Source organism: Hevea brasiliensis, chromosome 13, assembly GCF_030052815.1.
Source record: "Hevea brasiliensis isolate MT/VB/25A 57/8 chromosome 13, ASM3005281v1, whole genome shotgun sequence".
Classification (NCBI taxonomy): domain Eukaryota; kingdom Viridiplantae; phylum Streptophyta; class Magnoliopsida; order Malpighiales; family Euphorbiaceae; genus Hevea; species Hevea brasiliensis.
In genome coordinates, this window is record NC_079505.1 from 16,094,960 (window position 1) to 16,239,138 (window position 144,179).

The 144,179-nt window shown below is 30.7% G+C and overlaps 3 protein-coding genes, 2 non-coding genes and 2 pseudogenes across 5 annotated transcripts; 6 read left to right on the forward strand and 1 right to left on the reverse strand.

The window, feature by feature from the left end:
- The first annotated feature begins 40,467 nt into the window (after positions 1-40,467).
- LOC131172096 (G-type lectin S-receptor-like serine/threonine-protein kinase At1g11410) lies at positions 40,468-51,769 on the forward strand (annotated as a pseudogene).
- LOC131171848 (G-type lectin S-receptor-like serine/threonine-protein kinase At4g03230) lies at positions 43,283-44,556 on the forward strand. The gene is made up of 2 exons (XM_058131879.1): positions 43,283-43,692; positions 44,182-44,556. Exons 1-2 carry the CDS (start codon positions 43,549-43,551, stop codon positions 44,485-44,487), a joined length of 450 nt encoding a protein of 149 aa, XP_057987862.1. The 5' UTR covers positions 43,283-43,548; the 3' UTR covers positions 44,488-44,556.
- An 8,340-nt stretch (positions 51,770-60,109) lies between the features above and the next one.
- On the reverse strand, positions 60,110-61,196 carry LOC131172097 (uncharacterized). Its single transcript, XM_058133048.1, has 2 exons — positions 60,687-61,196; positions 60,110-60,169 (listed from the first exon to the last, which is right to left on the reverse strand). Exons 1-2 carry the CDS (start codon positions 61,194-61,196, stop codon positions 60,110-60,112), a joined length of 570 nt encoding a protein of 189 aa, XP_057989031.1.
- Positions 61,197-67,268: 6,072 nt separating this feature from the next.
- Positions 67,269-67,375, forward strand: LOC131172330 (small nucleolar RNA R71). The gene has a single exon (XR_009142812.1). It is a non-coding gene; the product is annotated as a small nucleolar RNA R71 (small nucleolar RNA).
- An 11,470-nt stretch (positions 67,376-78,845) lies between these two features.
- On the forward strand, positions 78,846-81,037 carry LOC110652828 (uncharacterized). The gene is made up of 2 exons (XM_058131882.1): positions 78,846-79,411; positions 80,554-81,037. The coding sequence occupies exons 1-2, from the start codon at positions 79,016-79,018 to the stop codon at positions 80,578-80,580; spliced, it is 423 nt and encodes a 140-aa protein (XP_057987865.1). The 5' UTR covers positions 78,846-79,015; the 3' UTR covers positions 80,581-81,037.
- LOC131172098 (G-type lectin S-receptor-like serine/threonine-protein kinase At1g11410) lies at positions 81,036-94,314 on the forward strand (annotated as a pseudogene).
- Positions 94,315-101,121: 6,807 nt separating this feature from the next.
- LOC131172384 (small nucleolar RNA R71) lies at positions 101,122-101,229 on the forward strand. Its single transcript, XR_009142863.1, has one exon. It is a non-coding gene; the product is annotated as a small nucleolar RNA R71 (small nucleolar RNA).
- Positions 101,230-144,179: the final 42,950 nt, after the last annotated feature.

Sequence of the window (144,179 nt, forward strand, 5' to 3'; positions counted from 1 at the left end):
GGAGACCAATTAGGAATGAGCAGGATAGGAGGAGGATCAGGGTTGGTACTTGGAATGTTGGATCACTTACAGGAAAATTAATGGAGCTTGTGGATACCTTGGAAAGGAGAAGGGTGAATATTGCTTGCATTCAGGAGACTAAATGGGTAGGAGAGAAAAGTAAGGAAGTGGGTAATTCAGGGTACAAACTATAGTTTACCGGAAAGGAGAGAAATAAGAACGGAGTGGACATAATCATAGACAGGACATTGAAAGATGCAGTAATAGCTGTGAAAAGAGTAGGAGATAGAATTATACTAGTAAAGCTAGTACTAAAAGGAGAAACAATAAATATAGTCAGTGCTTATGCCCCACAAATAGGACTAGACAGTGAGAGTAAATAAAGGTTTTGGGAAGATATGGATGATTTAATGCAAAGCATACCGAATGAAGAGAATGTTTTCATTGGTGGAGATTTGAATGGGCATGTAGGAAGTGATAGACAAGGTTATGAGAATGTTCATGAAGGTTTTGGTTTTGGCAGTCGAAATGAGGACGGAAAAAGCATCCTGGATTTTGCTATGGCATATGACCTAATACTAGCAAATACCTACTTTATAAAATGAGAGTCACATTTAGTGACTTTCAAAAGTGGGCAACATAGAAGCCAAATCGACTTCCTCTTAACTAGGAAGACAAATAGAGCTCTATGCAAGGATTGCAAGGTCATTCCAGGAGAGGCTTTAATAAGTCAATATCGATTGGTGGTCTTGGATGTCAAGTTTAGGAACAATTCAAGTAAGGTCAGAAGAAATAGTGTAGCTCGAACAAAGTGGTGGGAGTTCAAAGGAGTAAAGCAAGTGAAGTTTAAAAATGAGCTTCTCGAGTCCGAAGTATGGAAGCTGGATATGGAGGCCAATGATATGTGGATACAGATGGCATCAAAGATTAGAGAAGTAGCTAGAAAAGTACTTGGAGAGTCTAAAGGACATGGACCACCCTCAAAAGAGAGATGGTGGTGGAATAAGGAAGTACAAAAGGCAGTGAAGAGAAAAAGGGAATGGTATAAGAAATTACCTAAATGTGATAATAATGAGGCATATGAACAGTACAAGATAGCAAAAAAAGAGGCAAAAAAGGCAGTTAGTCAAGCAAGAGCATAGGCCTTTGAAAAGTTATATGAGAAACTTGAAACTAAAGAAGGGAAGAAAGATATTTATAGATTAGCAAGGAGGAGAGAAAGGAAATGTCAAGATCTCAATCAAGTTAGGTGCATTAAGGATAAAGAAGGAAAAGTGTTGGTGAAAGATGAGGACATTAAAGAAAGATGGAGAAATTATTTTAATGATCTCTTTAATAATAGTCAAAATGGTAATAGCGTGAATATAGATTATAGAACAATAGAAAAGAATGTGAATTATACTAGAAGGATTAGATCTTTAGAAGTAAAGGAAGCACTTAAGAGATTGAAAGTGGGTAAAGCCTATGGACCCGATGAAATACCAATTGAAGTGTGGAAGTATTTGGGAGATATGGGAGTGGCATGGTTAACTAAATTATTTAATAAGATTCTAAACTCAAAGAAAATGCCTGATGAATGGAGGAAGAGTATTTTAGTACCTATTTTTAAAAATAAGGGAGACATACAGAGTTGCTCAAACTATAGGGGAATTAAACTAATGAGCCATACTATGAAGTTGTGGGAGAGAGTTGTGGAGCATCGACTACGTCATGATACTTCTATCTCTCTCAATCAATTTGGTTTCATGCCCGGTCGTTCAACTATGGAAGCGATCTTTCTCATTAGAAGCTTGATGGAGAAATATAGAGATGTGAAGAAAGATCTACACATGGTTTTTATTGATTTGGCGAAGGCTTATGATAGTGTTCCAATAGAGGTCTTATGGAATGTGTTAGAACAAAAGAGGGTATCTATTAGGTACATACAAGTATTGAAAGATATGTATGAAGGAGCAACTACTATTGTGTGCACAGTGGGAGGGGACACAAGAGATTTTCCGATCTCAATTGGATTACACCAAGGATCAGCCATAAGCCCTTACCTTTTTACATTAGTTTTAGATGAATTGACGAAGCATATACAAGAGAGTATTCCTTGGTGCATGATGCTTGCGGATGATATTGTTCTGATAGATGAGACACAAGAAGGAGTCAATAGAAAGCTAGAACTTTGGAGAAGTACTCTAGAGTCAAAGGGTTTTAAGTTAAGTAGAACGAAGACAGAATACATGCATTGCAAGTTCAGTGAAGGCCAAACTGGTGATAGGGAAGAAGTTAGTTTGAATGGAGTGATATTGCCCCAAAGTAATCACTTTAAATATCTAGGCTCAGTCCTTCAAGTAGATGGAGGATGTGAGGATAATGTTAGTCATAGGATTAAAGCCGGATGGTTAAAGTGGAGACGTGCCACGGGAGTTTTATGTGATCGTAAGATTCCCAATAAATTGAAAGGAAAATTTTACTGTACAGCCATACGACCGGCTATGTTATATGGTAGTAAGTGCTGGGCACTGAAAGAGTCGTATGCATCTAAGATAAGAGTTGCAGAGATGAGAATGTTAAGGTGGATGAGTGGCCATACTAGACTAGATAAAGTCCGTAAGGAGAGTATTAGAGAAAGGTAGGAGTGGTGCCAATTGAAGATAAATTGAGAGAAGGGAGATTGAGGTGGTTTGGTCATGTGAAGCGTAGACATACGGAGGCTCCAGTTAGACAGGTAGAGCACATTAGGTTAAAGGATAGAAAGAAAAAAAGGGGTAGACCTAAATTAACTTGGAGGAGAGTAGTACAACATGACCTAGAAGCATTACACATTTCTAAGGATTTAACCCAAAATCGTTCAGAGTGGAGAAAGTGAATCCATATAGCCGACCCCAAATTTTTGGGATAAAGGCTTAGTTGAGTTGAGTTGAGTTGAGTTGATAAGTTAAGGGAGAGGTACATTTTTGGCAGCCATGGAACTTCAATAAGAGCAATTTATCCTTGCATGTAAATGGTATATTAAAGTGTTAATGTAAGTGTTTATGTTTGTAGGAATAAATTGGATAATGTATAGTAAATGTATGTGTGATAGTATACTTGATTTTGGAAGCTTGGAAACTAATTGAAGGAGATGTAAAATCGGCAACTTTGATTGTAGGCCAAAATGTGTTGTTTCATGGTTTGGTTTGTGGAATTATATTATTGAATTATGGTGCTTGTTATGGCAGTATATATATGTGTATAAAGGTTTGAATTTGGACATGTAAATGAGCTATGTCATGTGGTTAAATTGTTTGTAATTGGACTTGGAAAATTCTATACTATAATGTGCATATTGAGAATGGTTATAAGCTGCCGAAATGACCAAAAATGAGTTGCTAAATGTGTTTATGTTATGGTACAAACCAGAAATGACATGGAAGAGTGACTTGGTAAGCATAGGATGTGTAATTGTTAAAGGGTGAACAATGTACAATAGGGCAGTGTGTGTTTTGGGCTTAGAACCTTAAGTGTGTGACTCCAATTGGTATAAGACCAATTGGAGGTGAAACTAGGCACAAAATGTGCCAACTTTCATGAAGGAAGCTTACCAAAATTCTGCTTAGAAGGTGACTTGAAAAATGACCAAATCCGGATTAGTGCTTTAAAAACCTGAAAATTGACCATTTGGGCATTAGTTAGTGTTTTGGCCATAACTCACTCAAAATAGGTCCAATTGACCTAAAATTTTTACCATGAATAGTTAAGACATATATCTACAATTCTTGTGAAGACACCAAAACCCAGAAATGGCCAGAACCAAGCCAAATAGCTTGCACAAATTCAGGTCCAAAAACTGGCCGAACCAAAAGTGACCTAAAAATGACCTAAACCTACCATTTTGGTACATTCTGTCCAGCATTGGTAAATTGACCATAACTTGGTCTACACAACTTAGAATGACCTGAAATTTTGCTCCACGTGTAATAAGACATAGACCTACAAGTTTGTAGTTTTGACCGAAACCCAAAAATCGAGGAAACTTGGTCATCCGACTAGGTCAAATTAGTATACCAGAATCCGACAAATTGCAATAAAATGCAATATACATGGAAATGAATTTGGTAACATGTACCAATACTAAAAAGCTACAAATGTGACACATTGGTAACATTAAAACCTAATTCACCTAGACTGTATCGAGGGTCAACATCTTAGGTTGACTAAGGAAATAATAGAATTCAATAAATTAAGTATTAAGCCTTATTGTTAGAGACGGTTTAAATGAGTACTGAAACACTTCAAATTGTGTGTTTCAGTTAGCAAAGACTCAGGGAAAGGGAAGGAAACACTGAGTCAGAGCCAAGAGACAGTTATCAGAGTTTTGTGCATAATAGTTATTTCTTTTGAAATTTTCAATTGAAATAAATTATGACTATTAGTATATTATTATTTTAAATTATGAAAAATTGTTTGATTGATATTTGATGGATACTTATTGATTGAAAAGCATTGTAAATGGTTTGAAACCACAGCTATCATGTATATTGATTGAATACCTCGCTAGCTTGTCTAGTGGGATAAATTGAATTCCCTCTCTGGCTGAAGTGTTGAGGTGTGTGCCTGTTGAGGACGAATAGAATGAGTACTTATATTATTGCTAGCTAGCTATGTTATTCCTCATTAGCTATCGGCTTTTGGGATGAATTGAATTCCTCACCAGCCATCGGCTTTTGGGATGAATTGGACTTTGGAACATGATTAAGCTATGTGTATGATTTATTGATATTCATTATGATATTGTGAAATGGAGTTTAAATTCTTATTGACATTCACTGTCTTTTGAATTTAACTATGTTTTAAGTATCCACTATTTATTTAACTTATGATTTGTGATTTAAAGTTGTATTTGGTTAATGTTGTGCACCACTGAGACATTGGCTCAGCGATAGCTTTTCATTCTTTATCGCAGTAGACAGATCGACAGGCGATGAGACTAGACTGCTAGTACTACACTGAGAGATCATCGGGTATATTGAGTATACCATATTTTGCATTTTGTATTGTAATGTATGTTCACTGTATGTATATAGTGTTCTTGGTTTTGAGCAGTTGTAAATTAAAATTGTACATTAAAGTTGTAAACTAAATTTGTAAATTATTTTGGCTTGTAAATATTGTGATATATTTCTTTTATCTCAGCCTTTGAAAACACTGAAAAATTATTGTGGATTTGAGTTGACAATATTGTGATATATTTCTTTTATCTCAGCCTTTGAAAACACTGAAAAATTATTGTGGATTTGAGTTGACAATGTTGAGAAACATATTGTGTTGATTAAATGTTGGAGTTTGAGATTGAGAAATATATTTGAAGTGCTTTTTACATGTTTTTGAAGAACTTTTTTATTCAAAATACAGATGGTACTCTGCCAAAATTTTCACAGAAATTATTAATTCTTCAAATGTGTTAGCTGTTTCACTTCAGTTCAAAAAAAAAAAATTTTAACACCTGTAAATAGTGCTCACCACTGTAAAAAGAAGTAAGAAAAGTTTTAAAATCCCTTGTAGTGCATTTAATGGATTATCAGTAGACGAAGTTGGTAATTCATTAGGTATACTACGGGATCATGTTATGCCTTACAGAGGGGTAGGGTGTGACAGTACTGGTGGAGGTTGTGGCTGTGGTTGTGGTGGTGGAATTACCCCCATCATTTACCAGTAAAATTCAGTCATTTGTTGAAATAATGCAAACTGAGGTTGGGTAGGTGCCTCAGCTGCTAGTGGAGCAGATTCTCCTCTGTCTCCAGATTCAGCTCTTGGTGGAGCACGACTCGCCACCTCTTCATCAACTGCTCTTTGAGAAGCAAGATCCATATCCTAATCAAAATAAGAAAATAAACAGTTCTGCATCAGTGTCACCTCAACACTTACAAATGCAATGCAATGGTATGCACTCTATCTAGGCTCAGAAACACCTAAACCGATGCTCTAATACCACTAAATGTGACACCCCTTACCTGTCTACAGTGCAGCCAAGCAAGATACGCTACACAGTGTGCCGAAGCACCAAATCATATTTCAATTCAATTTACCCTTTTTTTTACTCATTTATTTACAAGTTTTGATTAATCTGAATTTTTCGCAAATTTTATAGAAAATCCGGCAGAGTGCCGGCTGTAAATTGGAAAAACAGTTCTTCTGAATTTATTAAAAACAGTTCCAATATAATCATAATTTCAATCTCAGTCAACCACCAACATATTTTCAACAATTTCTCAATTTACTTCAGTATCTCAAAATTCAATTCATTTCATATCACACTCAATTCAATGAGAAATGCTCACATTTAATACTGAACATAGTTCATAGATAATTACATCAAAAACATAATTACATGAGTTTATAATATACATTACAGAAGTTTACAAAATACAAAATACCGAAATACCAAAAGTGGCCTAATGTCCTACAAAATGCACTACAAATGTGAGGTGACTTTGGACTCAGTATGCAGCTCTGAAAGTTCACCCGGTCTGATGTCTGCTAGGCTCTCTAGCTATGTCTCCAGTACCTGCGCGTGGCAAAAGTGACACGCTAAGCAATTCTGCTTAGTGGTGACAATATAAAATAAAATAACTAAAATAAAGTAAATATGCAGAATGTATGTTTACATCTTTGGTAGGCTTAATTTCTGATATTTATTGCAGTATTACTTGATTAAAATTTGGTAAGATTTATTATTATTGCCCGAGTAACCCATCCTAGTCGACTGGAATGGATAAATGGGTAAACTGGCACTGGGTACAAAGTACCATGGACCATCACACCATCGGTCACATTGTGTCTCTCGGTGTGCAACAGAATAGCTAATAAGCTGTAATAGTCATCAAGGATCAAAATTCAAATATAATAACTCAATTAACATAGCCAAAGGCTATTTTATCACAGAATGGCACGTGAGGCCATAAAACACAGAATGGCATGAAGCTATATGCAGTACTGCTAACAGAATCCTATTGGCATGCCAACCTATCCAAACCAATCTTGCTAGGTGTACTAGGGCATGTTACACTTTTAAATTGTACAATTCTAGAAATTTAAGTTTAGGTGTTACTATTCATTTCATTAGTCAACTAAAATGTTGACTTTTGCATAGGCAATAGCTACATTGGTTCTAATACTCCCAACATACCACATTTTGCATTCTAAAATTTTTGGTATTGGTTGCCAATACTATTTCTAAGTTTCATGTTAATTGTTCAAAATTTTCAGATTTCAAGCTTTGTGTTTACTGTTCCATTAGTCATTTTTGCAGTAGAAATTTGGCAAGGTTGTCAACATGAAAGTTGTTCCTTATTGTGTCTAGTTACATTTCTTTTTTTGAATCACTCCATTTAGAGTTTTGTAACTCAAGTTATGGCCTAAACACCAGAACTGGCTGGATTGCCAACTTTCCAGATTTTTCTGGACTAACCAAATCTATAGTGCTTGGGGCAGTTACTGCAGATCACCTTTTGAGCATGTTATGGTCAAAATTTGGATTAGGTTTCTTCATGAATGTTGTCGATATATGTCTCAGCTATTTGCTGGTAAAATTTCAGGTCAATTGAACTTTTCTACACTAATTTATGACAAAATGACTAAACACTGTTCATTTGGTCATTTTACCCAGGCAGATTGCAAGTTACCCAGATTAGGGTAATTTTTAGATCAACTTAGTTTAGTTTTCTGGGCAGAGTTTCTTCACCAAAGTTGTGTCATTATGTGTCTAGTTTCATGTCCAATTAGCCTTGCACCAATTGAACCTACACAACTGCAGTTATTGCTACCCAAACCTGCTGGACTCATGCTCAACCCTGTAGGTCAGCCAAGGCAGCAACACTAACTACAATTCCCACTAATCAAACCACTTCATTTCTTGTTTACACATAACCAAATGCTCACTAATTGACCATTAAAACTTACTTTCACCCTTACATGATCAAAGTCTCCATTTCATACCCAAACCCTAACACTAACATCTCAAATCATGCACTTAACTTGCATTTTATCATTTCACTTAAGAGACTAATGTTAAGGTAGCCATACTACCATTTCTAGTTCCATGAAATCCTCAAAACCTCACCATATCCAAGGCAGCCGAAAATTGTGGGATGGCATACACATAATATTTATTCCATTTCCTTGTAAATTTTGCATTCAATTCACTCCCTTAACATGAATTAGAAAAGACAACTCAAGTTTAGTCACTAACCTCTAATGGAGTGAGTTCAACCTTGCAAGAGTTCCTCCTTTCTACTTCTTTTTGTTATCTTTAGCTTGCCCAAGATGTATGGATAATTTTTTGTGAAGACAATGATAGGTTTTATGGTGAAATGCTTAAGGAAATCAAGGTGAGATTAAACAAAAATGATGGAAGCTCTTGAAGAAGTTTCGGCCACCATGAAAGAAGAAGAAGGTGAAATGTTTTTTTTTTCTCTTTCTGCCTATTAAGTCTTTTTAAACAAATTAGTGCCATCTGTCAACATTTGATTGGGTGGGAGGATTATAATGACATCATTATGATGTCATAATTCCAATTTCTCTAATTTTCTATCCTTTTCTTGTCTATTTAATTTCAATTAAATTTTTAACAATATTTATTCACATTTTGTGTCATAATAATTATTTGCTTAACTGGACAAGTCGGCAAAAAATCACCTCTGAAGGCGAAATGACCAAAATGCCCTCCGTTTGGCTTAACAGACCAAATTGTCAGTACCGATAGAAAAAAAATTTTAAGCATTTTCTTGGCATTCTAATGCCATAAGAACCTCAATGACCCTTTTCTGGAGTCCCAAAATTATTTTATAAATTTTCCCCTGGGTCTAGGGCTCCTAGTTGCGAGGACCGCAACTTCCCACTAGGTTACCCATCGCTAAGGCACCGGCTCATTTAACTTAGTTGTATTTGATTTCTAAAATTTTTCCTAAATTTTTCTTATTAACATTTGAGTTAATTTTGTTTCTCACTTTAATTTAAATATTCTTCCAAACGTTCTAGCTGTCCGGACCGACACCGGTCACCGAAACAGTAGAATGTACGAAAGTTTGGGGTTCCTCAAATTCTTTTCTTTTCCCCAATTGCCTATTCGAGTTTTGACCCATAGATTTCTCACTCTTTTCTATTTCATACTGCCCTTGTTGGGGTTGAATCTGTACTTGGGCTTGAGCTTGGGCTGACAAACTATCATCCATTTGTTGGAAGAAGGTGGCCATTTGCTGTGCCACTTGTGCTGTAATTTGTACCGGTGGAATTGGTACAGTCGAGCCTTTGACACTCCAAGGTACTGAGGCCTCCTCTTGTGCCTCAATTGTATCTGATTATTCTACTGGTTTATTCCCCTCTTCCATTTTTATTCAGAAAATTTTCTTTTCTCAAGATAACCTACACAAGGAGATTTCTCTCCATTAATTCATATTTATGAGGCAATTGTACTATATGTATCAAATATTTGAGCAGTTGTATATACTAACAAAATATTTTAAATTCACAGTTTAAAATTTACTTTAAAACCGTTACTCTGATATCACTAAACATGTCACACCCTACCCCTCAGTAATATGTAATATGATCCCGTAGTACATCTAATGAATTACCGTACTTCACCTACCGGTAACCCATTAAATATACTATAAGAGATTTTAAAACACTTTTCTTACTTTTTGAAAGTGGTGAGCATTTTTGGTAGAAAATTACTTAAAGTGTAAAGACTAGTTAAAATTTTTGTCCATTTTTATTTTTACGCAAATTTTAAAAAATTTTCGGCAGAGTGCTGGCTATATTTAGGAAACAGTTCTTCAAACACCTATAAAAACACTTCCAATATTTTCAAAACAACCACAACTCCAATACACTCATTTTCATATCCTCATTCATCACAATTAATTCAATTCACTTATCAAGCCAAACTCATCATAAAAGAAATAGTCCATAATTTTTTCAATTTCCAAAAGAAAGTAAATAATACATTCATTAAGGTACTAAAATTATTGTTACAATTAAATTTGCATTTCCATTATACACCCAAAATAACATTTCAAAAGTTTTATACATCTGCTCAAATAATTTACACACATATATTTACATGTATAATCAAATCTAATATACAACGATATAACTAAATACCCGTACAAAAGCCTCAGTGCAGTCCCAACAATAAGCAGCTCACTCTGCTGCCTTTTTCCTTATTTTTATCTGCGACAGCAAAGAAAGCTATCGCTGAGTATAAAAATACTCAGTGGTGCACAATAAAATATAAAATGCAAAATATAAAATATTTGTTATTAATTCACAGTTTAAATATTTCACAATCACATTTCAATTTTCAAATCACATTTATAACAAATCATAATTTTCAAAGTTTAATATAACACAACTTTGATCAAACAATTTAATAAATATAGTGTTGCCAATAAATAATACAACTTAAGCCATAACACAAAATTTCCGAACATGCCGTGTGTACATCACGACAAGGTATACTCACCCCACTAATCGAAATTAATGAGGGAGGTGGCTAGCTAGCTAATGAGTACTCATCCAAACTCACCTCTGTCACACCTTACCCCTCCGTAAAGCATAACATGATCCCGTAGTATACCTAATGAATTACCAAACTACATCTACTGATAACCCATTAAATACACTACAAGGGATTTTAAACCTTTTCTTATTTCTTTTTACAGTGGTGAGCACTTTTGACAAGTATTAAATTTTTTTAACTGAAATAAAATCAAATAACACATCTGAAGTATTACTAGATTTTATAAAAATTTTGGCAAAGTGCCGTATGTATTTTGAATAAAATAGTTCTTCAAGAACCTGTAAAAAAAAACACTTCCAACATATTTATTCAATCCCAAACTCCAATAATATTTCAACACTAATAAATTTCTCAACATTTGTCAAACTCAATTCAACATAAATTCCCAGTGGTTCCAAAAGCTGAGATAAAAGAGATATATCACAATATTTTTCTACAGGCCAAAATAATTTACAACTTTAGTTTACAACTGCTCAAGACCAGTACAATATATACATACAGTTCACATACATTACAAAAAAAATTACAAAAATATGGTATAATCAATATACCCGATAGAATCCCAAAATGTAGCACAAGCAACCTACTCTGTTGCTCTGTCTATCTGTCTACCTATGACAACAATGAAAAAACTATTGCTGAGTAAAATTTACTCAATGGTGTACAATAACAATTTAAAATACGGTATATAAAACTTTTATTGACAATTTACAATTCAAATAATTCACAATCTCATGTCACAATTTTCAAAGCTCATATAACACAAATTTAATCAAACATTTTAATAACACAGTGTTGCCAATCAATAACACAACTTAGGTCATGACACAAATTTTTCCGAACATGCCGTGTTGTATACCACGACAAGGCATACTCACCCCACTAATCGAAATCAATAAGAGAGGTGGCTAGCTAGCTAATGAGTACTCATCCACACTCACCTCAGACTGGCAAGTCAAAGAGGGAGGAATATAGTGTACCAATAAGAGCACTTGCAGGCGTTAGGTATCGCCGTCCCTACAAGCTCCTGAGTTCACATGTGAGAGTTCCCAGGAATCGTAGGCATTACGTATCGCCGTCCTTACTTTACTCTGATAACACTAAACACATTTTATCTCAAAATTTCCATTTACAAAGTAGGCAACACAATAATTTTCAAATAAAATTCCCAAAGCCAAAGCAATAAAAAATTATTCATAACTCATTTCTCCAAATAAAGTTTCTAGTAAAAGCAGTGAATATAAAAAGTATTTTGCACAGACCTCTAATGAATAGCCTCTTAGCCTTAACTCAGTGGTTCCTTCCCTTTCTCTGAGTCCATGCTAATTGAAACACACAATTTAAAGTGTTTCAGTACTCAGTTAAATTGTTTCTAACGATAAGGTTCAATAATTAAATTTATTTAATACTATTGTTTTCATTAGTCAACCTATAATGTTGACCTTTAATGCACTCTAGGAGAATAAATTTTAATGTTACCAATATGTCACATTTTATAGCCCTTTAGTGTTGGTATATGTTACCAATTTCATTTTCAAGTGTATTGCATTTTATTGTAATTTATCGGATTTCGGTACACTGTTTTGACCTAGTCGGATGACCTAGTTCCCTCGGTTTTCGAGTTTTGGTCCAAATTACAAACTTGTAGGTCTATGTTTTTTAGGTCATTTGGAGTTTTCTGGACTAAGTTATGGTCATTTTACTATTACTCGACAGATTACACTAAAATGGCAAACTTAGGTCATTTTTAGGTCATTTCCATTTCGGCCAGTTTTTATACCTGAAGTTGTGCAAGTATTTTGACTTGCTTATGGTCATTTTTGGGTGTTGTGATCTATACAAAAGATGTAACCCTGTGTCTAAGCTTTCCAACCATATAAATTTCAGGTCAATTGGACCTATTTTGAGTGAGTTATGGCCAAAATACTGGCTGCTGTCCAAATGGTTAGTTTTCAGGTTTTCAAAGTCACTAATCCAGATTTGGTTAATTCTAAAGTCACTTTCTGGACAGAATTTAGGTAGGGTTTCTTCATAAAAGTTGGCACATTTGGTGCCTAGTTTCACCTCCAATTGGTCTCATACCAATTGAAGTCACGCACTTAAGGTTATAGGCTCATTTGCACACTGCCCTCTACAAGCCTCTCAAACACCAAATCAAACACACATTCACCAACTATATCTTCACTTCTCCAAACCATTCTGCATTTGATACTAACCATAACCATTCATTTCTTTACATTATAGGTCAACTTGGACAGAATATAATAACTTCACACTACACCAAATGCAATCATAATTCACAAAGTCCAAACCCAACAATATATACACGTAAACATTCCTAATTATTACACATACTTCCATCATCAAATTACATACCTTATCACTACTATTTCATATTCATATGCTACCATTTTTTTATACCAAAATCCAACAACTTCTCATGAACTTAAACATTACTAATCTTCACTATGAGGCTGCCAAAGTAATGCACATACATCAAGCTTTTCATTTTCAATTTATAACTTACAATTCAACTATATGCATGGAAATCAATTTCTATACATTTAAGCACTTAAATCAATACCCCAAACTACCATTTACATGAAAAAAAAACAAGTTAACGTGTTGAACTTCCATGGCTGCCAAAATGTAATATCATCCTAACTCACCAAACTTCAACATTTCTTCCATGAATCCACTCACCACAATACCCACACAAACTTTAATGAAGCAAAAATGGAAAACCAACACTTACCCATTTTGAAGTTTCTTAAAAACTCAACAAAACTTATCTTTCTTGCTTTCTAAGTGCTGCCCAAGGTGTGTAGACTAAGTTTAATGAAGAGAATTCATGAATTTAGCTTGAAATGGAGGTGATCTCAAGCTTGAAATGAAGAGAATCCATGGGCGGTTTCCATGGAGAGAAGTTGGGACACCATTTTCGACCATGAGAGAGCTTGGTGAGGATGATAAAGTGAGTGGAGAAATCTGTCCTCATTTTAAGTATTTAGGTGTCCACTTAGTGCTCCACTAAATATACATTAATTATATTATAATCTAAGGTTTCAATAATTGCAATCTTGACCTTAATTTCTCTTAAATTACATTTTATCTTTAATTCTATTTTTCATTAGATTTTCCAAATGTAATACCATTTATTTTTCATTGACATTTAGGTCAAAAGGCAACTCGGGGTGTCAATTGACCACAATACCCCTATTTGGGTTGTATTCTCGATTTTTCGGTAACACAGATTTTTGCTGGTTTCTCAATTTCTCATTTTTCTTTGTACTAATTAATTAATTTTTCTTTGACATTTCTAATGTCATTGATACTTCAATAGATGTTTATTTAAGTCTTAAAAATATTTCTCAGGGTTCCCCGCGGTCCAGGACTAGTCAGCGGTCAACTTCCCGGTGCGGTCATCCATCGCTACTGTTTTTGGCTCGTTTAACTTAGTTACATTTCATTGCTCTTATTTTTCCTTTGTTTTTCTTGTATTTTTCTCTAGTGTATTTCATTATTTTATGTCTCCTCACTAACATTTAAGTGTAGTTCCAGGCATTCTAGCTATCCGGACAGATACTGGTCACCGAAACAGCAGAACGCACTACCGAATATAGGGGTGTTACAACCTCAGACTGGGAAGCCATAAAGGGAGGATTATAGTCATACTCACCCCATAAATGGAGGAGGAACATAGTGATATTGCCATGCCAAGTGTGAATAAAAAATAATTTAAATCAAGTTATTCAAACATCTCATGCAAAACACAAATCAATTTCCAATTCAAATTTCCATTTATAAAATGGCAACAAAGCATTTCTCGAAACTCATAATTAGTACAACTAATTCACAATGCATAACTAAATAAGTTTTCAATTAGAAAACGATAAATTAAAGTTTATTGTGCACAAACCTCTTTTGTCGACTCAATTTACTCAAACTTTCATTTCTCCTTCAAAGATCCCTTTCTAACTTAAACACATAAATTTAAAGTACTTCAGTATCCATTTCTAATACTTAAATTCCAATAATTTCTTTACAAACTTATCCTTCCTATTACGGTTTATAAATTTCGGGTCTTTTATATTTTTGTGTATGGTGGCACTATTCATATCAAAACGTTGACTTTTCTATACTTAATAGGTTTATTAGTTCTAATTGCATCCATATACCACATTTTGGGTGACAATTTTGTTGGCATTGATTGCCAATTCAATTTCTAAGTCTCCTAAGAGAAATTACAATTTTTCAATTTTAGTCCCCCGTATTCTACTATTCCATTGGTCTAGTTGCTATGCGAATTTGGCTAAGTGTCCTTCATCAAAGTTGTTCCTTATTGTCTTAGCTTTAATTCCCTTTTTGAATCACTCCATTTGGAGTTTTTTAGCCCAAGTTATGCCTATTTTTCTAAGACTGGCCGGATTTGGTGTTACCCAAAATTCTGGTCATTTTCTGGATATTGGTAGTTTTTGGTATGTTGAATGCAGGTGGTTTGTCAGATAGGTTATGGTCAAAATTTAGATTTTTTTTTCTTCATGAAAGTTGTAGGGCTATGTCTCAGCTTTCTATTGGTATAAAATTCAGGTCATTTGGACCTTCTTAGACCAAGTTATGGTCATTTACGTAACTACTGTTTATTTGGTCATTTTTGTATAGATTAGTGTACCCAATTTCGGATTTGGTCTAATTATTCACTAAGTTATGGTCACTTTCTGGGCATAATTCCTAAATGAAAAGTGTGCCATTTTGTGTCTAGTTTCATTCCCAATTGGCCTCACACCAATGGGGTTGATAAATTTTTAGTTTTGGTCCCTGAAAAGGACCTAGGTCAAGCTGTTTATAGATTGACCCTTACCAATCTGAATTGGAACTTGGTTCCAACAATTCATACACACCACAAATGGTCACAATTGACCATTTCTCAACTCAAATAAGGTAAACTACATCAATTAACCAATTCTCAATTTTTTTCTCTAATTTTTCAAAATGCTCAAAACCCTAATTACATAGAGTTCAATTCTAATGCATTCAAAACATATACCCATACTTTACATACACAAGTCAACCTAAACAACCATTCAAACATCTCAAATTCATTCATTTGAAACCTTAACTAAGGCTTGCTAAAATTCTCTTTTGGTCTTCCAACAATTATTTTCTTTTGATTTTAAACAATTTCTAAGTTAATTTAGCTACATACACAATAAATAAACTAAGATTTTCAAATTCAATCACTTACCTCACTTGACTTTCAATTTTTCAATTTCACTCCTTGTCTCTTCTTTCTTTCTTCTTCAAATGTTTTCTCAAGTTGGTCTAACAAGTTTTCGTGGACTAGTTTGCGGTTAAAGTAGGGTTAGGTGATTGTTTTAAAGCTTGGATTCAAGCTTCATGGTGCAACAATGGTGGCTAGTGAGAGAGGTGGGGTGGCAATGAAGAAGAAGAAGACTAAAAATAGTTTTTCTTTTCTTTTTTAGGTATTTTTAAGTCTTTTAGTCTTAGTTGACTTGGTCAATATTTGTAGAAAAATTAAAATTAGTTTTGACATCATGATGATGTCATCCAAGTGATGTAAATAAACATTTTTTTTAATTTTCTTTTTCTTTTGCATTTATTTTTTCATTCGTTCTTTAATTTAATTCTTGATCCCGAATTTCCTTTTCTCCGATTTTATTTGACAGTTAGGTCAAGAGTCAGCTCTAGGGGTAAATTGACCAAATCGCCCCTCTCCGGTTCAATCAGGTTTACAAGTTATTCGATATTTCTTCTGGATCCTTGACCTAATTATTTGACATGCTTAACAACTCTTTCCTGTGATTTTCTCTTCTCCACTGTGTTCGCAATAGTCCTAAGGACTGTGGCGTCACATTTTATGATTCGAAATTTGAATTTAGACTGACCTCGCAGTCATTCCCGAGAAGGTCACCCATCACTGTGACTCCCGGCTCATTTAACTTCTTGTACTTTGTTTTTCTTCTTTATACTTAACTATTTGGCAATTACTAATTATTTTTATTCAGGGCTTTTCTAGGTGTCTTAAACATAGTTCTAGTCCTCTTAATTGTCTGGACCGACACCGGTCACTGGAACAGTAACATATGCCAGGCTATGTAAATAGGGGTGTTACACCACTAGCCCGTGCACCTAGTTTAAGCAGGGGATGTGCTCTGATACCAATTTGCCTAGGAACGAATGGGTGTGGTTTGAATGATGCAAGCAATGAAAACCAGAATGTGCAGATCAAATGAAATAAACAGTAAATATAAACTCAGGACATCAGCAAATGTCCACAAATATAAGATATTAAAGAAAAGAAAAGAGTTTGAACTTACTGAAATTTTTTTTTAATTTTATTGAATTTGTAGGAGTTACAATAGAGTGATTTTACAAAGAAAGGGAGAGTAGTGTCTACAAAGGTGTTCAACACATGAGCTTCCTAGAGCTAACAGAGGGTTTCTAGTAGAGTTATGTTCAACTCTTTCCAAGACTCTGTCTTCTTGATTCTGTCCTCCCCATAGAGAAGTGTTCTCCTTTTAAAGAACTCCATATGGTAGTTTTGGAATTTTCAAAATTACTATGTGGTCTGTGAGCTGCTAGCTGAGAGCATCTATCCACAATGCAAAGTTGATTTTGAAGAGGTTTTATAAAGATAATTTATCTGCATGCACTAAAAGTAGCCTGTCTTCTTGTGTTCACTATGCAGTCTGTGAGGTGCTGTCTGGGAGCCTCTTCTAGTAGTGTAGGGATGAGAGCATCTTTCAGAGTCAGTAACATCTTTCAGTGGTACAGAGTTGGGAGCATCTTTCAATGGTGCAGAGAAAGTATTTTGTAAGGTTTTTGGATGTCAGCAACCAATAATGCTGCCACGTGAGATAATTTTCTTTTGTACTTTTCTTTTACTTTTTATTTTAGGAAGAAGATCGCCCGATAGGAGGAAAGATCCCATAACAGTCATCTTCATTGTCATCGCCAAGGTCGATGATAGGTTCTGAATCTGAATATGCTACGGATGTATCAGACCTACTTTGCAGAAGCTGTTTCATGATAGCAAAGTATTCTTCCTCAATTTTTGCGCTGCAAGTTGGGCCAAAGCGTGTTATTTTTGGGCCAAGAAGCTGGAGTTTGAAGGCCCTGGAAGAAAGTTTTAGGCTTTGAGACAATCTTGAACAGCTGGTTTTTGAATTTTTTTATCTGGGACATTGAAGGAGTCCCACCATTGTATCTTGAATCTTCTGGCAAGAATATTGGTACCATCTTGTTGATGATATTCAAGGAACCAAACAAGGACCCAAGGTAGAAAGAATTTTATATAGAAAAGGAAAAGGGCTGAGAACCATTTTTCTTTTTCTGAGAGTTTGAAATGTTGTTTGAATAGGGTGTAACTTTCTTGCATTTCTGGGGTGAGAAGGTTTGGAAGGGCTCCAAAATAATTCCACCATTGGACATACCAAGAAGGAATTTTTGAAACATCAATGTTAATCTTAAAATAGATTAACCACGAATAGTTGTTTTTATGGTTTTAGATAAGAAAGGTATTAAACCAAGCCTGTTGGTAATCCCAATAGTTGAAGGATGAGCAGTGGTTTAGTTTGGTTTTAAAACTGGTGGGAAAGGTTCTGGGTTTGGAAAGGTTTTGTCCCCATTCTGCCGGGTGGAGGATTTTTTGGATCTAGCAGGTTGAGTAAGCTAGATCAACATGGTTTTTGTTTAGGAAGAAATTTTTGAACTTGGATGATTCGGTTACTTCAAGGATTGCCATATAGTAAGGTTGGGGTTTTGATAAGTCCCATGGCTTAAAAAATCAACCTTGAGGAAAAATTTTTGAAATTGCTACAGATGGATTTTTATCATAAAATTCATCCTCCATAGTCAAAATGTTTTGGAAATGTGGTTTTAGAAAATATTTAGAAATCTTTTTGAAGTTTTTGTTTGTGAGAAAACAATTTAGAAATTATTCGGCAAACTTTCTTGAGAAAGGGGTTTTTTGAGAAGAACTTTCTCCTTTCTCTAGGGTTTTGGAACCAGGTTTAGAAATCATACCTTATTGGGTTTGTAGAGTCTACACCTAGGAAATGTTTTGCAATGCCAGAATTAATTCTGGAGATTTAGATAGTGATTCTATCCATTCTTGGATTTATAGCTATTTTTCAGGTGATTGATTTGTAACGGTTTTTTCTTCTTTTGAGCTGTATCAATCCATGATTTGATAGGTTGGCTGAAAGAAGTTAGTTTTGGAAGGTTTGATTTTTCTGGGTTTTGGACTGCTTTTCCTTTGTTTTTTTAGACCATCAGGCTCTATTTTAGAGAAACTCTCTGGTTAGAAAGTCTAGAATGGAATTAGTATCTCCTTTAATAAATTCAATATCAAAATAAAAAATACTAAGGATTGCTTGTCATCTTGCAAAAATTTGTTTTGAAGCAATATTTTAAATATCCTTTTGTAAAACTTCTTTAGCTAATTTACAATCAATGCGAAGTAAAAACTCTTGATTGAGTAAATCACTTTGAAATTTTGTAATGCACATGACAATTGAAAGAATTTCTTTTTTTAATGGTGGAATAATTCTTCTGACAATTATTCCAATGTGTAGAATGAAATTGGACAATGCATTCCCTCCCATTTTGGATTTGTTTCAAAAGACCGCCATATCCTAACTCTGAGGCATCTGTTTCAACTACCTTAGAAGCTAAAAGATCCGCTAGGTGTAAGCAAGGAATGTTTTGAACTTGATTTTTAATTTGGCGAACAACTTGGGTGTATTGTTCTGTCCAAGGAGTAGAGTTTTTCTTTAACCTATCATGCAAGAGTTTTGCTAGACGGTTAATATTTAGACAAAAATCTAAGACATAATTAAGACTTCCTATGAATCTATGTAATTAGGTTTTGTCAAGATTTTATCAGGGAACTTATTGGCAAATTCTAAAGATCTCTCAATGGATGTTATAGTTCCTTGAGTAATGTAATATCCTAGGAACCTAACTCTGGTTTGGAAAAGAGAAATCTTTGACTTGGAAATAACCAATCCATTTGTTCTGACAACATAGAAGAATGTTTTGAGGTGTTTAAAATGTTGCTCTATGGAATTGGAAAAAATGAGGACATCATCTATGTAGACAACACAAAACTTAGAATATGGATTCAAAATTTCATTCATGATTCTTTGAAATTCTGATTGAGCATTTTTCAAACCAAACGGCATGACTGTCCATTCATACTACCTAAAAGGTACTGTGAATGCAGTTTTGGATCAATTAATATTTGCCAAAATCCTGATTTCATGTGAAAATTTGAAAATACAAATGTAGAATGTAATTTTTATAAAAGATCTTTCTTATTTGGAATATGGTACCTAATCCATTTAAGAGCTTTGTTTAAAGGTTTGTAATTGATCACTAATCGAGGTGTTCCACATTCTATTTCTGAATTTTTATTTACAAAGAAAGTTGCACAACTCTATGGTGATCTGGATTTTGTAATTAATCCTTTTGATTCGAAATCTTGAATTTCCATTCTACAGTGTTGTTCAAGATCAGTATTCATTTGGATTGGTCTAGCTTTTGTAGGGATTTGTTTTTCATCAAAACATTTTTCATATGGTAAATCAACCATATATTGTTTTCTGCTCCCAAAGGCATTTGGCAAATCAAAACCAATTTCCTTTTCAATTTGGGTTTTGAAATCTGAAATCTTATTTTTTATCAATTCATTTTGTAATCGATGTTCAATTTTTTGAAGAGAAACATCTTGTTTTAAAAACTGCAAATGTTTTTGTTTTCCTTTTATTAATACATTAACCTCATTCTCATAAATGGAGCAAGTTTTTATAAGATTGAGATTTTTTATTTTGGCTTTTCTATAAAAGAGAAAATAAGATTTTTCCCTTTTGTTTTGAAAGAAATATTGTCATAGTTAAACTTATAGGGAGTTATCAAATTGATGAAAGGGGTCCCTAAGATTACACTATGATGGATGCCCTATACAAGAACAAAAGAGGTTTTAATAAGGAAATCATTATTAGCTATAGAGGCTTCAGTCTTATAGCTAATAGACATTTTTGAATTGTTTGCTGTAGAAAGTTTTTCATTTGTTTTTCCATGAAATCATTTTGGAACAATTCCTTCTTTGATACAATTTAAATCTGCTCATGTATCAAAAAGGGTAATTGTGTTAATTTTGAAATCTCCACAGAAGATAATTGTGATTTGAATCAAATATTTCCTAGAAGTAATCTGTTTTAAGGTAAAGAGAAAATCTTCTGGAACATTTTCTAGATTTTCAACATTCTGAGTTTTCTCTTCTTCTTTAAATTCTTTTTAGGTTTGTTTTGAAAGGAGATTTTGGAGGATTTTTTAATATTCCAATTTTTTTTTCTTTTAAAGTTTTGAGTTCAATTTTTATTGTTTTGATTTCTTCTTGAAGGTTTTGGATGATCATAGTTATTTTGAAGTTTTCTTCCTTCCAAGTATGGATGTAAGGTTATAGGCATTTGTACTTGTGGAAGGTAGAAGTGAGGGAGTTTGGATTGGTTTTTCTTCAACAGTTTTTAGGAGTTTCCTTAGAAATTCTTTTTGGATTTAGGATCTTTGACATGTTTTAAGACTTCTAAGATAAATTCTTCGTCTTTCAAAATAATGTTAACTTATTTTATATCTGGTTCAGATTCTTAACTAAAGCTAGAACTGGAAGAGGAAGTTGCTAACTCATATATTTGTAAGGATTCATTGTCTTCAGTGAGTTCTGAAGAACTGGTTTCATTTTTCGTTGTCTCAACTAAAAGAGATGTTATTTTATCAATGACTTCGTCTTCTAGTTGGAGTTCTTGGAGTTTTCTGTTTATTTTGCAATATTTAGAGATGTGGCCTTTCTTACCACATCTGTAACAAGTGACGTTTTGTGAATCTGTTTTGGATCTAGGATTGCTTTTAGGTTTCTTAGAATTCTTTTTCATGTACTTTTACCAGACCTTTTGTAATAAGAGTCTTGCTGAAGTTTTGAAAATTTTTTGAATGGTTTTTTATAAGGTTTTCTGTTGCAAGCTCCTCCACAACCTGGAGTTGGGTTTTTTGTGCTTATTTTGAACTATTTGTAGAAAGATCCTAGTTCTTGGCAGGTTTTTCTCATTTCCCACTTCAAGTGTTTTTGTAGTTTTAGGTCTTGACAAATCTTTAAACCCTCTTTCAGTGTGAGGCTAACTAGTTCACCATAGGTTAAAAGGTTGTAAGGAATTGGGATTCCAAAGGCTTCTTTGATTTTATTTCTAACTTTTTCTCCTAAGAGTGTTGGAAGTCCTACTATGAATTTTTATTTTCAGAAAGCTTGGAAAGAGGTTCTTTTTTCTGCCAAGATAGCTTGTTGATTTCATGGTTTTCTTTGGGGTTTTGTTGGTCTGAGTCATGTTCTAAGATGTTGACACTTCTTTGAGATGCTTGTGGCGTGTTAGGTGCTGCAGGAGTGGAAGTGGATGCTTTTAATCTGTTAAGTTGGTTTCTAATAGTCTGTATGAACTCACTCTTATTATTTTGTATGTTTTGCTGGCTGGTTTTGGAGACTTGAAAAGGTTTGAAAATAGCATTTTTTAATTTTGTACAATGGGTTTTGGAGTCTCGGTAGAGGGAAATATTGCTTTCTGGGCATGTTCTATCCTAGAGAGCTAATTTCCTATGGTACTGAGATGTGCATTTGTAAAGTTATTCTGTTGAATAATATTTCTAATATTCACAGAATCACTCTCATTTATCTTTTTGTAAGGGTTTGCCTCTACAGTTTGATCAAAATGGGTTATTTTGATTTGTCTAAGAGGAGGATGGTCTGACTCTATCTTCCTACCATCAGAGATTTCCTATTCTAGTTTTTCATTCCTAATTGTGACAGGATTTAAGGTTTTTGAAAAGGGGTATGAAAAACAGTTTGCAAAAGCATATATTTCAAACCAATCAAAGAATAAAATATGAACTTGATGAGGTTCAACAAATTCATAAAATTATTTTTGGATATCATGTCTTCTTTGTAAAAAATTTTCGAAAAACCACAACCTTTTTTGTTCATTTTCTTTCGAATAAAAATAGGTTGCGAATAATTTTTTATTTACAACAAATTCTTTTTGCAAAACATTTAGTTCATTAGCCACAATTTTCGTGACTGCAAAGAAGGTCGGAGAAGTTAGTGGTGAATCCTATTGTTCTACAATTTTCACTGGTTGGTTTGTATAGACTGGATGGGGAATGTTCATAGTGTAGTTCACATTTTGTAAGAAAGTGCTAGGTAGATCTGACGTAGAAAACCTAGGCTGAATTTTGTAAAATAATTATTGTCCTGAAAAAGAATCTAGATTTTGGTTTGTCCTTTCTTCAAATGGTTTTGTAGAGGGTAGGATTATGATAGAGGATATTTGAGAAATTCTTCCTAAGTCTATGGTACTAGATGTAAAAGAGTCATTCGAGTACTTAGAACTAGTAAATTTTCTATCGAAACTAAGTTTGACTCTACTGTTTGTATATTGTGTAATTTGTCTTATACCAGTATTTGGTTTTGAAGACTCTGGAAGTTCAGGTTTTACTGCTCCTTCTAAGATCCACTCATCTGGTAAGGTTATATCCTTCCATAAGATGGGTTTAGGAATGATAGCATTGGATTTTGTAAGATCTGTTTGCAAAAGTAAAGTTTCTCCCTTTTTACTATGAAAATGGTGTTTTGTAGTAAAAGCAGAAACCATGGCTTTGTAATGGACCTTGAAAATTAAAGCAAGAGGAATTAATCCTTTAATCATTTTGTAATTGTGGGTTGATTTGTAAAACAAGAGATTTTAGAATATTTCTATCACTTAGAGAAACAGTAAAATTTGGATAGCAATCAAAAGAGATAGGTCCACTATACAAGCTTGATTCAATTGAACTAAGCAATGAATCTTGAAAGTTTGTAAACCTAAAGTCTCTAATAACCTCCAGAATGGAGGTGTTTAGACCTTCTTTTGTTAGAGGTTTAATTCTTACTTGGACTAAACCTCTACGATTGTATTTGTACTATTTTTCTCTATGTTTTTGTAAAGAGTTTTGGGAAAGAAGATGGATGATTTCAAAGGGTTTTGTTGGATATCTGTTTCTTCGATTTTAATGGTAAGATCTGTTTTGAAAAAATTGTATTTGGAGGTTTTGTAAATCTGATCTTTTTGAACTTTTAGGATTTCCCAATCATCAATTGATTTTTCAAAGTCCTCTATAGTGATTTTTTTCACTATTGATTACCCTTTTTGTTTCTGAGGAAGAGGTGGAAGAGTTTGAGAGAGAGGTAGTTCTACAGAAAATAGAATCCATGTTTTGAAAATTGTTATTATTTTTAGATGAAATTTTTCTTACAGTAGATAGGGAAACTATAGACTTTATTGCCTTACCTTGGGACTTACAATCCAACCCTAACCCAAAAGACTCGGAAAAATTCTATCTTTAAATAATGTAATTTTCAAATTATAAATCCTATTAACAATACAACTACACCCCCTGGCTCTAATAAATATATATATATATATATATATATATATATATATATATATATATATATATATATATATATATATATATAGAACATGCTATGCATGTTGTTTATATCTATTGCTCGTGATTTAATTTATTATTATATAATTTTTTATTAATTTTTATATATAATTATTAGATCAAAGATTTATTGTTTTAATCTAAATAGTAATAAAATCAAATAAATAAAACAGAAATAAATAGTAATTGAATTTAAATAATAAAAATAAAAAATATTAGAATAATAATTACCTTTTGATAACAATTATAATATCTCTTTTACTCTCATCTTTAGTTTCATATATTGATAACTATATCCAAAAATCTATATTAAATTAATATAATATAAGCTAATTTTATAATTTAAAAGGAAAAAAATTATAATTTTATCTTATTTAGCATAATCGTTTACATTATCAAAATCTTAATATTTCTTAAAAAAATTAGTATAATATATTTTTTTACCACAATAAATTGTGTGAGGTACTATTTAGACTTTTTATAATTAATTTCCTTAACTACACCAATAGTTATGGTGTAAATTTTCCCTCTTTCAAAAAAATCTTTAAAAGTATTAACCACATTATTAAATATAGCAATTTCAATTGTAAATCCGTTTAAAAAAATAAATTAGTCATATGGATTATAAGTGAAAAATTAAATATAAAATATAAAAAATAAAGTTTATAATAAAAGATAATATTCAAAAATTGCAGATTTTAGCCTAGCTAGAATCTTTAAAGGAGATCAACTCATGAAAAGACAAACAGAATAGTTGGAACATTGTAAGTATGCCTACATACCCAGCAGTAAGACAAAGAGAAACAGTGCTAACGACACAATTCTTTTTTACATCAAATAATTTGGAATGAGCATTATAATTGTTCTTTTCTATTTTGCATATGTAGTGGATACATGTCATCAAAATGTGTAGTGTTTGAAAAATTTTCAATAAAATCTGATGTCTTTAATTTTGGGATCATATTATTAGAGATCATTACAGGGAAAAAAAACAACACCTTTTGTCAAGGGGATTCTTATCCAAGCATGGTAGAAAAAGTAAAGAGATTTGGGTCAATTATTCTAATCATCACTGAGTTCTGTAATTATTTTTCTTATGGTCATAAAACACGGAATTTGTTGCAATTTAGTCATTGAAATTCAATTTTGTTGCAACAAAAATTAAAACTAATGATCAAATTATGACCACTTGAAACTTTGTTACCACAATAACCATAAAAATATTTTACCCTTGAAGATGCTTTTAGTACTTTATCTTCCAAACTGTTGCAATTGCTTATGGGTTCATCTCGTGTATGATGATGTTATAGATATGGCATTAATGAAGAGAAAAAAGAGCATGGCAGATAGTTGATTCATCACTAAAGGAGTCTTGTTCTCCTCATGAAGCATTGAGATGCATCCAAACTGGGCTCTTATGTGTGCAAGAAGATGCACTGAAAAGGCCAACCATGTTAGCTGTTGTTCTAATATTGAGTAGTGAAATTGATTTTCCTTCTCCTAAACAACACGCATTCATTTTTAGAAAGTCTAGTAGCTTATTAGCAACAAAGGAAGGATTTTATTATGTGGATGAGGAAGTAATTATAGAGGTTGTATGATATGCTTTTATTGATACTAGTATTTTTCTTATTTAGATCTGAATTATCCGATAGCTTCAAAATATAAATATATGTGGAATGTATATCTATATAAGTGTTATGAAAAAAGAATGCTAAACGTTGCCAAGTAGTAATTCTTTTGAGATGTTATGAGAATTTGCTTTTACTCCATGTGACATATTTCAAAATTTTTATGAGTTAAAGTTACTTAATTGGCTATGAACATTGGTAATGGTAATGTAAATTACCGGAAACTTTTAGATTTCATTCATTTTTTTTATTATAATTAATCATTTTCTCGGTATATTGTGTGAATTATTTTTTATTTTATTTTAATAATATAATTTAATATCTATTTATTATATTTTATATTTTTAAAATCATATTAAAATTTTCTTAATGTTAATTAAAATTTTCAATTAATTATGTTAATGCAAATTAAATTTTATTACAATTTTTGAAGTATAGTGTTATTAGCGCCTACTATATACGGGACATGAACGGGAACAGGCATTGCCATCGACAATTATGCTTTTATTAAATATTTTTGGGGAAAAAGTGTTTTTTGTTTTCTTTTAAATTTAATATCAATAATTATTAAAATAAAATTATTAAGTTAAATATTTCTAATACCCATAATTAAATTTATAATTTAAAAAAATTAAAATGAAATTTCAAACTAAATTAGGCTTTATTAAATAAAACTAATTTAGCTTTTAAAATAAAATTTCAAATATTTTATTTTTTTAAATTCCAAATATTTTATATTTTCAAATATTTTTTTTAATTATATAAGTATTAATTAATAGTGGGCATAATTGTCAAATTTTGGTTTTGAGTGATCTTTAACTTTCCCATACATGTGTTTATAATTAACAAAGGTAATTTAAAATGAAACTTCAAACTCAATTAGGTATTATCTAATAAAACAAATTTTGCTTTCAAAAAGAAATTTTAAATATTTTATATTTTTTAAATTCTAAATATTTGATATTTTTAAATAATTATTTTTAAATATGTAAATATTAATTAATGGTGGATACAACAGTCAAGTTTTGATTAATAGTTTTTTAGCCTTTTAACTTTTTTTTATCTATTTCGGTTTATATATAAGGGAATACAATTTTCATCTAAATTCTTCTAGTAACTTTACATTGTCTCAGTGCCAGTAACTAATATGAAAATCTAAATTCTATTAGACTTCGTTTGATTTAATTTTATGATAAAATTTATTTTGTTTGCTAAATGAAGTTTTTGGTTTGTTATATTTTATATCAAATATAGAATTCATTTCAAATAAAATAAATTTTATATTTAGAATAAATAAAATAAAATAAAATAATATGTAACAAGAAACACATTGAAATAATATACAAATTGAAACACATGTATGTTCATATTAAACAATTAATTTTTCACTTTTTTTACACAAAAGTGTCTAAACAATCTAAATAATCTTCATTGCCAATTCTTTGATTACTAATCTTCATTGCCAATTTTTGAGTTTACTATGTCTAAACAATCTTTCAACTTCTGAAGCATCAAAGTGTCTCTTTTTTCTTACAAGCATTTGAGAAAACTTAATTATTCTTTAAAATTTAATTAAAATTTTAAATAAGTTGATTAATAGATTATTTTTATTACTTTTAAAATTGTAGTAATTAATGTTTTAAAGTGCTATATGTCAATTTTTTAAGAAGACCAAATGGCTTATTTTTGTAAGCATTTTTGAAAGCTTAGCTTTCATATATGTTTATATATTAGATGAGTCCATTTTTAATTCATTTAAATAATGAATGAATTATTTTAATTTTATTGTAATTATAAAATGACTCTCGAAATTCAAGCATTTGATGTATATTAAAGTAATAGTATCTCTAAATCTTTTCAATTGCTTAGCGTGTACTTCATATTATTTAGAATTTGACAATTATTATTGTCTTCTATGAAAAATGTAATCATATATTGACTTTCTTGCAGCACTCAATTTTTTTTTTTATTTGAATTGTATATATTTTGGTACTTACTATAAAAGTCTCACACAATGCCAATATTTTGACTAATTCATATATAAAATAATTATATGTCATTATATATTTTGTGTCTAAATTTTATGATGGATTGAGTTTAAACAATAATTTTCTTCTATATTGATTGAACGGTTCAATTGAAATCAATTTCTACTGGTATGTATATGACAACAAAATTTTAAAGAAAATTAATTTTTAAATTAATCTTGTCCAAGTGGGATTTTTTTTTTTTAATGTTCAATCTTATTTCATTCTTTTATTAGGAGTAAAAGGGGTTTTATTTTAAGAAATTTACCATGTAGTCCCTAGGTTTTTCTATCAATAACACTTGGGTCTTTATAATTCGAACAATTAAAATGCTATCCCTCTCCATTTTTATATGTCATTTTAAAGTTTTTGCATATTGATAAGAATTCAATTAAATCACTTAAATTATAATAAAATACTCATTAATTTAATAAATTACTTTTTATCTCATCTAATTAAGAGGGATGTGATAAGATGGCTTTTAGTTTTAGGAAATTGTAGAAATAACTATTGTGCTTAGTATCGATAAGGGTAAAATTGAAAAAAAAATTAATTAACGCTCCTTAATTTTTAGACAAAATAACTTAAAAAAACAAGTAAAAGTAGATGGAAGGAGTATTTAGTATCTCAGTTTTTCTTTGGTCAAAATTAGAAGTCCCTCTGTCGAATCTAAACTTAATTTGTTTTTTATCTCACTGACTTCAATGGCAAAAGGAAAGAAAACTTTTAAATAACTAGATTACGCTTATACAATGTGATTTCCCTCTCTTCCAGTTATTTCTCTTATCTTTCCTTTATTTGTTCTTTCTCCCTCTCTCTCTTTGTTGTTTTATTTTCTCTCTCTCTCTCTCTCTCTCTCTCTCTCTCTCTCTCTCTCCCATTTCTCTCCTCTCACTAGTAGGGATGGTAATGGGTTAGGTTTTGCCAGTACCTGATCCTACTGAACCCTAAGAGGATAGGTTTGGGCAGTTAATAATCGAGTTTGGAACAGGCTCGGATTTTATATGTTGTATATTCATTACCCGAATCCATTTATATATATACACACACATACAGACACACACACACAATTAATTATAAAATATATGCTTTTTATAATAATATTTATAAATTTTATAATAAATAAAATAGAATTTAAATATTTTATGAAATTATTAAACTTTTAAAATATAAATTATTAATAAAAAAATATTTTTTATGCAAATTATTAATTAAAATATATAAATTTGAATGGTTTTGGGTATTTTTTTGGGTAATGATAATCAGATTTATGGGGGGTTCAAGTTTTAATAATATTAATCGGGTTCGAGTTCGGTTAGGGTAATTTTTACGAGTATTCTATCCGTTGCCATCTCTACTCATTAGTTCTCTCTCTACATTTTTCTCTCTTTCCCCTATTGCTATTTCTCCCTTCCCCTAGCTCAATCTCTAATCTCTCCCAGTTCTGTCCCACATCAAATTAAAAAATATAAAATTTTCAATAAAATTATTATAATTTCACTAATTTACATTTGATCCAAATGTATTAGCAAAAGTAGAGTTTCGCATATTGATTCCCCAAGTTCGTAATTTCAATTTCAATTAACAAATTAAAACTGAGGAGACAAAAGAAATTACATTCAACTGGAGATACATTCACAAATTCATGCTCACAAGTTAGTAATTTCAATTTCAATCAACAAATTGAAATTGAGGTTGATTGAAATTGAAATTGAGGAGACAAAATAAATTACATACAACAAGGAGTTGCATTCATCGATTCATGCCCACAAGTTACATAATTTCAATTTCAATCAAAAAATTTGGATCCACATACGTGGATTTCTTATGCAAATCCTGCAATTTTCGGTTTGCAACAATAATAGAGTAAAGGAATAGTGGCATAGAATGCAGCAGTAGTGGCATAAGGAACATCATTCGGTTGACTTAAGTCTCTAACCTTTTGTTTGGATTAAGAAAAAGGAGAGGAGAGAAAAGAAAAACAATTTCATTTCTTACACAATAAATTATGAGAGAAAAGAGATGAAAGGAGGAGAAATTCAATTTCTCCAATACTTGAATGTTTCTCTCCAAATTGGTGAGAAATGGGTATTTTCCTTCATTTTATTTAAAAAATAAATTATATTTCTCTTCTATCCTGATAATTTATCCAAATAACACCATATAAATTAGATTTTATTTCTTTTCTTTTCTCTTCTTTTCTCCTACACAATCAAGGATCCAAAAATTGGTAAGCTTCTCGCCGGCCATAGCCGAAGTCTACACCATTAAATTAAAAAAAAAAAATCCAAGCAAGCACTAATAAATCTTAGCACCGTAACAACAACTAACCAAGCCCTAATAGAGAGAAACAAAAAGGAAAAACGGAAGTAAGATTTGTCTCCTCCTTCAATTGTAGCTCATATATATAATGATACATTACCGTGCTTAGTGACCAATGGATCTTCCTCCTCACCAATGGCGATTGATAACCAAACGGAGGCTAATGTAGCTTCCTAGAAGCGGCAATGAGGAGTGAGGGTGAGCAGGTGAGAAGATAGAAAGGAGAGGACAAGAGGGGAAACAACCCAGCGCAACCACCAGGAGCTGAATTTGTCGAGTCATTAAGCAAAGTGTTAGGGAAGATGAAGGGAAAGGGAAAAGAGGGGAGAGAAAGGGAGAGAGAGTGAAAAATTAAGAAACTAACCCTAATTTAATAAGGGTAAATTTGTTATTTTATTTATTGTTAACAGTAAATTATTTTTAATTAGAAAGGACTTCTAATTTTGACAAAAATAAAATTGAAAGACTAAATAGTTTAATTTTAAAAATGTAAGGACTCAAATGTTATTAATGATAAAACATAGGGAATAAATAGTAAATTTCCCTTCCATTTTTGAAATTTGGATCCATAGTGTGAACTTGCATACGTCTCCACTGTGATCAGAGAATAAAACTGAAAATATTTTCTTCTTTTGCTTTGTTTACACGTACCCACCAAGTCATTGTATGTAATTTTATAATTTTCAAAAGTCATAGTCTTGTTGTGGAATTTTGTTATTCATTAATTGAAAATATACATTTCCAAAAAGTGCATTAATTGAGGACGAATTTTGTTTCTGCAGTCTTTTCTTTTAGTCCTCCATTTCACGCTTTCGTCCTGCAGAGATGCCATGACCATAAACAAACCTATTCAAGATGGTAAGCTTTTAATCATGTAGGAACTTTCTGGTTATGGTTGCTATAGAGAATGAAATTTCTATATAACTTAATGCTTAATTTGATCTATGTACTTATTGGGGATGCTCATTTTAGTCAATTTTTAACTTTTAATCCAAATTAATACAAAAGTTTCAATTTTAATTCAATTTAAATCAAAAATCATAAAAATGAAATTTAACTTCTTAATTTTGGGGCTAAATTAAGAAATATAGATATTTAGTCATACAATTAAGAAATTAAACTTCTAAATTTTTTATCTAAATCAAAAAATCAATAAATTTAGTGTAGAAATTTTAATTTTGGGTTAATTGGGGCTTAAATTAGAACTTTTGAGTTAATTTGACAAAAGGTTAAAATTTGACTAAATTAAATATCCTCAATAAATTTAGGGTTGAAATTAAACATTTAACCATTTTGATTTTGGTTAATTGATAAGTCTCCTGTGGAACTATGGATAGACCTTATGGTACCAGATTTCAAGATATCTATATCAGGAATTTCTAGAGCAATAAAAATCTTAAAGCAAAATTGTTTTCTTTGGAGATTAGAGGAGGATAAATTTTGACAACTGTCACTGAACTTATCTAGTTGTAACATTACAGTCCCTCATTTTAAAAAAGTAACATAAAACCCCATCAACTTTCAAATTTTGCATAATAAAAATCCCTCTAACCTCCAATTACTAGTTTTTCAGTTAGACGTTGACCTGAACAGTTCCAGCATGGAGTTTAGTCAGTATTTCTCTTTTCTCTCTCAAGCCATATGTAAATTGAGTCATTTTTCATGTGTAAAGAGAATAATTTTACACTTTGCATAAGAGAGGAGAGAGAAATGTTAACTAAGTGCCATGCGGGAGCTATTCACATCAGTTTCTAACTGAAAAATCAGTAATTGAAAGTCAGAGGAATTTTACTGTGCAAAATTTAAAAGTTTATGGGGTTTTATGTTACATTTTAAAGTTAAATGACTGTAGTGTTACAACTATATAAGTTCAGGGGCAGTTGTTGAAATTTATCCGACTAGAGGAAGAAAATGTGAAATGGAGGACTAGGATGGTAATGAATAGAGTATATACAAAAATTATGATATCCAAATCCAAATCAGGGTAGTATTCTTAAAATTTAAATCTAAGCTAGATTAATATTTTTAAATTTCAAATTTGTATAAAATTTAATTAAAATTTATTCTTAACTATTCAAACTCGTATAAAACTCAATTATTATTATTATTTGAAAAACACACGAAATCATTTAATTTTATATATTTTAATTAATATTCTACATAAGAAATATTTTTTATTAATAATTTATATTTAAATTAATAATTTCATAAATATTTAAATTCTATTTTATTTAAAATAAAAAATTTATAAATATTATTATAAAAAATATATATATTTTATATTTAATTAAATATTTATATAAACGGATTCGAATACCGTGGAGTTGTTGATATATAATTTCAAGGAAGAAGAAATTCCTCAACAAGACTTTGCATTTATTTTCTTTGTGATTGGTAAACAAAGCATGAGGGAAAATTACAATATTGGATAATTAGTAAAAAAAAAAAATCGAATATTTAATTTTGTTTGACTAAAACGAAGATGGATGGATACAAACTAAAATTCAAAAATAAAATCTATTTAATGCTGATGACATAACGTTGGCCAGGAAAAAGAAAAGCAAGCTAATTAAAAAAAATTCTTTCAAATTGTAGTTCTCATCATGTGCCACTATTCCACATAGAAAAATTTCAGCCATTGAAGATAATAGGAACAATATGGATTCTCACGAGTTGTTTTTGCAGTCTTTTCCTTTAGTCATCCATAAAATAGCAATGAATTGGGTTTGTACGGATATTCAACTCGATCGAAACTTAATATAACAAATGGGATAGTGTTTAATTAGATTCAGGTTTAAAGAATAATACCCGCAACGGAATTAAGTTAAACTCGAATTTTACGTATTAGATATTTATTACCTAAATTTATTTATATAAATATTTAATTAAATATAAAATATATGTAACGCTCTGAATTTTTAAATAATTATTTTATGTGAAAATTGATTAATTTAGTAGATCTAGAAAGGGCATTATGTAGTTGTTGTATTGTGAGCCTAAGGCCTTTTAGATTGAGAAGTGTTAGTTGAGTTATTTGTAGGTTGCATAAGTCCTAGATACAAGAGAAATTCTGCTAAATTTTTAGCGTAAATTAGGGTGTCTTTGCCTCTTTAAATTCTTATTTTGATATAGTATTGATAAAGTTATAATACAATTGTTTAGGCAATCAGAGTTAGTCATCTTCCTCCACCCAGCCGCCACAGTAGTCTCCAGTTGATCGGTGAGTAGATATTGATTTTATTTATAATTTCAATATTATTATACATATAAGACATGTTCATACATTCACTTATAATTATATATATATATATATATATATATATATATATATTATAGGCACGTTTTGTGTTGCATTATTAATTGATGAAATTAATGTAAGTATTGCCTTAAGATAATTTAGAGTTGTGTGCGTGTGTTGACATATGTGAGGTGTGGTACTAGATATAGGTAAGACGAACAGATCGGTTTAAACTTGTCTCATTTGGGGCCCGATCCTTTTTGTGATAAGTCGGAGTGAGTAAGGCTTTGAGTTAATATCGTTGACCCTCACATTTGGATTATTAAGAGAAAGTCCGACTAGAGTTGATCTCGCTAGTAGAGGTTGGAATTAAAAGAGCTGTGTGGGGATCATCTCTTATATATATATTTGATTGATGTAACACACAAGTGTGTGAGTGCTTTAAATTATTTTTTGTGCAAATATTATTTGAACTTGGTTGAATATGTTGGTGTATGCCACATTTCACCCTTAGGAATGCAGTAACCTAGATAGTTATTTTCAAAGTAAAAAAAAAAAAACTTTCTTTTTTTAAAAGATAAAATTATTTTTCTTAAAAATAATTTAATTTTCTCTTCAAGGCTCTGTTTGTTTCACGGAAAATATTTTCTTAGAAAACATTCTCGTATTTTCTAATATTTAGGGCATTTGGGAAAATTAGTGAATAAAAATATTTTCTTAATCAAAAGAAAAATTAAATTATTTTCAAAGAAAATGATTTCTATTTTTAAAAAAAAAGTAGTCAGTTTTTATTTTTTAAATTTTGATAATCTTATTAAAATATCAACGTACTTATACATATATGAAACATATTATTAATTTAAAATTGTAATCAAACAATAAAAAATATTTTTATGAAAAATAAAAAATATTTTTCATGATAAATATTTTTCATATACAAGTTATTTTCTATGAAATAAACTAAGTTTAACTAAAATTTTTTTTTATTAATCTGAATATCTTAAATACTATATATATATGTATAAAACGGAGCATTAAACCCATTTGAAAATTGACTTAATATAGGTGTCTTCAATGGATTAGAAGCCAATTCAGACAACAATGTTGATTGAACGGTTCAGTTGAAATCAATTTGGTGATACATATTTTCATGGAAGAAGAAATTCCTCAACAAGACTTTTGCATTTATTCTCTTTGCGATTGGTAAACAAAGCATAAAGGAAAATTACAATATTAGATAATTCGTAAAAAAAAAAAATATCTTCGAACATTTAATTTTGTTCGACTAAAACGAAGGTGGATGGATACAACCTAAAATTCAAAAATAAAACCTATTTTAATGCTGATGACATAACATTGGCCAGGAAAAAGAAAAGCAAGCCAATCCCATCTGAACAGAATTAATTAAAAAAAAAATTCTTTCAAATTGTAGTTATCATCATTTGCCACTAGAAATTGATTTCAACTGAACCGTTCAATCAACGTTGTTGACATAATTGGCCTCAATCTACTGAAGACACCTATATTAAGTCAGTTTCCAAGTGGGTTTCCTATTGAAATCAGGAAATTAATGCTCGGTTCCTTTTATGAAAAATATTATTTTAAGAAATATTTTTTAATATTTAGAGTATTTAAAAAATAAATTAATAAAAAATATTTTTTATTAAAACTTAAATAAATATCATTAATGATAAAAAATATATATATTTTCTACATGTAAATTATTTTTTACCAAATAAATGAAATCTAAATGTAATAAAATGAAAGTTAAGTGAATAAATTACTACTAATTTTATGATCATAAAAAAAATCAATATAAAATTCAGTTATGATTACAAAAATTTACCCAAATTTTTTAACTTATTTTTCCCATCATTCTTAGGTAGAATGCTCTTTAAAAAAAAGCTATTGTTCCCTATAACAATCCCTAATAACATGAACCCAATGAAGATATAAAATTTCATTGACAACCTTTCAAATATCAGATATTCTACCAATTAGCTTTATACAGAGACATTAGAATCATTGCTAAAGTTATTATACATAATTAAATTTGAAAAATAATATTGATATTAGATTCACATTTTATATATCAAATATCTATTACTCTAATTTATTATATAAATAATTAATTAAATATAAAATAAACATTTTTGTAATAATATGATGTGGATTGCGTTTTTTAATTATTTTTTTTCCTCCAGCAATGTTTGTATGATGCAAAAACTTGTTATGAAAATAGTAGGGTAAACTATAATTTAATAACTGAGGTTTAACAAAACTTATAATTTAATCTTTGTATTTTTAAAACTAAGTAATTTAGTCTCTAACATTTGATAAAACTTACAATTTAGTCTCCACTATTAGAATTTTAGTTAAGTTATTATTAATTCTTGCAAAAATGACCAAAATATTCTTAACTCTATTTACAATTTGAAAATAATTTAATTTTTAAAATTTTACTTTCATAATAATTTTTGTCCATATTCATATTTTTTTTCTTTTTTTATGTAAAAAAATATAATATAATATATAAAAATACTATAAATTGATATATATATATATATATATATATATATATATATATATTAAAATAATAATTACATAAATAGAATTTTACAAATTATAAGGGCTTATTTATAAATAGTTATAATATTTAAGGATATTTGTAAAATATGTGGATAATTTTGTAATTAATCAAAATTTTAAGGTCCTTAAAGTAATTAATTCATATTTTAATAATTTAAACTTAAAATTTTTTAATTTTATGGGACTCACATTTTAAAAATACAAGGACTAAATTATCAATAAAAAAAATTTAAAAGACTAAATTATTAAAAAAAATTTAGGAACTAAATTATTTTAAGATTAAAAATAAAAATAAGGGTATTTTTGTTATTTTTATTAAATTAACAGTAATTTAATGGGATTATAGCAATAAGAACTAAACTGTAGGTTTTGTCAAATTTCAGCACTAAATTACTTATTTTTAAAAATATAAAAATTAAGTTATAAATTTTTTCAAATCTTAGAAACTAAATCATAATTTACCCAAAATACTAATTTAATTGAGGTTTTCTAATATACTCTATTTTAACAAATTATTTTAATTTCATAACATATTGATAAATTTTTTTAATAATGAATCCAAATTTTTATGACCACAATAAAGAAATCCTTGTAAAATTCAGTGAGCATAAAAATATTTTACCCTTGAAGATACTTATATTAACTAATTATTTTCCCAATTGTAATAATTTGTTTATGGGTTCATCTAATGATGAGATGTTATAGATATGGCATTTATGGAGAGAAGAGAGAGCATGGGAGATAGTTGATTCATCACAAAAGCATTCTTGTTCTCCTGATGAAGTATTGAGATGCATCCAAATTGGGCTCTTATGCGTGCAAGAAGATATAATGGAAAGACCGACCATGTCAACTGTCGTTCTAATGTTAAATAGTGAAATTAGTCTTCCTTCTCCTAAGCAACCTGCATTCACTTTCAGAAAGTCCAGTATTATTAGTTCTAGCTCATTAGAACCAAAAGAAGGATTTTGTTATGGGGATGTGGAAACAATTACTAAAGTTGTATGTCATTGAATATCTCTCTCATCAATTACATAAATTTTTAGTATAGGGATTCAGGATATGCTTCTTTTGATATTGAAAATTTTTTTATTTAGACTTGATTCATTACGAATTTGGGCCCAAAATGTAAAAATATGTGAAATTTATATAATTTATCTATATAAATATTATAAAGTTGAGTCCTTAAAAAGGAATGTAAAAATTTGTCTGAGTTGCACTTTTTTTTAGATGGTGTGAGAGTTTGTTTTTATTACATGTGGCATTATTCTAAAATTTTTAAATGTTTTAAAGTTATTTAATAAGCTATGGCCTTTAGTAATGTGCATATAAACTATTGAAAGTTCTTAAAGTTATATCTCATTCAAATTTTTTTTATTATAATTAGTACATTTAAATAATAAAATGAATTAAATTATTATACTTGCAAAAGGAGTTTTGAAATTCAGGCATTATTTTAGGTGAAAATTACTGAAAATGCCAAGGGCTTGATAATGTCAAGGGTTATTGAAAATGCCAATGAAAATAGTGATTTTAGAGCCATTAACATTACGGGATAAGATGATTGCAATGAATATAAATAAAAGCAATGTTTTTCTATTTTAGTGAAATTAATTAATTAGTCTCTATTTTTTTAAAAACACAATTTATTTTGTTTCTGTATTTTGTGAACTAATTAATCGGTGTTTATATTTTAAAAAACATATTCTTATATGAGAAATAAGAATTTTGTTATAATGAAAAATAAATTTGAATTTACATTTTTTTTAATTGTTTAAGTACAATTTCATTTAAGTTCTTCGTGCCATTTTTGCGTTTTCTATATTGGAAATCAATTTTTTTATATTATCGCCTTGATTATTTGAAAATTTATATCAACTAATACTTTATCAAGTATTGTTTCCCAATAGAGAAAATACAAAAATGAAACACAGAGAATTATTTCCCAATAGAGAAAATACAAAAATGAAACACAGAGAATTAAATGAAAATACTAGAACAATTTTTAAAAAATATTAATTTAGATTTAGTTTTCATACAAGAACATTTTTATTTTTAATCTAGGAATATGTTTTTCAAAATATAAGAACTAATTAGTTTTACCAATGCAGAGTATATGTTGAAAGACGCCATTCATGATTTTTTGAAATTTAGATGGGGCATTTTTTAGTCTAAATGACATTACATTCCATTCAAACTGGCCAAAAAGAATGGTGAAACCAATTTTATAGCGATCTTTAGGGGCTATTTGAATTTGCCAAAATCCAGATTTCATGCCAAACTTTGAAAAAATGTTTGCAGCAAAAAGTTTTTGAAGAAGATCTTTCTTGTTTAGAATAGTATACCTACTCAACTTTAAAACTTGGTTAAGAGGTTTATAATTGATAACTAATCTATGAACACCTCTTTCAATCTCAAAAGATTTATTAACATAAAAAGCAGCATAACTCCAGGGGGACCTAGAAGGGGAGACTAAACCTTTGGAAAGCAAATCATCACTAAATAGTTTTTTGATTGGACTAAAATTTATTTAAGTAACGAAAAAATTGGCAAAAGAATTAAATAGTTTAACTAAATATCAACTAAATGATATATTTTTCAAAATATAAGAACCAAATAGTTAATTTCATTAAAATGCAAGAGCTGAATAATAATTTTCTCTAAATAGGCATTTTTTAATTGTTTTTTTTTTCTCTAGCAATGTTTGTATGGTGCAAAAACTTGTTATGAAAATACTAGGGTAAACTACAATTTAATAATTGAGGTTTGACAAAACTTATAATTTAGTATTTATATTTTTAAAATTAAATAATTTAATCTATGAGATTTGATAACATTTATAATTTAGTCCCGACTGTTAGATTTCAGTTAAGTTATCATTAATTCTAGTAAAAATGACCAAAATGTCTTTTAACTCTATTTTTTAATATGAAAACAATTTAATTTTTAAAATTTTGCTTTCATAACAATATTTGTCCATATTCATATTTTTTTTCTTTTTTTTATGTATAAAAATATAATATAATATATGAAAATATTATAAATTCATATATATATATATATATATATATATATATATATATATATATATATATATATATATATATATATTATTAAAATAATAATCACATAAATAGAATTTTACAAATTAAAAGGGCTTATTTATAAATAGTTATAATATTTAAGGATTGTAAAATATATGGATGATTATGTAATTAACTAAAATTTTAAGGATCTTAAAGTAATTAATTCATATTTTAATAATTTAAGTTTAAAATTTTTCAATTTAATGGGACTCGCATTTTAAAAATACAGGTGCTTAATTATCAATAAAATAAAATTTAAGAGACTAAGTTATTAAAAAAATAAAAATTTAGGAACTAAATTATTTAAAGATTAAAAATAAAAATAAAGGCATTTTTATTATTTTTGTCAAAATTAACAGTAACTTAATAGAATTGTAACAATAAGAACTAAGTTACATATTTTGTCAAATATCAGATATTAAATTACTTCTTTTTAAAAATGCAGAAATTAAATTATAAATTTTGTCAAATCTTAGAGACTAAATCATAATTTACTCAAAATACTAATTTAATTGGGGTTTTCTAATACACTCTATTTTAATAAATAATTTTACTTTCATATCATATTGATAATTTTTTTTTTAATAATGAATCCAAATTTTTTATATTTTAATTTTTTTTAACCCTTCAAATATTATGAAAAAAAATTATTATTTCCTTTTATATGTAACGTCATATAATATAAAAAAAATATTTATTCAATAGAAATGACAAGAGAATTATTATTCAAAGAAATGAATAGAAAATTTATAGCCTGAGTGATAAGTTTATCCGGTTAAAATTTTATTGGTTTAATATTATATTTTTATATAAATATACTTAATAATAATATTTAAAATTTTAATATTTTTTATATAAAACTTAGAAACATAATTGAAATATATTGTACATATAATCTAATAAATATTGTTTAAAAAAAATCTAATAAATATTAAAATATTAATTTTAAAAATTATATGTTAATTAATCAAACATATTTATTTATATTAATAAGCTTTATATTTAATTAATTTCATATTTAGTTAATGTATATTTAATTATTTTTTTTAATAATCCAATATGAAGAGAATTTATTTAATATACGTATGTTGATTTTGATGATTATAATAAGCCACAACGTGAAATCCACCATAATAGAAGAGCCTCAGCATAGACAATCTTTTCTACAGGGAAAATTTCTCATCCTTTTTTTCTAATTCATTGACTAGAATACAATCTTATATTATTTTTTCAAAAAATAAAATTAAAATATTTTATAAAGTTTTAATTTTCTAAAAAATAATTATTATTAAAAATATTTTTATATAAAATATTAATTAAAATATATAAAATTGAACAGATTTAACATTTGTTATTTAACAGGAGAAGTGTGATAACCTTATTTTTGTAAGGGTATATTAGTTTGGTAATATTGGCTTACTTAGTGGAATTGGAAATTCCACCCCTTTTAAATAGAATATTGACGTGTCTCCATCTTTTTTCACGTCCGTAGAGGAGAGGGAGCTCCTCCCACTGCGTTTGCTTGGAATGCAGTCCATATATTCGTTAAAATGTCACAAGGAATAGGGCTTCTGCTGTAGGATTTAATGGACCACGTCCATTCTCTTCCTCTGTTGTTTTTGGCTTGCAAGCTCATTAATCATCCTACTCCTGCACCTACGAATTTCAACCTTTCCTCCACGTTAGTGCATTTGGTTCAATGGACACTTTTCTTCAGTCTACAATGTTCAAAAGTAGGCTACTATTGTCAATTTTCGTTGGTGAAGAAGACAAGAAATATAGTTGTCAACAAAATCGCAGTTTACTTGTCAAAAGTTTTAGCTCCTTGTGGACTTTTCTTATTTAAAAATATGACCAAATCCCACATAAGTTTCACTTCAATGAAGATTACAGAACCAGTATGGTTTTTCGAAAGTTGTTCCTGCATTCTTCTCTTCTAGTCCTCCATTTCGCACTTTCTTCTTCCAGAGACACCATAACTATAAACCAAACCCTTCATGATGGTGACTTTCTGATCTCTAGAGAAAATAATTTTGCATTAGGATTCTTTAGCCCCGGAAGTTCCAGTTTTAGATATCTTGGAATCTGGTACCATAAAGTCCGAGAGCAAACTGTGGTGTGGGTAGCCAACAGGGATGATCCAATCAATGGTTCCTCGGGAGTTCTATCAATTGACCAATATGGAAATCTCGTTCTCCGTAGCTACCATAGCCAGAAGGTTCCTGTATGGTCTACAAATGTCTCAGTGGAGGTTGCAGATACTTGTGTTGTAGCTCAGCTTGTGGGAAAGCTTTGATCATCCTACGGATGCTATGCTGCCAGGAATGAAACTTGGATTGAACCGAAGGACAGGCATGAACCGGTTCCCATATGTTGGAGATCAGCAGATGACCCTGGAACTGGAAACTTTTCACTTCGGATCAACCCAAAAGGATCACCACAGGTCTTTATCTATTGGGGTATAAAATATATTTGGCGAGGCTTTCCTTGGCCCTTGAAAAGTTGTACAGATATATCCAATGTTAGTTTTGTCAACAATCAAAATGAGACATATATGACCTACTCTGTTTCTGATGCTTCTGTTATCCTAAGGGTAATGTTGGACTATTCAGGACTAGTTAAGAATCTAATTTGGCATGAAAAAGATGGCAAATGGAATGAATTCTGGTCGGTACCAAAATCTCCGTGTGATCCATATGGGCGTTGTGGTACCTATGGAATATGTGATCCTCACTTTTTTAGTCGAAGATTTGAATGTGATTGTTTACCGGGGTATGAACCCAAGTCCCCAAGGGAATGGAATATTCTAAAAGATGCATCAGGCGGGTGTGTCAGGAAGCGGCTAGGGTCTACCTCATCATGTGGCCATGGAGACGGATTTGTGAAAGTGGCAAATGTTAAAGTACCTGACACTTCAGCAGCAGTTTGGGTGAGCACGAATATGAGTCCAAGGGACTGTGAAAAGAATTGCATGAGGAATTGTTCATGCTCTGCATATGCAAGCATAGATATTGCTGAGAAGGAGACTGGCTGTTTGACATGGTATGGCAAATTAATGGACACTGTACATAATAGGGAAGAGGGATATGATATTTATGTTCGTGTTGATGCAATTGAATTAGGTAATGTATTTTTGCAATTGCCAAATTTTGAACAAAACCAATGTGTATAATCGGGTGAAAAAATTGGATAATCTGCCCTGCATGAATTGTCTGTGCTTATGTTCTATCGTTATGCCTTGCCTTTTAACTTCCATTTCTTTTCCACTTTAATGGAACAATAATAAATTCTTTTCCCTTCTCACATAGCTGAAATCGCCCAAAAATGGAATGGTTTTCTTAAAAGGAAGGATATGTTAGCGATTTTAGTAGTATCTGTCGTTTCAGCTTGGTTTGTCGTCATCTTATTTGCATATTTGTGGCTCAAGAAGAAGAAGAAAAGGGGTAAGAAACAAGATTTTGCATGATGTTTTGTGCCTTTATGTGTATATTCATACCTATGATTTGAGCATTAAACATTCTGGTTTCATCTTTTTGATGGCAGTGAGGAACAAATGGAACAAAAGATGGCTTGATACAATTGGCTGCGCATACTACAACGAAACTTTAGTGGAAAATCAAGTCGATGGTAGCATGAGTCATCCAGAGATTGCATTTTTCAATCTCAGCACCATACTTGCTGCAACTGACAGTTTCTCTCCAGCTAACAAACTAGGGCAAGGTGGTTTTGGCATGGTTTATAAGGTACACATTTGTAACTTCTGTGCAAATGTCTCAACTATGTACGTGTGCTTATCTTCATCTCCAGTTGTTGTTGTGAGATTCTAAATGTCAAAATATGAATGCAGGGTAAATTGTTTAATGGAAAGGAAGTTGCTGTGAAAAGACTTTCAAAAGATTCAGGGCAAGGAATAGATGAATTTAAAAATGAAGTTTGTTGATAGCAAAACTTCAACATCAGAATCTGGTGAAACTCATAGGGTGCTGCATTCAGGGAGAGGAACCGATGCTAGTTTACGAATACATGCCAAATAAAAGTTTGGTCTCCTTTCTTTTTGGTAAGTCCTGCGTATGTCCAACTTTATTTAGCATTATATTCCAGAAGTTGTCTGATTCCATCTGTTTCAACAATATCATTGATGGACATAAAATACATAAATTGGCACCGATTCAAATGGGAATCTTTTGTTAGATGAAACAAGAAGGTCAATCTTGGATTGGAGAAAATGCTTTGATATTATCGTTGAAATTGCTCGTGGAATCTTATATATTCACCAAGATTCTAGGTTGAGAATTATCCATAGAGATCTAAAAACTAGCAATATTCTATTAGATGGGGAAATGAATCCAAAAATTTTAGATTTTGGCCTAGCTAGAATCTTCAAAGGCGACCAAACTCATGAAAAGACAAACAAAATAGTTGGAACATTGTAAGTATACCTACACACTCAGCAGCTAGACACAAAGAAGCACTGCTAAGAATGCCTTTCTATTAAGTAATTTGAACGGAGCATCATAACTATTTTTTTTTGTTTTTCATATTCAGTGGGTACATGTCTCCAGAATATGTGGTATTTGGAAAGTTTTCAATGAAATCTGATGTCTTTAGTTTTGGGATCATATTATTAGAAATCATTACAGGGAAAAAGAACAATGGTTTTTGTCAAGAGGATTTTTACCCAAGCATGATAGGAAAAGTAAGTTAAAAAAATATGGGTAAATTATTGTAATCATCATTGAATTTTGCATTGATTTTCTTTGTGGTCATAAAACTTGAACTTATCACAATTTAGTCACTGAAATTCGATTTTGTTACAGTTAGTTTCCTGATTTCTATGGGAAACCCACCACAAATCTGACATGATATTCAATTTGGGGCTAGTTTTGTATGGCTTCTTCAATTTGATTTTTGATCTAGATCTCATTTTTAGTATTATAATATCTTAACTTGTATATCATGTTAGATTTTCAACGGAATTCATACCAAAATCAACCAAAAAAGAAAAAAAAAATTAAAACTAGTGATCAAATTATGACAAGTTGAATTTTTATGACCACAATAAAAATCAATGTAAAATTCTGTGGGAATAAAAATATTTTGCCCTTGAAGATGCTTTTAGTACCAAATTATCTTCTGAATTTTAATAATTTGTTTATGAGTTCATCTAATGTATGAGATGTTATAGATATGGCATTTATGGAGAGAAGACAGAACATGGGAGATAGTTGATTCGTCACTAAAGGATTCTTGTTCTCCTGAAGTATTGAGATGCATCCAAATTGGGCTCTTATGCGTGCAAGAAGATGCAATGGAAAGACCGACCATGTCAGCTGTTGTTCTAATGTTAAATAGTGAAATTTGTCTTCCTTCTCCTAAGCAACCTGCATTCACTCTCAGAAAGTCTAGTATTATTAGATCTAGCTCATTAGAACCAAAAGAAAGATTTTGTTCTGTGGATGAGGAAACAATTACTAAGGTTGTATGTCGCTGAATATATCTCCCATCAATTACATAAAATTTTAATATAGAGATCCATAATATGCTTCTTTTGTTATTGAAATTTTTTTTGTTTAGACTTAGTTCATTTTGAATTTAGATTTAAAACACAAATATATGAAAAATTTATATAATTTATTTGTATAAATATTATAAAGCTGAGTCGTGAAGAAAGGAATATTAAAATTTGTCAAATGGCACTTTTTCGAGATGGTGCAAGAGTTTGTTTTTATTACATGTGGTATATTCCAAATTTTTTACATGTTTTAGAGTTATTTACTGAGCTATGACCATTTGTAATGCTAATATAAATTATTAGAAGCTCTTGAGTTATATTTCATTTAAATATTTTTTTATTATTATTAGTGTATTTTTAATTCGTTTAAATAATGAATGAACTAATTTAATTTTATTGTAATTATAAAATAAAATTTGAAATTCAAGCATAAATTGGATATTTTTTTATTTTTCATTATACATATAAATTAAGTTTCATCCGTTGTTCTCTAAATATGATTCTTTTTTAAGAAAGATGAAATTCAAACTTACAATAAAAATCAAAAGATAAGAAATGTAATGCTATATTTTTTAGTATATTTCTCGTAAAAATATGTGTTTCAATTATTTTATGTATGATAAAAATATTGAATCTCTAAATGATTTCAATTGCTTGGCTTTTTACCCATTATTTTTTTTATGTACACTTCACTATTATTTAACATTTAACAATTATTATTTTCTTGTGTGAAACAAGTAGGTGGAATTAAGGCACTTGGAAAACTATAAAGATCGTTAAAGAGATTAAAAAAAAAAAATAGTGCTATATTTATTTATTATATTTCTCATAAATATATGCAAGAATTCCAGAAGTTAAATTTGCTTCCAGAACTCCAATTTTTATTCTATTTAAATTATTTATGTTTTAGGTATGATTTATATTTTTAATTTAACAAGTAAGGTGATTTGAAAGATTAATTTCATCCATCATCCATTATCCCTTAACTTTGAGGATTATTTTGTCATCGTCCCTTAACTTTAATTTATATAATAAAAATATTTAAATTTTAAATTAATATACTATATATTAATTTTATTCTTTGCTATAACTTTAAATGCTTATATATTTATATAAAAATGGCTACAAATTTGTAACAAATAAAACATATTGAATGAGATTATAATTTCATATCTGCAAATTTTTTTATTCAATTAAGTTAAATAATTTTGCAATTATGTTAAGGATATTTTGTTTATTATTATTATTATTATTATTATTATTATTATTATTATTATTAAATTTAAAATTATAAATTTATAAATATTTAAAACAATTAAAAAAATAAATCAATAGAAGTAAGATTCAATGTTTAAGGTTTTTTATTATAATAAATTAAATAATTTTTAATGAATTAATAATTATAAAATTAAAATTATAGAATTACAATATTAAGAATTATATATTAAAATAATATTAAAATTTTAATTTATATTAAATTATTATAATATCAGAAATTGAACTTAGTAAGAGATTAACGAAGGATTATCTGCTACTAAAAGTTATTAGCGACGACAATACTGTATTGATCATCATTGCTAAAAGTATTAGTGACATAAATTTTGTAGCTAAAAGTTATTAGCAACGAAGTTTCCTGAATTAGCAAAAGAGTTTTGTCACTAACATATATTATTGCTGACAAATCATTTGTCTGTTACAAAATCTACGTTTATAGTTTTTCTATAAATAATAAAAATAATGAAGAGTATTTTGCAAATTTGTAATGTCCCCCTTTCCTCTTTTATATATCATATATATTGGCCACAAATCATTTATTTATTGCTATAAATATGTTTCATAGCAAATTTTTGTTTCCTTCTTGAGTTAGAAAGTTAAAGAAGAACAATTATTGTCAGAAGAAGCATATCATACATCTCCATACTAAAAATTTATGCAATTGATGAGAGATATATTCATGGATTTCTTTTGCAAATCCTGCAATTTTCATTTTGCAACAAGTAAGTCTCTTGGTTGACTTTAATTGGTTGACTTAAGTCAATAGTGGCATAGAACACAGCAATAGGAACATCAATTGGTTGACTTAAGTCTCTAACCCTTTGCTTGGATTGAGAAAATGGAAAGAAAAGAGAAGAAAAATAATTTTATTTCTAACAATTCTTTTATCTGGACAATAAATTAGGAGAGAAAAGAGGATAAAAGAGGAGAAAGGAGTAGAAATTCAATTTCTCCGATCTCCGATACTTGTATGTTTCGAAATGGAGAGAAATAGGTATTATTCTTTATTTTATGGATGACTAGAGGAAAAGACTGCAAAAACAACTCGTGAGAATCCATATTGTTCCTATTATCTTCAATGGCTGAAATTTTTCTATGTGGAATTGGTGATACATATTTTCATGGAAGAAGAAATTCCTCAACAAGACTTTTGCATTTATTCTCTTTGCGATTGGTAAACAAAGCATAAAGGAAAATTACAATATTAGATAATTCGTAAAAAAAATATATATATATTTTCGAATATTTAATTTTGTTCGACTAAAATGAAGTTGGATGGATACAACCTAAAATTCAAAAATAAAACCTATTTGAATGCTGATGACATAACATTGGCCAGGAAAAAGAAAAGCAAGCTAATCCCATCTTTCAAATCGTAGTTGTCATCATTTGCCACTGGAAATTGATTTCAACTGAACCGTTCAATCAACGTTGTTGACATAATTGGCCTCCAATCTACTGAAGACACTTTTATTAAGTCAATTTCCAAGTGGGTTTCCTATTGAAATCAGGAAATTAATGCTCCGTTCCTTTTATGAAAAATATTATTTTAAGAAATATTTTTTAATATTTAGAGTATTTAAAAAATAAATTAATAAAAAATATTTTTTATTAAAACTTAAATAAATATCATTAATGATAAAAAAATATTTATATTTTCTACATGTAAATTATTTTTTACCAAATAAATGAAATCTAAATGTAATAAAATGAAAGTTAAGTGAATAAATTACTACTAATTTTATGATCATAAAAAAAATCAATATAAAATTCAGTTATGATTACAAAAATTTACCCAAATTTTTTAACTTATTTTTCCCATCATTCTTAGGTAGAATGCTCTTTAAAAAAAGCTATTGTTCCCTGTAACAATCCCTAATAACATGATCCCAATGAAGATATAAAATTTCATTGACAACCTTTCAAATATCACATATTCCACCAATTAGCTTTATACAGAGACATTAGAATCATTTCTAAAGTTATTATACATAATTAAATTTTAAAAATAATATTTCATATTAGATTCACATTTTATATATCAAATATCTATTACTCTAATTTATTATATAAATAATTAATTAAATATAAAATAAACATTTTTGTAATAATATGACGTGGGATAACTTTTTTCTATAAGTCTTAGCTCCTTGTGGACTTTTCTTGTTTAAAAATATGACCACATCCCACCTAAGTTTCACTTCAACGAAGATTACAGAAACAGTATGGATTTTCCAAAGTTGTTCCTGCATTCTTCTCTTCTAGTCCTCCATTTCGCATTTTCTTCTTCCAAAGACACCATAACTATAAACCAAACCATTCATGATGGTGAGTTTCTGATCTCTAGAGAAAATAATTTTGCATTAGGATTCTTTAGCCCCGGAAGTTCCAGGTTTAGATATCTTGGAATCTGGTACCGTAAAGTCCGAGAGCAAACTGTAGTGTGGGTAGCAAATAGGGATGATCCAATCAATGGTTCCTCGGGGGTTCTATCAATTGACCAATATGGAAATCTCGTTCTCCATAGCTACCACAACTTGAAGGTTCCTGTATGGTCTACAAATGTCTCAGTGGAGGCTACAGATACTTGTGTTGTAGCTCAGCTCTTGGATACAGGAAATTTGGTTTTGTTCGACGATAGAAGTAAAAGTACCGTGTGGGAAAGCTTTGATCATCCTACGGATACTATGCTGCCAGGAATGAAACTTGGGTTGGACCGAAGGACAGGCATGAACCGGTTCCTGATATCTTGGAGATCAGCAGCTGACCCCGGAACTGGAAACTTCTCACTTCAGATCAACCCAAAAGGATCACCACAGGTCTTTATCTATTGGGGTACAAAATATATTTGGCGAGGCTCTCCTTGGCCCTTGAAAAGTTATGCATATATAGCCAATGTTAGTTTTGTCAACAATCAAAATGAGACATATATGACCTACTCTGTTTCTGATGCTTCCGTTATCCTAAGGTTAATGTTGGACTATTCAGGACTTCTTAAGAAGATAATTTGGCAAGAAAAAGAAGGCAAATGGAATGAATTCCAGTCGACGCCAAAATCTCCATGTGATCCATATGGGCATTGTGGTACCTATGGAATATGTGATCCTGACTTTCTTAGTCGAAGATTTGAATGTGATTGTTTACCAGGGTATGAACCCAAGTCCCCAAGGGACTGGCATATTCTAAAAGATGCATCAGGCGGGTGTGTCAGGAAGCGGCTAGAGTCTACCTCATTATGTGGCCATGGGGAAGGATTTGTGAAAGTGGCAAATGTTAAAGTACCTGACACTTCAGCAGCAGTTTGGGTAAGCATGAATATGAGTCCAAGGGACTGTGAAAGGAATTGCAGGAGGAATTGTTCATGCTCTGCATATGCAAGCATAGATATTGCTGGGAAGGAGACTGGCTGTTTGACATGGTATGGCAAATTGATGGACACTGCACACGATAGGGAAGAGGGATATGATATTTATGTTCGTGTTGATGCAATTGAATTAGGTAATGTATTTTTGCCTTCTACAAATTTTGAACAAAACCAATGTGTATAATCAGGTGACAAATTGGATAATCAGCGTTGCATGAATCGTTTGTGCTTATGTTCTATCATTATACCTTGCCTTTTAACTTCCTTTTCTTTTCCTCTTTGATGGAACAATGATAAATTCTTTTCCCTACTCACACAGCTGAAATTGCCGAAAAATGGAATGGTTTTCTTAAAAGGAAGGATATGTTAGCGATTTTAGTAGTGTCTGTTGTTTCAGCTTGGTTTGTCATCATCTTGTTTACATATTTGTGGCTCAAGAAGAAGAAGAAGAAAAGGGGTAAGAAACAAGATTTTGTATGATGTTTTGTGCCTATCTATGTATATTCATACCTTTGATTTGAGTAAGCATTAAGCATTCTGGTTTCATCATTTTGATGGCAGTGAGGAACAAATGGAACAAAAGGTGGCTTGATACAATTGGCACAGTGGAAAATCAAGTCGAAGGTAGCATGAGTCATCCAGAGATTGCTTTTTTCAATCTGAGCACTATACTTGCTGCAACTAACAGTTTCTCTCCAGCTAACAAACTAGGGCAAGGTGGTTTTGGTGTGGTTTATAAGGTGCATATATATAACTTACGTGCAAATGTCTAAAACTATGTACATGTGCTTGTCTTCGTCTCTAGTTGTTGTGAGATTCTAAATGTGAAAACATGACTGTAGGGTAAATTGTCTAATGGAAAGGAAGTTGCTGTGAAAAGACTTTCAAAAGATTCGGGGCAAGGAATAGATGAATTTAAAAATGAAGTTTTACTGATTGCAAAACTTCAACATCAGAATTTGGTGAAACTCATAGGATGCTGTATTCAGGGAGAGGAACCGATGCTAGTTTATGAATACATGCCAAACAAAAGCTTGGACTCCTTTCTTTTCAGTAAGTCCTGTGTATATTCTACTTTATTTAGCATTGTATTCCACAAGTTGTCTAATTCCATTTGGTTCAACAATATGAGTGATGGACATTGAATGCATAAATTGGCACTGATTCAATTGGAAATCTTTTGTTAGATGAAACAAGAAGGTCAATCTTGGATTGGAGAAAACGCTTTGATATTATCGTTGGGATTGCTCGTGGAATCTTATATATTCACCAAGATTCTAGGTTGAAAATTATCCATAGAGATCTAAAAACCAGCAATATCCTATTGGATGAAGAAATGAATCCAAAAATTTCAGATTTTGGCCTAGCTAGAATCTTCAAAGGCGACCAAACTCATGAGAAGACAAACAGAATAGTTGGAACATTGTAAGTATACCTATACACTCAGTGACTAGACACACGTAACCACCGCTAAGAATACCTTTGTATCATACATTAATTTGAAAGGAGCATTATAACTATTTTTTTCTATCTGTTTTTCATATGCAAGTGGGTACATGTCTCGAATATGTGGTATTTGGAAAGTTTTCAACGAAATCTGATGTCTTTAGTTTTGGCATCATATTATTAGAGATTATTACAGGGAAAAGGAACAATAGCTTTTATCAAGAGGATTTTTACCCAAGCATGATAGGAAAAGTAAGTTAAAAAGATATGGGTAAATTATATTAATCATCATTGAATTTTACATTGATTTTCTTTGTGGTCATAAAACTAGAACTTGTTGCAATTTAGTAACTGAAATTCGATTTTGTTGCAATTAGTTTCCTGACTTCAGTGGGAAACCACCAGAAATCTGACATGGCATTCAATTTGGGGCTGGTTTTGTAAGGCTTCTTCAATTTGATTTTTGATCTAGACCTCATTTTTAGTATCTATCTTGACTTGTATATCATCTTAGATGTCCAATGAAATTCTTACCAAAATCACCACTGTCAAGTCAGCATGCACTAGTTGAAAAAAATAAATAAATAAAACTAGTGATCAAATTATGAAAAGTTGAATTTTTATGACCACAATAAAGAAATCCTTGTAAAATTCAGTGAGCATAAAAATATTTTACCCTTGAAGATACTTATAGTAACTAATTATTTTCCGAATTGTAATAATTTGTTTATGGGTTCATCTAATGATGAGATGTTATAGATATGGCATTTATGGAGAGAAGAGAGAGCATGGGAGATGGTTGATTCATCACTAAAGCATTCTTGTTCTCCTGATGAAGTATTGAGATGCATCCAAATTGGGCTCTTATGCGTGCAAGAAGATATAATGGAAAGACCGACCATGTCAGCTGTCGTTCTAATGTTAAATAGCGAAATTAGTCTTCCTTCTCCTAAGCAACCTGCATTCACTTTCAGAAAGTCTAGTATTATTAGTTCTAGCTCATTAGAACCAAAAGCAAGATTTTGTTCTGTGGATGAGGAGACAATTACTGAGGTTGTATGTCGTTGAATATCTCTCTCATCAATTACATAAATTTTTAGTATACAGATTCAAAATATGCTTCTTCTGATATTATTTTTTTTTTGTTTAGACTTTATTCGTCATGAAATTGAATCCAAAACACAAATATATGTAAAATTTATATAATTTTTCTGTATAAATATTATAAAGTTAGTCCTTAAAAAGGAATATAAAAAATTGTCCAGTTACAATTTTTTTTAGATGATGTGAGAGTTTGTTTTTATTACATGTGGCATTATACTACAAATTATTGAAAGCCCGTAAAGTTATATGTCATTCAAATGTTTATCTATTATAATTAGTACATTTTTAATTCATTTAAATAATAAATGAATTAAATTATTGTATTTACAAAAGGAATTTTGAAATTCGAGCTTTAATTTTATGTGAAAATTACTAAAAATGCCAAGGGCTACTGAAAATGAGCCACTAATGCGACGGGACAGGATGATTACGTGAATATAAATGAAAGGTAAAAACTTTTTATTTTAGTTAAATTAATTAATTAATTAATTTTTATATTTTAAAAAATATAATTGTTTTGTTTTTTTTTTTAAATTTTTATGAATTAATTAATTAGTGTTTATATTTTAATGAGAAATAGAAATTTTGTTATAATGAAGAATAAATTTGAATTTATATATTTTTTAAATTATTTAAGTATAATTCCATTCAAGTTCTTGGCACCATTTTTATGTTTTCTCTATTGAAAATCAATATTTTTAGATTATCGCCTTAATTATTTGAAAATCTATATCAACTAACACTTTATCGAGTATTGTTTTTCAATAGAGAAAATGTAAAAATATAGCGCAAAGAATTAAATGAAAATACTAGAATAATTTTTTAAAAATTGTAAATTTAGATTTAGCTTTCATACAAAACATTTTTATTTTTAATCTAGGAATATATTTTTTAAATATAGAAATTAATTAATTTTACCAAAACATAATACTAAATAGTTATTTGACTAGACCAAAATTTATTTGAGTAACAAAAAAGTTGATAAACGAACTAAATAGTTTGATAAAATATCAACTAAATAATGTATTTTTCAAAATATAATGATCAAATAGTTAATTTCATTAAAATGCAAGAGTTAAATAGTAATTTTCTTTAAATAAGAAAGCCAATTTGATTGCATTTTTTAATTGTTTTTTTTTCCTCCAGCAATGTTTGTATGATGCAAAAACTTGTTATGAAAATACTAGGATAAACTATAATTTAATAACTGAGGTTTGACAAAACTTATAATTTAATCTTTGTATTTTTAAAGCTAAGTAATTTAGTCTCTAACATTTGATAAAACTTACAATTTAGTCCCCACTATTAAAATTTCAGTTAAGTTATTATTAATTCTTGCAAAAATGACCAAAATATCCTTAACTCTATTTTTAATATAAAATAATTTAATTCCTGAAATTTTATTTTATTGATAATTTAATCTTTGAGATTTAGTTAAACCTATATATTAGTCCCTGTAATTTTAAAATCAAGCAATTCAGTCCTAGAAGTTTTAATAAATCTGCAAGTTAATTCCTATCATTAGAAGTACAGTTAATTTCTCATTAAATTTAGCAAAAAATCAACATGTTTTTAACTCTATTTATAATTTGAAAATAATTTAATTTTTAAAATTTTACTTTCATAACAATTTTTGTCCATATTCATATTTTTTTTTCTTTTTTTATGTAAAAAAATATAATATAATATATAAAAATACTATAAATTGATATATATATATATATATATATATATATATATATATATATATATATATATATATATATATATATATATAATAATTACATAAATAGAATTTTACAAATTATAAGGGCTTATTTTAAATAGTTATAATATTTAAGGATATTTGTAAAATATGTGGATAATTTTGTAATTAATCAAAATTTTAAGGTCCTTAAAGTAATTAATTCATATTTTAATAATTTAAAATTAAAATTTTTTAATTTTATGGGACTCACATTTTAAAAATATAAGCACTAAATTATCAATAAAAAAATTTAAAAGACTAAATTATTAAAAAAAATTTTGGGAACTAAATTATTTTAAGATTAAAAATAAAAATAAGAGTATTTTGATTATTTTTGTTAAATTAACAGTAATTTAATGGGATTATAACAATAAGAACTAAATTGTAGATTTTGTCAAATTTTAGCACTAAATTACTTATTTTTAAAAATATAAAATTAAGTTATAAATTTTTTCAAATCTTAGAAACTATATCATAATTTACCCAATTAATTGAGGTTTTCTAATATACTCTATTTTAACAAATTATTTTAATTTCATAACATATTGATAAATTTTTTTAATAATGAATCCAAATTTTTTGTATTTTAATTTTTTTTAACCCTTCAAATATTATGAAAAAAATTACATATTAATATCTATATATTATTCAATAGAAATGACAAGAGAATTATTATTCAAAGAAATGACTAGAAAATTTATAACTTGAGTGATAAGTTCATCCTGTTAGAATTTTATTAGTTTAATATTATATTTTTATATAAATATACTTAATAATAATATTTAAAATATAAATATTTTTTATATAAAACTTAGAAAGATAATTGAAATATATGCATATATATTCTAACAAATATTGTTTCAAAAAAAATAATCTAATAAATATTAAAATATTGATTTTAAAAATTAAAAATTAATTAATCAAACATATTTATTTATATTAATAAGCTTTATTTTTAAAAATTAAAAATATTAATAAGTATAGTTCCACTCAAGTTCTTGGCACCATTTTTATGTTCTCTATTGAAAATTAATTTTTTAAATATGGAATTGGAAATTCCACCTCTTTTAAATAAAATATGGAAGAGGAGAGGGAGCTCCTCTCATTGCGTTTGCTTCGTTGGGTTTCATGGAACGCAGTCCAAATATTCGATAAAATGTCACAATGAGTAGGGATTCTGCTATAGGGTTTAATGGACCTCGTCCATTCTCTTCCTCCGTTAGTTTTGGCTTGCAAGCTCATTTTCCTCCATGTTAGTGCATTTGGTTCAATGGACACGTTTCTTCAGTCTGCAATGTTCAAAAGTAGGCTACTATTGTCAATGTTCGTTGTGAAGAAGACAAGAAATATAGTTAAAAAAAATCTCAGTTTACTTGTCAAAAGTCTTAGCTCCTTGTGGACTTTTCTAGGTTAAAAATATGACCACATCCCACATAAGTTTCACTTCAATGAAGATTACAGAACCAGTATGGCTTTTCGAAAGTTGTTCCTGCATTCTTCTCTTCTAGTCCTCCATTTCGCATTTTCTTCTTCCAGAGACACCATGACTATAAACCAAACCATTCATGATGGTGACTTTCTGATCTCTAGAGAAAATAAGTTTGCATTAGGATTCTTTAGCCCCAAAAGTTCCAGGTTTAGATATCTTGGAATCTGGTACCATAAAGTCCGAGAGCAACCGTGGTGTGGGCAAAGCAAATAGGGATGATCCAATCAATGGTTCCTCGGAGTTCTATCAATTGACCAATATGGAAATCTCGTTCTCCGTAGCTACCATAGCCGTAAGGTTCTGTATGGTCTACAAATGTCTCGATTGAGGTTGCAGATACTTGTGTTACAAATTTCACTCTTGGATACAGAAATTTGGTTTTGTTCCACGATAGAAGTAAAAGTACCGTGTGGGAAAGCTTTGATCATCCTACGGATACTATAACTTGCCAGAATGAAACTTGGATTGAACCAAAGGATGTGCATGAACCGGTTCCCGATATGTTGCAAATCACAGATGACTGAACTGAAACTTTTCACTTCGGATCAACCCAAAAGGATCACCACAGGTCTTTATCTACTGGGGTATAAAATATATTTGGCGAGGCTTTCCTTGGCCCTTGAAAAGTTATACAGATATTGATGTGGCGAATCCGCAAGTATACGGGTCGTATCAAGTAATAAAGTGATGAATCAAGTATCGTTCCCACGAGGATTTGCTGTTTGATTACTAAACTATGAATGAAGCGATTATTTGGGCTAATGATTAATGAATAAATGGTAAATGTAAATGAGCAAGGTAAATTGATTAATCCAATTAAAATGGGTAAAGAGCAAACAAATAAATTCTAATTCTAGCTCGCAATTAAACTAAAATTAACAATGGGTAATTTAAACGAAAGTCTAATTATGGTAAAAGTGATTCTAGAGTTGGGGGTTTATGCATAAATTAATTGGGATTTGTCTTGGGCATTCCAATTTTTAGGGAAAAATAGAGTTTGAAGGAAATTGATTCTAAATCCCTTTGATATCTTTTTCAAGCAAATCAAAGTGTATTCTAAAATAACCAAACCTACTTTCGTATGTATTTGATTACTTTAAAACCCATTAAGTTTTGTAACCAATAATTAATTCCTCTTAAAGTCCTAGTTTATTTTTAAATCTAGGTGATTTTAAGTTCCCATCCATGATTACCCATTAATGACTTTCACCTTTCGGTCCTTCAATCAAAGATTAACACAATACCCAATGGGTACCAACATTAGGCAAGTAAATCAAGCACACAAGGAAGGAATCAAAACTCATATTCATATAAAATAAGGAAATACCCAGTCCAAATCCACAAATTAATCTAAAACATATTTCCCAACTCTGAAATCTAAAGAAATTACTCACTCATGATGGTATTTACAAGAAATATTGATGGAAGAATAAAGAAAAACATGACAAAAGGACTGAAATAGGAAAACCCAGGTGGAAGAACCAAGGTCTCTAGTTTCTGGAGCTCCAAACTCGTGCAGCAGCTCCTCTTCCTAGAGAGAATGGCGTCTTCTCTCCCTCTTTCTATATATTTTCTTTCCTTTTTTCGTTTTTCCTTCCCTACCTCTTGTGGCAAAAATAAGGAAATGATGAATTTATATTGTCCCTAAAAGTTGCCCTAAAAGTAAATAAAAGACAAGGAGTGGATAGGAAATGAGGTGTAAAATTATCCAAGTCAGCAGCACTATTCACGTTCTGGGCATTCTGCTTAGGGTTCGGCTTAACCCTAAGCAGCTTCTTAGCAAATTTTAGCCTCTGGTCGCACTGTCTGCTTAAGGTTAAGCAGACCTTCAGCAAATCTCGACAGACTTAGAGTAAAATAGACTTTTCTGCTCACGCTTGACTTGTGCTGCACCTTAAGCATTGCCGCTTTACCCTAAGCATGACCTTAAGCAAAGTCTCAAGCAAATTTCGGCTAGTTTGCTCTTTCAAGGCTTGATTTCTTCAACTTTCCTCCATGCTTAAAGAACTTCAAATCTCTTCAAATTATTTCCTATTGCACTCATTGATCTTCGATTTGCCACAAAATCCTATCAAAAACAACAAAATTACTAAAATCAAATATAAAGTATCTAAAGTTAACAAATAAGCTAAAATAAAGCTAAAAACATAAAATCTACTAAAATATAAGGGCAAAATGGATGCAAAACTATCCTAAAATGCCTATATGAAATGAGTGTAACAAATTCCCCCAAACTCAAACCTTTGCTTGTCCTCAAGCAAATTAAAAACAATTAATGCAATTTGGGGTACCTTATCTTAAATTTATGAAAATTACTTATCCAAACTCTCAAGCTTACTTTTAGCTACCAACAAACCATATACCCACTTTCAAGATGCAAAGAATTCAATCCTTACCAAAGTTATCACCGCTTAGCCTTGGGTCAATTATCCATATCATTAAACCCAAACCAATCAATCACAAAGAATAATCATGCCTAAATAGACTATAGGATAATCCATAAACTAAAGTGTCCCAAATAATGATGGAAGTAAATGAATGTATTAGTGATATCACAATCCCATAGGCAATTCTCCTATTCCAATCTCCACTAATGTAGCAAAACACCATCAAAAGATCAAAAGGACTTTCAAGGGTTGTAATGGGGCTAAGGGGGGTGATAATGTGGCTAACAAGAAAAGGATAAAGGTAACAAAATATGAGAATAATCAAATTATTAAAAGATCAAGACACAAAATATATATATATATATATATATATATATATATATATATATATATATATATATATATATATATATATATATTTTTTTTTTTGAATCATTTGGGAGAAAAAACTTTACAACTATTCACCAATGCTAGCATATAATTTTGAAGCTTTTGGAGGGACTACATAAATAATATTGACTTTGAATTACAATTGTCCCTTTCAATTCACCCCAAAACTCATTTCTTTGTGTACTTGGGTGGTGAATTACTTTACATACCATAATTGAATTTGCTAGCCCCTTTTTTATTTTAGTCACTTCTCCCAACTAATTATTATTATTTTTTTTTATTTATTATTATTTTTTTTAGGTGTATCTATCACTCAAAGAATTATTCTCATAGAGGGTAGGTAGGTGTTTGGGTTTATGGCTAGGCATTAATGTGGGTTCAAAAGGAATAAGAGGGATAAATGTAGGCTCAAATTGGTTTCAAAGGGAAATTTTGAAGTGAGGTTGGCTAAGGCTAAAATATGGGTTTAAAATTCAAAGAATGCCTAGATCATTTCTTTTTCAAGTGTATGCTATGATTTCGCCTTGAAAGGTTTAGGAAGATTGTTCTAGGATTGGTGAGACATCAATTAGCTACTTCTCACCTTAGAGTTTTCTCTAGGCACTCAAAGTCAATGCAATTGATTGGGTGGCCCTTGGCTAAGAAGATATAAACTAAAGCAAGAATCTAATAACTTTGCACCTATCTAGAACTTTCAATCCATCAAACCCTTCTAAAAGTAAGCTCAATTGCTCTTCAAAGCAATTCTCAATCCTCTAAGGACAAGGTAAAAAAATCATTTTTATGATATGCATGATCCTAAAATGAATGCATAAATCAAATTAAAACTAAGTGTAATCTATATGAAAACTATATACAAATGTATGTGTATGAGTATAGACATGTGCGTGGTATATGTATAAGTATATGGATTATCTATATATGGATGAATGAAATGCAATAAATGAATGAAAGAAAATTTTTAAAAATTTTGCAAAAATTTTGCCCTCACCCCCAAACTCAAATGAAACATTGTCCTCAATGTTTAAAATGAATACACAGATGGGCAAAATTGTGTGAACTAATCAATTAATGAAATATATATACAATTGGGGATTAAATCAATATAAACTCAAGTATTTCAAAATTAGCTCAAACTGATATTAACAATGAAGCTTTAGAGAGAAAAATGTGAAAAAGTATCCCAAATGTATGAATTTACACTGCTTAAGATGTTGCTTAACCTGTTGCGTAGGGTAAAGCGAAAGCATAAGCATTGGCAACATACCATAAGCTTAAATGGTGTAAGGGTAAGCTGTTACCTCCAACTGATGTGGAACAGGTGTGGCTCAAAGAAAATTTGTGCAACTCATTAATGTCAACAAAATTAGGATTGAAGAAAAGATAAAGTGCAAAAATAATGTGCAAGAATATGAAAAAGTGTAAAGAAATAAAATGTAACAGTTAAATCAAAAATTAAACCAAAAAGCATTCACAGAGTAACTATGTTCATAGCAGAAAATAAAATAGAGTAAACTAAAAGAAAGAAGTGCAGGTATAATCATAAAAACTAATTACCAAAGTATTACAACCATGACCAAAGTTTGAAAATTAAAATAAACAGATTACAAAAATAAACCTAAAACAGAAATTAGAACTATTGCTACTGATCAAGCTTTGCTGTCAAGGCTTTGCTGCTAAACCAGGGTGTGCTTCATGTTCTGCAGTAGGTTCATTGTGATCCGAAGCTTCAGAAGCAGTTTCCAAGTTTTCTGTTAAGTCTTTCATTTCTTGAAACATGGCTTGGCCCCAATGATATAAATTGTTGTAGGATTGGGCCAGTTTGTTGTAAAGCTCCAGCATTTGAAGTTGATGTTGCTTCTGTTTCTTTTTAAGAGATAAAAGTCTCTTTTTAAGTTTCTTTTCTAGCTTCTTCTTTTGGTTAACCTGCTCCTGACCCATGGTTTCAATTTTGATTTCTAAGCTCTTCAAGGTAGCAAGAATTTCTGTGGTGTCAGGTGAGGGAACAGATGGTTGGACAGTGAAATTTGTTATTCTGGATTCCAAGGATCTTAAAATGGATAAAATGTCTGCTGAAAACTGTGGGGTAGAGGTTGGTTGTGGTTCTGCTGGTGCAAAAGTGGTGGGGTCTGCAGTACCAGTGGTATCAGGATGCTGCTGTAACAGAGTATAGGTATGGCCTACTTTCTCACAAACATCCATATGCAGCAACATTGTGCTGTCTATATATGATTCCCCAAAAACTGGCAGCAATTTATATAGACTAGCATCAAAGCTAAATGAGTTTGCTATAGCAGTTATATACCCCCCAAAAACAATACTACCTTTAGTATGCTTTGTGACAATTTGGTGCCAATGAGTAGCTATGAAATAGGCTGTGCTTACTTGTTTTCTCTCCTTCATGCACCACAAGAGAAACAAATCACCAGCACCCACAATACTGTTACTGTGTCCCCTCCCTAAAACAGTGTAAGAAATGAACCTATGGAGGTATTTCAATACATGGTCAACTATCCTAGAGGCTTTTGCAGTCCTCTGTCTATAATAACCCCCAAAAGGTGCAATGTCCTTCCAGAATTGAACAGGGTCATAAACAGTTTGCTGCCACTCAATGTTTTTATACCCCGAATCCTGAAAACCAAAAATTGCATTCATAGCAGCCATGTCTAACTCCCTATCAATTCCAGCACACTGAAAATATATCATATCTTTATGTTCAGGCACTGTTGGTTTGAAACTCAGCCTTAAGGAACTCAAAAATTCCAGGGTTAAATCCTTGTACACTGGTTCCCTAATTTTAGCAAAATCAGTCCAGCTAACAACTTCCAAATAGGCAAATACAGAATCATAAATGCCTAATTCTTTCAAAATCTGCTCATCCATATACTTGTTTGCCAAAATAGTTTTAGAAAGTAATTTCTCATAGGCCTTTTTCATATCCATATCCCTAAAAGCCCAAGGTAATGGAGAAATTACCTCCTCTATAGTATCTGCAGATGACGCAGGTGCTGGAGAGTGTAAGGGAGACTGAGTTATTGGTGTTTGGGTCACTGGTGCTGGAGTTTGTGAGGAAGACCTGGTCCTTTTGCTAACTGGTTCAGAGGACGGCTGAGGTGGTGAATTCAGGTCGAAAGGAACAGAGGGTACTCGTTTCCGTTTTTCGACAGGGGTTTTCTTAGGTTTACTTGAAGCCTTTTTTGTTTTGCCTTGGGTTTTCGTTTGAGTAGGCACAGGTTCAGGCGCTGGTTCTGGGGAATGGGAGTCGGGAATTGGTGTTTCATGTTGTGGCTCGGATTGCGGCGAGAGGGGAGTCAGTGGAATGAGAGGTGGTATTTGGCTTGGGGGTGGTGGCGGTGATTGAGGTGGTGGCGGTGATTGAGGTGGTGGCGATTGAGGTAATGGCGACGTTTGTGGTGGCGGTGACTGAGGTAATGGCGGACTGGGGCTGGGGTTAGGGTTTGTGGGTAATGAGGATGGAATACCCATTTTTGATTTGACAGAATGTCGAAGTCCATTGAGTTTGGGTTTGTGGGAAGACCACATTTTAGTTCTTACCATTTTAATGGAAAGGAAGAAACCTTTCGGCTTCCTGTAAAAATTGCCGGAAGAAATGGCGTGAGAAAGGAGTTGATGAGGTTTATCGGGAGTGTGGGCGAAGCTTTTGGAAAATAGGCGGAAGTGCTGGGCCTTTTAAAATGTGGGGTAGACATGTGGTATTCTGGGCCATGCTTAGGGTTAGGCATAAGGTTCAGCAGAATTTGCTTAAGACTCTGCTTGACAAGCAATGTCATCAGCAAGTTTCGGCAGGTTTTGAGAAAAATTGTGGTTTTGCTTATCAAAAACAGTCCAAAAGCTATGGAATGCTATCATGACCCTCAGCAATTATCAAATACACACAAACACCATAAAATTGGGGGATTTAAGTTCATCATCTCTTAGCACTCATCAAACACAATATATTCATTTAGCTTATGCAAGCATTTTTCAATTTAGGCACCAATTTTGACTACCCTTTTGCACATTCAATGAAATGGTCTCCTTTCTAAACTTATACCAAAAGCATATTTTCAGCAGCATTTGAGACAAGTTCCAAACATTCAAGAATTGCAGAAAAGACATAGAAATTGACCTTTTTAGCAGCATGAACAGTAGCAAAAATCTACAGATTGCAAAAATTAGCAGCAATTCCAAACAAAAGCATGCAAATTCCTATCAAACTACAAAATTATATATACACTAAAAGGTGAAACTTAACAAACATTATTTTTGCACTTCAATAAAGCTCACATCAGTCCTAAATATCAAAATTGATCCTCATTCAAGTTGCATTTCATAGAATTTACACAAAACACAAAATCAAACATGTGCTATCAAGTAGACTGCAATATCAGCAATTTAGCACAAGTTTAAAGGTGTTATCGTTTCACAGTGCATCGCATAAAGTGCAGAATGTTGCTTATACTTGCTTCCCTTCAATTCTTTGTTTTTGCTACAAGTGTAAACTTGCCCCATCTTCATGAATGACCTACAAAAGATAAACAAATGTCACTTTTGAGATTAATGAGGGTGAAAACTGAAAGTGAAATGAAATGGAAAATTAATGAACTATAAAAGGATACGCTTGGGTTGCCTCCCAAGAAGCGCTTGTTTAGGGTCTTAAGCTTGACCTTCCACTCCAATTCTCCTAAGTATCCCTGACTGGAGAACCAAGCCATGAAACCTCTACAAACTTTTGCGTGGGTTCTCCAACAATATAATGTTTTAATCTCTGCCCATTAACTTTGAAAGTCCCTGAGGTCTCATTGCCTATCTCAACAGCTCCATAGGGGTATACTTTTATAACAGTGTAGGGTCCTGACCATCTTGACTTTAATTTTCCTGGAAATAACCTTAACCTAGAGTTATATAGGAGAACAACATCACCTTCTTGAAATTCTTTCCTCTTAATATGCTTATCATGCCATCTCTTAGTCCTTTCCTTGTAAAGTTTGGCATTTTCATAAGCATCCAATCTAAGCTCCTCAAGTTCATTTAGTTGCAGCATTCTTTTTTCTCCTGCAGTTTTTAAGTCAAAGTTCAGTGTCCTTATGGCCCAATATGCTCTATGCTCCAACTCCAAAGGTAAATGACAAGCCTTCCCATAAACCAATCTAAATGGGGTAGTTCCGATAGGAGTTTTAAAGGCTGTTCTATAGGCCCAAAGAGCATCATCTAACTTTAGTGACCAATCTTTCCTCGAACAATTCACTGTTTTCTCAAGAATTCTTTTCAGCTCTCTATTGGAGATCTCCACTTGACCACTAGTTTGTGGATGGTAGGGTGTTGCAACCTTATGCTTCACACCATATTTTTGCAATAATCTTTCAAATTGATGGTTGCAAAAATGAGAACCTCCATCACTTATAATGGCACGTGGAGTTCCAAATCTTGTAAAAATGAACTTTTTAAGGAATTTAATCACAACTCTAACATCATTAGTTGGAGATGGTATAGCTTCAACCCATTTGCTTACATAATCTACTCCAACTAAAATGTATTTGTGTCCCAAGGACGATGGAAAAGGTCCCATGAAATCAATGCCCCACACATCAAATAGTTCCACTTCCAATATATTTTGGAGGGGCATTTCATCTCTCTTTGAGATATTACCCATCCTTTGACACCTATCACATGCATTTACAAACTTCCTCACATCCTTAAATATGTGTGGCCAAAAGAACCCTGCTTGAAGAACTTTTTTTGCAGTATTTGTCACACTCATATGACCCCCATAAAGTGAAGAATGGCAATCTTTGATAACATTCCCTATCTCCTCATCAGCTAAACATCTTCTAATCAGCCCATCTCCACATCTCTTGAACAAAAATGGTTCCTCCCAATCATAATTCTTCACATCAAAAAGAAATTTCTTCTTTTGCTGCCATGTTAAATCAGGTGGAAGGATTCCACACACTAGATAGTTCACAAAATCTGCATACCAAGGTGTTTTTGCATTCATGATTACTAACAGTTGCTCATTAGGAAAATAATCATCTATTGGGGGTTCTTTTCCCAGATTGTCTCCTTGTTCTTGCCTCAATCTAGATAGATGATCTGCTACCACATTTTCTACTCCTTTCTTATCTTTAATTTCCAAGTCAAACTCTTGAAGGAGTAGCACCCACCTTATCAATCTAGGTTTAGCCTCTTTTTTCTGAAAGAGATACTTGATAGCTGCATGATCTGTGTATACTATGACCTTAGATCCCACAAGATAGGACCTGAATTTATCTACTGCAAATACTACTGCCAAAAACTCTTTCTCTGTAGTAGAGTAATTTATTTGAGCATCATCTAAGGTCCTACTTGCATAATATATTGCATACACCTTCTTATCTCTCCTTTGTCCCAAAACAGCCCCAATAGCATAATCACTAGCATCGCACATTAACTCAAAAGGTAATGACCAATCGGTGCATAATAGGAGCAGATATCAAAGCTTCCTTTATCCTGCAAAAAGCATTCATACAATTAGTATCAAAATTAAATTCCACATCTTTACTCAATAAATTGGTAAGAGGTTTAGAAATCTTAGAGAAATCCTTGATGAATCTCCTATAAAATCCAGCATGCCCCAAGAAACTCCCTCACTCCCTTCACAGATGTTGGGGGTGGCATTTTCTCAATAATTTCTATCTTTGATTTATCCACCTCAATACCCCTGTTTGACACAAGATGTCCCAAAACAATTCCTTCTTGTACCATAAAGTGGCACTTTTCCCAATTCAAAACTAAATTGAACTCTTCACATCTCTGCAAAACCTTAGACAAGTTAGATAAGCATTCATCAAAAGATTTACCATACACAGAAAAATCATCCATGAACACTTCCATAATTCCCTCAATCATGTCAGAAAATATGGACATCATACATCGTTGAAATGTAGCAGGGGCATTACATAGTCCAAATGGCATCCTTCGATATGCAAAGGTACCATAAGGACATGTGAAGGTAGTTTTATCCTGATCATCTGGGTGAATAGGGATCTGAAAGAACCCTGAATAGCCATCCAAATAGCAAAAATAAGAATGATGAGCTAGTCTCTCAAGCATTTGATCTATAAATGGTAATGGAAAATGGTCCTTTCTAGTTGCCTTATTCAATTTCCTATAGTCTATACACATTCTCCATCCAGTTACAGTTCTTGTAGGTATTAGTTCATCATTTTCATTTTTCACCACTGTGATGCCCCCTTTCTTAGGTACAACATGAACTGGACTTACCCAATTGCTGTCAGAAACAGGGTAAATGATACCTGCATCAAGCAATTTCAAGATCTCCTTTTTCACAACCTCTTTCATGTTTGGATTCAATCTCCTTTGTGATTCTCGAGAGGCTTTATGGTCATTTTCCAACAAAATTCTATGCATGCATACAGAAGGGTGTATTCCTTTAATATCATCAATGGTATAACCAATTATCCTTCTATGCTTCCTAAGAACTCTCAATAATTTTTCAACCTCACAATCAGTCAATTTAGCATTAACAATCACAGGATATGTAGAATTTTGCCCTAAAAAAGCATACCTGAGATTTGTTGGAAGAGGTTTCAACTCTACCTTAGGTGCTTCACTTTTCTCAAGCTTTGATGATGAAGTTGTCTCTTGCTTCAAGTCCCCAATTTTTTCAATATCAACCATAGGCAATGGTGGATTTCCTTCCAAAATTGTAGCATATTCTGCAGCTTCTTCAATTTCATCCCCTTTTTTGATGTTATGAACCAAACAAGCTTCTAAGGGATCTTTAGGATATTGCTTTTTAAGCACTTCTCTAACCTCTTCATCTATCACATCTACTCTCAAGCATGAGTTTGAATCATCTTTCTTTTTCATTGCTTGAAACAAATTAAATTCAACTTTCTCTTCCCCAACTTCTAATGTAAGCCTCCCATTTTTTACATCAATCACACCCAAAGAAAGAGCAAGGAAAGGTCTACCAAGAATAATAGGAATGTGTACATCCTCCTCCATCTCCAATACCACAAAATCCACTGGTATGAAAAATTTCCCAACTTTCAGAGGAACATTCTCAACTATTCCAATTGGAAATTTAATAGATCTATCTGCTAACTGTAGTGATATGGTAGTAGGCTTCATTTCTCCAATCTTCACTTTCTCATAGATAGACAATGGCATCAGACTAACACTGGCTCCAAGATCGCATAAAGCCTTATCTATACTGATATCCCCAATGTGACATGGTATGGAGAAACTCCCAAGATCTTTCAGTTTGGGTGGAAGCTTATTTTGCAAAATAGCACTGCTTTCTTCCGTGAGAGCTACAGTATCAAATTCCTCCAATTTCTTCTTGTTAGATAAAATCTCCTTTAAAATTTTGGCATAAGAAGGCATTTGTGCTAAAGCATCAGTGAAAGGAATAGTCACATGCAAAGACTTCAATACCTCCAAAAACTTCCCAAATTGTTTATCCAATTTTGCTTTCTGAAACCTTTGTGGGAATGGTAAAGGTGGCATGTAGGCTTTAGGTGCAACATGTTTAGGTTCTTCCTCTTTGCTCTCCCTCTCCTTACTTCCTTTTTCTTCAATTGAATTTTCTTTCTCAGTTTCAATTCTAACTTCAACTTCAGTTTGTTCATCTCCTTCTCTGCTTTTCTTTTCTTCAACTTCCTCTTCAATCTTTTTATCTCCATTCTTCATTATTTTTCCACTTCTCAATGTAATAGCCTTGCAATGCTCCCTTGAATTTTCTGGTTGGCTAGGAAGCTTCCCAAATGCTTTGTTACTTGAAGAGCTAGCTTGTTGAGCTATTTGATTCTCTAACATCTTGTTGTGTGTTGCCATTTGATCCACTTTAGATGCTAATTGAGAAATCATTTCTTGTTGACTTTGATGGCTCACAAGTAGAGTTTCAATCATAGATTCCAATCTAGCTGTCTTGTCTAGTTGTGCTTATTGTGGTAGAGGTGGAGCAGGTGCATTTTGAAGTTTAGAAATTCCAGGAGGAGGACCTCTATTCTGCTGAAAGTTCTGATTTTGTTGATATCCAGAAGGTTGCTGAAAATTCTGATTTTGCCCTTGTCTACCTCCCCAAGAGAAATTTGGGTGGTTTCTCCATGCTGGATCATAAGTTGCAGCAAATGGGTTACCACCTGGTCTTTGATTGTAGTTCCCCACATAATCCACTTGCTCACTTGAAAAATCTTGATTAAGTGCAGAAAAATCTGCTGCACAATTGACATTTGCAGCTCCAATTTCTAGTGAATTACTAGAACCTCCGGATGAAGAAAATAAGTTCATACTTAACTTGTCAATCTTACTTGTAAAACCATCAAACTTAGAATTAATCATATTAATGGCATCAAGCTCAAACATACCATTTGGTTTCTTGATCTCATTCCTCTCACAACTCCATTGGTAGTTGTTATAAGCAATTTTATCAAGAGCGGAAAAGCTTCATCTTGATTTCTCCATAAGGTCACCTCCTAAGATGCATCAATTGTACTCCTAATAGCTGGTGAAACTCCATTGTAAAAGTGTTGAACAAGCATCCACTTAGGAATCCCATGATGTGGACATCTCCTTTGCAAATCCTTGTACCTCTCCCATGCTTCATACAAGCTCTCATCATCTCTAGGTTTAAAAGAAGTCAGCTCATTTCTTAGCTTAGCTGTCTTGCTTGGTGGAAAATATTGAGCCAAAAATGCTTGAGAAAGTTCATCCCATGTTGTGATAGAACCCGGTGGCAAAGAATGTAACCACTCTCTAGCTCGGTCCTTCAGAGAAAAAGGAAATAATCTGAGTCGAATTGCATCATCAGAAACTCCATTTATCTTCAACATATCACTGATCTCAAGAAAGTGTGCCAGATGCACATGTGGACTTTCACTTGGATTTCCTCCAAATTGTGCTTGTTGTACCATTTGACAGAGTGCAGGCTTCAGTTCAAAATTATTAGCTTCTACCCTTGGTCTTGTGATACTTGGCATGAAATCTCCAATGTTAGGGTAGGCATGATCCTTCACAGAGCGGTTGTTATTGTTGTTGTTGTTGTTGTCAGCCATTTCTTCTTGTAATTGCTCTTGCTCTTGTGCTCTTTCTTGTTGTTGTTGAGCTTTAATTTCAGCTTTTCTCCTCTTAGATTCTGCTCTTAAAGCTTTTGCTGTCTTCTCTATTTCTGGGTCAAAGAATAGATTGATTTCTTCACTTTTTGTCCTTCTCATAAAATAAAGCACCTGAAAAACAAAAATAAACAAATTCTCAAAGTATAATGGTAAAAAGAAATAAAATAAAATGCCCAAATTAACCAAACAAACAATTGTTTAATATCAAACAAAAATCAAATCCCCGGCAACGGCGCCAAAAACTTGATGTGGCGAATCCGCAAGTATACGGGTCGTATCAAGTAATAAAGTGATGAATCAAGTATCGTTCCCACGAGGATTTGCTGTTTGATTACTAAACTATGAATGAAGCGATTATTTGGGCTAATGATTAACGAATAAATGGTAAATGTAAATGAGCAAGGTAAATTGATTAATCCAATTAAAATGGGTAAAGAGCAAACAAATAAATTCTAATTCTAGCTCGCAATTAAACTAAAATTGACAATGGGTAATTTAAACGAAAGTCTAATTATGGTAAAAGTGATTCCAGAGTTGGGGGTTTATGCATAAATTAATTGGGATTTGTCTTGGGCATTCCAATTTTTAGGGAAAAATAGAGTTTGAAGGAAATTGATTCTAAATCCCTTTGATATCTTTTTCAAGCAAATCAAAGTGTATTCTAAAATAACCAAACCTACTTTCGTATGTATTTGATTACTTTAAAACCCATTAAGTTTTGTAACCAATAATTAATTCCTCTTAAAGTCCTAGTTTATTTCTAAATCTAGGTGATTTTAAGTTCCCATCCATGATTACCCATCAATGACTTTCACCTTTCGGTCCTTCAATCAAAGATTAACACAATACCCAATGGGTACCAACATTAGGCAAGTAAATCAAGCACACAAGGAAGGAATCAAAACTCATATTCATATAAAATAAGGAAATACCCAGTCCAAATCCACAAATTAATCTAAAACATATTTTCCAACTCTGAAATCTAAAGAAATTACTCACTCATGATGGTATTTACAAGAAATATTGATGGAAGAATAAAGAAAAACATGACAAAAGGACTGAAATAGGAAAACCCAGGTGGAAGAACCAAGGTCTCTAGTTTCTGGAGCTCCAAACTCGTGCAGCAGCTCCTCTTCCTAGAGAGAATGGCGTCTTTTCTCCCTCTTTCTATATATTTTCTTTCCTTTTTTTGTTTTTCCTTCCCTACCTCTTGTGGCAAAAATAAGGAAATGATGAATTTATATTGTCCCTAAAAGTTGCCCTAAAAGTAAATAAAAGACAAGGAGTGGATAGGAAATGAGGTGTAAAATTATCCAAGTCAAGAAAGACTATTCACGTTCTGGGCATTCTGCTTAGGGTTCGGCTTAACCCTAAGCAGCTTCTTAGCAAATTTTAGCCTCTGGTCGCACTGTCTGCTTAAGGTTAAGCAGACCTTCAGCAAATCTCGGCAGACTTAGAGTAAAATGGACTTTTCTGCTCATGCTTGACTTGTGCTGCACCTTAAGCATTGCCGCTTTACCCTAAGCATGACCTTAAGCAAAGTCTCAAGCAAATTTCGACTAGTTTGCTCTTTCAAGGCTTGATTTCTTCAACTTTCCTCCATGCTTAAAGAACTTCAAATCTCTTCAAATTATTTCCTATTGCACTCACTGATCTTCGATTTGCCACAAAATCCTATCAAAAACAACAAAATTACTAAAATCAAATATAAAGTATCTAAAGTTAACAAATAAGCTAAAATAAAGCTAAAAACATAAAATCTACTAAAATATAAGGGCAAAATGGATGCAAAACTATCCTAAAATGCCTATATGAAATGAGTGTAACAGATATATCCAATGTTAGTTTTGTCAACAATCAAAATGAGACATATATGACCTACTCTGTTTCTGATGCTTCTGTTATCCTAAGGGTAATGTTGGACTATTCAGGACTAGTTAAGAATCTAATTTGGCATGAAAAAGATGGCAAATGGAATGAATTCTGATCGGTACCAAAATCTCCGCGTGGTCCATATGGGCGTTGTGGTACCTATGGAATATGTAATCCTCACTTTTTTAGTCGAAGATTTGAATGTGATTGTTTACCGGGGTAAGAACCCAAGTGCCCAAGGGAATGGAATATTCTAAAAGATGCATCAGGCGGGTGTGTCAGGAGCGGCTAGAGTCTACCTCATTATGTAGCCATGGAGACGGATTTGTGAAAGTGGCAAATGTTAAAGTACCTGACACTTCAACAGCAGTTTGGGTGAGCACGAATATGAGTCCAAGGGACTGTGAAAGGAATTGCAGGAGGAATTATTCATGCTCTGCATATGCAAGCATAGATATTGCTGGGAAGGAGACTGGCTGTTTGACATGGTATGGCAAATTGATGGACACTGCACACGATAGGGAAGAGGGATATGATATTTATGTTCATGTTGATGCAGTCGAATTAGGTAGTGTATTTTTGCCTTCGACAAATTTTGAACAAAACCAATGTGTATAATCAGGTGACAAATTGGATAATCAGCGTTGCATGAATTGTTTGTGCTTATGTTCTATCGTTATACCTTGCCTTTTAACTTCCTTTTCTTTTCCTCTTTGATGGAACAATGATAAATTCTTTTCCCTACTCAAACAGCTGAAATTGCCGAAAAATGGAATGGTTTTCTTAAAAGGAAGGATATGTTAGCCATTTTAGTAATATCTGTTGTTTCAGCTTGGTTTGTCATCATCTTGTTTACATATTTGTGGCTCAAGAAGAAGAAGAAAAGGGGTAAGAAACAAGATTTTGTATGATGTTTTGTGCCTATCTATGTATATTCATACCTTTGATTTGAGTAAGCATCAAGCATTCTAGTTTCATCTTTTTGATGGCAGTGAGGAACAAATGGAACAAAAGGTGGCTTGATACAATTGGCACAGTGGAAAATCAAGTCGAAGGTAGCATAGTCATCCAGAGATTGCTTTTTTCAATCTGAGCACTATACTTGCTGCAACTAACAGTTTCTCTCCAGCTAACAAACTAGGGCAAGGTGGTTTTGGTGTGGTTTATAAGGTGCATATATATAACTTATGTGCAAATGTCTAAAACTATGTACATGTGCTTGTCTTCGTCTCTAGTTGTTGTGAGATTCTAATTGTGAAAACATGACTGTAGGGTAAATTGTCTAATGGAAAGGAAGTTGCTGTGAAAAGACTTTCAAAAGATTCGGGGCAAGGAATAGATGAATTTAAAAATGAAGTTTTATTGATTGCAAAACTTCAACATCAGAATTTGGTGAAACTCCTAGGATGTCAGATTCAGGAGAGGAACCGATGCTAGTTTATGAATACATGCCAAACAAAAGCTTGGACTCCTTTCTTTCAAGAAGTCCTGTGTATATTCTACTTTATTTAGCATTGTATTCCACAAGTTGTCTAATTCCATTTGGTTCAACAATATGAGTGATGGACATTGAATGCATAAATTGGCACTGATTCAATTGGAAATCTTTTGTTAGATGAAACAAGAAGGTCAATCTTGGATTGGAGAAAACGCTTTGATATTATCGTTGGGATTGCTCGTGGAATCTTATATATTCACCAAGATTCTAGGTTGAAAATTATCCATAGAGATCTAAAACCAGCAATATCCTATTGGATTAAGAAATTAATCCAAAAATTTCAGATTTTTGCCTCGCTAGAATCTTCAAAGGCGACCAAACTCATGAGAAGACAAACAGAATAGTTGGAACATTGTAAGTATACCTACACACTCAGTGACTAGACACACGTAACCATTGCTAAGAATACCTTTGTATCTTACATTAATTTGAAAGGAGCATTATAACTAATTTTTTTTTCTATCTGTTTTTCATATGCAGTGGGTACATGTCTCCAGAATATGTGGTATTTGGAAAGTTTTCAACGAAATCTGATGTCTTTAGTTTTGGCATCATATTATTAGAGATTATTACAGGGAAAAGGAACAATAGCTTTTATCAAGAGGATTTTTACCCAAGCATGATAGGAAAAGTAAGTTAAAAAGATATGGGTAAATTATATTAATCATCATTGAATTTTACATTGATTTTCTTTGTGGTCATAAAACTAGAACTTGTTGCAATTTTGTAACTGAAATTCGATTTTGTTGCAATTAGTTTCCTGACTTGATGGGAAACCACCGTAATCTGACATGGCATTCAATTTGAGGCTGGTTTTGTAAGGCTTCTTCAATTTGATTTTTGATCTAGACCTCATTTTTAGTATCTATCTTGACTTGTATATCATCTTAGATGTCCAATGAAATTCTTACCAAAATCACCACTATGAAGTCAGCATGCACTAGTTGAAAGAAAAATAAATAAATAAAACTAGTGATCAAATTATGAAAAGTTGAATTTTTATGACCATAATAAAGAAATCCTTGTAAAATTCAGTGAGCATAAAAATATTTTACCCTTGAAGATACTTATAGTAACTAATTATTTTCCGAATTGTAATAATTTGTTTATGGGTTCATCTAATGATGAGATGTTATAGATATGGCATTTATGGAGAGAAGAGAGAGCATGGGAGATGGTTGATTCATCACTAAAGCATTCTTGTTCTCCTGATGAAGTATTGAGATGCATCCAAATTGGGCTCTTATGCGTGCAAGAAGATATAATGGAAAGACCGACCATGTCAGCTGTCGTTCTAATGTTAAATAGCGAAATTAGTCTTCCTTCTCCTAAGCAACCTGCATTCACTTTCAGAAAGTCTAGTGTTATTAGTTCTAGCTCATTAGAACCAAAAGAAAGATTTTGTTCTGTGGATGAGGAGACAATTACTGAGGTTGTATGTCGTTGAATATCTCTCTCCTCAATTACATAAATTTTTAGTATAGAGATTCAAAATATGCTTCTTCTGATATTATTATTTTTTTTGTTTAGACTTAATTTGTCATGAAATTGAATCCAAAACACAAATATATGTGAAATTTATATAATTTTTCTGTATAAATATTATAAAGTTAGTCCTTAAAAAGGAATATAAAAAATTGTCCAGTTACAATTTTTTTTAGATGATGTGAGAGTTTGTTTTTATTACATATGGCATTATACTACAAATTATTGAAAGCCCGTAAAGTTATATGTCATTCAAATGTTTATTTATTATAATTAGTACATTTTTAATTCATTTAAATAATAAATGAATTAAATTATTGTATTTACAAAAGGAGTTTTGAAATTCGAGCTTTAATTTTATGTGAAAATTACTAAAAATGCCAAGGGCTTGATAATGTCAAGGGCTACTGAAAATGAGCTACTAATGCAACGGGACAGGATGATTACGTGAATATAAATGAAAGGTAAAAACTTTTTATTTTAGTTAAATTAATTAATTAATTAATTTTTATATTTTAAAAAATATAATTGTTTTGTTTTTTTTAAAATTTTTATGAATTAATTAATTAGTGTTTATAGTTTAATGAGAAATAGAAATTTTGTTATAATGAAGAATAAATTTGAATTTATATTTTTTTTAAATTATTTAAGTATAATTCCATTCAAGTTCTTGGCACCATTTTTATGTTTTCTCTATTGAAAATCAATATTTTTAGATTATCGCCTTAATTATTTGAAAATCTATATCAACTAACACTTTATCGAGTATTGTTTTTCAATAGAGAAAATGTAAAAATATAGCTCAAAGAATTAAATGAAAATACTAGAATAATTTTTTAAAAATTGTAAATTTAGATTTAGCTTTCATACAAAACATTTTTATTTTTAAACTAGGAATATATTTTTTAAATATAGAAATTAATTAATTTTACTAAAATATAATACTAAATAGTTATTTGACTAGACCAAAATTTATTTGAGTAACAAAAAAGTTGATAAATGAACTAAATAGTTTGATAAAATATCGATTAAATAATATATTTTTCAAAATATAATGATCAAATAGTTAATTTCATTAAAATGTAAGAGTTAAATAGTAATTTTCTTTAAATAAAAAAGCCAATTTGATTGCGTTTTTTAATTGTTTTTTTTTCCTCCAGCAATGTTTGTATGATGCAAAAACTTGTTATGAAAATACTAGGATAAACTATAATTTAATAATTGAGGTTTGACAAAACTTATAATTTAATATTTGTATTTTTAAAGCTAAGTAATTTAGTCTCTAACATTTGATAAAACTTACAATTTAGTCCCCACTATTAAAATTTCAGTTAAGTTATTATTAATTCTTGCAAAAAAGACCAAAATATCCTTAACTCTATTTTTAATATAAAATAATTTAATTCCTGAAATTTTATTTTATTGATAATTTAATCTTTGAGATTTAGTTAAACCTATATATTAGTCCCTGTAATTTTAAAATCAAGCAATTCAGTCCTAGAAGTTTTAATAAATCTGCAAGTTAATTCCTATCATTAGAAGTACAGTTAATTTCTCATTAAATTTAGCAAAAAATCAACATGTTTTTAACTCTATTTATAATTTGAAAATAATTTAATTTTTAAAATTTTACTTTCATAAAAATTTTTGTCCATATTCATATTTTTTTTCTTTTTTTATGTAAAAAAATATAATATAATATATAAAAATACTATAAATTGATATATATATATATATATATATATATATATATATATATATATATACTAAAATAATAATTAGATAAATAGAATTTTACAAATTATAAGGGCTTATTTTAAATAGTTATAATATTTAAGGATATTTGTAAAATATGTGGATAATTTTGTAATTAATCAAAATTTTAAGGTCCTTAAAGTAATTAATTCATATTTTAATAATTTAAAATTAAAATTTTTTAATTTTATGGGACTCACATTTTAAAAATATAAGGACTAAATTATTAATAAAAAAATTTAAAAGACTAAATTATTAAAAAAAATTTGGGAACTAAATTATTTTAAGATTAAAAATAAAAATAAGAGTATTTTGATTATTTTTGTTAAATTAACAGTAATTTAATGGGATTATAACAATAAGAAATAAATTATAGGTTTTGTCAAATTTTAGCACTAAATTACTTATTTTTAAAAATATAAAATTAAGTTATAAATTTTTTCAAATCTTAGAAACTATATCATAATTTACCCAAAATACTAATTTAATTGAGGTTTTCTAATATACTCTATTTTAACAAATTATTTTAATTTCATAACATATTGATAAATTTTTTTAATAATGAATCCAAATTTTTTGTATTTTAATTTTTTTTAACCCTTCAAATATTATGAAAAAAATTATTATTTCCTTTTATAATGTAACATCATATATATATATATATATATATATATATATATATATATATATATATATATATATATATATATATATATTATTCAATAGAAATGACAAGAGAATTATTATTCAAAGAAATGACTAGAAAATTTATAGCTTGAGTGATAAGTTCATCCTGTTAGAATTTTATTAGTTTAATATTATATTTTTATATAAATATACTTAATAATAATATTTAAAATATAAATATTTTTTATATAAAACTTAGAAAGATAATTGAAAAATATGCATATATATTCTAACAAATATTGTTTCAAAAAAATAATCTAATAAATATTAAAATATTGATTTTAAAAATTAAAAATTAATTAATCAAACATATTTATTTATATTAATAAGCTTTATTTTTAAAAATTAAAAATATTAATAAGTATAGTTCCACTCAAGTTCTTGGCACCATTTTTATGTTCTCTATTGAAAATTAATTTTTTTAGATTATCGCCTTAATTACTTGGAAATCTATATCAACTAATACTTTACCAAGTATTGTTTTTACAAAAATAAAGCATAAAGAATTAAAGAAAAATACTAGAACAATTTTTAAAAACTGTAAATTTATATTTAGTTTTCATACAAAAACATTTTTATTTTTAATATAGGAATATGTTTTTTAAATATAAAAACTAATTAATTTTACTAAAATAGAATACTAAATAATTATTTGACTGGACTAAAATTTATTTGAGTAACAAAAAAATTTGATAAAAAAACTAAATAGTTTGATAAAATATCGACTAAATAATATATTTTTTAAAATATAAAGATAAAATAGTTAATTTCATTAAAATACAAGAGTTAGATAGAACAGCCGATTTGATTGCGTTTTTTAATTTTTTTTTTTCTCTAGCAATGTTTGTATGATGCAAAAACTTGTTATGAAAATACTAGGGTAAATTATAATTTAATAATTGAGATTTTACAAAATTTATAATTTAATTTTTGTATTTTTAAAGTTAAGTAATTTAGTTTCTGACATTTAATAAAACTTATAATTTAGTCCCTATTGTTAGAATTTCAGTTAAGTTATTATTAATTTTTGCAAAAATAATCAAAATATCCTTAACTCTATTTTTAATATAAAAATAATTTAATCGCTGAAATTTTATTTTATTGATAATTTAATCCTTGACATTTGGTTAAACATATATATTAGTATCTATAGTTTTAAAATCAAGCAATCCAGTGTTTGAAGTTTTAATAAATCTACAAGTTAATTTTTACCATTAGAATTATAGTTAGTCTCTCATTAAATTTAGCAAAAAATTAAAATATTTTTAACTCTATTTACAATATGAAAATAATTTAATTTTTAAAATTTTACTTTCATAACAATTTTTGTCCATACTCATATTTTTTTCTTTTTTTTATGTATAAAAATATAATATAATATATAAAAATACTATAAATTGATATATATAAATATATATATAATTAAAATAATAATTACATAAATAGAATTTTTAAAATTGGCTTATTTATAAATAGTTATAATATTTAAGGATATTTGTAAAATATATGGATAATTTTGTAATTAATTAAAATTTTAAGGACCTTAAAGTAATTAATTCATATTTAAATAATTTAAACTTAAAATTTTTTAATTTTATGGGACTCATATTTTAAAAATATAAGGACTAAATTATCAATAAAATAAAATTTAAAAGACTAAATTTTTAAGAAAATAAAAATTTAGGAACTAAATTATTTTAAGATTAAAAATAAAGATAAAAAGACTTTATCTATAAAATTAGGAGTTTAATTTTTTGAGTCATCTTTATTAAGAGAATTTTACTTAAATATTACTTCCGTCGGAACATAACAATACTACCTAGTGTAATAAATAAATAAAAGAGTTTAGATGTTGTTGTGGTCCATGGATAAAGAAGCATGGAAGGCCATTTATTATAAGGTCAAGTGCTCAGACCTTCACATGGTAGGCCTAGCTGTGTAGTTACCTTCTACTCATGGACTTTATCATTTGGAGGGCAATGGAATGGGCTTTCAATTATTTCTATATATTTATTTTATATATGGTCATTTATTTTAGTTTAACATCTTGAACAAATTATCTTTCAATTATGTTATGTATTTTTAATTTTATTAATCTAATTTATTAATTATTAATTTTATTTTAATTAGGATGCATGTCTACATTAATAAAGTGTTCATATTTAGGGAAATTTGATATTCATTTTGCTTTTAGATTTTTTTTTAATATTTAAAAATAAAAAAACATGTAATTAAAATAAAAAAAAATCATAAAAGTGATTTTTCTAATTAATAAAAAATATCATTGATCTTTTATCTTAAATTAATTAATAAAAATGAATTTAGTGCATTCAAAAAAAATGCAAAGGAGAAATACAAAATATAAAGAAATTAATTAGAAATTGTGAGACATTTATAATAAAAAAGTCATGATTTGGGACCAAGTAATAGGAAATGTCAATTCAAAAATTAAAAACCTCAGTGCTGTGGCTATGAGCATGTGATAATGAGAGAAGATGACAGGAAAAAAGAAAAACAAGAATTGACAAGAGAATAAAGTCTGAGTCTCTCAGAAATAAGCTGTTAGCAGCTCTGCAGACTCATTTATTATACTACTTCTGCCACTTTAACTGAAATTTCCCCTTTTTTTTTCAGTAAAATGGACATATATTGGCTGATTACACACTCAGGCAAGAAATATCGTCTTTCACATTTACACATATTTAGAAGTATTTTCACTGTACTTATATAAGAACCAAAGCTTAAAGTATTTCTATTATGAATGAGTTAATTAGACGTAAATATGCCATCACATGAAGAGGTCAATAATGAGATTCAAACTTGAGATTTCTGATGCTAAATGGATCTCTTTTATCATATGAAGCAATTTCTCAAAAGCGAATATAATTTTTTTTTTCTCATCAAAAATATGATTAATTTTAAAATGGATAAATGAGGAGAGATTTGAACTCAATACTTGTCAAGAGTCCCACATTAAAAGATTACAAGAAATTCAAAGTGCTTGCAAGGGTGGAGGGCAAGTTATCGATTTGATTAGTTTTAATTTTTTCATAATGGTTGGTCCTAACTTAAGTAAGCTTATCTCACTCATCAGAGAATCTTGCCTCAGCCCACTCACTCCCCTTTTCTCATTCAATTTAAATATTTAATATTGTATTAGAGTATGTCTAGCCTAATTCAATTCAAGTGTCGAGATTCTTGGTGGTGTTGATGTTGCATCAAAGTTCAAGGTTTAAGGGGGAGGATTCAAGGTTTAAGTGTTAACTAAAATGTTTGCCACTTAAGAGTGAGTGTCTCAATGGTAAAATGGTTGCCACTTAAGGGTGAGTGTTTCAATGGTTGATCCAAGTAAGTCCATCTCACTTGTCACGAACTCTTACCTTAGCCCACTCACTCGCCCTCTGCCATTTCAATTCAAATTTGTGATAATATCTCAATTCATGGAAGAAGATCAATACCATCTTTAGTTGGCAAAAGCTTTTAATTGTTAATGTTTGATTGCTGACTGCAACAATTAATTGCAGTTTTAAAGTAAATAGGCTTTAAAGTTGCTTAAAATTTTAACATTAATGGAGCCAAAATCAAATATTTTATTAGTTGAAAATATCAAAAGGGCACTTTAGGACAAAGCAGTCAGTTTCTCAACATTAAGCAAAGAAAAAGACAGGAAGTTGAAAGCATTCAAAACATAGGCACACAGGGAGAGAGAGAAAGAGGGAGTACAGAAGCAAAGGGTTAGCTCAGTCATAAATATAGCATGCAAATGCTACCCCTTTATTTACGCTCCTACCTACAGAGATCTCCATCCTCCCCCTCCCATTTTTAATCATCACTTCCACCCTTACCTTCTCTCTTAGGCAACTATTAAACACCTGGTGTTTTTCGCCATGACCACCAAGAAATCAGGCAGGAAGATGAGGGGCTTCATGTGCCAATCTACGGCAGCAACTGCTGTGTGCACATTGAATGATCCTCGCTCGGTGATCGTGCCAAGAAGGCCTGAGAGAACCCTCCAGCAGCTTCTTGATAATCCATCATCATCATCCTCATCATCATCAAGATTATTATTGAAGAAAAGTACTAATAATGGTGTTGAGTACTCTAGACTTGTAGAGTCTCCAATGAGTTTTCTTCCACCTGCAGCTGCTAACAGATCATCATCACTTCTTGTTTCTTCCATCAAGAAAAAAGAGATCAATAATCATAATAACAGCCAAGAAAACAGACCAAAACCTATGCTGCAGAATCCAACTTCAATGGCTTCATCTGACCAAGTTTTCCAGGTTTGATGCTTAAATTTATAATGAAAAAATTTCATATAAATTTTAAGGAACTTAAAGTAATTAATTCATATTTAAATAATTTAAACTTAAAATTTTTAAATTTTATGGGACTCATATTTTAAAAATATAAGGACTAAATTATCAATAAAATAAAATTTAAAAGACTAAATTTTTAAGAAAATAAAAATTTAGGAACTAAATTATTTTAAGATTAAAAATAAAGATAAAGGTATTTTCTATAAAATAAATTATTTTCTAATATACTCTGTTTTAACAAATTATTTTAATTTCATAACATATTGATAAAGTTTTTTAATAATTTTTTGTATTTTAATTTTTTTTAACCCTTCAAATATTATGAAAAAAAATTATTTCCTTTTATAATGTAACATCATATAATATATATATATATATATAAATTATTCAATAGAAATGACAAGAGAATTATTATTCAAAGAAATGACTAGAAAATTTATAGCTTGAGTGATAAGTTCATCCTGTTAGAATTTTATTAGTTTAATATTATATTTTTATATAAATATACTTAATAATAATATTTAAAATATAAATATTTTTTATATAAAACTTAGAAAGATAATTGAAATATATGCATATATAATCTAATAAATATTGTTTAAAAAAAATCTAATAAATATTAAAATATTGATTTTAAAAATTAAAAATTAATTAATCAAACATATTTATTTATATTAATAAGCTTTATATTTAATTAATTTGTATTTAGTTAACATATATTTAATTATTTTTTTAATAATCCAATATAAGGAGAAATTATTCCATGTACATGCGTTCATAATAATGAGACAAAACGTGAAAACCACCGTAATAGAACAGCCTCAGCACAGATAATCTTTTCTTGGAAAATTTCTCCTCCTTTCTTTTTAATTTATCTAAGTAGAATACAATCTAATATTATTTTTTAAATAAATAAAAATTTTATTTATTATTTTTTAAAATAAATAAAATTCAAATATTTTATAAAGTTTTAATTTTCTGAAAAATTATTAATAAAAATATTTTTATATAAATTATTAATTAAAAAATATAAAATTAAACAGATTTCGTATTTCTTATTTAATAGGAAAAGTGACATAACCTTATTTTTATGTTGGCTGGCTTAGTGGAATTGGAAATTCCACCTCCTTTAAATAAAATATGGAAGAGGAGAGGGAGCTCCTCTCATTGCGTTTGCTTGGTTGGGTTTCATGGAACGCAGTCCAAATATTCGATAAAATGTCCCAATGAGTAGGGATTCTGCTGTAGGGTTTAATGGACCTCGTCCATTCTCTTCCTCCGTTGTTTTTGGCTTGCAAGCTCATTTTCCTCCATGTTAGTGCATTTGGTTCAATGGGCACGTTTCTTCAGTCTGCAATGTTCAAAAGTAGGCTACTATTGTCAATGTTCGTTGGTGAAGAAGACAAGAAATATAGTTAAAAAAAATTCCTCAGTTTTAGGATTAGGATTCTTTAGCCCTGGAAGTTCCAGTTTTACATATCTTGGAATCTGGTACCATAAAGTCCGAGAGCAAACTGTGGTGTGGGTAGCAAATAGGGATGATCCAATCAATGGTTCCTCGGGAGTTCTATCAATTGACCAATATTGAAATCTCGTTCTCCGTAGCTACCATAGCCAGAAGGTTCCTGTATGGTCTACAAATGTCTCAGTTGAGGTTGCAGATACTTGTGTTATAGCTCAGCTCTTGGATACAGGAAATTTGGTTTTGTTCCACGATAGAAGTAAAAGTACTGTGTGGGAAAGCTTTGATCATCCTACGGATACTATACTGCCAGGAATGAAACTTGGATTGAACCAAAGGACAGGCATGAAACTTTTCACTTCGGATCAACCCAAAAGGATCACCACAGGTCTTTATCTATTGGGGTATAAAATATATTTGGCGAGGCTTTCCTTGGCCCTTGAAAAGTTATACAGATATATCCAATGTTAGTTTTGTCAACAATCAAAATGAGACATATATGACCTACTCTGATTCTGATGCTTCTGTTATCATAAGGGTAATGTTGGACTATTCAGGACTAGTTAAGAATCTAATTTGGCATGAAAAAGATGGCAAATGGAATGAATTCTGGTCGGTACCAAAATCTCCGTGTGATCCATATGGGCGTTGTGGTACCTATGGAATATGTGATCCTCACTTTTTTAGTCAAAGATTTGAATGTGATTGTTTACCGGGGTATGAACCCAAGTCCCTAAGTGAATGGAATATTCTAAAAGATGCATCAGGCGGGTGTGTCAGGAAGCGGCTAGAGTCTACCTCATCATGTGGCCATGGAGACGGATTTGTGAAAGTGGCAAATGTTAAAGTACCTGACACTTCAGCAGCAGTTTGGGTGAGCACGAATATGAGTCCAAGGGACTGTGAAAAGAATTGCATGAGGAATTGTTCATGCTCTGCATATGCAAGCATAGATATTGCTGAGAAGGAGACTGGCTGTTTGACATGGTATGGCAAATTAATGGACACTGTACATAATAGGGAAGAGGGATATGATATTTATGTTCGTGTTGATGCAATTGAATTAGGTAATGTATTTTTGCCTTTGCCAAATTTTGAACAAAACCAATGTGTATAATCGGGTGAAAAAATTGGATAATCTGCCCTGCATGAATTGTCTGTGCTTATGTTCTATCATTATGCCTTGCCTTTCAACTTCCATTTCTTTTCCACTTTGATGGAACAATAATAAATTCTTTTCCCTTCTCACACAGCTGAAATCGCCCAAAAATGGAATGGTTTTCTTAAAAGGAAGGATATGTTAGCGATTTTAGTAGTATCTGTTGTTTCAGCTTGGTTTGTCGTCATCTTATTTGCATATTTGTGGCTGAAGAAGAAGAAGAAAAGGGGTAAGAAACAAGATTTTGCATGATGTTTTGTGCCTTTATGTGTATATTCATACCTCTGATTTGAGTAAGCATTAAGCATTCTGGTTTCATCTTTTTTATGGCAGTGAGGAACAAATGGAACAAAAGATGGCTTGATACAATTGGCTGCGCATACTACAACGAAACTTCAGTGGAAAATCAAGTCGAAGGTAGCATGAGTCATCCAGAGATTGCATTTTTCAATCTCAGCACCATACTTGCTGCAACTGACAGTTTCTCTCCAGCTAACAACTAGGGCAAGGTGGTTTTGGCGTGGTTTATAAGGTACATATTTGTAACTTCTGTGCAAATGTCTCAACTATGTACGTGTGCTTATCTTCATCTCCAGTTGTTGTGAGATTCTAAATGTCAAAATATGAATGCAGGGTAAATTGTTTAATGGAAAGGAAGTTGCTGTGAAAAGACTTTCAAAAGATTCAGGGCAAGGAATAGATGAATTTAAAAATGAAGTTTTGTTGATAGCAAAACTTCAACATCAGAATCTGGTGAAACTCATAGGGTGCTGCATTCAGGGAGAGGAACCGATGCTAGTTTATGAATACATGCCAAACAAAAGTTTGGACTCCTTTCTTTTTGGTAAGTCCTGTGTATGTCCAACTTTATTTAGCATTATATTCCAGAAGTTGTCTGATTCCATCTGTTTCAACAATATGATTGATGGACATAAAATGCATAAATTGGCACTGATTCAAATGGGAATCTTTTGTTAGATGAAACAAGAAGGTCAATCTTGGATTGGAGAAAACGCTTTGATATTGTCGTTGGAATTGCTCGTGGAATCTTGTATATTCACCAAGATTATAGGTTGAGAATTATCCATAGAGATCTAAAAACTAGTAATATTCTATTGGATGGGAAAATGAATCCAAAAATTTCAGATTTTGGCCTAGCTAGAATCTTCAAAGGCGACCAAACTCATGAAAAGACAAACAAAATAGTTGGAACATTGTAAGTATACCTACACATCCAGCAGCTAGACATAAAGAAGCACTGCTAAGAATGCCTTTCTTTCTTACATTAAGTAATTTGAACGGAGCATCATAACTATTTTTTTGTGTTTTTCATATGCAGTGGGTACATGTCTCCAAAATATGTGGTATTTGGAAAGTTTTCAATGAAATCTGATGTCTTTAGTTTTGGGATCATATTATTAGAGATCATTACAAGGAAAAAGAACAATGGCTTTTGTCAAGAGGATTTTTACCCAAGCATGATAGGAAAAGTAAGTTAAAAAATATGGGTAAATTATTGCAATCATCATTGAATTTTGCATTGATTTTCTTTGTGGTCATAAAACTTGAACTTATCGCAATTTAGTCACTGAAATTCGATTTTGTTACAATTAGTTTCCTGATTTCAATGGGAAAATCACCACAAATCTGACATGATATTCAATTTGGGGCTAGTTTTGTATGGCTTCTTCAATTTGATTTTTGATCTAGATCTCATTTTTAGTATTATAATATCTTAACTTGTATATCATGTTAGATTTTCAACGAAATTCATACCAAAATCACCACGATCAAATTAGAGTGCACTAGTTGCAACCAAAAAAGAAAAAAAAAATTAAAACTAGTGATCAAATTATGACAAATTGAATTTTTATGACCACAATAAAAATCAATGTAAAATTCTGTGGGCATAAAAATATTTTGCCCTTGAAGATGCTTTTACTACCTAATTATCTTCTGAATTTTAATAATTTGTTTATGAGTTCATGTAATGTATGAGATGTTATAGATATGGCATTTATGGAGAGAAGACAGAACATGGGAGATAGTTGATTCGTCACTAAAGGATTCTTGTTCTCCTGAAGTATTGAGATGCATCCAAATTGGGCTCTTATGCGTGCAAGAAGATGCAATGGAAAGGCCGACCATGTCAGCTATTGTTCTAATGTTAAATAGTGAAATTTGTCTTCCTTCTCCTAAGCAACCTGCATTCACTCTCAGAAAGTCTAGTATTATTAGTTCTAGCTCATTAGAACCAAAAGAAAGATTTTGTTCTGTGGATGAGGAAACAATTACTAAGGTTGTATGTCGCTGAATATATCTCCCATCAATTACATAAAATTTTAATATAGAGATCCATAATATGCTTCTTTTGTTATTGAAATTTTTTTTGCTTAGACTTAATTCATTATGAATTTGGATTTAAAACACAAACATATGGGAAATTTATATAATTTATTTGTATAAATATTATAAAGCTGAGTCGTGAAGAAGGAATATTAAAATTTGTCAAATGGCACTTTTTCGAGATGGTGCAAGAGTTTGTTTTTATTACACGTGGTATATTCCAAATTTTTTACATGTTTTAGAGTTATTTACTGAGCTATGACCATTTGTAATGCTAATATAAATTATTAGAAGCTCTTGAGTTATATTTCATTTAAATATTTTTTTATTATTATTAGTGTATTTTTAATTCGTTTAAATAATGAATGAACTAATTTAATTTTATTGTAATTATAAAATAAAATTTGAAATTCAAGCATAAATTGGATATTTTTTTATTTTTCATTATACATATAAATTAAGTTTCATCCGTTGTTCTCTAAATATGATTCTTTTTTAAGAAAGATGAAATTCAAACTTACAATAAAAATCAAAAGATAAGAAATGTAATGCTATATTTTTTAGTATATTTCTCATAAAAATATGTGTTTCAATTATTTGATGTATAATAAAAATATTGAATCTCTAAGTGATTTCAATTGCCTGGCTTTTCACCCATTATTTTTTTTATGAACACTTCACTTTTATTTAAAATTTAACAATTATGATTTTCTTGTGTGAAACAAGTAGGTGGAATTAAGGCACTTGGAAAACTATAAAGATCGTTAAAGAGATAAAAAAAAAAATTAGTGCTATATTTATTTATTATATTTCTCATAAATATATGCAAGAATTCCAGAAGTTAAATTTGCTTCCAGCACTCCAATTTTTTTTCTATTTAAATTATTTATGTTTTAGGTATGATTTATATTTTTAATTTAACAAGTAAGGTGATTTAAAAGATTAATTTCATCCATTATCTCTTAATTTTGACGATTATTTTGTCATCGTCCCTTAACTTTAATTTATATAACAAAAATATTTAAATTTCAATTTAATATACTATATATTAATTTTATTCTTTGCTATAACTTTAAATACTTATATATTTATATAAAAATGGCTACAAATTTGTAACAAATAAAACATATTGAATGAGATTATAATTTCATATCTGCAAATTTTTTTATTCAATTAAGTTAAATAATTTTGCAATTATGTTAAGGATATTTTTGTTCATTATTATTATTATTATTATTATTATTATTATTATTATTATTATTATTATTATTAAATTTAAAATTATAAATTTATAAATATTTAAAACAATTAAAAAAATAAATCAATAGAAGTAAGATTCAATGTTTAAGGTTTTTTATTATAATAAATTAAATAATTTTTAATGAATTAATAATACTTATAAAATTAAAATTATAGAATTACAATATTAAGAATTATATATTAAAATAATATTAAAATTTTAATTTATATTAAATTATTATAATATCAGAAATTGAACTTAGTAAGAGATTAACGAAGGATTATCTGCTACTAAAAGTTATTAGCGACGACAATACTGTATTGATCATCATTGCTAAAAGTATTAGTGACATAAATTTTGTAGCTAAAAGTTATTAGCAACGAAGTTTCCTGAATTAGCAAAAGAGTTTTGTCACTAACATATATTATTGCTGACAAATCATTTGTCTGTTACAAAATCTACGTTTATAGTTTTTCTATAAATAATAAAAATAATGAAGAGTATTTTGCAAATTTGTAATGTCCCCCTTTCCTCTTTTATATATCATATATATTGGCCACAAATCATTTATTTATTGCTATAAATATGTTTCATAGCAAATTTTTGTTTCCTTCTTGAGTTAGAAAGTTAAAGAAGAACAATTATTGTCAGAAGAAGCATATCATACATCTCCATACTAAAAATTTATGCAATTGATGAGAGATATATTCATGGATTTCTTTTGCAAATCTTTCAATTTTCATTTTGCAACAATAATCAAGTAAGGAATAGTGGCATAGAACACAACAATAGTGGCATCGAGTAAAGGAACATTAATTGGTTGACTTAAGTCTCTAACCCTTTGCTTGGATTGAGAAAATGGAAAGAAAAGAGAAGAAAAATAATTTCATTTCTTTCAAATTGTAGTTGTCATCATTTGCCACTAGAAATTGATTTCAACTGAACCGTTCAATCAACGTTGTTGACATAATTGGCCTCCAATCTACTGAAGACACCTATATTACGTCAATTTCCAAGTGGGTTTCCTATTGAAATCAGGAAATTAATGCTCGATTCCTTTTATGAAAAATATTATTTTAAGAAATATTTTTTAATATTTAGAGTATTTAAAAAATAAATTAATAAAATTTTTTTTTTATTAAAACTTAAATAAATATCATTAATAATAAAAAAATATTTATATTTTCTACATGTAAATTATTTTTTACCAAATAAATGAAATCTAAATGTAATAAAATGAAATTTAAGTGAATAAATTACTACTAATTTTATGATCATAAAAAAAATCAATATAAAATTCAGTTATGATTACAAAAATTTACCCCAAATTTTTAACTTATTTTTCCCATCATTCTTAGGTAGAATGCTCTTTAAAAAAAGTTATTGTTCCCTATAACAATCTCTAATAATATGATCCCAATGAAGATATAAAATTTCATTGACAACCTTTCAAATATCACATATTCTACCAATTAGCTTTATACAGAGACATTAGAATCATTTCTAAAGTTATTATACATAATTGCATTTTAAAAATAATATTTCATATTAGATTCACATTTTATATATCAAATATCTATTACTCTAATTTATTATATAAATAATTAATTAATTATAAAATAAATATTTTTGTAATAATATGATGTGGGATAACTTTTTTCTATAAGTCTTAGCTCCTTGTGGACTTTTCTAGGTTAAAAATATGACCACATCCCACATAAGTTTCACTTCAATGAAGATTACAGAACCAGTATGGATTTTCAAAAGTTGTTCCTGCATTCTTCTCTTCTAGTCCTCCATTTCGCATTTTCTTCTTCCAAAGACACCATAACTATGAACCAAACCATTCATGATGGTGACTTTCTGATCTCTAGAGAAAATAATTTTGCATTAGGATTCTTTAGCCCCGGAAGTTCCAGGTTTAGATATCTTGGAATCTGGTACCGTAAAGTCAGAGAGCAAACTGTAGTGTGGGTAGCAAATAGGGATGATCCAATCTATGGTTCCTCGGGAGTTCTATCAATTGACCAACATGGAAATCTCGTTCTCCATAGCTACCATAACTTGAAGGTTCCTGTATGGTCTACAAATGTCTCAGTGGAGGCTACAGATACTTGTGTTGTAGCTCAGCTCTTGGATACAGGAAATTTGGTTTTGTTCGACGATAGAAGTAAAAGTACTGTGTGGGAAAGCTTTGATCATCCTACGGATACTATGCTGCCAGGAATGAAACTTGGGTTGGACCGAAGGACAGGCATGAACCGGTTCCTGATATCTTGGAGATCAGCAGCTGACCCCGGAACTGGAAACTTCTCACTTCAGATCAACCCAAAAGGATCACCACAGGCCTTTATCTACTGGGGTACAAAATATATTTGGCGAGGCTGTCCTTGGCCCTTGAAAAGTTATACAGATATATCCAATGTTAGTTTTGTCAACAATCAAAATGAGACATATATGACCTACTCTGTTTCTGATGCTTCTGTTATCCTAAGGGTAATGTTGGACTATTCAGGACTAGTTAAGAATCTAATTTGGCATGAAAAAGATGGCAAATGGAATGAATTCTGGTCGGTACCAAAATCTCCGTGTGATCCATATGGGCGTTGTGGTACCTATGGAATATGTGATCCGCACTTTTTTAGTCGAAGATTTGAATGTGATTGTTTACCGGGGTATGAACCCAAGTCCCCAAGGGAATGGAATATTCTAAAAGATGCATCAGGCGGGTGTGTCAGGAAGCGGCTAGAGTCTACCTTATTATGTGGCCATGGAGACGGATTTGTGAAAGTGGCGAATGTTAAAGTATCTGACACTTCAGCAGCAGTTTGGGCGAGCACGAATATGAGTCCAAGGGACTGTGAAAAGAATTGCATGAGGAATTGTTCATGCTCTGCATATGCAAGCATAGATATTGCTGGGAAGGAGACTGGCTGTTTGACATGGTATGGCAAATTGATGGACACTGTGCACAATGGGGAAGAGGGATATGATATTTATGTTCGTGTTGATGCAGTCGAATTAGGTAATGTATTTTTGCCTTCGACAAATTTTGAACAAAACCAATGTGTATAATCAGGTGACAAATTGGATAATCAGCGTTGCATGAATTGTTTGTGCTTATGTTCTATCATTATACCTTGCCTTTTAACTTCCTTTTCTTTTCCTCTTTGATGGAACAATGATAAATTCTTTTCCCTACTCACACAGCTGAAATTGCCGAAAAATGGAATGGTTTTCTTAAAAGGAAGGATATGTTAGCCGTTTTAGTAATATCTGTTGTTTCAGCTTGGTTTGTCATCATCTTGTTTACATATTTGTGGCTCAATGATGCATCCCAACCGCAAGTGCACGGGTCGTATAAGTAGTATAGAAAAATATCGATCCCACGAGGAGTTGTGTTAATGATTGAATTTTCGATATAAAAGTTGACTAAATTGAAGTATTCATGAAATTAAAATAATGAATTAATGGGTAATGGAGTACGAAATCTAAATGTGCAAATTTAATATTCTATTCAACAATGTATTAATTAAACTAAAATTGCATCAAATTGAAATAAGCAAGTTCAAATATGGCAATATTTAAAATGGCAAATGATTAAATTCGATTAGAAATTAACAATGGTAAAAAGGCGATTCCGGAGTTCGGGATTTTATATTCGAGCTATTTTGGGATTTTAAATTGGTTATCCAATCTTGTGAAACTAAATGGTTTTAAGGAGATTAATTCTTAAATCCTTTGAATTCCCTTTCGAGTGAGACAAAGAGTGCCTTAATCAATCTAATCCTACTTTCGTGGACTTAGAATTAATTAAGACCCATTAAGTTCTTTAATTAATCTGTGAATCCTCTTAATCCTTAGCCTATTTCTAGGTCTAAGTTAATTAAGTCCAATTTCTTGATTATCTATCACAAGGCCTTCTCCTTTCTTGCTTCAACCATGGATTAAGAACATCACTTAATGGGATCCTACACTAAGCATGTCATTAAGCATACAAGAAATGAATAAAACTCATTAAGACCACAAAATATGGATTACCCAATCAAAATCCACAAAATATCTCAAATATTACAACCCTTACTCCAGAATCAAAAGTAAACTACTCACTATCCATAATGCTTACAAGATATGATGAGTTTAAATGGAAATAAAGCTTTAATCTAAGCTAAGAAGTAAGGAATTAAACACTAGAAATGTAGGAAAGTGTAAAGAAAGAAAGAAATCTGCAAATCTTGGTTGAAAATGGTGTGGAAGGTGAAAATAACTCCTCAAATTCTGCTCAGCCCCCTCTCCTTTTCTTCTTTGCTCCTTGTCTCTTTCTAAAATGGGAAAATGAGACTATATATAGCATTTTCTGACATGGAGCCCTAAAATAGTATGTTCTAGGAGGAATTATTTGAGGGAATCTCACCGACTCATTAATGAACTCTTCAAGGAATTTGCATAAGTGGATTGCATAAGTTATGCGATCCCTTATCTGATTTCAACTGAATCTGGGTCACTTATGCGTTTGCATGACTTAGTGCATAGGTTATGCACAATTTCGTGAATGTGCATAAGGGAGCGAGAATGTGCATAAGCTATGCGATCTCCTTATGCACATTTAATTTGGTTACAGAGCAGTGATCTTTCTCCTTATGCAGATCTGCATAGCTTATGCGGCAAGTTATGCACAGTTTGGTCAATGCATATTTATTTCGAAAACTTGTTTTTGACATCTTTTCTTTGTAGAAGACACTCCTCAAGGGCAAAATTCTCTTTAGTCCTTCAAAAACACCATTTTCCTACAAAACAAAGTAAAAATTACAAATTAATGCAAAATTGACAACTATGAAAAACTAACTAATTAACTAATGAAATTAGCTAAAAATGACTAATAATCAAATAAAAAGGGTTATAAAATTAGACCTAAATGACTATGCAAAATGTATGCATCAAATACCCCCAAACTCAAGCTTTTGCTTGTCCTCAAGCAAACTTTAGAATGTGGTGCAAAGTTTTTAGGGGTGCCTTATCCAAAGAGTTATGAAAATTACCAATTGAAGTAACTTAACACACCTTTAGCCATACCAACAATCCATATACTCATCCTTCAAAATGCAAAGAATCTAATGCTTATCCAAGCTTTCACCGCTTAGCCATCAAGTCAATTATCATTCAAAATCCCCAAACCAACCAATCAAAAGAGAGAGTCATGCTCAAAAGGAATTCTAGAACAACCAATAGTCAAAGTGTCTCTATATAGAATGATGGAATTAAATGAATGAATGGATAATTTTCCAATCCCATAGGCAAATTCCCTACTCCTATCTCCACTAATGTGGCAAGTACTATCAAGAGATCAAAGGTCTTTTTATGGATGTAATGGGGCCATGGGATTCAAAAAGAGGCTAAGAAGAAAAAAAAATGGGTAAAAAGTATTCAAAGCATGAGAATATGTTGCAATTTTGAAACATAAGGTACACTTTATTATATCTTTTTCTCTCTTTTTTTTTACATAGGAGAAAGAAATACACAATGAGGATTGCCAAGTGCTAGCATATTTTACAAGACACATAGAATGGAGGGACATTTTGATACTTTAGACTTGTATTTTGCATTTTCTTTTGATGCTTGTCCCTAAAAATGCCACCCCCAAACTCATTTCTTTTAATACTTTGGGTGGATTTCTTTCATTTTGAATGGCAATAGTGAAAAGCACATATACTAGCACTTTTACAAGATGACAAGCACTTCTTCTCCCTTTTATTGTATTTTTTTTTCTTTTCTTTTCTTTTTCTCTTTTTTTTTTATGTACCTAATATTGTAAATAATTATTCTCATGAAAAGGGTTGTAGTGTTTGGTTCATTGGCTAGGTAGCAATAAGGGATTCAAGAAAAATTAGGGATAAAAAGGCTCAAAAGGGGTTTGCAAGGGTCAATTTTAATTAGGAAAAAGGCCAAAGGTTTAAAATGAGGAGGTTTAAATCAAAGAATGCCTAATCATCTCTCTTTTCAAGTATAAGCTGGTATTTCGCCTTGAAAGGTTTAGAAAATTTGTTTTAGGATTGGTGAGACATCATTTAACTACCTTATATCCAATAACTCCCTCTAAACTCTTCCATCTCCAAATGACTAGTTGGGTGGCTTTTTGGCTAAGAAGATATAGGCAAGGGATAGACACTTCAAAACCTTGCACCTTTTAGGAACTTTCAATCCACAAACCCAACTAAAAGGTGAGTCAAATCACTCTCATAGGCACATTTTCAATACTCAAGGGATTTGGCAAAAGATTTTAATGCATGGTGCATGATTCCTAAAATGAGTAATGCATGAACTAAATGGAAGGAGTCTATTTGTATGCAATTTGTACAATTTCTAAGTGATGTATAATGTGTGTGTAAATGTGTAATGAATATGTATGTATGGATGTATATGTAAAATATTTACAATATATGTAAATGAAATGGAATGAGATGCTCCTATGCTCAAAATGTGAAAAATAAAGCTAAAAATCAAAATATGCACCCCCAAACTCAAAATTAGACATTGTCCTCAATGTCGCAAGCAGCAGATAACCAAAACTCAAAGCAAATAATATTGACCAGGAATTGTAAAAATTAAGAGCAAAAAGAAAGAGTTACCTGGTATGAGAATTCAAGATAAAGAGATGCATAAGAAGCTGCACGAGTTATGCGAGTTAAGTCTTGTCGAGCATGTTCATAGGTAAGGTGCATAAGCCATGCGGTGCTGCATAAGAGGCTATATATGTTGCATAGGCTATGCAGGACAGTGGCATAAGGGAATACAACTGTGCAGTGCAGTAGCGAGAAAGAGTTGCCTGAGCTATGCAAAGTTCTGCATGAGGAAATTCATAGGTATGCGGTGTATACAAAAGCTGCTGCATGGGAATTGGCAGAGGAAATGTACAACCAGTAGAAGTATTGAAATATAGGCAGTATGGGCAAATATGTACAAAAAGGCAATAAGTGCAATAAAAATCAAAGAAGACTGATGTAATAGCTATCTAATAAAACCTCAAAGAAAGCAGAATTTAAAATAAACTAATTGGAACAAACAAACATAATCCAAAACAAACTATAAATGTTTGAACATATTTACAAAGAAAAGGTCCTACAAGATTGAACAAAAGTAAAATAAACACTAATCTATGTCTATTGTTTTTCCTTTGTCCAAGGATGTGGCTAAGGGGCTTGTGGCTGCCCGGCTGTCGAAAAGATGGTCTTTGGAGGAGGTGATGGAGGTGGGGTGGCATGCCCAAAAGATCATGAGTTGCTTCACCATCTCCTTGATTCTTTTGTTTGTCCACTGGTTTCCATGACAAGGTCAAATAGTGATCATGTGATCCTTTAGTGTATCAAGACCCTTTGTCAAGCTTCCTATCCACAAAGAATATATCATCACTAAGCCTTTCAAGATAGGTGAATAAGGCTTTAGTGTTGAATCTGAGGAGTCTTGTGGATGAGGAAGGTTCATCTGTAGGAGGTATGGTGGCGAGCAGTAGGTGGAATGTCTGTGTAGGTGAGGGTGGGGTAGGTGTAGTAGGGTCTTTGGGGTGATGGGAAAGGTTGGGTTTACGGTTGTGCAATAGGCTCGGTTTACTGCTGAGGTGGCTTGATATCAAAATATGATAAATGGAACCCTGTTTTGGTTAAGTGTGCAGTATCAAAATATAAAGTGTCCTCAAGTGCTGGGATTGAGTGCTCTGCAGGATTAAAACCAAAATGCTTGGCTATGACAGTGATAAGCCCACCCAAAACAATATCACCTATGGATTTGGGGGCAATGTGCAGCACATGTTCACAAAAGAAGTAACCAGGAGATACCTTAACTTTGTGAAATGCACACCATAACATAAATAGTTCAGATTTGCCCACAGCACCAGAACTAGTCCCTCTGCCCAATATGGTGCTAGCCATCAGCCTATGAATAAACCTAAGTGCAGGGTCAAGGATTTGGGATGTTTTGGATCTACCAGCAGAGAAAGTTTGAGGTTGGTTTGTTATGATTCTCCAAAATTGGGCAGGATTCCAAATGCCCTTGTTGGCTACCTCTACTCCAGTATGTGGTACTCTAAATAACCCATCAATTGCAAAACCAAAAATGCTATGAAATTGGTCTAATGACAGTTCTCTATTTTGCCCCAAGCATCTAAATTTCATATGGTCTACATCATGCAAATTGAGGGTAGCAGAGAATGAAGAAATAAACTCCAAAACTAGAATTGGATAAACTACCTCTTGCTTATGCACAAATTCTGTCCAACCCATACCATCAAGAAATGCAACTACATTGTCAAATAAACCAAGAGATTGTAGAGCATCAGCAGATATATACCTAGTAGGTTGTACCCTTCTATCTTTGAGTCTCTTGAAAGCGGCTTTTTGAATTGTATCAGGGAGAGGCCAGGGTAGCTTTGATACAAATGAGGTTGCCGAAATTGTCTTTTTGCTGGAAGAGGGTGTAGAGGGTGGAGCTTTTGGCTTTTTGGGAGGCGGTTCTGACAATGGGGTGGGTGGGTCTTTGCGTTTGGACAGAGGAGGGGCGGAGGACATGGGTCGCCGCAGTTTGGACCGGATTTTGCGTTTGTTTGTGGGTGTTTGAGTTGGTGTGGGTGTCTTTTGTGGTTGAGGATTGGAAGTTGGGTTTATCGATGACAATGTAGAGAATTCGAGGGTAGAAGCGGGGCGGGAATGTGGATTGGAATCCATTGCCGATGGAGAAGAGATAGGAAATGAAAATGTAAGGGAAATTTAGGGTTTCGTGATGAGAGTGCTAGAGGAGAAGATTGGAGAGAGACGGCGAGAAAGAACGAAGGAATGGAGGTTGAAGGGCTGTAGGGGTGTGAAGAGTCGGGCACTGGAGCTGGGAAGTTAAGTTTGACGAAAAGGAATTTGAATAGGGTTTGAAAGAGACTGCATAAGGAAAAATGATTTATGCATAACCTGTGCACTCTTTTGTACATGTTTCAGAATGATTTAAACTTCAAAGAAATGGCTTATGCACAAGTGCATAGGTCATGCACTGTCCTTATGCATGTTTCGGTGACCCTTGAAATGTTGAGGAGCGAAGTCATGCGGGAGTGCATAAGTTATGCACTCCCCTTATGCATCTCTCGGCAGAAGTGGTGTTTCAGAGAATTGGGTCATGCAGAAGTGCATAGGTTATGCACTCTACTCATGCACTGTTCGGCAATTTTTGGAATTTTGGTTGGTGGTCATGCAGATGTGCATAAGCTATGCACTCTGCTTATGCACTCTTCGGTGGGTTTTGGAATTCAGAATTTTTGGTTATGCAGAAGTGCATAAGCTATGCACTCTGCTTATGCAGGTCTCGGCAACTTTGGTTTTTCTGTGTTTCTGTCATGCAGAAGTGCATAGGTTATGCACTCTGCTTATGCACCCCTCGGCAAAGTTGTATTTTTGGAGTTCTTGGTTATGCAGAAGTGCATAACTTATGCACCTTCCTTATGCACCCCTCGGCAAGTTTGATTTTTCTGGAGTTTCTGATCATGCAGAAGTGCATAGGCTATGCACTCTGGTTATGCAGACTTCAGCAGAGAGAGAAAATGCAGAATTTTTGGTTATGCAGAAGTGCATAAGTCATGCACTCACCTTATGCAAGTTTTGACAGATATGAAATTTGACAAAATGAGGTTATGCAGAGTTGCATAAGCTATGCACTCTCCTTATGCACTTGCAATAAAGGTGAAAAATGGCAAGAATTGTGGTTATGCAGGATTGCATAAGCTATGCAGTTGCTTATGCACAATTTAACAAGATCAAGAATGCAATAGAACATGGATTGCAAGTGTGAAAAATACCCTAGAATGAGGAAATATAATTCCATGAAGCATAAACCATGAGAATTTTTCACCAAAAACACATCAATATATACAAAGTTCATCAAAAATGCATCACACATGCATGTGAAAGTGGATCCTACATAAAAGATTTTTGAGAACTATGCCATTTTGAGTCAAATTCTGCAAATCAACATTTAGCACATAAAACTCCATAAAAATCTGCATAAAGTTGCATCTAACCACAAATGAGAAATGAACTCTCCAAGATTTGCCAAGAAAATGCAGCATTTCTACCTTGAATTCTACAACTCAAAGAAGCTCAAAGCTGCAAAAATGACTTACTTACCACCATATTAACATTATAAGCACAAGTATTAAAAAGTTACACACCCAACCTCATCAAAACACAAGCCATTTGCTGCAGACACCCTTTTTGCATGAACCAGATAGCAGCTTCAGCAGTTCACCAACCTTCCTCTATTTAAATACATCCAACCTCATCAAAAACATGAGCCATTTTGCTGCAGACACCCCTTTTTGCAGCAGAATGTACATTTCCTCTACATAAACCAGATTGCAGCTCCTGCACAGGTTATGCAGCAAAAACTTATCAGTTCTTTTGAAGGACAAAATTTTTCAAGTTAAGAATTACTTTCCCAACAGTTCACCAGCCTTTCTTCATTGAATTACATCTACAAGAGACAAAATTTAACAATGTCAAAAATTGAATTTGGGGAGATTCAAGATAAAAACAAAATTAATGAAAATGAAAGTAAATCAACAAAAGCAAAATAAAGGACTTGGGATGCCTCCCAAGAGGGCTAATTTATAGTCCTTAGCTGGACTCTTCATGAATTTTACTGAAAAGAGGTGAGGGATTGGAGAGCTTGTAACAGCTTGCTCCTAGTATTGGGTCTCCAGTTATGTTATGTTTCAATCTATGCCCATTGACATTAAAATTCCCAGAAATTTCACTCCAAAATTCTATTTCTCCATAAGTGAAAACATTATAAACTCTAAATGGACAGTCCACCTTGACTTAAGTTTTCAGTGAACAATTTCAATCTTGAGTTGAACAACAAAACTAAATCACCTTCTTTGAATTCCTTTTTCCTCAGATGCTTATCATGCCAAACTTTAGTTCTTTCTTTGTAAATACGGGCACTTTCATAAGCATCCATCCTCAATTCCTCAAGCTCATTAAGTTGTAACAACCTTTTCTCACCAGCTTGCTTAAGATCAAAATTCAAGGTTTGAATGGCCCAATATGCTCTATGTTCTAGCTCCACAGGTAAATGACAAGACTTACCATACACCAATCTAAAGGGAGTAGTTCCTATAGGGGTTTTGTAGGCAGTCCTATATGCCCATAAAGCATCATCTAGTTTGATAGACCAATCTTTCTTAGAATTGTTCACTGTTTTCTCCAAAATATGCTTGAGCTCTCTGTTAGAAATTTCAACTTGTCCTGAAGTTTGAGGATGGTATGGGGTAGCTATCTTGTGCACTACACCATACTTCCTCATTAAGCTTTCAAATTGCTTATTACAAAAATGGGAACCCCCATCACTAATTATAGCCCTAGGAGCTCCAAATCTGTTCAAGACAAATTTCTTCAAGAATTTCACTACCACTCTAGCATCATTAGTTAGAGTTGCAATAGCTTCCACCCACTTTGACACATAGTCAACCCCAACTAAGATGTATCTATTACCATATGAAGGAGGGAATGGCCCCATAAAATCTATTCCCCAAACATCAAATAATTCCACTTCAAGAATATTATTTAGGGGCATTTGATCTCTTTTTGACAAATTTCCACTCCTTTGACATCTATCACAATCCAACACAAATTTCCTCACATCCTTAAAAAGATTTGGCCAAAAGAAACCAGCTTGCAAAATTTTACTAGCTGTCTTAGAGATGCCAAAATGACCTCCATAATCAGAAGCATGGCAATGATGCAAAATACTCTGTACCTCCTCTTCAGGAATACATCTTCTAATTAAACCATCACAACATCTCCTAAAGAGTAAAGGATCATCCCATCTATAAAACTTCACCTCATGCAAAAACTTTTTCTTTTGTTGCCATGTCATACCTAGAGGTAAAACTCCACAAGATAGATAATTCACAAAGTGCATACCAAGGTAGTTTAGCAAGAAGAGAGAAAATTTTTTCATCCAAGAAAAACTCATCAATAGGGATTTCATCCAATTCTTCACTATCAATTTCAACCTACTAAGATTATCAGAACTACATTTTGGCTCCTTTCTTATCTCTAATCTCCAAATCAAACTCTTGTAGCATCGAATCCACCTAATGAGCCTAGGTTTGGCCTCCTTTTCTGAGCAAATGCACGATAGCTGCATGATCTGAAAATATAACCACCTTTGAGTCAATAATGTAAGGTCGAACTTTTCCAATGCAAAGACAATTGCCAAAAATTCCTTTTAGTTGTTGCATAATTTGTTTGAGCCTCATCGATGTTCTACTAGCATAATAAATAGCATAAGCCTTTTTGTCCTTTCTTTGACCAAGAACAGCCCCAATTGCATAGTTGCTAGCATCACACATAATTTCAAAGGTAGGCTCCAATCGGTGGTTGCATGATTGGTGCAGTGATAAGAGCTTGCTTCAACCTGCAAAAGGCATCCAAACACTCTTGGTCAAATACAAATTGTGTATCATTACTTAACAAATTAGACAAAGGTTTAGCTATTTTAGAAAAATCCTTGATAAAGCGTCTGTAGAACCCGGCATGTCCTAGAAAACTTCAAATTCCTTTGACATTGGTAGGAGGAGCCATCTTCTCTATCACTTCAACTTTGGCTTTATCAACCTCTATTCCTCTGTTAGACACCAAATGTCCAAGCACTATCCCTTCCTGAACCATGAAATGACACTTTTCCCAGTTTAACACAAGGTCGATTATCGCACATGTTGCAAAACTCTAGAAAGGTTAGCCAAGCATATATCAAATGAAGATCCATAAACAGAAAAGTCGTCCATAAAAACCTCCATTATGTCTTCAATGAAATCTGAGAAGATTGCCATCATGCACCTTTGAAAAGTGGCTGGTGCATTACACAACCCAAATGGCATCCTTCTATAAGCAAAGGTTCCATATAGACAAGTAAAAGTGGTTTTCTCTTGATCATTTGGATGGATAGGGATTTGAAAAAAAACCTGAATATCCATCTAAATAGCAAAAATAAGAATGCCTAGCCAATCTTTCCAACATCTGATCAATGAAGGGAAGTGGAAAATGATCTTTTCTAGTGGCAACATTTAATTTTCTATAATCTATGCACATTCGCCAACTAGTCACCGTTCTAGTGGGAATTAATTCATTATTTTCATTTTTGACCACTGTCATTCCACCCTTTTTTGGAACAATATGTACTGGGCTCACCCAAGTACTATCTGAGATAGGGTAAATGATCCCTGCATCAAGCAACTTCAAAATTTCCTTTTTAACAACTTCTTTCATATTTGGGTTCAACCTCCTTTGATGTTCAATAGATGGCTTACAATTTTCTTCCAAAATGATTCTATGCATGCAAAAGTGTGGGCTTATTCCCTTAATGTCATCTATGGTGTATCCCAAAACTTTTCTAAATTGTCTCAACACTCTTAACAACTTATCAGCTTCTACAGTACTCAAATTTGCATTTACAATTACTGGATAAGTGTTATTAGTGCCAAGAAATTCATACCTGAGCTGAGAAGGAAGTTGCTTAAGTTCTACCTTAGGTGCATCTTCTTCCTTGAATGATGGTTGCTTAAATTCTACTTTTTCCTTTTGTGTGAGTTGAAAAACTGGAGCAGAAATGAATGGTGGACTTCCCTCTAAGTGTTGAGTATATGCAGCTACATGAGGGTTGTCATAATCTAAGCTTCTTCCATGAACCAAACAATTTTCAAGTGGATCTTCTGGATATTTCTTCCTGAAATGTTCTTCAACCAGCTCATCAATGATATCAACTCTCAAGCAAGTATCAGCTTCAGAATGATGCTTTTTCATAGTGTTATTAATATTGAAAACCAATTGCTCTTCACCAACTCTAAGAGTAAGCTTTTCTCCCTTAACATCAATCAATGCTCCTTTGTAGCTAGAAAGGGTCTCCCAAGATAATTGGAATATTAGAATCTTCCTCCATGTCCAAGATGACAAAGTCAACGGTATATAGAACTTTCCAACCTTGAGGGCACATTCTCCAAAATCCCTTCAGGATACTTGATTGTTCTGTCAGCTAACTGAAGAGAAATGTGGGTTGGCTTTAGATCTCCCATGTTGAGCTTCTTATAAATAGAGAGGGGCATAAGGCTAACACTAGCCCCTAAATCACATAGAGCTTTTGTAGAACAAGACTCTCCAATGTGGCATGGAATTGAAAAACTCCCTGGATCCTTAAGCTTTGGAGGAAGTTTCCTTTGGAGGATAGCACTACATTCTTCTGTCAAAGCTACAGTTTCATCATCTTCAAGTTTCCTCTTGTTTGAGAGAATTTCTTTCAAGAATTTTGCATAAGAGGGCATTTGTGAAAGAGCATCAACAAAAGGCACATTTATGTAAAGTTTCTTCAAAACCTCTAAGAACTTCCCAAATTGCCTATCAAGCTTGGCTTTGTGAAATCTTTGTGGAAAGGGAAGTTGTGGCTTGTAGGGTTCAGGAGGTATATATTTCTCTTCCTTTTCTTCAAATTCGTCTTTACATTTTTCTGCACTCTCTTGTTTTTCACTCCCATCAGTTCCTTTTTCATTTTCTCTCTTCTCACTATTTTCACTCTTCTCATCATTTATAACTTTACCACTTCTTAAAGTAATAGCTTGACACTGCTCTCTTGGATTTTCTGGTTGACTTGGAAGCTTTCCAAAAGATTTGGCACTTGAGGAAGATGCTTGTTGTGCAATCTGATTTTCCAGCATTCTGTTGTGTGTTTGCATCTGTTCCAGCCTTGCCTTCACCTCTCTCATCTCCTCATCATGCTTATTTTGGTTAGCAAGTATCTGTTGCAATAAAGCTTCAGTGGTGGAATTTTGTTCTTGCTGTTTTGGTGGAGGGTTCATATTTTTCTGCTGAAAATTAGGCAATGGTTGCCTATTTTGCTGATATGGAACTTGACTCTGCTGTTGTGGTTGAAAATTCTGATTTTGAACTTGATTTTGCTGATTTCCCCATGAAAAGTTGGGATGATTCCTCCAATTTGGATTGTAAGTTTGAGAATAAGGATTCCCCATTTGCTTGTTTCCATAATTACCAACATATGCTGCTTGTTCTCCATAATCTATTCCACAGCTGGTAGTTTCCTCTGCATAAGCCACTTGTTGTGAACTTCCAGCTGATGTTGATGAACTAACCAACATACTCAAATCTTCCATCTTCTTAGCAAGGACATTTGTAAGTGCATCAAACTTTGCATTAATCATGTTGAATGGATCAAGATCATATATTCCAGCAGCTTGCCTTTTCTGAGTTGGAGCTGGTCCTCTTGGACTACTCCAAAGATGAGTATTCTTTGCAATTTTCTCCAATAGCTCATAAGCTTCATCTTCATGCTTAATAATGAATTCTCCTCCTGTTTGAGCATCAATGATTCCTCTGATTGCAGGAGTGACATTTGTGTAGAAATTCTGATTTATCATCCATTTTGGAATGGCATGATGTGGGCATAATCTCTCTAATTCCTTCCATCTCATCCATGACTCATAAAGAGTTTCATCTTCTCTTGATGCGAAAAGTGTCATTTGATTCCTCGGCTCTTGAGTTTTCAGTGGAAAATATTGTGCAAGAAATGCATCAGTGAGTTGCTCCCAATTTGTAATGGAGTTGTGAGGTAAAGAATCAAGCCAATCCAATGCTCTATCTTTCAAAGAGAACGGGAATAGCTTCAATCTTGCTGCATCATCAGACACTCCAGGTTGTTTTTGCATGTCACAGATCATAGCAAACTTCTTCAAGTGTGTGTGTGGATTTTCAGAAGGATGTCCTCCAAATTGAGAATTCTTAATCATTTGAAGAACTCCAAAATCCATCTTGTAACTATTTGCATCAATCCTTGGTCTTGCTATGCTCTCTCTCAAATCATCAAAATGTGGAAAAGCATGATCCATCATACTTCCCTAAACACGTTTGCATTAACAACTTCTTCCCTTGGGCTTCATTTTCATTGTTTTGACCATTTCGGCATTACCAACACCAATTCTAATTCTTTCATCGACCATATGCGCTTCTAATTGAGTCTCTCTCAAAGCTTCCTTCCTTCTTACGGTTTCTTTCTTGTTGGCCTTGCAAAATTTCTCTATTTGAGATTGAACAATAAGGATGTATCACTTGTGCTTCTAGCTCTTCTCATAAAAGATTAAAAGTACCTGAAAAAGAACAAACAAACACAAAATGAAAAGATAACAAAGATAAAACTAAAAACAACTAAAATGATCAAGAATTCAATCTTAAACAAACAACTCCGACAGCGGTGCCAAAAACTTGATCGTCCCAACGCAAGTGCAGGTCGTACAAGTAGTATAGAAAAATATCGATCCACGAGGAGTTGTATTAATGATTGAATTTTCGATATAAAAGTTGACTAAATTGAAGTATTTATGAAATTAAAATAATGAATTAATGGGTAATGGAGTATGAAATCTAAATGTGCAAAATTAATATTCTATTCAACAATGTATTAATTAAACTAAAATTGCATCAAATTGAAATAAGAGAGTTCAAATATAGCAATATTTAAAATGGCAAATGATTAAATTCGATTAGAAATTAACAATGGTAAAAAGCGATTAGGAGTTAGGATTTCATATTCGAGCTATTTTGGGATTTTAAATTGGTTATCCAATCTTGTGAAACTAAATGGTTTTAAGGAAATTAATTCTTAAATCCTTTGAATTCCCTTTCGAGTGAGACAAAGAGTGCCTTAATCAATCTAATCCTACTTTCGTGGACTTAGAATTAATTAAGACCCATTAAGTTCTTTAATTAATCTGTGAATCCTCTTAATCCTTAGCCTATTTCTAGGTCTAAGTTAATTAAGTCAAATTACTTGATTATCTATCACAAGTCCTTCTCCTTTAGGTCCTTCAACCATGGATTAAGAACATCACTTAATGGGATCCTACACTAAGCATGTCATTAAGCATACAAGAAATGAATAAAACTCATTAAGACCACAAAATATGGATTACCCAATCAAAATCCACAAAATATCTCAAATATTACAACCCTTACTCCAGAATCAAAAGTAAACTACTCACTATCCATAATGCTTACAAGATATGATTAGTTTAAATGGAAATAAAGCTTTAATCTAAGCTAAGAAGTAAGGAATTAAACACTAGAAATGTAGGAAAGTGTAAAGAAAGAAAGAAATCTGCATTTCTTGGTTGAGAATGGTTTGTATTGTGAAATTGACTCCTCAAATTCTCGGCCCCTCTCCTTTTCTTCTTTGCTCCTTGTCTCTTTCTAAAATGGGAAAATGAGACTATATATAGCATTTTCGACATGGAGCCCTAAAATAGTATGTTCTAGGAGGAATTATTTGAGGAATCTCTGCGACTCATTAATGAACTCTTCAAGGATTTGCATAAGTGGGTTGCATAAGTTATGCGATCCCTTATCTGATTTCAGCTGAATCTGGGTCACTTATGCGATTTGCATGACTTTGTGCATAGGTTATGCACAATTTCGTGAATGTGCATAAGGAAGCGAGAATGTGCATAAGCTATCACGATCTCCTTATGCACATTTAATTTGGTTCTGAGCAGTGATCTTTCTCCTTATGCGGTCTGCATAGCTTATGCGACAAGTTATGCCAGTTTGGTCAATGCATATTTATTTCGAAAACTTGTTTTGACATCTTTTCTGTAGAAGACACTCCTCAATGGCAAAATTCTCTTTAGTCCTTCAAAAACACCATTTTCCTACAAAACAAAGTAAAAATTACAAATTAATGCAAAATTGACAACTATGAAAAACTAACTAATTAACTAATGAAATTAGCTAAAAATGACTAATAATCAAATAAAAGGGTTATAAAATTAGACCTAAATGACTATGCAAAATGTATGCATCACTCAAGAAGAAGAAGAAGAAAAGGGGTAAGAAACAAGATTTTGTATGATGTTTTGTGCCTATCTATGTATATTCATACCTTTGATTTGAGTAAGCATTAAGCATTCTGGTCTCATCATTTTGAGGCGATGAGGAACAAATGGAACAAAGGTGGCTTGATACAATTGTACGATGGAAAATCAAGTCGAAGGTAGCATGAGTCATCCAGAGAGTGCTTTTTTCAATCTGAGCACTATACTTGCTGCAACTAACAGTTTCTCTCCGGCTAACAAACTAGGGCAAGGTGGTTTTGGCGTGGTTTATAAGGTACATTTATAACCACGTGCAAATGTCTCAAAGCGTGTACATGTGCTTGTCTTCGTCTCTAGTTGTTGTGAGATTCTAAATGTGAAAAAATGGTATGTAGGGTAAATTGTCTAATGGAAAGGAAGTTCTTTGTGAAAAGACTTTCAAAAGATTCAAGGCAAGGAATAGATGAATTTAAAAATGAAGTTTCTTTGATTGCAAAACTTGACATCGAAATCTGGTGAAACTCATAGGATCTTGCATTCAAGGAGAGGCAGATGCTAGTTTATGAATACATGCCAAACAAAAGCTTGGACTCCTTTCTTTTCCGTAAGTCCTGTGTATATTCTACATTATTTAGCCTTGTATTCCACAAGTTGTCTAATTCCATCTGGTTCAATAATATGAGTGATGGACATAGAATGAATAAATTGACACAGATTCAATTGGAAATCTTTTGTTAGATGAAACAAGAAGGTCAATCTTGGATTGGAGAGCGCTTTGATATTATCGTTGGGATTGCTAGTGGATTTTTATATATTCATCAAGATTCTAGGTTGAGAATTATCCATAGAGATCTAAAAACTAGAAACATTCTATTGGACAAAGAAATGAATCCAAAAATTTTAGATTTTGGCCTAGCTAGAATCTTCAAAGGCGACCAAACTCATGAGATGACAAACAGAATAGTTGGAACATTGTAAGTATACCTATACACCCAGACTAGACACATAGAACCACTTGCTAAGAATACCATTATATCTTATATTAAATAATTTGAAAGAAAGCGTTACAACTTTTTTTCTATTTTTATATCACGGTGGATACATGTCTCCCGAATATGTGACATTTGGAAAGTTTTCAACAAAATCTAATGTCTTTAGTTTCGGCATCATATTATTAGAGATCATTACAGGGAAAAAGAACAATAGCTTTTGTCAAGAGGATACTTACCCAAGCATGATAGGAAAAGTAAGTTAAAAATATATGGGTAAATTATTCTAATCATCATTGAATTTTGCATTGATTTTCTTTGTAGTCATAAAATTAGAACTTGTTGCAATTTAATGCTTGAAATTCGATTTTGTTGCAATTAGTTTCTTGACTTCAATGAAACCCACGGAAATCGACATGATATTAAATTTAGGGCTAGTTTTGTAAGGCTTCTTCAATTTGTTTTTTGATCCAGACCTCATTTTCAGTATTTATCTAGACTTGTATATCATGTTAGATTTCCAATGGAATTCTTGCCAAAATCACCACTATCAAGTTAGAGTGCACTAGTTAAAAAATAAAAAAATAAAAAAAAACTAGTGATCAAATTATGACAAGTTGAATTTTTATGACCACAATGAAAAAATCCATGTAAAGTTTAGTGAGCATAAAAATATTTTCCCCTTGAAGATGCTTATAGTACCTAATTATCTTCGGAATTGTAATGATTTGTTTATGGGTTCATCTAATGATGAGATATTCTGATATGACATTTATGGAGAGAAGAAAGAGCATGTGAGATAATTGATTCATCACTAAAGCATTCTTGTTCTCCTGATGAAGTATTGAGATGCATCCAAATTGGGCTTTTATGTGTACAAGAAGATGTATTGAAAAGACCAACCATGTCAGCTATTGTTCTAATGTTAAATAGCGAAATTAGTCTTCCTTCTCCTAAGCAACCGCATTCACTTTCAGAAAATCTAGCTCATTAGAACCAAAAGAACGATTTTGTTACGTGGATGAGAAATAATTCACGAGGTTATATGTCGTTGAATGTCTCTCTCATGAATTACATAAATTTTTAGCATAGGAATCTAGGATATGCTTCTTCTGATATTAAAAAATCTTTTTATTTAGACTTGATTCGTCATGAATTTGAACTTAAAATATAAAAATACGTGAAATTTATATAATTTCTTTGTATAAATATTATAAAGTTGAGTCCTTGAAAAGGAATTATAAAAAATTGTCAAGTTGCACTTTTTTTGAGATGGTCTGAGAGTTTGTTTTTATTACATGTGACATTATTCTAAAATTTTTAAATATTTTAAAGTTATTTAATAAACTATGACAATTAGCAATGCTAATATAAATTATTGAAAGCCCTTAAAGTTATATCTCATTCAAATGTTTTTTTATTATAATTGGTACATTTTTAATTCATTTAAATAATAAATGAATTAAATTATTGTACTTACAAAGGGAGTTTTGAAATTCAAGCATTAATTTTATACGAAAATTATTGAAAATCCCAAGGGCTTGATAATGTCAAGGGCTATTGAAAAGGCTAATTAAAATGAGGATTTTAAAGCCACTAATGCGATGGAACAAGACGATTACAATGAATATAAATGAAAGGATAATTTTTTTATTTGATGAAATTAATTAATTAATTTTTATATTTTAAAAAAATAATTATTTTATCTTTTTATTTTTATGAACTAATTAATCAGAGTTTATATTTAAAAAAAAAATGTTGTTATATGAGAAATAAAAATTTTGTTATAATGGAGAATAAATTTTAAATTTATATTTTTTTAATTTTTTTTAAAAAAAAGTATAATACCAAAAAAAAAATGGAATATATTATTTATTTCCAAAGTTCTGAATAAGTAAATTATAGAATAAGGCTTTGTTTGGTTAGGATAAGTAAGCTAAAGAATTTTAAATTTTTTAGGAAGTATAAAAAATTAACTTATCTAATTGGGATTAAATATTCAATTCCTAAAAGTGAGACATTTTTTTTTCACTTCTCATAAAATAACTTACTTTTTTTAAAAGGTAAAATTTTTAGAAAGTGATTTATTTAAATCAAACAAGTCCTAAGTAGCATTGAAAAGTAAGAAAAAGTGACGTTTTGGAAGGGGCATCTTTGGATGGAAAAATAAACGGTACAAAAGAATTGAATTTGGCGCATGTATATATATTTATAAGGAGTTGGCAGCTCAACCGTGCACGCGTGGCTAAGAGGTATAAGGGCAATTCTGGGCCTTAACTGGACAGGATATCCTTTTCAGCACAAACGGTATCAGAGCCAACCTTATCACCTCGAAGTTGCGGGTTTGAGATGCTGGAAGCTCTAGATGCCTGCATGAATTTCCAGCAAGGGCGGCGAAGTGCTGTGGGTCAGTGCATGGGTCCCACTAGCGTGCACACAGTTTGAGCAGGGGATGTGCTCTAATACTAATTTGCCTAGGAACGAAAGGGTGTGGTTTGAATGATGCAAGCAATGAAAATAAGAATGTGCAGATCAAATGAAATAAACAATAAATATAAACCCAGGACATCGGCAAATGTCCACAAATATAAGATATTAAAGAAAAGAAAAAAGTTTGAACTTACTGAAAATTTTTTTGAATTTTATTGAATTTGTAGGAGTTACAATAGAGTGATTTTACAAAGAAAGGAGAGTAGTGTCTACAAAGGTGTTCAACACATGAGCTTCCTAGAGCTAACAGAGGGTTTCTAGCAGAGTTATGTTCAACTCTTTCCAAGACTCTGTCTTCTTGATTATGTCCTCCCCATAGAGAAGTGTTCTCCTTTTAAAGAGGTCGGATGGTAGTTTTGGAATTTTCAAAATTACTATGTGGTCCGTGAGCTACTAGCTGAGAGCATCTATCCACAGTACAAAGCTGATATTGAAAAGCTTTTGTAAAGATAATTTATCTACATGCACTAAAAGTAGCCTATCTTCTTGTGCTCCTGTGTAGTCTATGAGGTCTTTGTGCAGGAGCCTCTTCTAGTAGTGCGGGGATGAGAGCATCTTTGAGTCGGGAACATCTTTGGTGGTGCGAGTTGGGAGCATCTTTCGGTGGTGCAAAATTGGACTTGTTTGCACTTGCCCAAAAGTATTTTGTAAGGTTTTGGATGTCAACAACCAATAATGCTGCCACGTGAAATAATTTTCTTTTTACTTTTCTTTTACTTTTTTTAGGAAGAAGATTGCTCGATAGGAGGAAAGATCCATATGAGTCATCTTCATTATCATCGCCAAGGTTGATGATAGGTTACGAATCTGAATATGCTATGGATGTATTAGACCTAGTTTGCAAAAGTTGTTTCATGATTGCAAAGTATTCTTCCTCAATTTTTGCTGCAAGTTGGGCCAAAGCGTGTTATTTTTGGGCCAAGAAGCTGGAGTTTGAAGGCCACTGGAAGAAAGTTTTAGGCTTTGAGCCAATCTTGAGCAATTTGGTTTTGAATTTTTTTACGGGACATTGAAGGAGTCCCATCATTGTATCTTGAATCTTCTACTTAAGACTATTAGTACCATCTTGTTGATGATATTCAAGGAACCAAACAAGGACCCAAGGTAGGAAGAATTTTATATAGAAAAGGAAAAGGGCTGAGAACCATTTTTTTTTATGAGGGTTTGAAGTGTTGTTTGAATAGGGTCTAACTTTCGTTGAATTCTGGGGTGAGAAGGTTTGGAAGGGCTCCAAAATAATTCAACCATTGGACAAACCAAGAAGGAATTTTGAAACATCAATGATAATCTTAAAATAGATTAACCACGAATAGTTGTTTTTATGGTTTTAGACAAGAAAGGTATTAAACCAAGCACATTGTTAGTAATCCCAATAGTTGAAGGATGTGTAGTGGTTTAGTTTGGTTTTGGCTGGGGAAAGGTTACGGGTTTGGAAAGGTTTTGTCCCCATTACTGTAGGGTGGAGGATTTTTGGATCTAGCAAGTTGAGTAAGCTAGATCAACATGGTTTTGTTTAGGAAGAAATTTTTGAACTTGGCTGATTCAGTTACTTCAAGGATTGCCATATATTAAGGTGGGTTTTTGATAAGTCCCATGGCTTAAAAAATCAACCTTGAGAAAAAAATTTTGAAATTGCTACAGATGGATTTTTGTCATAAAATTCATCCTCCAGTAATCAAAATGTTTTGGAAATGTGGTTTTAGAAAATATTGAAATCTTTTTGAAGTTTTTGTTTGTGAGAAAACAATTTAGAAATTGTTAAACAAACTTTCTTAAGAAAGGGTTTTTGAGAAGAACTTTCTCCTTTCTCTAGGGTTTTGGAATCAGGTTTAGAAATCATACCTTATTGGGTTTGTAGAGTGCACTTCAGGAAATGTTTTGCAATGCCATAATTAATTCTTGAGATTTAGATAGTGATTCTATCCATTCTTAGATTTATAAATTGTTTTTAGGTGATTGATTTGTAAGGGTTTTTCTTCTTTAGAGACTATATCAATCCATGATTTGATAGGTTGGCTAAAAGAAGTTAGTTTTGGAAGGTTTGATTTTTTTGGGTTTTGGACTGCTTTTCCTTTATTTTTTCGGACCATCAGGCTCTATTTTGGAGAAACTCTCTAGTTAGAAAGTCTAGAATGGAATTAGTATCTCATTTAATAAATTCAATATCAAAATAAAAAATACTAAGGATTGCTTGTCATCTTGCAAAAATTTGTTTTGAAGCAATATTTTAAACATCCTTTTGTAAAACTTCTTTTGCTGATTTACAATCAATGCGAAGTAAAAACTTTTGATTGAGTAAATCACTTTGAAATTTTGTAATGCACATGAAAATTGAAAGAATTTCTTTTTTAATGGTGGAATAATTCTTCTGACAATTATTCCAATGTGTAGAATGAAATTGGATAATGCATTCCCTCCCATTTTGGATTTGTTTCAAAAGACCGCCATATCCTAACTCTGAGGCATCTGTTTCAACTACCTTAGAAGCTAAAGAATCAGCTAGGTGTAAGCAAGGAATGTTTTGAACTTGATTTTTAATTTGGTGAACAACTTAGGTGTATTGTTCTGTCTAAGGAGTAGGGTTTTTTTTTAACCTATCATGCAAGAGTTTTGCTAAACGGTTAATATTTAGACAAAAATTCAAGACATAATTGAGACTTCCTAGGAATCTATGTAATTAGGTTTTGTCAAGATTTTATCAGGGAACTTATTGGGAAATTCTAAAGATCTTTCAATGGATGTTATAGTTCCTTGAGTAATGTAATGTCCTAGGAACCTAACTCTGGTTTGGAAAAGAGAAATCTTTGACTTGGAAATAACCAATCCATTTGTTCTGACAACATAGAAGAATGTTTTGAGGTGTTTAAAATGTTGCTCTATGGAATTGGAAAAAATGAGGACATCATCTATGTAGACAACACAAAACTTAGAATATGGATTCAAAATTTCATTCATGATTCTTTGAAATTCTGATTGAGCATTTTTCAAACCAAGCGGCATATTTGTCCACTCATACTGCCTAAAAGGTACAGTGAATGCACTTTTGGATCAATTTATATTTGTCAAAATCCTGATTTCATGTGAAAATTTGAAAATACAAATGCAGAATGTAATTTTTGTAAAAGATCTTTCTTATTTGGAATATGGTACCTAATCCATTTAAGAGCTTTGTTTAAAGGTTTATAATTGATCACTAATCGAGGTGTTCCACTTTCTATTTCTGAATTTTTATTTACAAAGAAAGTTTCACAACTCCAAGGTGATCTGGATTTTGTAATTAATCCTTTTGATTCGAAATCTTGAATTTTCATTCTCTGATGTTGTTCAAGATCAGTATTCATTTGGATTGGTCTAGCTTTTGTAGGGATTTGCTTTTCATCAAAATATTTTTCATATGGTAAATCAACCATATATTGGTTTCTGCTCCAAAAGGCATTTGGCAAATCAAAACCAATTTCCTTTTCAATTTGGGTTTTGAAATCTGAAATCTTGTTTTTTATCAATTCATTTTGTAATCGATGTTCAATTTTTTAAAGAGAAATATCTTGTTTTAAAAACTATAAATATTTTGTTTTCCTTTTATTAATACATTAACCTCATTTTCATAAATAGAGCAGGCTTTTATAAGATTGAGATTTCTAATTTTTGGTTTTTCTATAAAAGAGAAGATAAGATTTTTCCCTTTTGTTTTGAAAGAAATATTGTCATAGTTAACCTTATAGGGAGTTATCAAATTGATGAAAGGGGTCCCTAAGATTACACTATGATGGATTTCCTTTACAAGAACAAAAGAGGTTTTAACAAGGAAATCATTATTAGCTTTAGAGGCTTCAGTCTTATAGCTAATAGACATTTTTGAATTGTTTCTTTGTAGAAAGTTTTCATTTATTTTTCATGAAATTGGTTTGGAACAATTCCTTCTTTGATACAATTTAAATCTTCTCATATATTGTTTTTTCATGGACTGGTCTAGCTTTTGTAAGGATTTGTTTTTCATCAAAATCTTTTTCATGTGGTAAATTGACCATATATTGTTTTCTGTTCCAAAAGGCATTTGGCAAGTCAAAACAAATTTCCTTTTCAATTTGGGTTTTGAAATCTAGTTTTTTATCAATTTGTTTTGTAATCGATGTTCAATTTTTTGAAGAGAAACATCTTGTTTTAAAAACTGCAAATGTTTTTGTTTTCCTTTTATTAATACATTAACCTCATTCTCATAAATGGAGCAGGCTTTTATAAGATTGAGATTTTTTATTTTTGGCTTTTCTATAAAAGAGAAAATAAGATTTTTCCCTTTTGTTTTGAAAGAAATATTGTCATAGTTAAACTTATAGGGAGTTATCAAATTGATAAAGGGGTCCCTAAGATTACACAATGATGGATGCCCTTTACAAGAACAAAAGAGGTTTTAATAAGGAAATCATTATTAGCTATAGAGGCTTCAGTCTTATAGCTAATAGACATTTTTTAATTGTTTGCTGTAGAAAGTTGTTCATTTGTTTTTCCATAAAATCATTTTGGAACAATTCCTTCTTTGATACAATTTAAATCTGCTCATGTATCAAAAAGGGTAATTGTGTTAATTTTGAAATCTCTAGAGAAGATAATTGTGATTTGAATCAAATATTTCCTAGAAGTAATCTGTTTTAAGGTAAAGAGAAAATCTTCTGGAACATTTTCTAGATTTTCAACATTCTGAGTTTCCTTTTCTTCTTCAGATTCTTTTTAGGTTTGTTTTGAAAGGAGATTTTGGAGGATTTTTGAATCTTCCAATTTTTTTTTCTTCTAAAGTTTTGTGTTCAATTTTTATTGTTTTGATTTCTTCTTGATGGTTTTGGATGATCACTAGTAATTTTGAAGTTTTCTTCCTTCCAAGTATGGATGTAAGGTTATAGTCATTTGTACTTGTGGAAGGTAGAAGTGAGGGAGTTTGGATTGGTTTTTCTTCAACAGTTTTAGGAGTTTCCCTAGAAATTCTTTTTGGATTTGGGATCTTGACATGTTTTAAGACTTCTAAGATAAATTCTTGGTCTTTGAAATAATGTTGACTTGTTTTATGTCCAGTTGATTCTGAAGCTAGAAGCTGGAAGAGGAAGTTGCTAACTCATCTATTTGCAAGGATTCATTGTCTTGTGAGTTACGAAGAACTAGTTTCATTTTCCATTCTCTCAACTAAAAGAGATGTTATTTTATCAATGACCGTCTTCTAGTTGGAGTTCTTGGAGTTTTCTATTTATTTTGCAATATTTAGAGATGTGGCCTTTCTTACCACATACGTAACAAGTGACGTTTGTAAATCTATTTTGGATTTAGGATTGCTTTTAGGTTTCTTAGAATTCTTTTTCATGTACTTTTACTAGACCTTTTGTAATAAGAGTCTTGTTGAAGTTTTGAAAATTTTTGAATAGTTTTTATAAGGTTTTTATTGCAAGCTCCTCCACAATCTAGAGTTGGGTTTTTGTGCTTATTTCAAACTATTTGCGAGAAAGATCCTAATTCTTGGCAGTTTTCTCATTTCCCACTTCAAGTGTTTTTGTAGTTTTAGGTCAGATAAATCTTTAAACCCTCTTTACTGTGAGGCTAACTAGTTCACCATAGGTTAAAGGTTGTAAGGAATTGGGATTCAAAGGTTTCTTTAATTTTATTTTTAACTCTTTCTCTAAGAGTGTTGGAAGTCCTACTATGAATTTTTGTTTTGAAAAAGTGGTTTGAATCTTCCCTATGCATAACTCTAGTTAAAAAAGTGTTTTTGTAATATTGAAAGTCCTTGAGTTTTTGCATCGAGGTTTGAAAGGAGTTCAGTATTTTTGTCTTTGAGATGTGAAGGATTACCTACAAAATGTAAGGAGATTTTAACAATCAAGATCGCTATTGCATCTTGAATTGTTTGCCCTAATTCATCAAGTATAGGTGTCCCATATTCTTGATTTTGATTGAACCTAAGATTTTCATTTGTTATTGGGGAGTGAGATGGTAATCCCACCATTCTTTGGTTTGTCTTGAGAATCCTACTATTAGGAGTTTAACAATGGCTTTATCTGGGGTTCTAGTTTAGGTTTTGTATGCATTTGCTGCCGTGGTCATTTGTTAGAGCAAACCGAGGATATTGTATTTAGACATACCATCTATGTTCCATTTATAGACAGTAGAGGCATTCAATTTTGACTAAGTCGAATGTTTGAGTGCATTTTCTATGCCCATGTCTGGGTAGTTATTGGAGCAGGTTCTTTTACGCCAAGAAACTTGTTGATTTCATGGTTTTCTTTGGGGTTTTATTGAGTGACTCATGTTCTAAGATGTTGACACTTCTTTGAGATGTTTGTCGCGTGTTAGGTGTTGCAGGAGTGGAAGTGGATGCTTCTAATATGTTAAGTTGGTTTCTAATAGTCTGTATGAACTCAGTCTTATTATTTTGTATGTTTTGCTGGCTGGTTTTGGAGACTTGAAAAAGTTTGAAAATAGCATTTTTTAATTTTGTATAATGGGTTTTGGAGTCTTGGTAGAGGGAATTATTGCTTTATGGGCTTGTTCTATCCTAGAGAGCTAATTTCCTATGGTACTGAGATGTGCATTTGTAAAGTTATTCTGCTGAATAATATTTCTAATATTCACAGAATCACTCTCATTTACCTTTTTGTAAGGGGTTGCCTCTACAGTTCGGTCAAAATGGGTTATTTTGATTTGTCTAAGAGGAGGATGGTCTGACTCTATCTTTCTACCATCAGAGATTTCCTATTCTAGTTTTCATTCCTAATTATGTGAGGTTTAAGGTTTTTGAAAAGGGGTATGAAAAATAGTTTACAAAAGCATATATTTCAAACCAATCAAAGAATAAAATATGAACTTGATGAGTTTCAACAAATTCATAAAATTATTTTTGGATATCATGTCTTCTTTGTAAAAAATTTTCAAAAAACCACAACCTTTTTGTTCATTTTCTTTCGAACAGAAATTGGTTGCGAATAATTTTTTATTTACAACAAATTCTTTTTGCAAAACATTTAGTTCATTTGCCACAATTTTCGTGACTGCAGAGAAGGTCGGAGAAGTTGGTGGTGAATCTGTTATTCTACAATTTTCCTTTGGTTGGATTGTATAAATTTGGATGGGAATGTTCATAGTGTAGTTCACATTTTGTAAGAAAGTGCTAGGTAGATCTAACGTAGAAAACCTAGGCTGAATTTTGTAAAATAATTGTTGTCCTGAGAAAGAATCTAGATTTTAGTTTGTCCTTTCTTCAGATGGTTGTGTAGCGGGTTGGTTTCTGTCAGAGGATATTTGAGATATTCTTCCTAAGTCTATGGTACTAGATGTAGAAGAGTCATTCGAGTACTTAGAACTAGTAGATTTTCTGTGGAAACTAAGTTTGACTCTACCGTCTGTATATTGTGTAATTTGTCTTATACTAGTATTTGGTTTTGAAGACTCTAGAAGTTCGGTTTCTTTGCTCCTTCTAAGATCCACTCATGCAGTAAGGTTATATCTTTCCATAAGATGGGTTTAGGAATGTGACATTGGATTTTGTAAGATCTGTTTGTAAAAGTAAAGTTTCTCCTTGTTACTCTAAAATGGTGTTTTGTAGCAAGCAGAAACCATGGCTTTGTAATGGACCTTGAAAATTAAAGCAAGAGGAATTGATCCTTCAATCATTTTGTAATTGTGGGTTGATTTGTAAAACAAGAGATTTTAGAATATTTTTATCACTTAGAGAAACAGTAAAATTTGGATAGCAAGCAAAAGAGATAGGTCCACTATACAAGTTTGGTTCAATTGAACTAAGCAATGAATCTTGGAAGTTTGTAAACCTAGAGTCTCTAAGAACCTCTAGAATGGAGGTGTTTAGATCTTCTTTTGTTAGAGGTTTAATTCCTACTTGGACTAAACCTATATGATTGTATTTATACTGTTTTTCTCTGTGTTTTTGTAAAGAGTTTTGGAAAAAAAGATGGATGGTTTCAAAAGGTTTTGAAAGTTGGATATCTGTTTCTTTTATTTTAATGGTAAGATCTGTTTTGAAAAAAATTGTATTTGGAGGTTTTGTAAATCTGATCTTTTTGAACTTTTAGGATTTCCCAATCATCAATTGATTTTTCAAAGTCCTCTATAGTGATTTTTTTCACTATTGATTACCCTTTTTGTTTTTGAGGAAGAGGTGGAAGAGTTTGAGGATTGTTATTATTTTTAGATGAAATTTTTCTTACAGTAGATAGGGAAACTATGGACTTTATTGCCTTACCTTGGGACTTACAATCCAGCCCTAACCCAAAAGACTCGGAAAAATTCTATCTTTAAATAGTGCAATTTTCAAATTATAAATCCTATTAACAATACAACTACACCGCCCTGGCTTTGATACATATACATATGTATATGTATATGTATATGTGTATATATATAGAACATGCTATGCATGTTGTTTATATTTGTTGCTCGTGATTTAATTTATTATTATATAATTTTTTATTAATTTTTATATATAATTATTAGATCAAAGATTTATTGTTTTAATCTAAATAGTAATAAAATCAAATAAATAAAACAGAAATAAATAGTAATTGAATTTAAATAATAAAAATAAAAAATATTAGAATAATAATTACCTTTTGATAACAATTATAATATCTCTTTTACTCTCATCTTTAGTTTCATATATTGATAACTATATCCAAAAATCTATATTAAATTAATATAATATAAGCTAATTTTATAATTTAAAAGGAAAAAAATTATAATTTTATCTTATTTAGCATAATCGTTTACATTATCAAAATCTTAATATTTCTTAAAAAAATTAGTATAATATATTTTTTTACCACAATAAATTGTGTGAGGTACTATTTAGACTTTTTATAATTAATTTCCTTAACTACATCCATAGTTATGGAATAAATTTTCCCTCTTTCAAAAAAATCTTTAAAAGTATTAACCACATTATTAAATATAACAATTTCAATTGTAAATCCGTTTAAAAAAATAAATTAGTCATATGGATTATAAGTGAAAAATCAAATATAAAATATAAAAAATAAAGTTTATAATAAAAGATAATATTCAAAAATTGCAGATTTTAGCCTAGCTAGAATCTTTAAAGGAGACCAAACTCATGAAAAGACAAACAGAATAGTTGGAACATTGTAAGTACGCCTACATACCCAGTAAGACAGAGAAACACTGCTAACGACACAATTCTTTTTGACTTCAAAGAATTTGGAATGAGCATTATCACTGTTCATTTCTATTTTGCATATGTAGTGGATACATGTAATGTGTAGTGTTTGAAAAATTTTCAATAAAATCTGATGTCTTTAATTTTGGGATCATATTATTAGAGATCATTACAGGGAAAAAAAACAACACCTTTTGTCAAGAGGATTCTTATCCAAGCATGGTAGAAAAAGTAAAGAGATTTGGGTCAATTATTCTAATCATCACTGAGTTCTGTAATTATTTTTCTTATGGTCATAAAACACGAAATTTGTTGCAATTTAGTCATTGAAATTCAATTTTGTTGCAACAAAAATTAAAACTAATGATCAAATTATGACTTCTTGAAACTTTGTTACCACAATAACCATAAAAATATTTCACCCTTGAAGATGCTTTTAGTACTTTATCTTCCAAACTGTTGCAATCGCTTATGGGTTCATCTCGTGTATGATGATGTTATGGATATGGCATTAATGAAGAGAAAAAAGAGCATGGCAGATAGTTGATTCATCACTAAAGGAGTCTTGTTCTCCTCATGAAGCATTGAGATGCATCAAGCTGGCTCTTATATGTGCAAGAAGATGCACTGAAAAGGCTAACCATGTTAGCTGTTGTTCTAATATTGAGTAGTGAAATTGATTTTCCTTCTCTAAACAACACGCATTCATTTTGAGAAAGTCTAGTAGCTTATTAGCAACAAAGGAAGGATTTTATTATGTGGATGAGCAAGTAATTATAGAGGTTGTATGATATGCTTTTATTGATACTAGTATTTTTCTTATTTAGATCTGAATTATCCGATAGCTTCAAAATATAAATATATGTGGAATGTATATCTATATAAATGTTATGAAAAAAGAATGCTAAACGTTGCCAAGTAGTAATTCTTTTGAGATGTTATGAGAATTTGCTTTTACTCAATGTGACATATTTCAAAATTTTTATGAGTTAAAGTTACTTAATTGGCTATGAACATTGGTAATGGTAATGTAAATTACCGGAAACTTTTAGATTTCATTCATTTTTTTTATTATAATTAATCATTTTCTCGGTATATTGTGTGAATTATTTTTATTTTATTTTAATAATATAATTTAATATTTATTTATTATATTTATATTTAAAATTATATAAAAAATTTGTTAATGTTAATTAAAATTTTCAATTAATTATGTTAATGCAAATTAAATTTTATTAAAATTTTTGAAGTATAGTGTTATTAGCGCCTACTATATACGGGACATGAGCAGGAGCAGGCATTGCCATCAGCGATTATGCTTTTATTAAATATTTTTGGGGCAAAAGTGTTTTTTGTTTTCTTTTAAATTTAATATCAATAATTATTAAAATAAAATTATTAAGTTAAATATTTCTAATACCCATAATTAAATTTATAATTTAAAAAAATTAAAATGAAATTTCAAACTAAATTAGGCTTTGTTAAATAAAACTAGTTTAGCTTTTAAAATAAAATTTCAAATATTTTATTTTTTTAAATTCCAAATATTTTATATTTTCACTTGAAATATATATGATTTTAAGTTTTAAATTTATTAATAAATTCTATCAATTTTGATAGAATTTGATTTAGTTATAATAAATTCTATGAAATTAATTATTAAAAATTCTAAATAAATTTTTATTTAAACTAAATACTAATATTTTAAATTTGTAAATGAATTTTAAAAAACTTTATAAAGTTGATTTAATATCAAATACTACCTTAAACTCAATTCTTTCATTGAAATAATATACAAATTGAAACACATGTATGTTCATATTAAACAATTAATTTTTCACTTTTTTTACACAAAAGATCAGCTCTTGTACGTTATATTCAGTATAAAAAATTAAGAAAAAAAAAAAAGAAAAAGAAAACCCTTATGGAATGGAATCGTACATTTGATTACTAATCTTCATTACCAATTTTTGAGTGTACATTTGATTACTAATCTTCATTCTCTTTTTTCTTACAAGCATTTGAGAAAAATTAGAACGCATAGGCAAGTGGATGATAGTGATAAGCTTTTTAGAGTTTGTGAAACAAGTAAAATTAAGGGAATTATAATATTGCTAAAAAAAATTCAAATTATATGCCTATCAATTTCCCTATTGATTATCCTTTAAAATTTAATTAAAATTTGAAATTACAATATTTTTAAAAAATTCAAATTATATGCCTATCAAATTAACTATTAATTATTCTTTAAAATTTAATTAAAATTTGAAATAAGTTGATTAATAGATTATTTTTATTACTTTTTAAATTGTAGTAATTAATGTTTTAAAGTGCTATATGTCAATTTTTTAAGAAGACCAAATGGCTTATTTTTGTAAGCATTTTTGAAAGCTTAGCTTTCATATATGTTTATATATTAGATGAGTCCATTTTTAATTCATTTAAATAATGAATGAATTATTTTAATTTTATTGTAATTATAAAATGACTTTCGAAATTCAAGCATTTGATGTATGTTAAAGTAATAGTATCTCTAAATCATTTCAATTGCTTGGCGTGTACTTCATATTATTTAGAATTTGGCGATTATTATTTTCTTCTATGAAAAATGTAATCATATATTGACTTCCTTGCAGCACTCCATTTTTTTTTTATTTGAAGGTCATTATATATTTTGTATCTAAATTTCATGATGGATTGAGTTTAAACAATAATTTTTCTCTATATTGATTGAGCAGTTAAATTGAAATCAATTTCTAGTGCTATGTATATGACAACAAAATTTTAAAGAAAATTATTTTTAAATTAATCTTGTCCAAGTGGGATTTTTTTTTTTTTAATGTTCAATCTTATTTCATTCTTTTATTACGAGTAAGAGGGTTTTATTTTAAGAAATTTACCATGTAGTCCCTAGGTTTTTCTATCAATAACACTTGGGTCGTTATAATTCAAAAAATTAAAATCCTATCCTATCCATTTTATATATCATTTTAAAGTTTTTGCACATTGATTAAGAATTCAATTAAATCACTTAAATTATAATAAAATACTCATTAATTTAATAAATTACTCTTTATCTCATCTAATTAAGAGGGATGTGATAAGATGGCTTTTATTTTTAGGAAATTATAGAAATAACTATTGTGTTTAATATAGATAAGGGTAAAATTGACAAAAACATTAATTAACACTCCTTAATCTTCTCAGAATAGTAGATAATTTTAGATAAAATAACTTAAAAAAACAAGTAAAAGTAGATGGAAGGAGTATTTAGTATCTCAGTTTTTCTTTGGTCAAAATTAGAAGTCCCTCTATCCAATCTAAACTTAATTTATTGTTGATCTCACTGACTTCAATGGCAAAAGGAGAGAAAACTTTTAAATATCTAAATTACCCTTTCTACTATGTGATTTCTCTCTCTTCCAATTATTTCTTTTATCTTTCCTTTATTTGTTCTCTCTCTCTCTCTCTCTCTCTCTCTCTCTCTCTCTCTCTCCCCTCACTAGTAGGGATGGCAATGGGTCAGGTTTTGCAGGCACCTGATCCTACTGAACCCTAATAGGATGGGTTTGGGTAGTTAATAATCGAGTTTGGGACAATCTCAGATTTTATATGTTGTATATTCGTTACCCAAATCCATTTATATGTATATATATATCTCACTTTAGGTAGTCCGTATATTCTACTGTTCCGATGACTAATGTCTGTTCGAACAGTCAGGATGTCTGGAACTACACTTAAACTAAGGTGAGAAGACATAAATTGATGAAATGAAGACTAAGAAAAATTAGGAAGAAATAATAGAAATGGAATGTAAAAGATTAAATGGTAGGATTCCCGTGATGGGTAGCTATCTTTGAGAGCGTGTGAAGCGATTGCCGACCCTAGACCTGCGAGGAACCCTATAAAATAAATTTTTAGGACTTAATTGAAGGTTATTGAGGTATAAATGACTTTAAAAATGTCAAAGAAAATTTAATCAATTAGTACAGACAAATATAACCCGATAAGCATAACGAAGGGCATTTTGGTCATTTCACCCTTAGGGTTGAATTTTGACATAAATGTTAATTAAAATGAGAGAGATTAAAATACATAAAATGAATTAAAATTCTAAAATTTATTTCTGGAAATGAGAAAAGAAAAGAAAGAAGAAAAGAAAAGAAATGAAAGAAAAGAAAATAAAATGTAATAATGACATTATTTAAATTATTCAACCAATGGGAATTTAACAAACACATAGTAAAGGGATAAGAAGAGTGAAATGAGGCAAAATTGACCAAAGTCTTCATCATCTTCTTCATTTTCCTCTCCATGGCCGAATTCCTCTCTTGTTAAGCTCTCTTCATTTTCTTCATTTCAAAGCTTAAATTCTCCCTTTTGTTCCCATAAAACCCTAATTCACCTTTACTAAAATTTATCCCCATAGCAAAAGAAAGACTTTGGTTACCAAGAAGTGAGGAAATTCCAAAGTTTATACAAGTTAAGAATTGAACTACAAGAGGTTAGTGCTAATCCTTCTTCTGTTCTTTAATTAAACACTGAATTGGAGTTGATAGGAGTAGGAATCGCATGAAATAAAGGGGAATTGATAAGTTTAGGAAGAAATAGAAATTCGGTAGCTTTGGGAACTTTAGGAGTTTGATGATTTTGGTTCACATAAACTTGATTAGTGATGTTAATTGATACATTTAAATACAATGGAAGTGAAATTGCATGAGTATGTTTGAAAATTTGGACTTTGAGTTAGGGTTTGACCTAACTATTAGGGTTTTGTGAAATTGCTTGCAAATGGCATATTTGAGATTGATTGTTGCTATGTAGAAGTGCTACGTATGCAAAATTTGAAGGAGCGAAAGCATGAAAAAACATAAGTTTAGATCATTGAAATTCAAAATTTTTCATCTAGGGTCACATGCATCATGCAAGATTCATTTTTATCTATTTGATTTCAATGATAAACAACATATTAAAACTCTTTTAATATGTTTTGGATCTACATTTGCCATTTAAGATTTTAGAATTATGATTAATTCATTAGAACCTAGATTAGATCAAGAATAAGTGCACTAACCTTTTTGATGCCTTTGCAATGTGTTTAGCACCTTTGGGATGCGCCTAGGATACGGATGTTGTCCCTCTAGCTTGTCCACACTAAGATCACCAATGGCAGCCCCTTGAACAACTTCTCAAGCCTTTCTAATTAATTAGAAAATCAGGTTTTGCCTTTTGAGAGATTATAGATGTATACTGAGGACACTAGAAAGCGATTTCTAGCAATTTTAATTCAAGAGAATGTTGGCCAATCTCTTTGAATTGATGAGAGATGAAGAAGAAGAGAATGGGAGCTTCAAGGGTGGCGGCACAAAATGGAGGCAGCAGCTAGTGTTTTGTTTCTTTCATAACAACACATTATATAATTAGGTCATCACTTAAAACCCTTGCCACATGTCATTTTATTATTGCACCTTAGTTTAATTAACCCAATCACAATGTGCCAAGTGTCAAACTAAGATTTAATCTTGTCTTTGATCATCTTACATGATTAAAAGACAATTGGCAAGCTTATGTGTAGTGCCATATGTCACCATCTCATGGTGCCACATGTCACCCTTTGAAAATGATCAAAATACCCTTGTGTCTTAATTTTGAGTTCTTAATCCAAAATAATTATTTCTCTTCTTCTAATCAATTTATATCAAATATAAATTAATTAATTAATCTCTATTAATTAATTTCTCATAATTAAATTCATATTTAAATACTTTAAATATAAATTTAACTTATACTATACATCCATTAACCTAGATTTGGTTTCAAGCCATGCTAGGGACTTTGCAATCTAATTGCAAACCAAACCTATTTAATTAATCAATTAAACTCTTTAATTAATTAACTAAATCATATTTAATTTGGTGATTACTTGTGTATGTGTGTGACTTACTAGCCTCATCACTAATTGGTAATGAGACATGATATCAACTCTTAATATCATCAGAACTCTTTCTTACCACAAAGGATTTCTCTAAATCATTTTATGCGACTCATAGACTATGGTTAACACCTAGCATAGCATGCCATAGCCACCTAATCAGTAATAAGTTTTACCTTAAATGAACCTATAATCATATGTTACCATGCACTAGAATCTCTCATTACAAAATCCCAATTCGAGCTAGAGTCATGGTTTATGTCAAACCCCATTTGCTATGAATATTATGTTCTCTTTTAATTCCAGTTTTTGATTAAAAAGATTTTCTCATCAGAAACTCTTTTCTGATTAAATCTATACATCACAGTCGGGAACTTGAAACATCAAGAATAATTAAATGAACATAGGATTTTATCCCTATTTACTTAGGGTAACATATTCCATCTTGATCAACACCTACCTCTATATATAACTAGTAGGAGCCAACACATGCCCATATACCCATACACAATACAAGTATGAAAGCAGTATCAAACTCAAACCACCTATATACAAGATAAGCGTGCTATCTCGGGTTTAAAGATTATATGCCTTGATATGATTTATGACAATACATTGACAAGAGTAAACTCCATGTGCTTGTCATAAATGTCATTAGTTAAACCTACTTATCAAGTATAAGTGCCTATCATGTTTGTTACATGCATGAGACTTGCCATTCCATCTTATTTACATCTCATATAAATAACTTAGGAACAAACATGATTACAATCTTTCTGGATAAGTCATGTCCTTATTATGAAGTATCCTCGATTGTGAACCTATTTATGATACTTTATGCTAGAAATACTGTCACTCATATTCTTAACAACTTAAGAATAGAATTTCTAACAAAATATCAATAGACCTTTTCTATTACACATAAATATATTATGTAAACGGAAAAGTGAAAATGCCTTTTATTAATAAAAATATGTACAAGATACATACTAAATGATATGCTCTAGGGCATACTACTAACAATCTTTCACTAGCACTAGAGCTATTCATTATAATACCTTAGACCCATCTTCTCAAGATGTCGGTCTAACTAAGCTTGTGACATAGGCTTAGTGAATGGATCAGTTGGATTTTCAGCTGATGCTATTTTCTGCATGGCTAAATCGCCTTGCCAAACTATCTCTCTGATAATATGGTAGCGCCTTTCTATGTGTTTGGATTTACGGTGAGTCCGGGTTACATCTATCTAAACAACCTCTTTTACAGCATCTAATGCAGCAATGTACTTGACCTCTATAGTGGAATCAATAGTCGTACTCTATTTGGAACTCTTCCAACTGACTAAATCTCCATTACAAATGAACACAAACCCAGATGTAAACTTTCTATTATTGATATCGATTGGAAATTAGAATCAATATAACCATCATATTGCAAGTCACCACCTCCATATATCAAGAATAAATCCTTAGTTCTTCTTAAGTACTTAAGGATATTCTTGATAGCTATCCAGTGTTCCAAACCTGAATTGGATTGATAACTACTAGTCTAACTAACAACATATGTGATATCTAGCCTAGTACACAACATTGCATACATCAAACTTCCAATAGTCGAAGCATATGGAATCCTGGCCATTTATCTCTTTCTTCAAGTGTCTTTGGAGACATCTCTTTAGAAAGGTGGATACCATGTCTCATGATAACAATCCTCTCTTGGAATCAAGCATGTTAAACCTATATAATTTTTCTAGGTTTTACCATGTAGTCCCTAGGTTTTTCTATCAATAACACTTGGGTCGTTATAATTCAAAAAATTAAAATCCTATCCCTGTCCATTTTTATATATCATTTTAAAGTTTTTGCACATTGATTAAGAATTCAATTAAATCACTTAAATTATAATAAAATACTCATTAATTTAATAAATTACTCTTTATCTCATCTAATTAAGAGGGACGTGATAAGATGGCTTTTAGTTTTAGGAAATTGTAGAAATAACTATTGTGTTTAATATAGATAAGGGTAAAATTGAAAAAAACATTAATTAACACTCCTTAATCTTCTCAGAATAGTAGATAATTTTAGATAAAACAACTTAAAAAAACAAGTAAAAGTAGATGGAAGGAGTATTTAGTATCTCAGTTTTTCTTTGGTCAAAATTAGAAGTCCCTCTATCCAATCTAAACTTAATTTATTGTTGATCTCACTGACTTCAATGGCAAAAGGAGAGAAAACTTTTAAATATCTAAATTACCCTTTCTACTATGTGATTTCTCTCTCTTCCAATTATTTCTTTTATCTTTCCTTTATTTGTTTTCTCTCTCTCTCTCTCTCTCTCTCTCTCTCTCTCTCTCCTCACTAGTAGGGATGGCAATGGGTCAGGTTTTGCGGGCACCTGATCCTACTGAATTATCTTTCCTTTATTTGTTCTCTCTCTCTCTCTCTCTCTCTCTCTCTCTCTCTCTCTCCCCTCACTAGTAGGGATGGCAATGGGTCAGGTTTTGCGGGCACCTTATCATACTGAATTTGGGAATGATCTAGGATTTTATATGTTATATATTAGATTTTACTGAATTCATTTATATATATATATATATATACACACACACACACACTTAATTAAATATAAAATATATGTTTTTTATAATAATATTTGTAAATTTTATATTTTTTATTTTAAATAAAATAGAATTTAAATATTTTATGGAATTATTAAACTTTTAAAATATAAATTATTAATAAAAAATATTTTTTATGAAAATTATTAATTAAAATATATAAATTTGAATGGGTTTGGGTCTTTTTTGAGTAATGATAATCAGATTTAGGATAAGTTTAAGTTTTAATAATATTAATCGGGTTAGAGTACGGTTAGGGTAATTTGTCGAGTCACTAGGTAAAGTGTTAGGGAAGAAGAAGGGAAAGGATAAAGAGGGGAGAGAAAGGGAGAGAGAGTGAAAATTTTGTTATTTTATTTATTGTTAACAGTAAATTATTTTTAGCTAGATGAAAGGACCTCTAATTTTGACAAAAATAAAATTGAAAGACTAAATAATTTAATTTCAAAAATATAAAGACTCAAGTGTTATTAATGATAAAATATAGGGATTAAATATTAAATTTTCAATCTATTTTTGAAATTTGGATCCACAGTGTAAACTTGCATATGTCTCCACTGGGGTCAGAGAATAAAACCGAAAAAATTTTCTTTTTTCGCTTTGTTTACACGTGCTAACCAAGTCATTGTATGTGCTAACACAGAGAAGAAATATAATTTTGTAATTTTCAAAAGTCATAGTCTTGTTATGGAATTTTGTTATTCATTAATTAAAAATATACATTTCCAAGTCCCCACGCAAAGTGCAATAATTGAGGACAAAATTTATATACATTTCACACTTTAGTCCTCTGAGAGATGCCATGACCATAAACAAACCTAATCCGGTTATGGTTGCTATGGAGAATGAAATTTCTATATAACTTAATGCTTAATTTGATCCACGTACTTATTGGGGACGTTTATTTTAGTTAATTTTTAACTTTTAGGTCAAATTAATATAAAAGTTTCAATTTAATCTCAATTTAAATCAAAAATTATAAAAATCAAATTTAACTTCTTAATTTTGAGGTTAAATTAAGAAATTAAACTTCTAGATTTTTTATCTAAATCTAGAAATCCATAAATTTAGTGTAGAAATTTTAATTTTGAGTTAACTGGAGCTTAAATTAAAACTTTAGAGTTAATTTAGACAAAAAGTTAAAATTAACTAAATTAAATATATCAATAAATTTAAGGGCGAAATTAAACATTTAACCATTTTGATTTTATTTATTTGTTAAGTTTCCTGAGGAACTATGGATAAAAGTTATGGCACCAGATTCCAAGATATCTATATCTGGAATTCTTAGGGCAATAAAAATCTTATTGTAAAATTGTTTTCTTTAGAGATTAAAGAGGTGTTTGATTCACTTTTTGAGTGCATCTGATAGTTGATAGACATTCAATCAGGTGAATTAAAGTGTTTCTAGCTGGCTCCTCTAGGAATACCATAGCTGAATGGTGTATCTGAAAGGAGAAATCGTACCCTATTAGATATGGTACGTAGTATGATGAGCTATACTGATATGCCAGTCTCCTTTTGGGGATTTGCATTAAAATCAGCTTTGTATATTCTGAATAGGATTCCATCAAAATCAGTTTCTTCCACACCTTATGAGATATGGCATGGAAGAAAACCAAGTCTTAAGCATGTTAAGATTTGGGGTTGTCCAGCTTATATAAAAAAATTTGAACAACGACAAGCGGAAACGGATCGAGAAAAGTCGATTTGTTGGATATCCAAAAGATAGTTTTGGATCCTATTTTTATTTGCCTACATCACAAAAGGTTGTGATAAGTAGAGATGCCACATTTCTTGAATAATAGTTTGTTCAAGAAGGAGGCAAAGGAAGGCAAATAGAGTTAGAATTGGAGAATTCTGATCAACCAACATATTAGATGGATATAGATCCATCTAGTTAACCTACACCTATTGATGAAACATCTACAGCTGTTCCTTGTAGAACAACCAAGGTGTCTCACCCACCAATGAGATATGGTTTCCTTCATTAAGAAGAACAAGAGTTATCTACTCATGAAGAAGTAGATCATGGAGATGATCCACTTACCTATGAAGAAGCTATATCAGATATAGACTCTTCAAAATGGATTGATGTTATGAAATTCGAGATTGATTTCATGTATAAGAATCAAGTTTGGGATCTTGTTGACTCACATGAAGGTATTGTACCTATAGGGAACAAATGGGTTTTCAAGAAAAAAAGTGGTTTTGATGGAAAGGTAGATACCTATAAGGCAAGGCTAGTAGCGAAAGGGTTTCGCCAAAAGCAAGGAATCGACTATGAAGAGACTTTCTCGCCTGTTGCCATGCTTAAATCAATTAGGATTCTATTAGCAATAGCTGCATTCTTTGATTATGAGATTTGGCAGATGGATGTCAAAATAGCTTTTCTCAATGAATACATTGAAGAAAACATTTTCATGGAACAACCTAGGGGTTTTGAATCCCAAGATGGTTCCAAAGTATGCAAGCTAAAGCGATCCATTTATGGGTTGAAACAAGCTTCGAGGAGTTGGAACATCCGTTTTGATGAAGCTATTAAGTCATTTGGTTTTATAAAAAATGAGGATGAGCCATGTGTATATAAGAAGGTTAGTGATAGTGCTATCACTTTTCTTGTCTTATATGTGGATGATATTCTGTTGATGGGTAATGATACAGGTATGTTGACAACTGTAAAGGTATGGTTGTCAAATACATTCTCTATGAAAGACTTAGGGGAGGCAACCTATATTCTTAGGATTCACATCTATAGAGATAGAGCGAAAAGAATAATTGGTTTATCTCAAAGTCTATACTTGGAAAAGGTGTTAAAGAGGTTTAACATGCTTGATTCCAAGAGAGGATTGTTACCAGTGAAACATGGTATCCACCTTTCTAAAGAGATGTCTACAAAGACACCTGAAAAAAGAGATAAAATGGCTAGGACTCCATATGCTTCGGCTATTGAAAGTTTGATGTATGCAATGTTGTGTACTAGGCCGGATGTCGCATATGTTATTAGTTTGATTAGCAAGTATCAATCCAATCTAGGTTTGGAACACTGGATAGCAATCAAGAATATCTTTAAGTACTTGAGAAGAACTAAGGATGTATTCTTGATATATGGAGGTGGAGACTTGCAATTGGATGGTTATACCAATTCTGATTTTCAATCAAATATCGATGATAGAAAGTCTACATCTGGATATGTGTTCATTTGTAATGGAAGTGCGATTAGTTGGAAGAGTTCCAAGCAGTGCGACTCTGATTCCACTACTAAAGTGAGTATATTCTTTGCATCGGATCTTTGCAAAGGAAGTTGTTTGGATAAAGAAGTTTGTGATAGAACTTGCAGTAGTTCCTTCCATTAAGTTAGCAGTTTCACTTCACTGTGACAACAATGGAGTAGTCATACAGGCTAAGGAACCCCAGTCTCACCAGAAATCCAAACACATAGAAAGGCGCTACCACATTATCAGAGAAATAATTGGGCGAGGCGATATAGCCATGCAGAAAATAGCATCAGATGAAAATCTAGCTGATCCATTCACTAAGCCTATGTCACAAACTCAGTTAGACCGACATCTTGAGAAGATGGGTCTAAGATATTGTAATGAATGGCTTAGTGTTAGTGGGAGATTATTAGTAGTATGCCCTAGAGCATATCATTTAGTATGTATCTTGTACATGTTTTATTAATAAAAGCAATTATCACTTTTAAGTTTACATAATATATTTATGTGTAATAGAAAAGGTCCATTGATATTTTGTTAGAAATTCTATTCTTAAGTTGTTAAGAATATGAGTGACAGTATTTCTAGCACAAAGTATCATAAATAGGTTCACAATCGAGGATACTTCATAATAAGGACATGACTTATCCAGAAAGATTGTAATCATGTTTGTTCCCAAGTTATTTATATGAGATGTAAATAAGATGGAATGGTGAGTCTCATGCCATATAACAAACATGATAGGCACTTATACATATAAGTAGGTCGAACCAGTGATACTTATGACAAGCACATAGAGTTTACTCTTGTCAATGTATTGTCATAAATCATATTAGTGCATATAATCTTTAGACCTGAGACAGCACAGTTATCTTGTATATAGGTGGTTTGAGTTTGATACTGCTTTCATACTTGTACTGTGTATGGGTATATGGGCATGTGTTGGCTCCTACTAGTTATATATGGAGGTAGGTGTTGATCAAGATGGAATCTGTTCCTCTAAGTAAATAGGGATAAAATCCTATGTTCATTTAATTGTTCTTGATGTTTCAAGTTCTGGCAGACAGATAGATTTAATCGAGAAAAGAATTTACGATGAGAAAATCTTTTAATCAGAAGCTGGAATTAAAGAGAACATAATATTTATAGCAAATGGGGTTTGACATAAACCACGACTCCAGCTCAATTGGGATTTTATGTAGAGAGATTTTAGTGCATGGTAACATATGATTATAGGTTCATTTAAGGTAAACCTTATTCTTGATTGGGTGGCTATGGCATGCTATGCTAGGTGTTAACCATAGTCTATGAGTGCATAAAATGATTTAGAGAAATCATTTATGGTAAAAAAGAGTTCTGATGATATTAAGAGTTGATATCATGTCTCATTGCCAATTAGTGATGAGCCTAGTAAGTCACACACATACACAAGTAATCACTAAATTAAATATGATTTAATTAATTAATTAAAGAGTTTAATTGATTAATTAAATAGGTTTGGTTTGCAATTAGATTGCAAAGTCCCTAGCATGGCTTGAAACCAAATCTAGGTTATTGGATGTATAGTATAAGTTAAATTTATATTTAAAGTATTTAAATACGAACTTAATTAATGAGAAATTAATTAATAGAGATTAATTAATCAATTTATATTTCATATAAATTGATTAGAAGAAGAGAATGGGTTGAGAACTCAAAATTAAGACACAGGGGTATTTTAGTCATTTCACAGGATGACATGTGGCACCATAAGATGGTGACACATGGCATTACATAAGCTTGCCATATGTCTTTTAATCATGTAAGATGATCAAAGTTAAGATTAAATATAGGTTTGATACTTGGCACAATGTGATTGGGTCAATTAAACCCAGAGTCAATCAGAAGATGACATGTGGCAAGAGTTTTAAGTGGTGACCTAGCTATATAAGTGTTGTTAGGAAAAGAAAAAAATTACAAGCTGCTGTATTCCCTTGGTGCCACCACCCCTTGGCTGTCTCTTCCTCTCTTCTTCTTCATCTCTCATCAATTCAAAGAGATTAGCAAACAATCTCTTGAATTAAAAATACTAAAAATCGTTTCTAGTGTCCTATTTACATCTGTAATCTCTCAAAAGGCAAAACTTGATTTTCTAATTCATAGAGAAAGCTTTAGAAGCTGTTCAAGGGCTGTCATAGGTGATCTTGGTGTGGACAAGCTAGAGGACAACATTCGGTATCTAGGTGCATCCCAAAGGTGCCAAACACTTTGTAGTGCATCAAAAGGTTAGTGCTCCCAAGGTGCCAAACACACTGCAGTGCATCAAAAAGGTTAGTGCACTTATTCTTGATCTAATCTAGGGTTCTAATGAATTAATATGTTAAGTCTAAAATCTCAAATGGCAAATGTGGATCCAAAATCAAATTAAAGAGTTTTAATATGATGTTTATCAATGCAATCAAATAGATAAAAATGAATCTTGCATGATGCATGTGACCCTAGATGAAAAAATTTGAATTTCAATGATCTAATCTTATGTTTTTCATGCTTTCGCTCCTTCAAGCACTTGATATACACCGACCTTTAGGGTGTATATCAGTGGTAGCCCTTTAGGGTAGCTCTGCACATGTGTCGACTAGTATTTTTATTGCTCTTAGGTTATTATTATGTCATTATAGAGCCCAAGATGCCAGCATTGCTCTCAGGCTACTAAAGTTTATTATTGCGCCTGAGATGCCAGTATTATCTATAGGAAGCATATTGCGAGTGTATGAAGATGTTGCAGATTTTATGATCTTAATATATTTATTTCAATAATATTATTCTGACATGAATTTTTTCAGCTCAACTACATGATTTGGATTAAATGATATTTATGTAGCTGACCTGCTTGAATATACCATAATTGGTACTATGAAGTACCAAAACCTTACCTGTTCCCCCTTTGTTATTTATTTATCCGCTCACTGAATAGTTGTACTCACCCTCTTAAATTTTTTTAATATTTTAGATTCTTTTATTGATTCCACCATTACTTGACCTCTCTTTCAACGTTGTCCTCTCTTCCACTTCACCAACTATAGAGTCTAGTGGAGTCGAGCCAATATGCTTCTTTTGAATATTTATTTTATTTTAGTTTATTGTATATATATAAAGACAACTAGAAGCTCTATTCTGCAAACATTTTATTTTGATCCTCACAGAGAGGGTATAGAGAGGGTATATGAATATTAGTGTATGTAAAAATGCTAATGGCGAGATGCCATATTTTATACATCAAATGTATTTTCACAGGTTTGTGGATTTCTTTTAGCTATAAATTTAGGGAAATGTAACAACCCTTGATCAGATAACATACTTGGCAAGGAGTGTTCTTGTAATTTCCACAACTTTGTAATAAGAACTATATCTTAATTTCATATGAATATTCCACACTTATCATGTAAAAATGATACCTAAAAGTGATTTAAGCAAAATATAAACTTTATATAATATGTCATTCACTTAGATACAATTTTTCATATTTAATTACTTATACAACTTATACAAAAAGAATCATTTACAAGTAAAGAAAGCCAACCCTAATTAAACTCTTGATAAAATGTTGCTCCTCTGATGCAGACTTTAATTATCTACTCTCTGTGAACCCTCGACTTTAGTACCTGCACAGGGTAAAAACCCATCGTGCTAAGCAAATAGCTTAGTGGTGCATGTCTAGTTTTAGACGGCTAATTAATAATCGTTTGTAACTGTATATACTGCAAAACATTTAACCAAGCAATTAAGATAATTTCAAGCATGTAACAATTCACAACAATTTTTACAAAGATAAATAAAACATTTCATTGTTAACTCTTTAGTTGAATTTCACTAATCTTGCTTATGAAATGTGCATATGGCAACAAGTTATCTATTAACAAAAGAAAAATACAATTTATAGACAAAGAGCAACTCATTTGACTTGAAGGCTTATCATTTCTTTATTTTTGTTTAATAGCCCAATTCCTCCCTGGTATAACTTTCCTTATTCAGGATACTGAGATTTTAATGCGACACCTTATTTCAGATGTCGTCTTACATTTTCTCTTTTCCACTGCAACATCTTCTTTCGGATGTTGTCTTACATGCCCTTTTCACCATAGCAACACTTTCTTCTAGGTGTCGTCTTATGTGCCTTTTTTTTTTTAGAATCAATACGTGTATTGCGACATCGTCTTCCAGATGCCATCTTTATATGCTCATAGATATTGATTCATTTCAGTTTGTAGATCTGCTAGCTTATCCCCCTATTTGGCATGCTAAACTATCCGGTTTCTATCTTTAATTCAGGTAGAATCTTAGGCCTCAATAGTCTTATAACATTATATTAGATAATTCAAACATTCTTACATCCATAAAGGATTGACACTCATCATGTTCACATTATTTGTCATTATTATATACTTGTTTACATATTCATAATAAGGAAGGATTGACATTCATCATTTTAATACCAATTGGCATCATCATATAATCAATTTCATATTCAAAATAAGGACATAACCATTTTCACATAGCATTTAGTATCAATCATGTTAATTCCCCATAAGGCAGATTCCCAAACTTATTTTGCAATCATAATACCTAGAGAAAGACATTTTCAAGACTAGTTCCCCTCATAAAATATGTCAATTTATGTCTTAACTTTCATTAAAAATTAATTTAATCTAATTTAGACATGTAGAAATTCATTTATACCCCTTTATGTACAAACTATTCAAGAAAGCGATTACCAAGTTAGGGGAACACTTATTTGGTAGCCTATTTTCTATGAACTCCTTGGGTACTGTAAAGACAGAATTAGCTCTTATGGTCTTCATACAATTTATAGCTTAGGGTCTTAACTTTCATTTGAATTAGGAATCACCCCGTTCCAAGGTCTAGATTTCAAGTTATGCTCCAATTTCTACATACTATCTAGTTTTCACATAACTTGATTAAGTTACAAACAAAATTCATAGTTCCTGTTCATAAGCTAATTTGACCATTCTAAAGACAGATTCAATTAAACTAGTCTTCATAAAACATCTTCCTACATGTTTTAAGTTTTCAACAATTCAATAATCACTTAATTTGGAGGCCTACATCATGAGTTATAGCTAAATTACCAACTATTGTTCCCGAATGCATTTTACTAGAAATTTTAGGTTTCCAAATTTTTAATTCAAGTTTGCACTCAATATTCAAGCACTTTACACCCAGAATTTATACAGGGTCTCTAAAGTAAAATTTTAGGCCTATGTCTTTAGTTTCCAAAGCATCTTATAGCACCTCAATTGGAGATATACAAAGGGAGATATGCTCTGCTTACTACACAAAGGTTATAAGGATGAATTGCTGAATTCCAGGAAATTTTAGATTTGCAATATCAATTTATACTAAAATTTCAATCACTTTACCCTTAAAATTAAGTCCAGGTCAAAACATAGAATTTATAGGTCTATATCTTAAGAAAATTCTGGTTCAAATTGCATCTCAATTGGAGCTCTATAACTCAACTTATAGCTAAATTAGTGTAGTTGCTCCTTTGGATTCACTAATCCTGACAATCACCATACAATGATTCATAAAGTAACAATTTTTATAACAAGCTTAGACAAACACTTACCTCAACTTAGTTCCAGCAAATAACTCCCAATTGCAACCACTTTTCATCAAAAATTCCAAGTCTAATTCAATGCATGGATCTTGGTCAACCACACTAAGAATTCTACCTCACCCTTGGTTTGCCTTTAGTTCACTCAATCTTCACTTTCCTTCATCATTTCCACTAAAATTCCCATCAATCCTCAACTCAAATTCAATAGGTACAAGACTTAAGAAAATATTAGTATTCTTACCTTGAATTTGACGTTCAATCTAGTTGTTTTCCTTTTTGAAATTTTAAATTCCTCCCACTTGAATTCAACTCACTAATCTTGAATTCTTTCTTCACTTTTACTTTGATTTCATGGCTTGTTCTTCAATTCCTTTAATTCCATCATAAAATAGCATCTTAGGTTCATAAATTAGGGTTTGTATATGAGCTTGGATGAAAGAAAATGGAGGAAAAGAGAGAGAAGTGGTTCGACTAGCTGCTTGGAAGAAGAAGACAACACTTGTCAATTAAGTGCCCTAAGATATTTATCCCCCCCCCCCCCCCTCTTGCCATGTGTTACTTTGCTATTTGTCTCATTTTCACTCATTTAATTAATGATTAATTAATTTAATTAATCACACTTAATGACCTTAATTAAACTCAATTAGATACTAAGTTGAAAAATTTTAAGTTTTTCCCCAAACTTCATTAACTTTGCAACAAACTCTATAAGTGTCTTTTACAAACTTTTAATTTAACCCCTCATTTAATCCAATTTACGTATCATATTCAATATTTGAATTTCTTACTAAAATATACTGAATCTGATCTGTAAATTCAAGGCATTACAGGAAACTCTGTCAGTTTTCCCAGTTACATCCGTCTCCATATGTTAAGGATGGGTGTGACACATAAGCAAGTGGATGATGGTAATAAGCTTTTAGAGTTTGTGAAACAAATAAAATTAAGGGAATTATAATATTGCTAAAAAATTCAAATTATATGCCTATCAAATTAACTATTAATTATCCTTTAAAATTTAATTAAAATTTGAAATTACAATATTTTTAAGAAATTCAAATTATATGCCTATCAAATTAACTATTAATTATTCTTTAAAATTTGAAATAAGTTGATTAGTAGATTATTTTTATTACTTTTTAAATTGTATTAATTAATGCTTTAAAATGCTATATATTAATTTTTTAAGAAGACCAAATGGCTTATTTTTGTAGGCATTTTTAAGAGCTTAGCATTCATATTTGTTTATATATTAGATGAGTCCATTTTTAATTCATTTAAATAATGAACGAATCATTTTAATTTTATTGTAATTATAAAATGACTTTCGAAATTCAAGCATTTGATGTATATTAAAGTAATAGTATCTCTAAATCATTTCAATTGCTTGGCGTGTACTTCATATTATTTAGAATTTGACAATTATTATTTTCTTCTATGAAAAAAGTAATCATATATTGACTTTCTTGCAGCACTCAATTTTTTTTTATTTGAATTGTATATATTGTAAGTACGTTCTTAAAAAATTTTGGTACTTACTATAAAAGTCTCACACAATGCCAATATTTTGACTAATTCATATATAAAATAATTATATGTCATTATATATTTTGTGTCCAAATTTTATGATGGATTGAGTTTAAACAATAATTTCTTTCTATATTGATTGAACAGTTAAATTAAAATCAATTTCTAGTGGTATGTATATGACAACAAAATTTTAAAGAAAATTATTTTTTAAATTAATCTTGTCCAAGTGGGATTTTTTTTTTTAATGTTCAATCTTATTTCATTCTTTTATTAGGAGTAAAAGGGGTTTTATTTTAAGAAATTTACCATGTAGTCCCTAGGCTTTTCTATCAATAACACTTGGGTCTTTATAATTCGAACAATTAAAATGCTATCTCTGTCCATTTTTATACGTCGTTTTAAAGTTTTTGCATATTGATAAGAATTCAATTAAATCACTTAAATTATAATAAAATACTTATTAATTTAATAAATTACTCTTTATCTCATCTAATTAAGAGGGATGTGATAAGATGGCTTTTAGTTTTAGGAATTTGTAGAAATAACTATTGTGCTTAGTATAGATAAGGGTAAAATTGAAAAAAAAAAATTAACTCTCCTTAATCTTCTTAGAATAGTAGATAATTTTCGACAAAATAACTTAAAAAAACAAGTAAAAGTAGATGGAAGGAGTATTTAGTATCTCAATTTTTCTTTGGTCAAAATTAGAAGTCCCTCTGTCGAATCTAAACTTAATCTGTTGTTGATCTCACTGACTTCAATGGCAAAAGGAGAGAAAACTTTTAAATAACTAAATTATGCTTTCTACAATGTGATTTCCCTCTCTTCCGGTTATTTCTCTTATCTTTCCTTTATTTGTTGTTTCTCCCTCTCTCTCTGTTGTCTTATTTTCTCTCTCTCTCTCTCTCTTTCTCTCTCTCTCTCTCTCTCTCTCTCTCTCCTCTCACTTGTAGGGATGGTAATGGGTTTGGTTTTGCGAGTACCTGATCCTCTTTGAGCAAGTAATAGGATAGGTTTTGATAGTTGATAATTGAGTTTGGGACAGGCACGGATTTTATATGTTGTATATTTATTACCCGAATCCATTTATATATATATATATATATATATATATATATATATATATATATATATATATATACACACACACTTAATTAAATATAAAATATATGTTTTTTATAATAATATTTGTAAATTTTATATTTTTTATTTTAAATAAAATAGAATTTAAATATTTTATGGAATTATTAAACTTTTAAAATATAAATTATTAATAAAAAAATATTTTTTATGCAAATTATTAATTAAAATATATAAATTTGAATGGGTTTGGGTATTTTTTGGGTAATGATAATCAGGTTTAGGATGGGTTCAAGTTTTAATAATATTAATCGGGTTCGGTTGAGTTCGATTAAGGTAATTTTCTGAGTACTCTATCAGTTGCCATCTCTACTCATTAGTTCTCTCTCTACATTTTCTCTCTTTCCCTATTGCTATGTCTCCCTTCCCCGATCTCAATCTCTAATCTCTCCCTAGCTCATTAGTGTTTTTATTGGTTATGTTTCTTCATGTGTCTTTTGACTAAATGATTTTATTTTTTACTATATTATTTTTATCAAATATTGAATTTATCTCAGCAATTATTGAAATGTATTATGGTATGAATAAGTTTAGTTTTAGAAAATGAAATTATTCATGATTTTATTTTGTCATGAATTGCATAAAGTTAGCTTTAGAAAAATTTTGATTGAAATATACTTGATATGGGAAATGGATAAAATTTATTTTGAATTGTGATGAGTATAAAAATTTTTGGATATTGGAATTGACATTGAATTGAATTGTGTTGTGATTTATGCTCAAAAAAAGGACAAAGAGATTCATGATATTGTTTTATATCTCAGTATAGATGCTTGACTAGGTTATTACCCGTCTCTCTCATTTGTTGATGAGACAATGAAGTTAGCTTTGTTTTGTTTTGAATACCATGGTATATGCAGGACTTAGATTCTCCTCTTATTAGAGGTTAGATCTAAGTTTTTCATTGACCCTTTTGGAAGTTACATTATTGTGGTGTGTCTTGTGCGATGATTTAACCTCCGACTATAGGGAGTTAGAATCTTGATTCGATCTCCCCGATCATAGAGAGTTAGATGATGACTCTTACGGATTAGTCTTGCATAGTCATATTCGATCACCCCAAAGATGGCCCTTACGGATTAGTCTTACATAGTTAGTGAGATAAAGAATGGGTTTTGAATAGTAAGAATTTGTGATTTCAAATGAGATTTATGCATAATTGATTTTATTGAAATTAAGATTTGTTTCCATAAATTACTGGAATTACTTTAAATGTTTAGTTATGATTTGATAAATTGAAATTCTTGAACAGAGTCATTTTAACAAATGATTTATTTTATTGTATGAATATTTTGATTTTGGAATTTTGATTGAATTTCAAGATTTTCAATTTCTTTGCTAAAATTTTGATAAGGTATTGCATAGTATGTTTTAAATTATGGTTGTGCACCTTGAGTTCACTACTCAGTGATAGCTTTGTATCTTTGTCGCATGTGAAAATAAAGATAAAGCGTAGAGTGAGATTTCAGTGTTGCCCTTGAAGACTCATTGGGATTAACCGGATATATTAGAGGTATAACTTTGTACATTAGATTTTGATGTATGCATGTAATTATATGTATGTAATTTATTTGGCTTGATTGTACAAGAACTTTTGTAATATTATTTTGGGTATGTAATTAAAATGTAAATTATTGTAATGTTCAAACTTATTTATGAGTTTTGTAATTAATGTAAATAATTAATTTTTTTTGTAAATTGTGAATGAAAAATTATTCTTTTTTTTAAATGAGATGCTTTAAATTGTGGTTGATTTTAAGTTGAGCTTCTTGTATGAAATTGTGAGATGAAATAGATTTGTGTTGGAGTTATGGTTGAGTAAAAATATTAGAAGTGTGTTTCTTTTTAGGTTTTGAAGAACTGTTTTCTCAAAATACAGTCGGTACTCTGCCGGAATTTTTGTAAAAATTGCGGTAGTTTTAAATATCCAAAAATTTGATTTGTGACTTAGTGTCAATTAAAAATTTTTAATATTTGTGAAAAATTTACCCACAGCTTAAAAATGAATAGAAATTGTTTTAAAATCCCTTGTAGTATATTTAATGAGTTACCGGTAGGTGAAGTACGGTAATTCGTTAAGTGTACTACGAGATCGTGTTATACCTTACGGAAGAGTAGGGTGTGACAACAATCCCTAATAATATGACCCTAATAAAGGTATAAATTTTCATTGAAAACCTTTCAAATACTGCATATTCTACCAATTAGCTTTATGTCAGAGGTATTAGAATCATTTCTAAAGTTATTATATATAATTAAATTTAAAATGGGTTCAGATTTAGAAAATAATATTTATACCAAATTTATATTTTATATATTAAATATATATTATTATAATTTATTATATAATTAATTAATTAAATATAAAATAAACATTTTTTAAAATTGCCGAAAAATGGAATGGTTTTCTTAAAAGGAAGGATACGTTAGCCATTTTAGTAATATCTGTTGTTTCAGCTTGGTTTGTCATCATCTTGTTTACATATTTCTGGCTCAAGAAGAAGAAGAAGAAAAGGGGTAAGAAGCAAGACTTTGTATGATGTTTTGTGCCTATCTATGTATATTCATACCTTTGATTTGAGTAAGCATTAAGCATTCTGGTTTCATCATTTTGATGGCAGTGAGGAACAAATGGAACACAAGGTGGCTTGATACAATTGTACGATGGAAAATCATTTGAAGGTAGCATGAGTCATCAAGAGATTGCTTTTTCAATCGAGCACTATACTTGCTGCAACTAACGGTTTCTCTCCTGCTAACAAACTAGGGAAAGGTGGTTTTGGTGTGGTTTATAAGGTGAATATATATAACTTATGTGCAAATGTCTAAAACTATGTACATGTGCTTGTCTTCGTCTCTAGTTGTTGTGAGATTCTAAATGTGAAAACATGGCTGTAGGGTAAATTGTCTAATGGAAAGGAAGTTGCTGTGAAAAGACTTTCAAAAGATTCGGGGCAAGGAATAGATGAATTTAAAAATGAAGTTTTATTGATTGCAAAACTTCAACATCAGAATTTGGTGAAAATCCTAGGATCTTTGTATTCGGGGAGAGGCAGATGCTAGTTTATGAATACATGCCAAACAAAAGCTTGGACTCCTTTCTTTTGATGAAGTCATGTGTATATTCTACTTTATTTAGCATTGTATTCCACAAGTTGTCTAATTCCATTTGGTTCAACAATATGAGTGATGGACATTGAATGCATAAATTGGCACTGATTCAATTAGAAATCATTTGTTAGATGAAACAAGAAGGTCAATCTTGGATTGGAGAAAACGCTTTGATATTATCGTTGGGATTGCTCGTGGAATCTTATATATTCACCAAGATTCTAGATTGAAAATTATCCATAGAAATCTAAAAACCAGCAATATCCTATTGGATGAAGAAATGAATCCAAAAATTTTGATTTTGGCCTAGCTAGAATCTTCAAAGCGACCAAACTCATGAGAAGACAAGCGAATAGTTGGAACATTGTAAGTATACCTACACACTCGTGACTAGACACACGGAACCACTGCTAAGAATACCTTTGTATCTTACATTAATTTGAAAGGAGCATTATAACTATTTTTTTCTATCTGTTTTCATATGCGGTGGGTACATGTCTCGAATATGTGGTATTTGGAAAGTTTTCAGCGAAATCGATGTCTTTAGTTTTGGCATCATATTATTAGAGATTATTACGGGAAAAGGAACAATAGCTTTTATCAAGAGGATTTTTACCCAAGCATGATAGGAAAAGTAAGTTAAAAGATATGGGTAAATTATATTAATCATCATTGAATTTTACATTGATTTTCTTTGTTGTCATAAAACTAGAACTTGTTGCAATTTAATGCTGAAATTCGATTTTGTTGCAATTAGTTTCTGACTTGATGGGAAACCACGGAATCGACATGGCATTCAATTTGGGGCTGGTTTTGTAAGGCTTCTTCAATTTGATTTTTGATCTAGACCTCATTTTTAGTATCTATCTTGACTTGTATATCATCTTAGATGTCAATGAAATTCTTACCAAAATCACCTTATCAAGTCAGCATGCACTAGTTGAAAAAAAAAATAATAATAAAACTAGTGATCAAATTATGAAAATTTGAATTTTTATGACCACAATAAAGAAATCCTTGTAAAATTCAGTGAGCATAAAAATATTTTACCATTGAAGATACTTATAATAACTAATTATTTTCGAATTGTAATAATTTGTTTTGGGTTCATCTAATGATGAGATGTTATAGATATGGCATTTATGGAGAGAAGAGAGCATGGGAGATGGTTGATTCATCACTAAAGCATTCTTGTTCTCTGATGAAGTATTGAGATGCATCAAATTGGGCTCTTATGCGTGCAAGAAGATATAATGGAAAGGCAGAGCCATGTCATTTGTCGTTCTAATGTTAAATAAGCGAAATTAGTCTTCCTTCTCCTAAGCAACCTTTGCATTCACTTTCAGAAAGTCTAGTATTATTAGTTCTAGCTCATTAGAACCAAAAGAAAGATTTTGTTCTGTGGATGAGGAGACAATTACTGAGGTTGTATGTCGTTGAATATCTCTCTCATCAATTACATAAATTTTTAGTATAGAGATTCAAAATATGCTTCTTCTGATTTTTTTTTTTTGTTTAGACTTAATTCGTCATGAAATTGAATCCAAAACACAAATATATGTAAAATTTATATAATTTATTTGTATAAATATTATAAAGTTAGTCCTTAAAAAGGAATATAAAAAATTGTCGAGTTACACTTTTTTTAGATGATGTGAGTTTGTTTTTATAACATGTTGCATTATAATACAAATTATTGAAATACAGTATATGTATATGTCATTCAAATGATTAACTCTTAAAATTAGTACATTTTAAATTCAATTAAATAATAAATGAAAAATATTATAGTAATTAAAAAAGGAGTTTTGAAATTCGAGCTTTAATTTTATGTGAAAATTACTAAAAATGCCAAGGGCTTGATAATGTCAAGGGCTACTGAATATGAGCCACTAATGCGACGGGACAGGATGATTACGTGAATATAAATGAAAGGTAAAAACTTTTTATTTTAGTTAAATTAATTAATTAATTAATTTTTATATTTTAAAAAATATAATTGTTTTGTTTTTTTTTTTAAATTTTTATGAATTAATTAATTAGTGTTTATATTTTAATGAGAAATAAAAATTTTGTTATAATGAAGAATAAATTTGAATTTATATTTTTTTTAAATTATTTAAGTATAATTTCATTCAAGTTCTTGGCACCATTTTTATGTTTTCTCTATTGAAAATCAATTTTTTTAGATTATCGCCTTAATCATTTGAAAATCTATATCAACTAACACTTTATCGAGTATTGTTTTCAATAGAGAAAATGTAAAAATATAGCGCAAAGAATTAAATGAAAATACTAGAATAATTTTTAAAAATTGTAAATTTAGATTTAGTTTTCATACAAAAACATTTTTATTTTTAATCTAGGAATATATTTTTTAAATATAGAAACTAATTAATTTTACTAAAATAGAATACTAAATAGTTGTTTGACTAGACCAAAATTTATTTGAGTAACAAAAAAATTGATAAAAGAACTAAATAGTTTGATGAAATATCGACTAAATAATGTATTTTTCAAAATATAATGATCAAATAGTTAATTTCATTAAAATGCAAGAGTTAAATAGTAATTTTCTTTAAATAGGAAAGCCAATTTGATTGCGTTTTTTAATTGTTTTTTTTTTCCTCCAGCAATGTTTGTATGATGCAAAAACTTGTTATGAAAATACTAGGATAAACTATAATTTAATAACTAAGGTTTGACAAAACTTATAATTTAATTTTTTTATTTTTAAAGCTAAGTAATTTAGTCTCTAACATTTTGATAAAACTTACAATTTTGTCCCCACTATTAAAATTTCAGTTAAGTTATTATTAATTCTTGTAAAAATGACCAAAATATCCTTAACTCTATTTTTAATATAAAATAATTTAATTCCTAAAATTTTATTTTATTGATAATTTAATCTTTGAGATTTAGTTAAACCTATATATTAGTCCCTGTAATTTTAAAATCAAGCAATTGATCCTAGAAGTTTTAATAAATCTACAAGTAAATTCCTATAATTAAATTACAGTTAATTTCTCATTAAATTTAACAAAAATCAACATGTTTTTAACTCTATTTATAATTTGAAAATAATTTAATTTTTAAAATTTTACTTTCATGGCAATTTTGTCCATATGCATATTTTTCTTTTTATGTAAAAAATATAATATAATATATAAAAATACTATAAATTGATATATATTAAAATAATAATTACATAAATAGAATTTTACAAATTATAAGGGCTTATTTATAAATAGTTATAATATTTAAGGATATTTGTAAAATATGTGGATAATTTTGTAATTAATCAAAATTTTAAGTTCCTTAAAGTAATTAATTCATATTTTAATAATTTAAACTTAAAATTTTTTAATTTTATGGGACTCACATTTTAAAAATACAAGGACTAAATTATCAATAAAAAAAATTTAAAAGACTAAATTATTAAAAAAAATTTAGGAATTAAATTATTTTAAGATTAAAAATAAAAATAAGGGTATTTTTGTTATTTTTGTTAAATTAACAGTAATTTAATGGGATTATAGCAATAAGAACTAAATTGTAGGTTTTGTCAAATTTCAGCACTAAATTACTTATTTTTAAAAATATAAAAATTAAGTTATAAATTTTTTCGAACCTTAGAAACTAAATCATAATTAACCAAAACTACAAATTTAATTGACGGTGTCTAAAATACTCTATTTTATCAAATTATTTTAGTTTCATAACATATTGATAAATTTTTTTAACAATGAATCCAAATTTTTTGTATTTTAATTTTTTTTAACCCTTCAAATATTATGAAAAAAATTATTATTTCCTTTTATAATGTAACATCATATAATATATATATATATATATATATATATATATATATATATATATATATATAATTATTCAATAGAAATGACAAGAAAATTCTTATTCAAAGAAATGAGTAGAAAATTTATACCTTGAGTGATAAGTTCATCGACTTAAAATGTTATTGGTTTAATATTTTTTAATGTACGGGTTAATAATAATATTTAAAATTTAAATTTTTTTATATAAAAGTTAGAACTATAATTGAAATATATGTATATATAATCTAATAAATATTGTTTAAAAAAAACAATTTAATAAATGTTAAAATATTGATTTTAAAAATTAAAAATTAGTTAATCAAACATATTTATTTATATTAATAAGCTTTATATTTAATTAATTTGTATTTAGGTAACATATATTTAATTATTTTTTTAATAATCTAATATGAGGAGAAATTATTCCATGTACATGCGTTCATAATAATGAGACAAAAAGTGAAATCCACCGTAATAGAAGAGCCTCAGCACAGATAATCTTTTCTTGGAAAATTTCTCCTCATTTCTTTTTAATTTATCTAAGTAGAATACAATCTAATATTATTTTTTATATATACTATTTTTTAAATAAATAAAATTTTTATATATTATTTTTTAAAATAAATAAAATTCAAATATTTTATAAAGTTTTAATTTTCTGAAAAATTATTAATAAAAATATTTTTATATAAATTATTAATTAAAAAATATAAAATTAAACAGATTTCGTATTTCTTATTTAATAGGAAAAGTGACATAACCTTATTTTTATAAGGGTATATTAGTTTGGTAATATTGGCTGGCTTAGTGGAATTGGAAATTCCACCTCTTTTAAATAAAATATGGAAGAGGAGAGGGAGCTCCTCTCACTGCGTTTGCTTCGTTGGGTTTCATGGAACGCAGTCCAAATATTCGGTAAAATGTCACAATGAGTAGGGATTCTGCTGTAGGGTTTAATGGACCTCGTCCATTCT

Excerpts from the sequence above, each read along its gene's own strand:
- LOC131171848 (XM_058131879.1), top strand. The coding sequence starts at position 43,549 with ATGTCTCCAGAATATGTGGTATTTGGAAAGTTTTCAATGAAATCTGAT. Across the intron at positions 43,693-44,181 it reads ACCCAAGCATGATAGGAAAA|ATATGGCATTTATGGAGAGA; the intron begins GTAAGTTAAAAA and ends GAGATGTTATAG.
- LOC131172097 (XM_058133048.1), bottom strand. The coding sequence starts at position 61,196 with ATGGGTATTCCATCCTCATTACCCACAAACCCTAACCCCAGCCCCAGT. Across the intron at positions 60,170-60,686 it reads CTGCAGATACTATAGAGGAG|GGAGGGGACACAGTAACAGT; the intron begins GTAATTTCTCCA and ends ACACTGTTTTAG.
- LOC110652828 (XM_058131882.1), top strand. The coding sequence starts at position 79,016 with ATGACCACCAAGAAATCAGGCAGGAAGATGAGGGGCTTCATGTGCCAA. Across the intron at positions 79,412-80,553 it reads CATCTGACCAAGTTTTCCAG|TGGAATTGGAAATTCCACCT; the intron begins GTTTGATGCTTA and ends TGGCTGGCTTAG.